This window comes from Lampetra fluviatilis, chromosome 42 (assembly GCF_964198595.1).
Source record: "Lampetra fluviatilis chromosome 42, kcLamFluv1.1, whole genome shotgun sequence".
Classification (NCBI taxonomy): domain Eukaryota; kingdom Metazoa; phylum Chordata; class Hyperoartia; order Petromyzontiformes; family Petromyzontidae; genus Lampetra; species Lampetra fluviatilis.
This window is the reverse complement of record NC_136316.1, coordinates 8448617-8592795: the sequence shown is the minus strand read 5'-3', so window position 1 is coordinate 8592795 and position 144179 is coordinate 8448617. Positions and strand designations below refer to the sequence as shown.

General features: G+C 46.0%; 5 protein-coding genes and 1 long non-coding RNA gene across 13 annotated transcripts; 2 read left to right on the top strand and 4 right to left on the bottom strand.

Annotated features, from left to right (window-relative positions):
- Nucleotides 1–8845: 8845 nt before the first annotated feature.
- On the bottom strand, nucleotides 8846–24219 carry LOC144946748 (uncharacterized). Of its 3 annotated transcripts, XR_013639948.1 has the most exons (8): nucleotides 24096–24219; nucleotides 22620–22765; nucleotides 21623–21650; nucleotides 21089–21151; nucleotides 13127–13501; nucleotides 11952–12176; nucleotides 10633–10697; nucleotides 8846–9635 (listed from the first exon to the last, which is right to left on the bottom strand). It is a non-coding gene; the product is annotated as an uncharacterized LOC144946748 (long non-coding RNA). The 3 variants fall into 3 exon arrangements; XR_013639947.1 differs by lacking the exon at nucleotides 21623–21650; XR_013639949.1 differs by lacking the exons at nucleotides 21623–21650; nucleotides 24096–24219 and adding an exon at nucleotides 23978–24027.
- A 15439-nt stretch (nucleotides 24220–39658) lies between these two features.
- EDEM2 (ER degradation enhancing alpha-mannosidase like protein 2) lies at nucleotides 39659–52692 on the top strand. Its single transcript, XM_078875789.1, has 11 exons — nucleotides 39659–39976; nucleotides 41403–41513; nucleotides 42786–42825; nucleotides 43175–43280; nucleotides 43778–43903; nucleotides 45258–45469; nucleotides 47229–47370; nucleotides 48066–48190; nucleotides 50018–50162; nucleotides 51379–51500; nucleotides 52183–52692. The coding sequence occupies exons 1-11, from the start codon at nucleotides 39780–39782 to the stop codon at nucleotides 52690–52692; spliced, it is 1836 nt and encodes a 611-aa protein (XP_078731915.1). The 5' UTR covers nucleotides 39659–39779.
- Nucleotides 52693–53173: 481 nt separating this feature from the next.
- RECQL (RecQ like helicase) lies at nucleotides 53174–76289 on the bottom strand. 5 transcript variants are annotated; one of them, XM_078875786.1, is made up of 16 exons: nucleotides 75945–76289; nucleotides 75455–75506; nucleotides 72968–73067; nucleotides 71904–72107; nucleotides 70302–70481; nucleotides 69371–69477; nucleotides 64756–64954; nucleotides 61727–61893; nucleotides 60264–60345; nucleotides 59573–59721; nucleotides 57473–57590; nucleotides 57041–57179; nucleotides 55941–56032; nucleotides 54769–54988; nucleotides 54070–54199; nucleotides 53174–53332 (listed from the first exon to the last, which is right to left on the bottom strand). In XM_078875786.1, the coding sequence occupies exons 3-16, from the start codon at nucleotides 72981–72983 to the stop codon at nucleotides 53174–53176; spliced, it is 1962 nt and encodes a 653-aa protein (XP_078731912.1). In that variant the 5' UTR covers nucleotides 72984–73067; nucleotides 75455–75506; nucleotides 75945–76289. The 5 variants fall into 5 exon arrangements, with proteins under 5 accessions (XP_078731912.1, XP_078731911.1, XP_078731910.1 ...); XM_078875785.1 differs by lacking the exon at nucleotides 75455–75506; XM_078875784.1 differs by lacking the exon at nucleotides 75455–75506 and having other exon boundaries at nucleotides 72968–73045.
- Nucleotides 76290–79520: 3231 nt separating this feature from the next.
- On the top strand, nucleotides 79521–97949 carry TRPC4AP (transient receptor potential cation channel subfamily C member 4 associated protein). The gene is made up of 19 exons (XM_078875780.1): nucleotides 79521–80009; nucleotides 83377–83508; nucleotides 83902–84018; nucleotides 85859–85919; nucleotides 87250–87305; nucleotides 87867–87995; nucleotides 88606–88807; nucleotides 89245–89433; nucleotides 90653–90771; nucleotides 91143–91271; nucleotides 91470–91528; nucleotides 91964–92065; nucleotides 93243–93326; nucleotides 93520–93610; nucleotides 93899–94039; nucleotides 94364–94472; nucleotides 94642–94754; nucleotides 97092–97298; nucleotides 97525–97949. The coding sequence occupies exons 1-19, from the start codon at nucleotides 79851–79853 to the stop codon at nucleotides 97666–97668; spliced, it is 2343 nt and encodes a 780-aa protein (XP_078731906.1). The 5' UTR covers nucleotides 79521–79850; the 3' UTR covers nucleotides 97669–97949.
- A 2865-nt stretch (nucleotides 97950–100814) lies between these two features.
- On the bottom strand, nucleotides 100815–118636 carry BBS2 (Bardet-Biedl syndrome 2). 2 transcript variants are annotated; one of them, XM_078875782.1, is made up of 18 exons: nucleotides 118407–118636; nucleotides 117576–117705; nucleotides 116785–117009; nucleotides 115974–116099; nucleotides 115105–115167; nucleotides 114355–114432; nucleotides 113947–114051; nucleotides 112437–112523; nucleotides 110515–110650; nucleotides 107863–108002; nucleotides 107162–107306; nucleotides 106333–106504; nucleotides 105952–106081; nucleotides 104362–104493; nucleotides 103633–103770; nucleotides 102936–103048; nucleotides 101556–101704; nucleotides 100815–100933 (listed from the first exon to the last, which is right to left on the bottom strand). In XM_078875782.1, exons 2-18 carry the CDS (start codon nucleotides 117690–117692, stop codon nucleotides 100827–100829), a joined length of 2163 nt encoding a protein of 720 aa, XP_078731908.1. In that variant the 5' UTR covers nucleotides 117693–117705; nucleotides 118407–118636; the 3' UTR covers nucleotides 100815–100826. The 2 variants fall into 2 exon arrangements, with proteins under 2 accessions (XP_078731908.1, XP_078731907.1); XM_078875781.1 differs by having other exon boundaries at nucleotides 118317–118635.
- Nucleotides 118637–120352: 1716 nt separating this feature from the next.
- On the bottom strand, nucleotides 120353–124838 carry LOC144946747 (leucine-rich repeat-containing protein 14-like). The gene is made up of 3 exons (XM_078875878.1): nucleotides 123664–124838; nucleotides 121771–121913; nucleotides 120353–121279 (listed from the first exon to the last, which is right to left on the bottom strand). Exons 1-3 carry the CDS (start codon nucleotides 124701–124703, stop codon nucleotides 120852–120854), a joined length of 1611 nt encoding a protein of 536 aa, XP_078732004.1. The 5' UTR covers nucleotides 124704–124838; the 3' UTR covers nucleotides 120353–120851.
- Between the last annotated feature and the right edge of the window lie 19341 nt (nucleotides 124839–144179).

Here is a 144179-nt window from a genome sequence, read left to right as displayed (position 1 = left end):
GGACCCAGCATGCATTCATGATGTTGCGTGGATGCGCCGATGCCGGAACAGCATGTTGGTAAAGAAAAGCCCATGGGCTGCACAAAAGTCTAGCAGCCTCCTACCACTGTTATTTAGCTGATCTGTCCCATGCCTTCCAATCACTCCAGACCAGATGCCAGCATCATGACTAACTCGGGCATTAAAGTCACCCAACAGGATGACTCTATCCCGAGGGGGAACTTTAGCTAGCACCTGTGACAAGAGGTCATAGAAGGCATCTGACTCATCGGCCTTGCCTACATCCCTCCACTGATGTTCATATTTGGTGGGTGTCTTGCCTCACGGCAGATGGGGAGCGTACGTTCACAGGAAGTTCCTGTTTTTTTATGCTAATGTTGGTCACGTGACCAGGAAGTGACGATGTTAGATTTCCACTGTACCACGCGGGCGTCAGCCATTACACAGATAAGTCAAGATGGCGGCACGCATCGCATCTCAGTGAGACCACAGCCGCACTTGTCCATTGTGGGAGCTTAAGAAGCATTATCTGTAAGTTGTTTATATTCCTATAATATTGGAAATGCTGTTGTAATGTTGGAATGACCGTTATAGCAATGTAAATGCCTTTATGGTGCCGTTAAGTTGTTGTAGTAAATACGAGGCCTAGTTAGTAACGAAGCCTGTGACTTTCCTTATTGTGGATGTTACTTGTGATTTAGTAGGTCGAGTCAGACTTGTGCCTATGTTGCGATCCTGAGAGTGATGACGAAGTATCTCATCCACAGTTTAGTGTTAAGTGTAATGCTGTACATTTGGGGTGCAGTGGGATGAATACACTATGTGCCTGTATGCAACGCACCAGCTTGTGCCTTTGTCTAGTTGTTCAGGGGTAATGTGGGGGCCTGGTCCTCCCAGGATCTATTGTTATCTAAGACAATGTTCTGATGTTGTGGTGTTCATTGTGTGGGTGTTTCCGAATTATAACAGATGCTGTATCTGTGTTTTCTCACCAGTTTTACCTGTTACAATCAATAAATGACGATCGGAGTTGGACGGTCATCCTGGCTCCGAGGGTTTATTGAACACATGGTTATCTACTCGACTAGCGGTGCAACGCAGCGCACGGCGAGGCCGAGATAGTAATAAGATACTCTTCTTAAAGCTCCCAAGAAGCTCTGCAGCCAGCTCTGCAGTCAGTCCTGCAGCTAGCCCTGCAGCCAGCTCTGCAGCCAGCCCTGCAGCCAGCCCTGCAGTCAGCTCTGCAGTCAGCTCTGCAGCCAGCCCTGCAGCCAGCTCTGCAGCCAGCTCTGCAGCCAGCCCTGCAGCCAGCCCTGCAGTCAACTCTGCAGCCAGCTCTGCAGCCAGCCCTGCAGCCAGCTCTGCAGCCAGCTCTGCAGCCAGCTCTGCAGTCAGCTCTGCAGCCAGCTCTGCAGCCAGCTCTGCAGCCAGCTCTGCAGTCAGCTCTGCAGCCAGCTCTGCAGCCAGCCCTGCAGTCAGCTCTGCAGCCAGCTCTGCAGCCAGCCCTGCAGCCAGCCCTGCAGCCAGCCTGCAACAAGCAAGGAGCTCTGCAACGAGTCTATATTAAAATCGTGCTGCAAGCATCGCAGCATGGAAAGCCACAGTTCAGCAGGGAGAGATGCTGAAGAAGGTGAACCAAGCAATCCAAGATCTCCCATCCTGCCCAAGAGGACCAAGGGAGTTCAAGGCCCCAGAGGGAGGTCAGGTTGACGCAACGGGCCTTGGAAAGCTATGAGGCTGAGAAACAGGACCTGGATGCCAGGATACAACGGGCATGGAACCGGGTTCAAGCAGATTTATCTGAAGCTTCAAATGCCTCAGACACAGTGGCCTCAATTAAGCGGGCCATCCAGCGAGTGAATGTGAGCAGCTCAAGCTACAAGCTCCTGGCAAATAAATACATCTCGCTCCTGATGAAGGTGAAAACAGATGAGGGCATTGAGGGAGTGCGCAGACAAGAGCACTTCCTCGAACTGCTCGAAGATAATGTGCAGGCAGTGATACAAGATGCAATGGACCGTGTGGAGGGCTTTAGAGAGACACGATCTCAGCACTCTGTCTCATCCAGGTCCACCACAAAATCTAAAGCCTCAGCACACTCAAAGACATCATCTACTAGTATGGCAGCAGCTCAGGCACGCGCAGCAGCAGAAGCAGCAAACGCCCGTATTGCCTACATGGCTGAAGAGGAAGCCATGCTAATTGAAAAGGCCCACATACAAGAAAAAGTAAGCATAGCAACTGCTGCCGCACGGAGGAAAGCAGAGCTCGCAGAGCAAGAAAGTATATTAGCAACTGCTGCCGCACGAGAGCAAGAGAGTATATTAGTGGCTACTGCTGCACGGAAGAAAGCAGAGCTTGAAGAGCAAGAGAGTATATTAGTGGCTACCGCCACGCGGAAGAACATTGAGCTGGATGCTAAGTTAAGCACCCTACAACTCAAAAGGGAAGCAGCTGCTGCAATGGCCCAGGCAGAGGTGCTCGAGGCAGCAGCCAACCTGGATAAGGAAGAGAATTGGAGTGAGTTTGGCACTCAGATACCTGTCAAGGACCGTGATCAACTCACCAGAAAAAATATTTTGGACTGGTCTGAACAATGCATCAATGCTCCTCCACCAAACGATACTGAACAAAGGGTGGACGTTCAGGCATCGCCATTTCCACACCGAATCAACATGAATGATGTCTACAGGAATGGTGGAAATGCATATCCTGCCCTGGCAGTTAGTCGCCAACTCAGCGTCGCGCACGTGGGGTCAGACGTGGATGCACCAAGTCAGACCCACATTCCAGACAGTCACATAAAGGGATCCAGCCAACGTGATCGAAACCCTTTGGGCCCACAGTCCAACACCATCGCAAATGACGGCATGCTAGGCAATACAGCCAATAATGCCGCCTCACAAGCGCCAGTATGGACACACCCTGGATCAGCAGGACTAGGAGACTTTGCTAGGTACCTGGCTCACCGCGAACTAATCAACACAGGACTCGTTAAGTTTGATGACCACTCTGAGAACTATCGAGCCTGGAGATCTACCTTCAGGAATGCAATCCGAAATGCAGACATCTCTGCAAGTGAAGAACTCGACCTGTTGGTGAAATGGTTAGGAAATTAATCTGCAGAGTACGCAAAGAGGATCCGGTCAGCAAACATTGACGACCCCGCCTCAAGCCTGCATGCGGTGTGGGAGAGGCTCGAGGAGTGCTATGGTAGCCCAGAAACCATTGAGAAGGCTCTCTTCAAGAAGTTGCAGAACTTTCCAAAAATCTCTGGTCGAGACAATAAAAGGTTATGGGAGCTTGGAGATCTTTTGATGGAGCTTGAATCAGCCCAGGCTGATCCCTACTTACCAGGTCTCATTTTCTTGAATACCTACCATGGCGTGAACCCCATCGTAGAGAAATTGCCATTTGACGTGCAGGAAAAATGGAGAACAGCGGGTTCAAGATACAAGTCAGAGCATCAGGTTGCATTCCCCCCATTCTCTTTTTTCTCAAAGTATATCCGCAACCTGGCTAAGACTAGAAATGACCCGAGTTTGATGTTTGGCACCACGGGGATTTCCAGTCCAGATCTCCCAAAAATGGAAAGGACAACGGCGAAACGAGGAACAGCGAGAGTGCCAATTTCCGTACACAAGACTGAGGTCTCTCCTGCGACATTCGCAAACTCCGTCCAGGCAACCACCACAAAGAAAAAGATAGAGGATCCAGAGAAGCAATGCCCATTGCATGAAAAACCTCACTCCCTCCAGAAATGCCGTGAGTTCAGGAGGAAGCCATTGGAAGAGTGGAAGAACATGCTGAAAGAAGTTGGAGTGTGCTTCAAATGCTGTGCTTCTACTAACCACCTTGCAAGGAATTGCAAGGCAGATATCAAGTGCGAGGAATGTGGCAGCGACAAACACGCAACTGCTCTGCACACATTTTACTCGAAACCCAGTAGCACTAAGGCTTCCGATCCCGAAGCAGAGCACGGCGGGGAGCAAGGCGAGACCGCCGCACTCACTTCGTCAATCACAACCAAATGCACAGAAGTCTGTGGAGACGGCTTCAAAGGAAGGTCTTGCTCAAAGATATGCCTCGTCCGAGTCTATCCCAAAGGACATCCTGAAAGGGCAGTAAGGATGTACGCCATAATGGACGACCAGAGCAACAGGTCTTTGGCAAGGTCAGAGTTCTTTGATCAGCTAAGTGTAGGTGGGAATTCCTTTCCATACACGCTCAGAACATGCTCAGGACTGATGGAGACAGCGGGAAGAAGAGCGAGCGGCCTCATGGTGGAAACCATAGATAGCACCATGAAGCTAGCCCTTCCTACGGTGACAGAGTGCAACGAGATACCGGACGACAGGAGTGAGATTCCCACGCCCGAAGTTGCACGTCACCACCCACACCTGAAACCCATAGCAGAGTTCATCCCGCCATTGGATCACGCGGCACAGATTTTACTTCTGCTCGGCAGGGACATGCTGAGAGTCCACAAGGTTCGTAACCAACGCAATGGACCTCACGACGCTCCCTACGCCCAGAGACTCGATCTAGGATGGGTCATCGTGGGTGACGTTTGTCTCGATGGGACCCACAAACCAGACCACATTAGCACATTCAGAACGATTGTGCTCACGAATGGACGCACGTCGCTCTTCAAACCGTGCCCCAACCACTTCACGCTGAAAGAGGAACTCGGCGAGAGAAGTCAAGGCTGTACCGTGCAGACTTACGAAGAAACCACCATGACTTCGCTTGTGCATCCACCGTCTTCGTTGGAGTTTGTTCCTCCACGTTTCTCCAAGCCAGTCCTGACTGACGGGAAGAAGACTAAGGTGAAGCCGCTGCTCGTCGCTCTGCTGGTGGTCGTGGCGGTGGTCGCTGTGACCGTGGCCTCTCCGTTCCTCGACTCGGAGCTATCGTCCGAGTGGGAATTCTGGAAGGAGTTCCACGGCAAGGCCCCACAACCGGACCATACCATCCCAAGGCTTGAGCTGTGTGGAGCGGTTCTTGCTACAGAGGTGGCGGAACTGATCTTAGACGAATTTGACGTCAAACTGGACGCGGTCAAGTTCTACACGGACAGTAAGGTCGTACTAGGCTACATAAACAACCAAACCAGAAGGTTCTACACCTACATCAGCAACTGGGTGGAGCGAATCAGGAGATCGACGCAGCCGGAGCAATGGAATTACGTTCCAACTGACCAGAATCCAGCAGATCTCGCAACTAGGTCCGTCCCTGCATCTCTGCTGAATCAAACCATCTGGCTGACGGGTCCAGCGTTCCTGTTACGACGTGACGTTGGCCCATGTACTACCAAGGAGACCTTTGTACTCTTAGAGCCCGAGTCCGACAAGGAGATTCGTCCTCTAGTGACAACTTTCGTAACAAATGTGCGACCAAGAAGTCCACTGAGTCCACACCATTTTGAACATTTCTCGAAATGGACGACGCTCGTGCGAGCGATAGCACATTTAACGCATATCGCAGACTGCTTCCATCGCCCGATGAGAGGCACCACTGGTAGCTGCAATGGATGGCATCACTGCACAGTGCCACGCACTGAAGACGAGCTTTCCAGAGCAAGGAAATCAATCTTCCGCTGTGTGCAACAGGCAGCTTATGCAAGTGAGATCAAGGCCATTAACAAGGGAGAAGACCTTCCTAGGGTCAGCACCCTCAGGAAGCTAAACCCCGGGATGGACAAAGACGACTTGCTCAGGATCGGTGGTCGGCTAGGGAATGCAAAATTAGATGAGAATGAACGAAACCCCCTCATAATCCCAAGCCAGAGCCACATCGCAATCTTACTCGTGCGCCACTACCACGAGAAGGTCAAGCACCAAGGTCGGCACTTCACAGAAGGAGCAATCCGATCTGCAGGGCTGTGGATCGTTGGAGCAAAGAGGTGCATCGCCAGCACAATCCACAAGTGTATCCGGTGTCGCAAGCTACGTGGAAAACAGGAAGAACAGAAAATGGCAGACCTCCCAGCCGATCGACTCAGTGTGGAACCTCCCTTCACCTCTGTAGGGATTGACGTGTTCGGACCGTGGACAGTCATCTCCCGCCGCACCAGAGGAGGGCTCGCGAACAGCAAACGTTGGGCAGTGCTGTTCACCTGTATGAGTACACGAGCAGTGCACATCGAAGTCATCGAGTCCATGGACTCTTCGAGCTTTATAAATGCACTCCGGAGGTTCTTCGCCATCAGAGGGCCAGCCAAGCAACTCCGTTCTGATTGTGGAACCAATTTCATAGGAGCATGTAAAGAGCTTAAGATCAATACGGAGAATGTCGAAGATTATTCTGTCAGGAAATACCTTGGTGACCAAGGCTGCACATGGATCTTCAATCCTCCCCACTCTTCGCACATGGGTGGAGCCTGGGAACGCATGATCGGGATTGCTCGACGCATTCTCGACTCCATGCTATGTGATGTCGGGTCCACACGGCTCTCTCACGCGGTCTTGACCACTCTCATGGCCGAGGTCTCAGCCATAATTAACTCAAGACCCCTGATCCCCGTCTCAACCGACCCGGAGTCACCATTCATCTTGACTCCTGCTACACTTCTTACCCAGAAGACAGATGTGCTCACAGCACCTACCGAGGAGGCCAGCACTGTAGACCTCTACAGACGTCAATGGAGACAAGTGCAGAGCTTCGCGAACACGTTCTGGCGTCACTGGAAAAACGAGTACCTTACGACACTCCAAGTGCGCAACAAGTGGCAGTCTAATAGACCAGACATCCAAGAAGGCGACCTCGTCCTACTGAAGGACAACCAAGCCAAACGGAATGAGTGGCCAATGGGCCGCATCCTCAAGTCGATTCCAAGTGCCGATGGAAAAGTTCGAAAGGTCCGAGGTTATGATTGCAAAGCAAGGTGTCGCAAGAACTTTCATCAGGCCCATAGTCGAGATAGTACTACTTCTCTCTCGCAAAGATATGGACAAATAAGTCGACCCGTTGAAGTTGTTATACACTTGTTTATGAGATAGGAAATAAATGGTGGTATCTCCTAGATACCAGACGGGGAGTGTCTTGCCTCACGGCAGATGGGGAGCATACGTTCACAGGAAGTTCCTGTTTTTTATGCTAATGTTGGTCACGTGACCAGGAAGTGACGATGTTAGATTTCCACTGTACCACGCGGGCGTCGGCCATTACACAGATAAGTCAAGATGGCGGCACGCATCGCATCTCAGTGAGACCACAGCCGCACTTGTCCATTGTGGGAGCTTAAGAAGCATTATCTGTAAGTTGTTTATATTCCTATAATATTGGAAATGCTGTTGTAATGTTGGAATGACCGTTATAGCAATGTAAATGCCTTTATGGTGCCGTTACGTTGTTGTAGTAAATACGAGGCCTAGTTAGTAACGAAGCCTGTGACTTTCCTTATTGTGGATGTTACTTGTGATTTAGTAGGTCGAGTCAGACTTGTGCCTATGTTGCGATCCTGAGAGTGATGACGAAGTATCTCATCCACAGTTTAGTGTTAAGTGTAATGCTGTACATTTGGGGTGCAGTGGGATGAATACACTATGTGCCTGTATGCAACGCACCAGCTTGTGCCTCTAGTTGTTCAGGGGTAATGTGGGGGCCTGGTCCTTCCAGGATCTATTGTTATCTAAGACAATGTTCTGATGCTGTGGTGTTCATTGTGTGGGTGTTTCCGAATTATAACAGATGCTGTATCTGTTTTCTCACCAGTTTTACCTGTTACAATCAATAAATGACGATCGGAGTTGGACGGTCATCCTGGCTCCGAGGGTTTATTGAACACATGGTTATCTACTCGACTAGCGGTGCAACGCAGCGCACGGCGAGGCCGAGATAGTGGGGGTATAAGTAACCATGACCACCACTCCTCGCCTTTGGTTTATGGGAAGGCGAGCCCAAAGTAGCCTAGGGCTTACAGCTTCCCACACCTCACCGCCACGCTCCGACGCCCCCTTCATTTTTTTGTTCAGAAGAAGAGCCACTTCCTGTTGTTTGGCAGTCTCCTGCCCCGAGTAGAGGACTGTGGTGGCATGAGCCAGAGCCGGTCCACCGGACTTCCTGAATACCACAGAGATCCAGGCGGTAGTGGTCCAGCTCCTGACAGAGGAGTGGCAGCCTCTCCTCCGCAGTGAGCATGTGGCCACCCGCAGTGGCTTTTTGCTGCTTCTGGAGTAACCCCGAGGGTAAGGAGTCAGGCTCCTGTCTCCGCTAAAATGGGGTTTGACCAAAAGACGTCATAGACGCCTGTCCCTCCAGGGCTGCCGGCACAAGCTTCGTTTGGTATTTTTTCTGTGATATCGTGGTAATTTATTTGAAGGTGGAGGGGTTTCCAGCCCCTCACACCCATGCAGAGCCCCCATTTGGCCTCTCTGATGGCTACAAACGCTATGAGGGGAATGGCCAATCGAAATTGGCCCTCCTCCCACGACACTGCTCACCACAGCGTTGCCGTCCAGCACCAACGAGGTAGGGGGTTGTTTTGACAGACCACAGACACAGATCCACACATGGAGCGAAGCTCCACCTCCTCCTCAGATCTAATGTACGGTTTACTTGATCTGAGGGAATCATTTATGAGTTCCCTGTAATTTATTCCCATTTCCAGCCCCAGTTAAGAGTATCTACACAAGCTCACAATCACACTATTTAACACAAAATCACAAAAATGCATTTTTATAGAGTGATCACACTTTATGATTCAATACAAGCAACGAACACCAGTTTACAAGGCCATATTTTTAAATATATATCAAACAACGCACACAAATCAACCAAAAGCACATGACCAAGAGGAAACTGTGCATAACGGTAACACTCGGGAGCACTGGGCAGCCGAAGGATATCTTCCGTGACACAAACATCTTTTTGACAAAGTGTATTTCTTCCATGTTGAATTCGACTGTGAGTTTACATACGTGTAAGTTATATTTTACAAAGTGCTAATATTGTTGACTTGGTAAGCTCAAAATTATATACATTACAAAGTTAAATTGTTATCCCATGGATACATAATTTACCTAATTATCCGTATTTATCAAATAATGTATGCTATTTATCAGTTATGAATTCTCTTTTGACATATAATTGTATTGCGGGCTTATTTCTGCATTTTAAGCCATCTTTAAAATAAGTCTTGCCTTCCAAAAAGGAAACACGGCATTTTGCTCCATTTGTCTGGGTGTGTAGCTTTGCCCTATATAATGACCTATGTTTTTCCTGCTTCCATTTCACAGCCGCAGGCCCCAATGACCCGTAACCCTCGTCTTGTAGCCCCAATGGTATTCCCATATTCCATTAGCACGAGGATATCACTCTTAGCACGGGGGCATGTTGAAATGTCACATGCATCAACGTTTTGTACAGTTAGGTGTAAATACTGAATATTTTGAGACGAAATCTAAACTAATTCGTTATACCTGATATACTGCCATCATATAACAATTGCATTTTCCTGGATATTCAAACATGAATTACAGAGACTCGAACATATGAAAAGCACGTGTTTCATTAGACACGTTATGATCGTCCAAGCAGAGATGGTCCAATTACTGGTGAGATAGAGAACTGCAGACCTCCGAGTTGTTCCCTTTCCATCGGAGTGGGCAGTAATGGGGCTCCTTCTCTGCATCCTGGCACAGGAGGAGACAAGTCACACCGCGTGCGGTTACAGCCGTCACTCACACACACACACAGATCCCACTTGGCTGCTCGAAACCGTTACGACAGCAGGTGTGACTGCAGTCCCCCCGCTATCAAATTCCTTACAACGTACATAGACCACAAGATAGGCGAATGTAAAGGACAAGCACCGATATGTCATGTCTGTAACGCTACCAGCAGTTTTCCAGTGCCAAGAGAGCTATTCTGTGTCATACAGATCCCTATCATCTGGGCGACACATCCGCTCTTTGCTGCATCCTCATAAGCACTTGGCAAAAACTTAGATTTCTGCTCAGTCTGCCCCCCCCCCACTGTTCACATCTCAGAGGTAATGAACATTTACTGCAAATCCAACAGACAGATATCAAAGTGGCTCTAACCAATCACAGGGTGAGGCGGCATCCTGGTGACCAATCACAGGGTGAGGCGGCATCCTAGTGGTGTTATGAAATGCGCACGGGCCTGGCATCAAGGCTGCCAGGTGGCGCTTTGGACAAACCCTGGGAGAGGTTGTGCAGCCAAACGTAATTAATGAGTTGTTAATATTAAACTCCAATAATGCCTCTGTATCTCTCCCCGTGACTGTTTAGAAATGTTAACATATCTGTCTATCTCGATTTTCTGTTCCTCTTATCAATTTTGTCTACATATCTTCCTTTCTTAGATATCTTGTTATACTAATTTTTCTGCTACATTATCTCAGCTTTCCGCTGGAGGAGCAACACACTTGCATTCACTCACGCACACACACTCTGCAGAACAGGGAGGGAATATACAAACGCCACGCAGAAAGACACCGAAGTTGGGAATCGAATTCAATATTTTTTTCCTGTGAGGCATGAGCGTTACTACTGCACCAGCCCGCCACCCAGGCTGCAAGTCCTCCGAGTGTTAAGGAAACATTTACAATAAAGAGCACTACACACTATCGTTTGTATTCATAGTTACTCGCGTAGTCACACTTACCGAAGCGTGTCCTTCCGCAGAAAGTTTGCCGACTCTTTGCAGTTGCGATACCAATGACAGGCATTCTGTTTTGAGAACAGAGCATTAATAACGCTTTAAAACAATTATCAACACGCATGTTTCAACTTGATGGGCTTCATCATCGAGGCAGTGGGTAATGTCTTTAAAATATGGTTGCGATTTATTGCACTTGTTAACCGAGGAACGCCTCACTGAGTCTCATGACTCTTTTTTTCAGGAGGGTTCTGTTCAGTTTTCCTCAGGGCACGTGCTTATTTCTAATGTATAAATTTCAAGAGAGTTACTCGTAGGTAATGTTTCAACGTTGGACCATGACAACAGCGCAATGGCCTTCTCTTGTAACAAGCGGCAGAACGTGCTAACGTTAGGCTGTTATAATTAGTTGCATCGATTGTGTTATGGCCGCATACAGTAGATTTCGGAATTTACTTATTTTATTAACATACGTGTAAGTTATGCACAGCCAACTTGATCTTTTTATCAAGAATCCAGACCAGATGTACAGACTTGTGTCCTTTTCCCAGAAATGAACCAAAATCAACATGGCCATAAACCCCATTCCCCCATTTCTATAAGCAGTGCATTGCGTGTCTCATAGCTCCAAGCCAGCTGTGGAAATTCCACGTTCCAATGGAGGCAGGCAGGCTCTTGATCCACTGTTAACAGCACAAACCGGTGCTCTGTTTATCAATCCTAAGAAGAGACTTATAGGCCGAGTCAACTGCAACCAGGACGTGAACTCATAATCTTCCCGATAATATCCATAATAGACGTTTTTGGGTTAGATCGCGTGAATATAAACGTGTTGTTAAACCCACCACCACCCGACACAGCCACTTAATAAGGTTTGTCACGTAAACAAAGCATGTCAATTCGTTAGGAGTACAGCACACCGATTGGCTGGAGAGTAAATCCACAACATGTACAATTCGAGTAAGATTTTCGGCAGTAAATACAACTAGCATCATCAGGCGATAGCCAGAGTTGTGGAGAAATCCTTCTGTTTTGGTCTTAAATAGAGGGATACATGTGAAGTCATCACTTGTGAGCCAATCAGGTGCAAAGGCAAAGGCACCTGATGTCAAGGTAATACTGTATATGCTTTAAACTTCATCTGCCATTTGCTCATGATGACGATTCGTCTAAACAATGTTATTCACATGCTTGAATAAGACCCAAAGGCTTGATCACACATTAAGTTTGTGCCTTATTATTTTCACAATAAAGCAACAGTATATATAGGAACCCACAAACAACTGAACACTTGTAGGAATGGCCAACGTTCTGCGTTTCCTTACCTTTCTTGATCATCACCAGTTTGTAGAATAACAATGCGAACACCAGTAGCAATACAGCCACCGTTGCAACGGCAATGAAAAATAGCATCTTATAGAGGTTAACTATGTTGTCAGGTTCAGTGCCTTGAGTTGTGTTTGAGTTCTCACAACCAGAAGGGCCAGAGCTGGCCACCTCTGAGATGCATCTTGATGGATTCGTGGTGACATTTCCAACTGGTTCGGTCCCTGTGAGCGTTAGTCACAACATTATGACACCACTGAGCTAGGAACAATGCAGGCCACTCTGATCGTGTGATTCCACACCATACTCATCATTCTAATTAAACAGATGAGGCATTCATGAGTTTAAAATGTAATTTGAATTAAAGTTGTAAAGACATTGGTCAACCAAACATATATATTTCACTCATTTCAAATAATGTATATGTTAAATATCTGTAAACATTTGGAATTTAAAATAAACATTGTGGGGGAAATGTTAGGTTTAAATATTAATACAGAGGATTTACACAATTATAATCATGAAAAAATGTTGAAATTTGCTGAATGAAAACATGCATATGATACGCGAGGAATCCATAGTGTATATTTATAACTTAGAAATATTAACGTAGTTTACAATATAATAACATTTTCCAAATATTTTCAGTATAAAATAATTATTAACATAAGATTAAGATAGATTTGTGAGCAATTCGTAAAGCTTTGTCTCGTGTTTGGATCTTTACCTTTTTCTTTTGCATTTGTAACAAATATTTGTTACTGTTTATCCTACAGCTGGTAGGAATATGCTTGCGATGTTTGTGTTAACCCCATAACAAATTAAACAAAATAAAAATCAGGCCTGGATGTGAAATTTCAGATAATTCGAAGGTAATTTCGGAATAATCCTTGAACCGGAAGTGACGTCACAGACATGCGGTCGGCGGCGCGCTTTTCCCGCCAATACTAGTTTCACGTGACACGTCACGATTATCTCCACAAATATGTTTTACATTCGTGCATAATGGAGGTGCTTGGAACACACAGGATCTGAGTGAAATTGTCTTTACAAATACGACATCCGAATTTATATCCCAAACTCATCCCAAATACGTAGCTATAAACGTTTCACCATGCAGAAATAACGAAACCGTAGTCCGATGTTAGTTGCATAGGTCACCATTGGTGTTTACCTTTTTCTCTTATGATGAGTTGATATTCTAGTCTCTGCATGATTTTAGAAATATTCGTAGTGTATAGGCAGCGGTATGACCCCAGATTCTCAATACGTAAGACAGGTATCAGCAGAGAGAAATGGTTTTGGGCCTCGCAAACGATTGACAACGCGCAATTCCCATCCACACGTTAACAACCCAAATATCCAAAAGGGCATTCTCCGGTATCCATATAATCGCTCTGAAGTCGTTTTTCTCCATGTCACCGTCCGTGTATCGTACACCACGACTCTCCTCCGCGTCACCTCTTCAAGGAGCCATCATCAACACCACAGGGCAGCACAATCTGATCTCCTTCGGTCACCAATATGTCCCGGGTTTCGTTTGCAATGCCTAGGAGTGGCGGGACAGGGGGTGGGGGTGGAGAGATAGATAAGGGGACAGGGGGCAGCAAGGGTTGGTGAACACAATAACAACCACATTCGTTATCTTGACATCATCGAGTCAACACGCGGATATCAGCGGTAGATCGAATGGGTGGCGATCGAAAACTGGTATGTTATTAACGTTAACCGGAGAAAATATATTTAGCATATAAAAAAATAATAATGTAGGGCTCTGTAAATTTACATACACATTTAAAGTTGTGCACGTGTATTTATATTGTTTACATACATGTACTGTATATATGAAGTGTATTAATCGATTCATTAAGACTTCTGTCCGCAGACAAATCAGGGGTAGAATTATCCCCTCCATTGTCGCTATAGACTGCATCGTGCGGAGTGATTGTGAATGAGAGTCAAATGTGAAATCACTGTAACATTTCCAGCTGATGCCATAACACACGCCACTGACGTGCATACGAATCTTATCAGTAGAACTTTCATTGAGTGATGTTATTAACTGTAGCTGTAATTTAACGCGTAGTCTTTCGCGACCAATATTATTCATAATAAAGTGTTTTTGGGTTAGATCACATAAGTATAAATGTGTCGCAACTCTCCATCACCCGACACAGCCAATTAGTAAAACGCCAATGAGTTACTACTCCAGCCCAACGGTGTGTTGGAGAGTAAAACCACAACATTTACAATTTGAGTACGGCCATTTCGCTGGTAATTACATCAACCAACATCATCGGGCGATTTGCCAGAATAGTGAAGCAATCCACCTGCTTCCGGTATTAAATAGAGCAACACGACTTCATCACTCAACCCCATCAGGTGCAGAGATCAAAGGCGGAGGGAGGGGGGATTATTGTAATTATATAATAGATTAGTAATCAGTCAATTAGTATGCGTTTCCTCTATAAGGAATTGTAATTGTAAGATGTATTATTAACTGTTCCTGACAGCTAGATAATGAAGGTGCGCGTAACATGCACGATATATAAGCCTGGCTGCACCAGGTTTCAAAAGCACGGCCCACGTGTGTGTGGAGATTCGTACTGTATTAGTTGTGCGGTATGGATGCTGATATTTAAACATTCTTAAATGGCACGTGTCGAGACACGGATTGCATTTATTGTGCAGTATTGATCCTGGTTATTAAACATTATTAATGGCACGAAGTAACATAATATGCAGATGTCCATAGTAAATGATCCATGTGATGGTTATCAATCTTGTGAGAGTACAACCACAGCAAGCAATTTGAAGGATGAATGGTACTATGTAGTGTGATGTCTTGACGGGGGTTTATTCTAAGGGATATACTGGGCCCTGTCATGTGAATGTGTAAAATCACACCACTGGCTCTGGGCCACCGACAGGCGTGAGCACTACCCCGACTTATTGGAGTCGGGAGACACTTTGACCTTGGATGTGTGTGCCAATGTCATGGACTCCACATTAGACTATGTTTTTATACTGGAGGAATCCGATGAGTTAATAAGCTCTTATTTTCAATTCACACGTCTCCTACAACAATCGATTAGCCGCAAGATCGTGGGCAACACGCTTAATGTAACGCACACAATTTCTATTTATAAACCTTTGCGTTCCTGCTTTAAACTGAGGAATTGGCGGATGACGGACGTTGTATCTTTCGCGGTTACTGTGAATGCCGTGCGCATTGCAAGATGCTGCGGTTTGCGGGCAACATTTTAGTGAGACAATAAAACGCATTTTACAAACGTGAAGTAGTAATGAAGTGTTATTATTTTTACCTGCTATGCACCATCATATTCCACAAAACTGTTTAGTAAAGGTGGTATCTATATGTTTAACCAATATGGATTTTGAAATGAAAAAACAAACTTTCATACAAGAGTCATATAGTTTTCATGCATTATTCTTTCATTTAGGGACACACATATATGAATATATGAATTCAGTAACTGTTTAACGCTGGAATAGAGCGAAACTGCCGTTAGCAGTCGTGGGGGAAGGGACCATGGACAGATGAATTGGTAAGTCAAAAGTAATTTTCCTGTAACCGACTGAAAATACTTTTTATTTGTCAACAATAATGAATGTATCATCTAACTCATCTCAGCTGTTAACGCCAGGTACGCGCGACACACGTCCACAGGAGTAGAAGTCGCCACTACGTCCAGCAAAGTCCGTCAGATATTTTATCATTAGGCTTTGCATGCGCGACATCACACCGTCAATTGAGGAGCAGTGGGCAGTTGCATTAAACGCCTTGTTGACTTTTTTCACTTAGTTTGTAATTTAAATCCGCACACGTTGGGATAATATTCCACTTATATCGTTCGATACAACCAGCCATTGATCAAATGGCCCAGCGTAAGGTGGGAGCTGGACCAGGCCATGCTGAATCAGAGGATTACTGGATCAGGAGCTGGGTTGAGAGTATTTTTAATGGAAAGAAAGCTGGATTGGGAGCATCCTGGATTGGGGAATACTACATTCAATCCAGAAATCAGCCCCATGGACAGGGCGCTGCTCCAACATCACTGAACCTGCGGCGTTTCGATGCCCAAGTTTCCTCTGAATAGTTTCAACAGTAAGGAGTCGGGGCAGTGACACGACCCAATGGTGTTCACTGCCTGTTGCAGAGGTTTGCGGTTCGAGACCAGCAAGCAGCCCTCATTCTTACTGCCGGTGTATTAACCATAAAAAATAATGCGCTGTCTGCTTCACAGCGGACGTTAAACATCCCCGTGACGTCATTCGAAAAGAGGAGGTCAAATTCTTAAAATTATCCGCAGATTATTCAATTAGGATTACACGCAGTAACATCGCCCCCTACTGTGAAACGACTGCTATGTCTAAATTTTTACTTAAAACTTTCGTGACTGCAGGAATTCATATTATTTGTTTCTTTCGGTAAAGTCACGTAAATATAAAAATAAGAATAAAATAAAGTGAATAAAAATAATAAAATTAAAATAATAAAAAACAAAAACACTAATGTAGACTGTGGCCTGGTTCTAAATCGGAGTGAGTGTACTGGTAGTCTATAATGTAGACTGTAGCCTGGTTATTAAGTTTGGTGAGTGTACTGGCAGTCTATAATGTAGACTGTAGCAATGGTTATTAAGCTGGGTGAGTGTACTGGCAGTCTATAATGTAGACTGAAGCCTGGTTCTTAACCTCGGTGAGCGTACTGGCCGTCTATAACGTAGACTGTAACATTAGTGTTTTTTTGTTTTTTATTGTTTTTATTTTATTATTTTTAATTGTACTCACTTTATATTTCTATCTACGTGATTTTACTGAAAGAACCAAAGAATATGCACTGCTATGTCTGTTAAACATCGCGCCTTCCTTCATGATAGCCTCGCACTATAAGAATTGCGTGATTACCAATCTACTCTATTATTATTGTCTAGGCAGAGGAAGCTGTGTCTGCAACTTATTTACCCTTTACCATTAAGAAGTATCGGGGAGTGGCGTAAAAGTAAATTTAAATAAAATATAAAGGAAAGTAAAACCTGTGAAGACAGAGTAAGTGGTGTTTGTTGCGGTTGCACCCGATTCAAGAGCCGAATGGCTCACAGGGCTATACCTAATAAATGAAACTTGGAACTTGTACTAAGTTCCGATATATTTACTTTTGAGGTTTAACAGACGTTGGAAGAACTGCTTAACAAAGATGCTGAGTAGGGAAAGTTCGTTACAAAGCTAACAAATGTCCTTACATTTCGCGCACCTCCGATTACCACGGTTGGCTTTCGTACGGTGCGAAAGAAGGTCAACATGCACGAGCGTTTCATACGAGGGGATTAGTGTGGGGCAACTTTGGAGGGGTGCGTTCATCAATCATTCCAGGGACAACTGGTTAATGGCTTGGAGCAATTCTGGAACACCCTGCCACCAGACGTCCAAAACGCGCCGAGTGTCTCAATTCAGTGGTCCGTGCAAGACACACCTATTCAGACTCACCTTCCCATAACATCTCAAATAAGATACTGTTTCTTTATTCTTGACTTAAAGCTTTCGTGACTGCAGGAATACATATTCGTTGGGTCTTTCGGTAAAGTCACGTAGATAGGTTCAAAGGAAATAACAATAAATTACAAAAAACTACGACGTTTCGATCGCAACACAAGCGTTCGTCATCTTCCTGAAACGTCGTAGTTTTTTGTTATTTTCTTTGAACTTATCTACGTGACTTTACCGAAACACCCAAATCATTTCTTTCTTTATCATTTATTTTATTTTCTACTTACCTTTCTTATGCTATTCATCGCGCACGGCTGCACTTTATTTTGCGCGCAGTTGCAATTTATTTTGCTCGTTCGGTGCTCGCCGCTGCGGTCGTGACGGGTCCGTTCCTATTCCCTGTACCGCTCCCATTCTGCTACAATGTGCACTGGTGCCTATTGGTATTGGGGTCGATATTGGCATGTAAAATTAATATTGGTTGATTGATTGGACAGTGCTCATCAGAGTTTTGTTGAAAGGATTAAAGGACATAGATGCGCGTGTGTGTGTGTAAGGGGGAGGTAGTGTAGCGGTTAGCGCGCTGCGCTACGAACCCGGCGAGCCGAGTTCGACACCCGCTCACGGCCAACACCAGTGACTATTATTTGAACCGGTTATGGGCCCTCCCCTAGGTCGACTCAGCCTCAAATGAGTACCTGTTGCGGTGTATGAACATCGTCACTGGGGAGACAAAGGCGACCGGGCGTGGTGATAGCCACCCAACCCCTCGTGTGCCGTGCCGGCCTTCATAGGTGCTCGCTAACAGCATTTGTCCTAACAGTCTGCTAAAGCTATATGGGGGCTCTTTGTCTTTGTGTAAGAGGAACCAGGGTGCTCACGGTGATTAAAGGCTCCATCACCGTTAAAATATTCTGCAAAGCCGTAATTACAGTAGAACCGCTCTTAACGACGGCAATTGGTTCCACGAAACCGGTCGTTAAGTGATGTGGTCGTTAAGCGAGTATAGGGAAATACACGTTAAAGGTTAAATTCGTTCCGAAAGCATCGAAAGTTACCCTTATTCACCCAAAAGAACGTACTTAATAATATTTAAACAATGAATATGAAGATACTAACAACATTCTAAACACTAAATATTAAAAGAAACACGGTTAATAAATGCATTAATTCATTTTTCGATTTAAAGCTTTCGTGACTGCAGGGATTCATCTTCTTGGTTCTTTCGGCAAAGTCACGTAGAAGGGAAGTAATAAAATAATAAAAATAAAACATAATAAAATAATTCTCACAACGCAAGCAGCCGTCCTCAGGTTTAACCAGGTCTGTCGAGGCGACAGCGTCTGAATGAAACAGCACACGTGCTTGGAGCATATATATAAGCTGGGTTGGAAGGGGGGGCGGAAAGGGCGTATTGACAAAAGAATTTGCATATCAAGAGGAATTTTGCAGATTTATGGGAAATTCAGGTATGTGAATTAGTGCTACTTTGCCCATGCATTATGCAGGATTAGCAGCATCATAGGGAGGGGATAGGGGTAGCATTAATAAAGGGAAGAAGTGTTAATAGTATGTAGCTGCAGTAACTAAAACCACCACGTAAACAACTAAAGTATAAACTACATAGTATCATCATTATACTAAATATACTCTACAATAAGCTGAGTTACTAACAGTAAGTAATACATTACAATTCTACGTCGTAAAAAATATAATATGCTTCCATCTAAACTTTATTCTCTTACATCACACGAGTCTGCACCGTACTATATTCTGCCATAGACAAACCCAACATTAAATTATATACTGTATTGCTATAAACCACCTTATCCATTGTAATATTACACTATGTATTATTCTACCCACCCTAATGTATATCACACTGCTGTATATTCACTATACAATTACGATATTATATATTACTTTGTATATTGTATTAAGCATATACATTTTTATACTATTGACATATCTTGTTTCTTCCTCTTAGTATCTTTCACACGACGGTCAACGGTACAATGTATAATAACAAATAGTATAAAAATGTATATGCTTAATACAATGTACAAAGTAATATATAATATCGTAATTGTATAGTGAATATACAGCATTGTGATATACATTAGGGTGGGTAGAATAATACATAGTGTAATATTACAATGGATAAGGTGGTTTATAGCAATACAGTATATAATTTAATGTTGGGTTTGTCTATGGCAGTATATAGTACGGTGTAGACTCGTGTGATGTAAGAGAATAAAGTTTAGATGGAAGCATATTATATTTTTACGACGTAGAATTGTAATGTATTACTTACTGTTAGTAACTCAGCTTATTGTAGAGTATATTTAGTATAATGATGATACTATGTAGTTTATACTTTAGTTGTTTACGTGGTGGTTTTAGTTACTGCAGCTACATACTATTAACACTTCTTCCCTTTATTAATCCTACCCCTATCCCCTCCCTGTGATGTTGCAAATCCTGCATAATGCATGGGCAAAGTAGCACTAATTCACATACCTGCATTTCCAATATCCCCTCCCTTGGATGCTGCTAATCCTGCATAATGCACGGACATAAGTAGTACTAATCACATACCTGCATTTCCCATAAATATGCTAAATTCCTCTTGATATGCAAATTATTTTGTCAAGACGCCCTTTCCCCCCCCTTCCAATTCTCACGTCGTGAGAATTATTTTATTATGTTTTACTTTTATTATTTTATTACTTCCCTTCTACGTGCATTAATTCATATTTAATGTACCGACAACAGCCCGTCGTTAACAGGGGAATGGTCAGTGAGCGAACACATTGATTAGTCGTTCAGAGGGGTTTTACTGTATTAAATTAATACTTGTACACTGACACTGCTGCCGTCATGGCACAATCCTCTCCAGCGCATCCACCACCACCATGTTTAAAGACTTCTCTAGGATCCGATTTCCAGGATGCATGCAATCAAGAGTAGAATCACGTTTCCCTAATCGGCTTGCTCTAGTGATTTGTTTGGCCTCTACATTGTCCACAATGTTGCACGCCATGATGTTGGTGAACAATTTCAATATGTGTGCGAGGACGACACTGGGCCTGTAATTCATAAAATCGGTGTCGTCTTTATTCATTAATGGAAGAATAATTGTGGCATCGTTCTATGCTCTCGTAATTAGGTCTACACATTTTTGCTGCTTCTTTGATGATGCCAAGTTATTCCATCTAGTCCAGGAGCTTTCCCTTTTCTGCAAATGTGGCATCAGTTACTTCCTCCATTTCGTGACGATGGAAACCCTTGATTTAGCAGATAGTTTATGTGCTAGTCAACGGCAATGTCCAATGACATTGAATTTCAAGTGATGCTGTAAAATGACAAGTCCTGAAGTGGATGTGCATGTCTTGCATGCGTAGCCACAAGGCCTTGAGAAGAACATCTACATGGGAGGTGACGCAGGTCAAACTCAAAGCTTGACCACGCCGAGACAGCCTACACACAGCCTACACACCCATCAATGCTGTTGCACGTGCAATTTAATTATTTGCAACGATCCATACGCGGTCAACCATTTGCTGCGACGCGTTAATTTTAAATACAATCAAACGTAAAACGCAGATATGGAAGCACAACTTACCTTTTGAAATGAACATAAACGCCACAAGTGCAGCATATCCCAGGAACAACATGTTTAATGAATCTGAAAATAAATAAAGCGTCGATTTAATTCATGTACAGACTGCGTACACTCCAAAAACAACAGCGTCCAGTTAACAACAGTAGAAATGCACATTAGCGCAATTAACATAACACACACACACGTAGCAGCAGTAGGGCACATTACGTTAACATTGAAACAGTACCTTGAAATGTAATGAATATGAAAACATACATATTCCTCAGAAACATGTACGGTCATCCTATATAAGTAAGATGATTATAAATGCATGTTAGAATTTTAAACTGGATTTGGAGCTTTCGTGACTGCAGGAATTACTCTTTGGTTCTTTCGGTAAAGTCACGTAGAAAGAAAATAAATTAAATAATAGAATACGACGTGTCGATTGCAACACAAGCAATCGTTTTCAGGTACGAATGAATGAGAAAAAAACCTAGTAAACTTAGAAATATAATGCAATACAACACAGAGAGTCGGCTAACATAACCCTACCTGGTTGATTACGTTCTTCCAAAGATTGCTCAATTTGAGAGAGAGACAAAACACAGACACGGAGACACATAGACATATAAGCAGAGAGAAACAACATAGATACACAAAGACACACACATGGGGACACAGAGAAACAACGCCTCTGTGTCAAGGCCTTAAATAGAGAGAGGGGGTGGCAGAGAGAGGCGGGGGGTATAGAAATTAGCATGTCAATGAGAGATTTTGAGCTTTCGTGACTGCAGGAATTACTCTAGGTTCTTTCAGTAAAGTCACGTAGAAAGAAAATGAATTAAATAAGCAAACAAACTTCTTAAAATTTGGAAATATAATGCAATGCAAGACAGAGAGTCGGTCAACACACAATTAACGCATAGACTGTCTGTGTGTCTCCGTGTCTGTGTTTTGTCTCTCTCTCAAATTTTACACTTAACTTCTAATTTAGCAATCTTTGTATTGAATTATATTTCTAAGTTTACTAGATTTGTTTTCTCATTCATTCGTACCTGAAGACGATTGCTTGTGTTGCAATCGAAACGTCGTATTATATTATTTAATTAAGTTTATTTCTACGTGACTTTACCGAAAGAACCAAAGATGTTCGTTAGAGTTTGTTTCTTTGTATTCTTGGAAATGCCTCCAGGAACCTCCCTTATCCAGACGGTAAGGTTTAATATCGCGATGGGTCCCTGGCTCAGGGCAGCCACGGTGGGGTCATGGGCAGCACTCTCTTCTATTCTTGCGCATGATGGCAATTTGTTCACGATCTAAATACCAATGGCGACGTCCGCTAGCCACGAGGTGACTTCAGTAGAGAGCGCTCTCGACTTGCGATTCTAGAGGTCACCGGTTCGATTCCATCTCCCTGGGCGGGACTCGGATAAATGGGGGCAGTTTCTTAAATATCCTCTGCCTATGTCCACCCGGCAGTATAAATGAGTACACGACAGTGAGTGATTGGCAGGTTGCGTGTGGTGGGGTAAAGTGTGGGTACGCCCACCTCTTCCAACACGTGTTGTCAAGCGTGGAAGAGTAGGCCAAATACTCTCTCGATCTCCTTCTCGTGTGAGGCCGTTCCCACAGCAGTGGCTTGAGCGAGCAATTCCAGGGCAGCACCTTGACCTTTTTAACCCCAGCTCATCCACCCTGACACACGAATGCATTCGACGCTCCCGAGACTGTGCTGTGCCACAAGCACTCTGCTACGTTATAGGTCTTTACGTAATATAACCTATAATCATATATCATTAATTACATGTCGCACGTTCAGCATTCATTATCATGCTAAATGTGCCGTGCTTGGTGTGTGCAGCGTTGTGAGTGTTCGATGCGTACAAGCAAAGCATCTGCAATGGAGCTCCCCCTTATCCACGAGTCAGCGAACCTCTTGCAGTCAGCCAAAGTCACAAGGGGCATTTCAATCCTCCTGGAATTTCGGCGGCCTGCAAGCCGCCTTATTGTAGCTCCTGCGGTGGGCTTCTCGGCGCTTCGCCCATCGCCCGTCGCCCTCACTGATGTCATATTCTCCCCCCTCCCAAATGTGTGCAGATCCTACTTTATGTATGCAAATATGCCTACAAAACACATTTTTTGGGGGGGTGGTGAAAATGTATTGGTGGGGGTCGACAATTGTTGTAAACCTGTTGGATCAACGTTTTACCCCCACATTCCCAGATGTGGGGATTCAGGCCTTCTGAAAGGCTCTCTTATAAATTAGTTGACGGACAAACGGAACGCCGGGCTTTAATAATAGATCCCCTTTCTGGCAATAAAACAGGTGTTAAGATGTTAAAACACCAAACTGAAACCTTTGCAAGGAATCATGTCACCCAGTATCATAATTTAATACTGGCAAAATATATTTCATGATGTAGCTGCTCACCCCGAGCTAATAGGATAGTAGGAAGAGCTGATGCTTAGACAATGGAAAAACATCGTGTATTGATTGGTTCCACCCCACAGTACAGAGGGCACGGTGGCATCACCAGCAGTGGTTGTGAGGAAGTTATCAAGATTAGTGATAACATTTGGATTCCCAAGGAGGTACAACTAGGCTAGACACATCAATTGTATCGCAGTCCGCTATGTATGTTCATACTTTCCAGCGCAACATATTAACGTGTCCAACAGCAGTGCTCTCTCCCTGTGAGAGTATGTTTCCTCTTTGCTGATGGATTTTAAGCATTGTATGTATGGTTGAACTTATTTCGCACCGTACGTAGCCAACCGTGCTAAAATAATGACACCACCAAATCCGTGAATGTTAAATGCAGTACCGTGCTGTGCAGGCAAAATGAATAGCTTAGCAAAAGCCAGCAAATACCGCGACAACACAATTCACGAATCTCACCTGCTTACCTGTAGTCGTCGAACACGCTCAGGAGAACACAACGACGACGACAACAACAACAAACGACTGCGTTGACGACGGTCGACGTCAAAAAGAGGGGAACGGGGGAAATGGCGAGGCTCTCACCTTTGGCGGAGCCGAGGCGAAGTGAGGACAACAGCAGCTGCTGTGAGCCGCGTACGAGCAGCGCGCGCCCACGACTCCTCCACACGCGACCCCCCAGGCTCAGCACCGTTGGCCACCAGCACCGGGACCGCCCGGCAGATGGCCGTTGTTGACTCGAGATAAAGCGATTTATGCTAATCCATGTGGCATTTTATAAGCCCATGGAAACTTTGGTAAAGCTAACCGCTGTTTTTTTCCCGTTTGTCATGGATATTGTACAGTGTTCCACAGTTTAGATTTGAATAAAAATGTGCAATATATACAGTGAGGGAAAAAAGTATTTGATCCCCTGCTGATTTTGTTTGTTTGCCCACTGACAAAGAAATGATCAGTCTATAATTTTAATGGTAGGTTTATTTGAACAGTGAGAGACAGAATAACAACAACAGAATCCAGAAAAACGCATGTCAAAATGTTATAAATTGATTTGCATTTTAATGAGAGAAATAGGTATTTGACCCCTCTGGAAAACATAACTTAGTACTTGATGGCAAAACCCTTGTTGGCAATCACAGAGGTCAGACGTTTCTTGTAGTTGGCCACCAGGTTTGCACACATCTCAGGAGGGATTTTGTCCCACTCCTCTTTGCAGATCTTCTCCAAGTCATTAAGGTTTCGAGGCTGACATTTGGAAATTCGAACCTTCAGCGCCCTCCACAGATTGTCTATGGGATTAAGGTCTGGAGACTGGCTAGGCCACTCCAGGACCTTAATGTGCTTCTTCTTGAGCCACTCCTTTATTACCTTGGACGTGTGTTTTGGGTCATTGTCATGCTGGAATACCCATCCACGACCCATTTTCAATGCCCTGGCTGAGGGAAGGAGGTTCTCACCCAATATTTGACGGTACATGGCCCCGTCCATCGTCCCTTTGATGCGGTGAAGTTGTCCTGTCCCCTTAGCAGAAAAACACCCCCAAAGCATAATGTTTCCACCTCCATGTTTGACGGTGGGGATGGTGTTCTTGGGGCCATAGGCAGCATTCCTCCTCCTCCAAACACGGCGAGTTGAATTGATGCCAGAGCTCCATTTTGGTCTCATCTGACCACAACACTTTCACCCAGTTGTCCTCTGAATCATGCAGATGTTCATTTGTAAACTTCAGACGAGCATGTATGTGTGCTTTCTTGAGCAGTGGGACCTTGCGGGCACTGCAGGATTTCAGTACTTCACGGCGTAGTGTGTTACCAACTGTTTTTTTAGTGACTATGGTCCCAGCTGCCTTGAGATCATTGACAAGATCCTCCCGTGTAGTTCTGGGCTGATTCCTCACCATTCTCATGATCATTGCAACTCCACGAGGTGAGATCTTGCATAGAGCCCCAGGCCGAGGGAGATTGACAGTTCTTTTGTGTTTCTTCCATTCGCGAATAATCGCACCAACTGTTGTCACCTTCTCACCATCTGCTTGGCGATGTTCTTGTAGCCCATTCCAGCCTTGTGTAGGTCTACAATCTTGTCCCTGACATCCTTGGAGAGCTCTTTGGTCTTGGCCAAGGTGGAGAGTTTGGAATCTGATTGATTGATTGCTTCTGTGAACAGGTGTCTTTTATACAGGTAACAAGCTGAGATTAAGAGCACTCCCTTTAAGAGTGTGCTCCTAATCTCATAATCTCAGATCGTTAACTGTATAAAAGACACCTGGGAGCCAGAAATCTTTCTGATTGAGAGGGGGTCAAATACTTATTTCCCTCATTAAAATGCAAATCAATTTATAACAATTTTGACATGCGTTTTCTGGATTTTGTTGTTTTTATTCTGTCTCTCACTGTTCAAATAAACCTACCATTAAAATTATAGACTGATCAGTGGGCAAACGTACAAAATCAACAGGTATCAAATACTTTTTCCCCTCACTGTATAACTGTAACGCATTTTCTTTACTTTGAAAAGCATATTTACCTTTTAACTGTCATACCAAAGCATACATCAGTCATCATCAGATATGCTCTAACAACCGATGAATGAAGCAAACTCAGAATATGTATATATACTTATATTTAGCCATATAGCCATACATTTGAGCGTGATTTTCCCTTTGGCTGCCATTCCGTCACCAGTCTCGTCCATCAGCCATCGTCCCTTCGAGTGATGTGAATTGTCCCAGCCCACTGACTTAACAGTCGAAAAGGCGTCTCTAATTTGTCTTTTCTTGACCCATAGTTTGTTTTTCCATCTCGTGTAATTCCCAGCATGCATCACTTTATGCCCACTCCCTCTTATGTCATCTCTGTATTATGCACTGAATAAAACCTTGATTCAGGCACTCTGGGATGTCGTTTTAATTATAGATTTTTGTTTGCTTGTTTCATACATTATCATCCCGACCCACCTTCAATAATTGCCTTTGGATTACATATTCTGACGTGTTTTTCAGTCGTATCTAGCCAACTAGTAAAAAAAAATCGTTAACTTTTTCGTGAATTGTATTTTTATACAGGAGACTCTTGAATATTTGCAGGTTTATCATGTGTGGTTTCGACCTTTTTCGGGAAACCTCTTCGCATACTGTGAGGATTGCTCTTTTTAAATTAGGGAGAGACAGGATTTAGGATCCATTTTCTATCCCATGCAATTCCTGTAATATTTTTCATAGGGCACCAACGCGGATTTGTTAACGTGCTTTAACGGCGACAGATGGACAATAACTCGATCCGGAACATAGAAAATCATGACAAGATTTGGAATTTATTAACTACTAGCGGGAAGTACCCGGCGTTGCCTGGGCGAAAAAGACACACACATCGACTTACACACACACAGACATTGACCCACACATACAAACACATCGACCCACACACACACATGAACTCACGCACACACATGCATATGTAGGACTTGAAATATGGCGCGCCACGCGTTTTCTTGTGCTGTTGCTATGCAAGCGAGCAGTATACAGTGGGGGGTATTTGAGGACGGTGTTGTTGTTGTTGGGGCGTGAGGGAGACGCCGTTAAGAGGCGCGACAGGTGTTAGGGGTAACCGGGGGACACAGGCCGGTGATTGGTTAGGAGGGTGAGTGATTAATGACTGGCGCCGCTCAGGCGGGAATAACAAGGTCACGTGAGGCTGGAGGCCTGGGGGCGAGTGGTAAAGCGGAGGGTGAGATAATTGATTGGGACTAATTGGTGCGGGGATAAAAGGCACAGCGTAACAGAGAGACGGGAGTCTTGGTTGGAGCTGGAGTGATGGTGCCCGGGGAAGAGAGGAGCAGGAGTAAGTAGGGAGATACGATAGGGGTAACGGTGATAGAGAGAGCAGAGAGTACGGTAACAGTGATAGAGAGAGCAGAGAGTACGGTAGCAGTAGATAGAGAGAACACGGTGTGCGGTAGCAGTCATAGCCATGCATCTGAGGGGTGCAGAGTAGGGTAGCAGCGGAGTGTACGGACCTTGGGAGAGACAGAGAGAGAGCGGAGCAAAACCGCGGAGCGGAGCGAGCGAACGGAGAGACAGGGAGTGTCGTTAATGACGGACGGTGGAACGGAGCGAACAGGGAGACACGGAGTGGTGACGATGAGGAGGTGAACTCTAAAGTGTGAATAAACGAACGGAAAGACAACCGGAGTACGAGTCCTACACATAGGCTCACACACACATCGACATACATACACACATATATTGATTAACACACACACACATGGACTTAAGGGAGGGAATGACCGTGACCGAGAAGACATGAAGCTTCGTGTGGAGCGACAAACCAGGTAGTTTCCACATGCGTTACGCAACCGATGAAAAGATAATGCCGCTCCACTGATTCTGAGTGAGACCTCTGCTGTCAAACTAGTGCTGGTCATGAGCACACTGCCCAGGTATGGGAAACTCTCCACTCTCTCCACAACTTTCCCATCACTGATTGGGAATTGTGGGGGTGGAGTGCCCGATGGTGTAAAAAATACCCAGGCAGGTGCTTAGTTTTGGTGGGGCTGATGGTAAGGCCCCACCTCTTAGTGGCACACTCCAGTTTCACCAGCAGCGCCTCCAACTCCTCCTCTGAGTGAGCATCAATTACCAGATCATCGGCATACATAACGTGGTTGAGCAATAGGGAGCAATCCCTTGACCACACCCGGGCATTGATCAGCCTCCCATTGTATCTGTATCATATGGAAATTCCTCTGGTACAACCATCAAAAGCTTCACGAACTCCGGGGTAGAAAAATATGTAAAACAAAGTTGGAGCCAGAGGACATCCCTGTTGCACCTAAAGGTGAACAGGGAATGGCTCCGACTCCCTGCCACATAGTTTTACTTGGGCCGGTTAACCATCATGAAGGTCCTTAATGATCGTGACCAGAGCGGCAGGGACTCCGAAAGCAGGAAGAATAACCCAGAGTCCAGGCCTACTGATGGTTCATAGGCCTTGACCAGGTCAATAAGCAGAAATGTAGGTCTTGTTGGAATTCCCTACACCTCTGCTGTAGCAAACGGACAGAGAAAATGGCATCTGTAAAGGACCGCCCTTTCCTGAAACCACATAGGGGTTCCACAAGCCTCTCCTCAGCGTGCCTGGCAGGGCGATGTTGAATAATCCTTTCCAGGACCTTTCCCGGCACACTGAGGAGTGAGATGCTCCTGTAGTTGTTACAATCTGTGCAGTCCCCCTTCTTCAAGAGGGGGACCACCAGGGCATGCTTCCAGTCCTGCTTAACCCGTCCAGTGGTCCAGACTGTTGTTATGATGTCATGTAGGGCAGTCTGTGCACAAACGCCACCCTCCCTAACATTTCGCTTGGGAGACCATCTCTTCCCGGTGCCTTTCCTGGTCTCAGACTCTGGATCGCCTTTAGTACTTCCTCAATAGATGGCACCTCAGCCAGCCACTGACAGGGGGTGACTTCTTCTTCCAATATTTGAGGCACCGCAGCCTCAGCAGGGTTAACCATCCCCACTTTGTCCCACGATGTTTTCCATGTCGAGGGATTTCCCCTCCCCAGGACTTCACAGAAATGCTCAGCAAATCTGCAAACTTGTTCCTGGGGGACGGAAAACGGATCACCCTTTTTCCCCTAATGATGGTAATAGGTATGGCGCTGCAGGTTACTTTTTTAATGGAGTTAAATAGGGATTTGTGATCGCGGGCCATTGAGGCAGACTCCATCTCCTCAGCAACCTGCGACCACCACCCTTGCAGCGCCTCACAGCTCTCCGAACCTCCGAGTGAAGGCTGCGGTAAGCCTTCTCATTCTCTGATGTGGGATGCTGTAGACGATTAGAGTGCGCTTGTTGCTTTTTGTCAGCCAGCTTGAACACCTCCTCTGTCAGCCAGGGTCTTTGGGGAGGTTTTGACCGTGTACCCAAAGCAGCCATTGCAGCTGCCTGAGTCACAATCCTAAACCTCACCCATTTACCCTCAACATCTGGAGGAGTTGGGGACGATGTGAACCCCAGCCGCAAGAGATGATGAATTCTAGCTTGCAACTTTCATCAGCTAGCTGAGACCAGGCAAACTTAGATTTGAATGGGGTCCAGGGTGTACACCTACCACCGGAGTGGAAGAATGGCAGGCGCATCTTACAGATGACTAGTCGATGGTCAGAGGGCAGATCAGCTCCATGGTAGGTCCTAGTGTTAAGGACACGGGCCCGCATCCGCTGGTCCATCACTATGTAGTCCAGCACATGTTGTTGCTTGGACCCGGCATGCATCTGTAGTGGTGATACGCGCTGGTAGTAAGGATCGTGGGGTAGCGCGTGGTGATTGGCTGTGTGTTGGTGACGCGCGCTGACGGTGAGGGATCTTAGGTCAGCGCGGGGTCATGGGTTATGTGATGGTGATTGGCTGTGTGTTGGTGACGCGCGCTGACAGTGATGGATCGTGTGGCAGCGAGTGGGGATTGGTTATGTGCGCTGGCACAAGAAGGGATCGTGTGGCAGCGAGTGATGATTGGTCGGTTAGGGTGGGTGCTCGCAACGCGGTCCGCATAGGCTCCGTCTCCTTGGAGCGGAGGGTTATATAAGGCGGTGCGCGCGGGCGCTCGAGGAGAAGTTGGTGACCAGTGAAGACGGAAGACGGAGGAGGAAGAGATAGGGCCCTGAGACACCTAGTCCCGCTGTCCTTGTGGGGACCGGGGCCCTGTGTGGCTCAGAGGCGGGACCTTGGGACCCGGGGGCCGGACGTCCGTGTGAGGACCGGGCCACGGGACCCAGTGGTCGTGATCCGTACCCAAGCTGGGGTGGGTCTAGAGGTTCCCCCGGATGCTACAGGGCTGGAATGCCCGTGTGTGTGTAGCCGGGTGGAACGTGTAGCGTGAGCAGTAGTTACCACCCGTGTCAGGTGGAACGTGTAGCGTGAGCTGTAGTGACAACACGTGTTATTGTGACAACCCAAGTGTGAATAAAGTGTGTTACCCGTCAAGTGGTTTCCTGGCGTAGTTTACTATACTTCACATCCATGATGTTGTGTGGATGCGCCGATGCTGGAACAGCGTGTTGGTAATTACAGGGCAATGGGCTGCACACAAATCTAGCAGCCTCCTACCGTTGTTATTGAGCTGATCTGGCCCATGCCTTCTAATCACTGCAGACCAGGCACCAGCATCATGGCCAACTCGAGCATTGAAGTCACCCAACAAGATGATTCTAGCCCGAGGGGCCACTTTAGCTTGCACCTGTGACAGGAAGTCATAGAAGGCATCTGACTCATCGGCCTTGCCTGCATCCCTCCACGGATGTTCATCTATGGTCGGGGTATACGTAACCATGACCACCACTCCTCACCTCCGGTTGATGAGAAGGTGAGTCCAAAGTAGCCTGGGGCTTACAGCTTCCCACATTTCACCGCCATGCTCCCATGCCCCCTTGATTCAAGCCACTCCCTGTTCATACTCTTTGGTTCTTTTGGTAAAGTCACGTAGGTATAAAATAAAATAAATCACGACGTTTCGATCGCAACACAAGCGGTCATCCTCAGGCAGAAATATATATATAATCCAGCAGTGGAACCGCTGAACTAGCGAGAGAGCAGTTACAACAAGGTTATATATTTGGTGATGGGCAAGCAAGTGGGGTCTGAGCTGGAAAGGAATTCCACCCCCGGACGCAAGCATGTCAGTTGTGTTAATGGGGGAGATTAGGGAGAGAGGGATTAGGGAGGGAGATTAGCATGAATGAGCTTCCGTAGCTGCATGAGAGTTTCATGCCCGCATATGTGCACAACAGTAACTTTACCGAAAGAACCAAATAGTATAGATTCCTGCAGTCACGAAAGCTTCAAATCAAGATTGATATCACTCCCCGTTGTTTGGTAGTATCCTGCCCCAAGTAGAGGACTGTCAACCCCTCATGGTGGCATGAGCCAGAGCCAGTCCACCGGACCTCCTGATTACCACAGAGATCGAGGCAGTAGTGGTCTAGCTCATGACAGAGGAGTGGCAGCCTCTCCTCCGCAGTGAGCGTTCGAACATTTCACGTGGCCGTAGTGGCTTTTTGTTGTTTCTGGAGGAGCCCCGAGGGTAAAGATTCAATCTGCTGGCTCCGCCAAATGGGGTTTGGCCAGGAGACGTCATAGACGCCTGTCCCCCCGGGGCCTCCGGCACAAGCTTATTAATAAAAAACTTTATTCGTGGTTTAGTGGAAATTAATTGAAGCCCCTCTTACCCATCCAGAGCCCCCATTTGGCCGCTGTGGTGGTTACAAACGCCATGAGGGGAAAGGCCAATCGGAATTGACCATCTCCCCCACAGCACTGTCCACGACAGCATTGCCCGTCCGGCACCACGAGGAGGTAGGGGGTTGTTTTGCCACACATACACACATTGACGTACACACATGTAATGTGCGACTTCCGCGACAAGTCGTGTAGAGGGCACTCTTCTTTATTCCACGTACAGCAGAGGCCAACGTATTCGGCCTCCACTCCAAGTGCACACTTAGATATGAATGTTCTACAGACTACATATGTAATAATCTTTCTTGAGACGGCTTCGGGATCAGTCCTTTTATTTCCACTCCACAATACACTTCGCTCACTCACTCTCCGATGCTGGCAGACAACGGAGAGAGGACAGACTTCGCACCAAGTCCCCACCGCGCGCGTGGCACCCCCGAGCCCCGTCCGCGCGTGACCCTGCTCTTCTCAGTTTCCAGTCTGCTCTCGATCGTTCTCCCTCACTCTCTCTTAATACCTTCGTCACGTGGTCCCCCCAGCCAATCGTCCATGGACAGCTTCGACCATTCTCGATGGTTCCCTGTCAATCCCGGGACCACGCCCCTCATCCGGCTCCCCATTAGCTGGGGCCCCGAATGGCTAGGCCAATCACTCCTGATGCCATGTCGTGATCACGCCTGGGCCATGGTCCCTATCTTAACCCTTATTGGCTACAAGCAGGACCGGCAAGCCAATCCCCACGTGAACCCTCTATGGCTGTTATTACATCACCCCCCTCCCCGGTGAAAAAATGTAGCCGTCTCGGCTGGGAAAAGGGTGAAGAACCAATCCCGCAACATCTTATTAGGGCACCAAGGTGCGTTTAACAATTCGAGGGTGAACCGGCGTCCCCGCGCCTAACAACATTTAAAACAGTCACCCATAATAAAAAAATCACACATACATTAGGGCGCCCCTGCAGCGCAGTAACGACAGAGAAATCAGCGAAACGATCAAACGTTAACGAAACGGAAGAGATTTCGACCGCGTACGCGACGCGGGACCCTCTCCACTCCCAGCGCAAGGTCGCTTTGCTTCCGGATGGACAGGAGGTGGCAGGCTCGAAGAAGAAGTCGGTTGTTGGTGCTTGGTCACGTCCAGGGCGGGCCCCGTTGGAGGGGGGGCAGCGGGGGCTTCCTCAGCCCTCAGAACCTGTTCATCTGCAGGAGGCACAATACAGTCCCCCCTGGGATCAACGGGCGTGTCAAGCGGCGTAGTCGGCCCGGCAGAACCCGGCAGGTCAGCTATTGGGGATGAAGGACCGACACGCGTGTCAACATAGGGTTTAAGTCGCGAGGAATGAACATACCACCGACGTTTTCCGTATTGAACGCAGATACTTTGCGAGTTCCGGACATCTACCAGCGTCACAGGCCCCCGCCATGGCCTGTGCAGTTTAGGGGATGTGCCCGCCAGTACCTGGGGGCAGTGGAGCCACGCCAGGTCTCCCACTGACCAAGGCATGCGAGTATGCGATCGACGCGCGTACCGTTCGTTCCTTGCCTGAGCACGGGCCGTCGCACACCGGGCAGCCTCTCGCGCCTCCGTTACTCGTTCAAGCGAGTCACGCACGTGGTCAGGCAGGGAGCGGGACGGTTGTTTACTCGGCGTACCCAGTTGCACATCGATGGGTGGAACATTTTCACGGCCATACATCAAAAAAAATGGTGAGTATCCCGTGGACGTGTGCGGAACCATGCGGTATGCCGCCAAGACGCCTGGTATGTGCAGGTCCCAGTCAGTTTGCTTTTCACTGACCGTGTGACAAAGCATAGCCGAAAGGGTATGGTTGAATCGTTCCACCATACCATCTGTTTGTGGATGGTATGGGGAGGTGCGAACTTTCTTTGTACCTAGCGCGTCACAAACCTCCCTAAGCAATTTAGAGGAGAAATTCCGGCCTTGATCTGTGAGCAGCCTTTCAGGTGCCCCCTTGTCCATGACATACCCGTTCAAGAAAGCGTCGGTGATGGACGCTGCCATTTGGTCGGGCAGAGGCCAGCCCATCGGCCATCGAGAAAAATATTCCACCCCGACCAGAAGGTATTTATTGCCCCTAGCCGACGGGGGAAACGGCCCCAGAATGTCGAGAGCCACTAATTCGTTGATACGGGACACTTCAATGGAACGCAACGGTGGTACATAGTGGTTCCGAGGCGGCTTCCTCTTCGCACAATCATGGCATGAGCGTACAAAATCATTGATGTCTGCCGTCATACCGGCCCAGAAAAAATCCTTTTGCATCGCGGCCACAGTCTTTTGGACGCCGAGGTGCATCAACTTATCAGCGTGCAGAGCACGGAGCAGGTCGTAGCGAAGCGAAGTAGGCACCACCAAGCATGGTCGGTCAGACACCCCGTCGGTACACATTAACAATCCCGACCTACCCCGGAACATCTGCCACTTCCAGCCCGCCAATTGCGATTTCTGTTTCCCAACCAATTTACGTAGCGGAGACAGCGAGGAATCGGCCTCCTGCTCGTGCAACCAGACCGCGTGCGGCAGCCGTAAGGTATCATCGGTGTCCACCGACACCTGCTGGTCCTCCTCCTTCGCTTTCGCCCCTGCCTCGTCCTCATTCGCTATCGCCCCCATAACCGGGCAGGGCGACGTGGGCGGTGCGGCGCAGCGGTGCGTGCCCGTCAGGCAAGTGCACGGAGGAACGGGCGGCAGCCTTGAGAGCGCATCAGCGTTCGCGTGACGGGCCCCCTTTCGGTACGTTATATCGAAGGAAAATTCCTGTAACGATTCCAACCACCGGGCCAATTGGCCTGACGGCTGATCCAATTTGAGGGAATATTGCAAAGCCGCATGATCAGTGCGGACCAGGAATTTCCGTCCATACAGGTACGGTCGGTACAATCGAACAAAATGGACAATTGCCAAAAGTTCCCGCCTTGTCACGCAATATCGCGTTTCCGCAGGGGACAGAACCCTGCTGCCGTACGCCACCACCCTCTCAACCCCGTCCTTACGTTGCGACAAAATGGCCCCAATGCCGATATCACTAGCCCCGAAGTGCCATAAAGGAACTTTCTTCCTCCGCCCCCCATTTAAACCTTTGATTTTTGCCAGTCAGAACGTGTAATGGTTTCGCCAACGTCACAAAGTTCTTAACGAAGCGGCGATAATAGGAAGCAAATCCAATAAACCGCCGAACATCACCCACCGAGGTGGGTGTGGGCCACTCACGTACATACTTCGTTTTCAGAGGGTCAGTGGATACACCGTCCGAACTGACAATATGACCCAGGTAACGGACGGAGTGTTGCAGAAGGTGGCATTTCTTCGGTTTAAACTTAAGGTCAGCCACATGCATTCTTTGAAAAACTGTCTCAAGGCGTTGGAGATGTTCCTCGAACGTGCGGCTAAAGACAATTATATCGTCTAGATATATGAGGCACGTTTCCCACTGCAGTCCCGCCAACACCAATTCCATGAGCCGCTGAAACGTGGCCGGAGCCGCGTTCAGGCCCATCGGCAACCGATTAAATTCAAAGAGGCCTTGCGGCGTGCGGAATGCCGTTTTGGCTTTTGACTCGTCATCGAGGGGAAGCTGCCAGAAGCCCGAGGACAGGTCAAGGGTGGAAAAGAATTTAGCACCCGATAAAGCATCCAATGAGTCATCCATCCTCGGTAAGGGGTACGCGTCCGCTACCGAAATTTTGTTAAACACACACATACATAGAGTCACACACACATGGACCTACACACACATCGACCTACACCAGGGGTCGGCAACCAAAATAACAAGAAGAGCCATTTCTTTCCAATTCGGTACAAAATTCAGTATTTCAAGAGCCGCAATGCATCTGAGTACATACGTACATATCGTCAAGAAGCAGCCCGTAAAGAGCCGCATGCGGCTCCAGAGCCGTAGGTTGCCGACCCCTGACCTACACACACACGTATGGACTTACACAAACACACATATCGACTAACACACGCACACATGGACTCACACACACATGGAACTACGCACACACATATGGACTTACACACACACATCGACTGACACACACACACATCGATGTAAATACACACCGCACACACACACATGGATGTACACAAACAAACAAAGCGACTGTCACAGACATTGACTCGCACAACGAAGACAACAACCATTCACCACTAAGTGGTGTTGACGTCACCATGACGCTTGTGCCAGGCTATGTGCACCTTGAGGCCACGTGAAGTGTCGAACGCCTGCTGGCAGGAGGTCACTGGGCAGACTCAGCTGCCACAGGTCGACTGACAAGAAGACTGGCTGATACACAACCTGTGCCCCCTACTGTGCCAACTTGCTGTGCTTTAGTCACCCGGCGCTCCGCTCGTAGTTGTGAGCATCGCTCATCCGCCCTCCGTTGTTGTTGGAGGGCGACTGCTTCCAACTGCAACTGCCCAGAGGCGTCTTTCACGAGCCTCCTCCACAGAGGCCGATCTTGACACCGCTGGTACCAGTCATCGGCAAGTCCACTCAGCTCCACGTCCTCCTGTACCACATCACTCCATCTCTTCTCTAGCCCGTGCCGCACCCGTTTAGCCCCCTCTATCTGGCCGATCAAAAGCTGTTTAGGCGTGCAGTGACTGGGCATGCGGGCTACATGACCCAGCCAACGTAGCCTTGCCTGCCGGAGGAGCTCACCGATTGGACTTTGCCCAAATCTTTCAAGGATTTTTGAGCTTCTCAGGATGGATCGTAGGCAGGCCAGCCCAAATGTTTCCAATCGGTGAAGATGCTCCATTAGGGGGGTTCACGTTTCGCAAGCGTAGAGAAGGAAGGGAATGACCAGGGGCGGTTTCTTCATTAGGGCGATTGGGCGACGCACCACCAATCTCATTCAACCACAGTTACGCTAGGCGTTACTGTGCCTCTGGATATAGTCCAATCAGCGTCATGTCACGTTCTGTGGAGTACCGCCTCTTTTTGGGCGATTTCACTCCGGCCGAGAATCGCCCAGAGTGTTCCCATAGACTTATATTCAAAGATGTTTTTTTTTCGAACGGCGGGCGCTGAAATGCATTCTCTTTGGCTTCCGGGAGGGCTCGCACTAACGTGCTTACGTCATCATACGTAAGCACGTTTCAGTCAACAATATTATTTGTCGCCACCTAGTGGAATCTTTAATAAAAGAAACTGAGTGGATTGTAATAATAGTGAGTATAGAAACAAACAAGATGTATTGTTAAGAGGCACTTTATTTTTCATTAATATTAAAGAAGTGAAGTTGCCTTTACATGCTTAAGCTGTTAATTTATCCATTGCATGGGTGGACCTTATCCTTATCAATCATCCAGACATTTGCCCCCCCTGAGAGATTTTGCAGCAGCCGCCACTGGGAATGACCGTGGCCGGAGCGACAGACTGAGTAGCTTCCACACAGTGTTACGCAACCGATGAAAAGATAATGCCGCTCGACTGATTCTGAGTGAGACCTCTGCTGTGCACACAGCGGACTCCGCTCACCAGCAACACCGCGCAGCAACACCGCGCACCAACCAGCACACACAACTGCAGCAGCGCCCACAACGACCCATCGTAACAAGTCCCGGCCACCGAGCCACCCGTATTAAATCAACGTCCCACAGCAACCGGCCCCCCGCGAAGCCCCCCCAGCCCTGGCAAACACAGACCACCTGTGGCTCCCAGCAAACGCTTAAAACCCGACCAAGGCGAATGCTGAACACCCCGCCAAAGAAAACACCGAACACACTGCGCCCTCATACACGGGTAGCGCTCACCTAAATAAACTAATTTAGTCCCGCATCACACCACAAGCCCTTCAACCAATCACGCACAGCCCTATCGACTGCCTCTCAACCCACGCCAAGAGGCCTGCCCTGACTGGCCAATTAGTGTCCTACTCCCAGTCAACGCCAGACTTTGTGGTGCCTTGGCTTCCGGAGATGGGGGGGTTGGAGGATCTCCCCCCCCCACTAACAGCTTACCCCCGCTTACTCATATTATCTCAGCCACCCCGGCTCACCCTGGTGCGACAGCATTTGTCCACATTGTTACATATACTAATTTAGCTATCGCAGGGGTTATTTTTGGCCTTTCGCGGGTATAATGTATCCGGAAGTCCTGTATTATTGGCTGATACTGTGGTACGGGGCGGGCGGGCGATGCGAGACAGTCAGTGGCACCTCCACCTTTGAAACGTACCCGCCACCATCATTTGCTCAGCCAATGACAGTGATGTACAGAGCCAAACAGACCTCATCTCCGGCGATTCGATTATGATTGGAAATCCCTTTTAACAAAAAAAAGTTAACCAGGTGAGAACTCACGAGGCCAGGATAGTTTCAGGCCCCACCTTAAAGAAACCATTACCACAGAAATTAGATTAAGGGCATCACTAACATCACAAATGTGCTAGAGCCCTCTGAGAATGCCCCGGATTGGGAGCACAGCAGATCCTCCAACCTCGTCTCCCACTTCTGCCATGTAGAAGTACATTATAATGAACTCTTGAGTACAGTGCTTAATACTTACCGTTACAATGTAGTTCTATATTTATTAAATCATGTTTACCATCTGTATTATTAACACTATTACCAATACCCCAATACAGCCCACATATTTATCATACAAAAGTGAATGCTGTCGGGAACACATCCCCATATATTCAATGGTCTGACCATTTTTAACACTGATTTGAGGAGCACTCACTTCCCCAGGAAGGCATCTTCAGCACTAAGCGAGATCTGCATGCACACTCGCCGATAAAATAATTAGTTTAATTCCGGAATCCTATACAACAGTATATAAAGCACTGGACAGGAAACTTTTCCCAACGCAACTTTATCGAACGCGTGTTTTAACGATACAGTGTACCTCATAACGTCTGTTTCCGAAACATGGGGCTTAGGGTTAGAGTTTGATGCTGCAAGATTCTCATCTCCGTGTCGTGAGAGTGCTGCATCCATTGGAACGTATAAATGAATCGACTGTGAGACCAATATATTTACCATGTATGTTTGTGTATGTTTTGTTGTGTGATAATGTAACATACTCAACACGCACAACGGCATATAATATTTTTTAGGACAAAAATATTATATTTAATTACCAATTGCTTAATGGTGGCATGCAATCATCTGACCCATAGGTGGCAGCCATCTCAAGCCAGAGGACGAGAGGACTCTAGCCGCCACGCATATAAAGGATTTATAGTGAAAAACTTAGTTTTTACGGGTTATACTTGTTGTTTGCTTTTTTGACTACTTGTGTTGTGGTTATTGCAAACATGATGCCTTGAATAAAGGTGTCAGTTTTGTACCAGTTTAAAAGGGTAAAAACCTACTACTATATTTTGCCACTGGTAAAAGAGATCTCATAGTGTAAATGCTTACCCCGAGCTCTCAATACTCTGATATTGCACTGTGTTTGAGTTGTACGCCTTCTGGTGTCATCTGGTCCAACACCAATGGGGACTAGGCTCTAAAGAAAGCCGTCTCGGGTGTGGACCAATCAACTTCAAGGACAGTGCATATTATTATCATTATCAGAGTTGCTTCTTTTTGTTTGCTTTTTTGACTACTTGTGTTGTGGTTATTGCAAACATGATGCCTTGGATAAAGGTGTCAGTTTTGTACCAGTTTAAAAGGCTAAAAACCTACTACTGTGTACACAATTTTATCTTCACGTAAAAAGTCGGCGTATTGTCCGTCCGCATATTTATTTAGATACTAAACAACGACTCCGAACCATGATTTCACGCTTACAAATTGAAGTCAATCGAACACCGACTGCGAGGCACGCGCTACGTGCCCCCCCCACAACCACGTGGCCTGCACGCACAACCACGTGGCCTACACGCACAACCACGTGGCCCCCTAGCACAACCACGTGGCCTCCTCGCACAACGACGTGTCCCCCCCACAACCACGTGGCCTACACGCACAACCACGTGGTCTCCTCGCGCTCAACAGCAGCAGACGCGGAAGTGGAGGCCGGTGGGGAAGAGGTCACGTGACGCGGCGTCCTGATCCGCGATGGACGCCGCGCGGCGGCACCCGCGGTCCGCTCCGGGCGTCTCGTCGCCGTGCGGTCGCCGCCTCCACCACCTTCACCTCCACCCCCCCCGCCGCCTCCGCCTGCTGCTCCCGTTGTTGCTGCTGCTGCTCATCGCGGCGGTGACGGCGGCGCTGGGCGCGCAGGCCGAGCTGCCCGCGCGCCTCCACTCGTACAGGTACCCCGAGGCCTCTCCTGCTGCTGCTGCTGCTGCTCCTCCTGCTGCTGCTGCTGCTGCTGCTGCTCCTCCTGCTGCTGCTCCTCCTGCTGCTGCTCCTCCTGCTGCTGCTCCTCCTGCTGCTGCTCCTCCTGCTGCTGCTCCTCCTGCTGCTGCTGCTGCTCCTCCTGCTGCTGCTGCTGCTGCTGCTGCTGCTGCTCCTCCTGCTGCTGCTGCTGCTGCTGCTGCTGCTCCTCCTGCTGCTGCTGCTGCTCCTCCTGCTGCTGCTGCTGCTCCTCCTGCTGCTGCTGCTGCTCCTCCTGCTGCTGCTGCTGCTCCTCCTGCTGCTGCTGCTGCTCCTCCTGCTGCTGCTGCTGCTCCTCCTGCTGCTGCTGCTGCTCCTCCTGCTGCTGCTGCTGCTCCTCCTGCTGCTGCTGCTGCTGCTCCTGCTGCTGCTGCTGCTGCTCCTCCTGCTGCTGCTCCTGCTGCTCCTGCTGCTGCTCCTGCTGCTGCTGCGCGCTTGATGTTAGCGGCGCTAGGGTCGCGATCTCGATGTGGAGGTGGTCTGCGGCTGGCCACGGCGAGTGGGAGAGGGGAAGGGCTTCAAGGAGACGGAAGCTCGTCGTCGTTTTGCTGTTCATCAGTTGAAGGAGCGTGTACCCCACAGCAGTGGTTTGGGTTGCATGGCCACGATCGCGCTACTTCGGCTTGCCTTCATCAGAATATTTATTTATACTGGAGGAATCTGATGAGCTTTAAAGCTCTTTTTGCACAGATGTCGAGTAGATGTCCAGAGAATGGGTGAGTGAGAGAGTGGGAGATGGAATCCAACCTGCACGTCTGCATTGCAAGTCCAAGTGAGCTAAGGGGCCGTCCATAAATGACGTCACGCACCTGGGGGGGTGTTGTCAGACATTTGTGATGATGTGTGACGAGGGGGGTGGGGTGAGAAATGTGACGTCACATCAAAATGCGCAACTTTAGATAAATATAGGCAACACGTTCTACCTAATTTAATTAGACTTTTTAATAAATGTTTTCTCCTACAACATCAGAGTGCAGCGCCGCATTAAATACACACTACAATGACAATAGTTTAAAGCGATTTGAAGCATATTTTATTTTCAAAATATAAATGTTTTTTGGGGGGCGGGGGGCAGAGCTTTGTGACGTCATATTTGAGGGGGGTCTGACTTTTTGTGACGCCGTGTGACGGGGGGGGGTCAAAAATCGTACAAAATCTCGTGACGTAATTTATGGACGGCCCTTAACACCCCGCGTGTGGTGGGGTAGAGTCTGGGTATGTTGAAACCCCATGCTGTGGACCAATGGACTAAGCCCATAGATACACGCATAGATACATAGACTCGGATATACATAGAGACACGTTCATAAGAGATACAGAAACCCGTACAGGTCACAATTGCACTGCTGTCGTGTATTCTAGGTCGCGAGTCAAGGCAATGTTCTACCACGCGTACGACAACTACATGCACAACGCCATGCCCTTCGATGAGCTGAGACCTCTTACGTGCGATGGACAAGACACCTGGGGCAGGTGCGGATGGTTGCGCTTAATATGGGGTGGGGGGCGGGGATGGTTGTTGGTAGTTCAGAATCAGAATCTTTTATTTAGACTGGAGGAATCCGATGACCTCTGAAGCTTCTTTTCGCAGATGTCCTGAAAGCCCATCCGTGCCTCCTGCTGTGCTGTCCACGTGTCGGGGCGTGAGCGACGGCCGACGCTGAGTTGTGGGACACGGAAGGTGCTCGTGTGGGGAGCGATGGCGAAGCGGTTAGCGCGCTGCACTATGAACCCCGCGAGCAGAGTTCGATTCCGGCTCACGGCCAACGCCAGTGACGATTATCTGAATCGGTCCTGGGCCTCCCATAAATCAATTCGGCCTCAAATGAATACCTGGTGTGATTTGTAAATATCGCCACTGGGGATACAAAGATGGCTGGGCGTGGTGCTAACCACCCACCCCCTCGTGTGCCATGCTGGCCGACTCGCTAATAGCACTTGCCCCCAACAGTTGGTTAAGGCTATACGGGGGATCTTTGTTTTTGTGTGACAAGTACTGTCACTCACGTTTTTGAGAGAGGGCTTTTGCTACGATTACCAAATTTAAGAGTGTGGCGTTGGCAGCAGCAGAGCCAAACTGGCCCTGGTGATCACATTTTTTATATCTATTTTGCACTCCTATCGTTTTTTTATTGTTTGCTGCTGTAACTTGCTAAGCGGCCCCTCCTGGACACTTATTCAAATAAAGATTCTGATTCTGATATTAAGAATGAAAATTGCTGACCCGCCCCTACTGGACATCAAAAGAGCTTCACAGCTCATCGGATTCCTCCAGGATAAATAAAGATTGTGATTCTGAAACGCATGCATGAAGTATTTTAACTTGGAACAGTTGTGTGCGATATTCGGTTCGCCCAGTGCCTGGAGGGTTTGACTAACTGCCAAAGTGTTTTACAAACAATTGAGGTTTACCATCTCAACGCATTCTGCTCATCTACCAGTCGATTTCAATTGGACCCACTTCGGTATTGCAAAATGTCAGTTTGAAAAATAATTTCACCTTTCTTGACAAGCTGACATTCAGTTATATCAACGCTAAATTTGTTTTAACATAAAGTCGATGTTTTATCTGGTATCGATATGTCAGTGTAACTGTACACTGCAGTCAAATTGCGTATCCTTCAAACTGCTGCGATGGTATCTAATGTCGGTCTTGCTGCGTGCTCGCATGCACGCTCACCAGCGACAGGGTTGTCTGGTAGCCAAACAGTAATGTACAATAATTGATTCTTGTCTTCCTTGTAGATTTTCTCTTACTTTGATTGACGCGTTGGACACGCTTCTGGTAAGGAATATCCACCCGTACGCAGCGTGTCGTTGGTGTAACCTTTCGCTTTAACTTTGAAAAACACTGGCTCATCACGGTGCTGCACAGTTACCTTATGGTTAAAGGTGACGGTAGTGTAATTAATAGACAATTATACAGCTACAGCTGTTAGTGTTGCTGGTTAGCGAGTGTGATGTAAAATTCCACCACCTCGGTTGACCGTGCACCAGCGTCAAATTGCTTTCATGTTTCACCTATGCATAAGTGTCACAAAAACGTATGCTCTTACCCCTCCAACCCCCCTTTATCTCCTTGCCCTGTACCTCCTCACCTGCTGAACCCCCTCACTCTCCCCTGTGCCGCGTAGGTTCTGGGAAACACTACCGAGTTCCAGAGAGTCTCTCTCTTCCTGGAGGATGCAATCAACTTTAATCAAGATGTCAACGTATCCGTTTTTGAAACAAATATCCGTGGTAAGCTACCAAGCTGTGCGATGTGTAAATGTGTCCACGTGGTGTTAATGCGTTGTGTGCCTTAAAAGCAGAACACACAGCCACACACAGCCCGAGTGGCGAATGTATGCATGCATGTTGAACTTCTTTCCACTGTACGTAGCTAACCGTGCTAATCGGAGGTGCGGTTGGAGAAAGCGGGATCCTATATAATGTGAGTGCATTGACTCCACTATTATCATCTCTATAGTATCCGTACTTATTATCAGGGTTCCCCATGACCAGTGCTTATCTGGAGGTAGCCTCCTGGAAGTACGTACATTTATTTTCACGTGGTAGCATATTTGTCCGATCATCCGCTTTAACCTGCGGTCCTCCACACTGCTAAAAAGCAAGTGATGCGTGAAACACCGATAGAGACCCCCCCCCCCGCCCATATAAGCGTGTAGAAGAGGAGTGTTGCTGTAGCGGCGGACGCCCTGGATTGCGTCTTATTGGTGCTGACTGTTTCTCGGCAGTGGTGGGTGGCCTGCTGTCTGCACATCTGCTGTCCAAGCAAGCGGGCGTGGAGCTGGAGGACGGATGGCCCTGCTCAGGGCCACTCCTCCGCATGGCTGAGCAGGTCGCCAGAAAACTCCTGCCCGGTATAATTTGGTGTTTTGAAACCTGTTCAAGTCGAAAGGTCGCCACAAATGTTTAAACCCCCTGTTGTTACGGCGACGGTCCTAGTTTTGTGAATATTGAAACGTGCGAGCGAGGCGTTTTGTGGAAAGCTTTCGTCCGTTCATTCGTGAAACACAAATCCCCAGCTGCTGTTCCACTTCAAAGGTCCACTCTTATCATTCTCCCAACATCTTCGGGCAATGACCTCTGGGTGCCACTGCAATGTTTGTCTCAGTAGCCCGCTCCCTCCACCATCCTGAACATGTGCCCAGCCATCGCAACTACATCCGGAATGCATCTTCGACTTTTTTGTTCCGCATTAAATGTCCCAAGTCCGCTAACCCTGTTCTGCCATAACATTTCTTGCATCTTCTGCATGTACCGGTTTTCAAAAGGTATAAACTTTATTTATTTATTTACTAGCTCGATGCAATCAGTCGATATACATGGCATGGTGGATTAACAAAGGTCTGTACAATTTTATCAGCACATGGGCCCCTCTGGATCAATATCTTCCAGCAGCACCTGTTTAATCAAACAAACCGTGGTCAGCAGGTTGCTGATCTTGCAGATCAGGCGATCGATTTCTCAACTCTGACTGAACTTAGTGGGCTGTGGAAAAATGATTGAAAGCAGGGAAAACGTGTGGGTTCGCGAGTCGAGACGCTGGAAGCAAGTTATAGTAGAATGTGGCGTGAAATGGATTTGTAAGAGGGATGCTGGATTTTCATTGCAATCGTAGAACTCATATACCTACTTACAGACAAGACTCAGCAGCACGAACCCAGAGTGAGAGAACTAATGTTTTGGACTTTGGCTCATGGTGTGACGGGTAAATAATACTGCAAAACACGCACACACACACAGGCTCACACCAATCAATTCCAACCCCTAAACAAAGATTTCCAACCACAAAACAAAGCAAATTATTTCTAAGGCCCTTAGAATTATTTGCGTCTTAAGGCGCGATTTGAGAAAAAAGAGGGTGAGTCAGCAGAGCGAACATCTGGAGCAGTGTTCTTAATTGCAAGACCTGCAGGCCACTGGCGGCCCCTGGTGGCCTTTAGTGCAGCCCCTGATGTGCAGCGCCTGACAATACACAAATGTGAAAACAGCCCCATCGTGCCATCAAACCCAATGGTTTCAAATGTGTGGCGGTCCTCACACTGATGTGGCCCCCCCTCTGAAAATTAGTGAAGAATACTGATCCGGTGGAAGTGAATTCTACAGCCTGGGGGCCACACTATGAGGCCCGGTCACCCACCATCATCATACAGAGACGCAACCTCGGCACACACAGCAGCACACGCCGCTGACTTGCGTCCCCATGTGCAGCGTTCCAGACGGCGACGGGCATGCCATACGGCACGGTGAACCTGCGGCACGGCGTTCACCCCACTGAGACGAGCGTCACCTGCACGGCCGGCGTGGGAACCTTCATTTTGGAGTTCTCCGCGCTCAGCCGGCTCACCGGAGACCCCGTCTTTGAGGACACCGCTCGCACAGCTCTGCTTTCTTTGTGGACAACACGCTCAGACATCGGTTTGGTGGGTGCCCGTCCCGCTTTTTGTGGCTTGAACCGTGATACTTTATTTTTATGGATTACAGAGATGCCTTTATGGCCAAAGCCGTTGATGTCACCACCACTGTTGCACCTCATTGTCAACGCTTTTCACCCTTTGCCGGATCCCACAGTTGCTGCACAGTAGGCACGCAGTGACCTCCAACTTCTGCCCTGACAGTCTCATCCGACCATATGGTCTTAAGTCTTTTCCTTGGTTTGCCAGATTTGTGGAAACTACTCCAATGCCTGTCTCGGTAATTGGCCTTCCCCCATTCTGCACACGCGTATCCAACCCAGTGCCAACCTTTTACGTCGAATCATCTCGACAACATTCACCTGCTGTGTTCTCTTTCCCGGCATTTCACAGCATCTGTCTCAGGCATCTGTGCTCAAATGCCAACAACTATTCCTTTGAGCTGCTTAGCATCCAGCTCTGATAAATACAGAAATACAGATGAGTGCTTCCGCTTCAAATACCCCTTTCTTTAGAAACAATGCAAAGTATAAGCTTTACCTGAATTGATTTTTCATGAAAAAAATCAAGTATATAATTTATTTCTCTGAATCGGTGGCAGCTGATGCACATCACACCTATCACCTATTGACGAATGCGTCACCGAGAAGAGGTTTGTGTCTAGGTGGCAGGGGTTTAGACCCTACTCTGGGTTGTGCCACCAGTTCGTACCTTTGCTACCATCAAGGGGCCTTGCCCTGTTTGTATGTCTCAATAAGGCTACTGCCAAGTGCTTCTTTATGCGGCCAGAAAACTCTGGGTGGGAGTGGTATCATACAACAGACCTGACTCCCTTTTGATAACTTGAGGGACCCATCTGGAGTCACGACCCACGCTATGAGAACGCTGCTCTGGTTGTTTTCGTCCGCTCTCGTCACGAGTGCGTCTCTCCGTGTAAGATTTTTAGTTTCCCATTGTATGGTGAGCCACTGTAGAATCATTGTGCAGATGTTTATGGTAAAAAGTGCTTCTCTTTAATGGCCGCTTCACATTCTAGAACACGTGGGACTTTCTTTCGGGTTGTGCTTGACCACTGCAAAAAGGTGTCCCCTACCCATGTCCTCCTGTCCTGACATGAACCTCCATCCTGCAGCGGTCCCCAACCTTTTTGGCACCAGGAACCGGTTTCGTGGAAGACACTTTGTTCACGGACCGGGGAGGGGGGGGTTGATCATTGGGTCTTTCCCCCTTTTCAAAGAAGCTCTCCAGCGACATTTGTTTTTGACTCATTTTGGCTAGAGGTTAGCTTGTGGGTTTACCAAAACTGTGACTGAGACAAGTGCGCAGTGCGGGAAAGAGGCGTGGACGGAAGTGGTAAATAAAATAATGGGCAGGCCACGCGTGGACTCACCGCTCACCTCCTGCTGTGCGGCCCGGTTCCTAACAGGCCACAGACTGGTACCGGTCCGCGGCCCAGGGGTTGGGGACCCCTGCTATACGGCACATCTTGTCCAAAAAGGTGCAGAGAAGGTGCAAGCCAGTAGCGAACCTCCTTCATTTGCATTTTCTGCACAGACTTCGGCCAGTTTGAACCACTTTCAATGAATCATTTGGAAGATAAAAGTTGTGGCCACTGAAGGAACGATACAGTACAGTCTAAATCCACCCGTGAGATGCACGTGACAAGTAAATGAAAAAAAACGAAGCCGCAAAATATGCATGCATCCTTGCATCGTCTTTGCAGCCAACACACATGGCCTTTGTGTATTTTATTTGTTCTCACCATTAGGTTGGCAACCACATCGATGTGAAGACGTCGGCCTGGGTCGCGCAGGATGCGGGGATTGGAGCTGGAATCGATTCATACTTTGAGTATTTAGTCAAAGGGGCCATCCTGCTGCATGAACCAGAGTACATGGAAATGTTCAAAGGTATTTCCATGGTGACTGGAGGAATGAACACGATACCTTGGGCATGCTATAGTGATTGTGACAACAGTTGATCATCGATAATCAGGCACGCGATTATCTGGCTTCCAACATTCTGTCTGTCCCGGGCCGATGTGGCAAAACTGCTCCAAAGGCTGTACCAGTCTGGCGATCGGCACTGGCACCATGTGCGTGACAAAAAAAGTAGCTATGCTTGAAACTTGATTTTAGAGATACAATACATTATAAACATCCATCAACTTAAACAATAAAAATACTGCACGTATATACATTTGTCATGACTAATAACTACAGTAATAACAAAATACAGTGCGATCCGTCAAAGTGTGTGTAATATGACGTAACTTTTTACAGGATTTTTATTTTTGTCTATTTGTATGTTTATGCCAATTTCATATTGTACACAAATGGAAAACACTAAAATCATATACACAACATCTAAAAACAATGCTATACAAGAAAGTGCAAAAATAAGCTATTTGAAATAATGATTAGTGATTATCCGGCGATTTTGAAAACCCGGCGCCTCCTTCCCACCGAAGCTGCCGGATAATAGATCTACTTATTTTTTTTATATTTTGGTTTAATCTCTTCACGATGTGTGTAGTTTATACCCAGCAATTTTTTTTTGTATCAATGAACAGTACAGTCAATGATTTGCATGCGTTTCGTTGCAGAGTATTCGGAAGCAATTGAGAAGTACATGAAGCACGATGATTGGTATGTGTGGGTTCACATGAGCAAGGGGACTGTTTCAATGCCAGTCTTTCAGTCGCTGGATGCCTATTGGCCAGGACTACAGGTACGCACACTCTTCATCACAGTGGGACCCCACTGGTCCTTATAGAGCTCGTTCCTCGAGGTCCAGGGTACGATACTTCGTGGGCTCAGGTTGTGTGTGTGTACAATAAGGTGGATTATACTGGTAGGAACGAAGTGGACCAGACCACCAATAGATTAATGTGTCCGTCCGTCCGTCCGTGTATCAACATCACCCCCTACTGCAAACACTTGGCATGACCCTGTCCGACAAGATGGCCGCCCGCTCCCCCTGCGATCTGTGAACTAAACAAGATGGCCGTCGCTTCCGGCGCCTCACGGCGAAACTTTAAACTTCGCTTCAAATTTACTTTACTGAAACGCAGCACGTTTTTTTTAACACAGATACATTTATTAACACAGAGACGAGATACATTTAATCGCCTTATTTGTGCACGAAAAGCACGGCGCGAGGCCTAGTGCGGCAGGCTTCGCGAGGCCTAGTGCGGCAGGCTTTGCGAGGCCTACTGCGGAAAAGGCATCGCGAGGCCTACTGCAGAGAAGGCTTCGCGAGGCCTACTGCAGGGAAGGCTTCGCGAGGCCTACTGCAGAGAAGGCTTCGCGAGGCCTAGTGCGGCAGGCTTCGCGAGGCCTAGTGCGGCAGGCTTCGCGAGGCCTACTGCAGAGAAGGCATCGTGAGGCCTACTGCAGAGAAGGCATCGCGAGGCCTACTGCAGAGAAGGCTTCGCGAGGCCTACTGCAGGGAAGGCTTCGCGAGGCCTACTGCAGAGGCTTCGCGAGGCCTAGTGCAGAAGGCTTCGCTAAGTCTACTGCAGAGAAGGCTTCGCGAGGCCTAGTGCGGCAGGCTTCACGAGGCCTAGTGCGGCAGGCTTCGCGAGGCCTAGTGTGGGAGGCTTCGCGAGGCCTAGTGCAGAAGGTGGTGGTGGGGTTGGGTGGTGGTGGGGGGTGGTGGGGGGGTGGTGGGGGGGTGGTGAGGGCTGGTGTTGAGGGTGGTGTTGGGGGGTGTTGGGGGGGGGGCTGTCAACTGGTGTAGGAGGCGGTGCACTTCTCTGCTTCAATTTTGTTGCGATTTATTATCTGCACACAAACAAAACCACCGAGAAGTAAGACGCGCCACCCAGCCCTGCCCCCCCCGCCCTCTCCCCCCACCAATATTTGAGTGATATTATAATTAAAAACAATGATGCAGCACCCCCGCTTTTACATTAGTAAGCAAATCACAGCAAGATGAGTTTTTTGCACACTACGGGCAACACATTTTCTCCAGTCACTGCCTTAAACCCGTTCAGTCGACCGAGTGGAACAACAGAATAGGCGGCTAAATACGGACTGAGTGGCACATAGAACACATTCCTGCGGAGGGAGCTGGTAGGAACGTTGGGTTGCTCGGTCAATGGCCAGGGTCAACGGCGGCGTGGTGTATTCCGCAAATATGCCCGACTGTGAGGGCGGGCACAAGCCGGCGTGAGTAGGTTAAACGTTGAGTTTTATAAGGACACCACGGGGTGACCAGCCCCTCCTCACCCAGCCCCTCCCCACCCAGCCCCTCCCCACCCAGCCCCTCCCCACCCAGCCCGGTCGATATCCCTATACCGGTACTAAGTATTATTCCTACCAGCCCACCCCGCAGGGTCCTGTTAACAACATCAGGCAAGACAATTACCAATGTTTTTTGCTGTTTATTTTTCTGGAAAAAAATCACAAAATTTGTCTCCCAATAAATGAATAAAATTGAATAAACCTCCATTGTGCTGACCGTGACACAACGGCATGATCCCAACGATAATGGAAGTTGATAAAAAAAAAAATTTGGTGAGAAATTTATGTACGGCTTGTGTCCCATTTTCAGAGTTTGGTGGGAAATATCGACAGTGCCATGAAAACCTTGCACAACTACCATCAAGTGTGGAGGCAGTTTGGTGGCCTCCCAGAGTTCTACAACATCCCACACAGCACCACCGTCGACAAGCGGGAGGGGTACCCTCTCCGCCCCGGTAAGCACGGGGTTGGCTGCTTCTGCATGTAACGAGGGCTGATTAATTAACGTCACTTTAAATGGTGGACCATTGCTGTCGGAATTACAGAATCAGAATATTTATACTGGAGGAATCTGATGAGCTATAAAGCTCCTTTTCACAGATGTCCAATAGGGGTGGGTAAGAACGTTACAATAACATACAATACAAAGATGACAGTAGCGCAAAGTACAAGATAGGTAAACAAATCACCCACAACGCATACAGATACAACTAAACCATCCCCATCCTACCAGGCGAAGCCCACCAAGGTATTAACTTATTTTTCAGAAGCGACCTGGCCACAACTGATAGCTCAACAAAGTGGCTTATCATTTGGACATTTATAGCAGCAAAATAATGGAAATAATCTCAATGCATGTTCCTAAATGTGGAGAGAAAAACTGGAGGACCCGGACAAAAAATCCACACGACCATGGGGAGAACATGCAAACTCCAAATATACAGGCATCAGGGTCGGGATCGAAACCCCGACCTGTATACCGGGCGAGGAGATAACATCACACCACCGTGGTGCCCCTTAAATAAATTAATAAAATATGTTCAAATTTCATCATCAATTCCCAAGCTTCTGAAAGGCAATAAAACAGAAAAAACGGTTCCAGATTCTACTTTGTACAATTCCCATGATAAAAGGCTTTGACCATTTGAATGAGAGTCTGAGGTGGTCTGTAATGCTCGACTCGTGCAATACTATCTTATCTAGGCTGCAGCTATTCTTAGCTTAACTATTCCAGATTCAAGCTGGCCAGAATGGTGATTTCATGCCAATTCCAGCCAGCCAGAATCGTGCGTGTTATGCGGTGCTGATGGTCGTGCGCGTGCAATGGGCCTGATGCCGCCCGGATTCTCGCATGGCGTTCATGCGGGAAGAGTGAGCCCGTGGATCTTCCTGGCATCGCCGTTGTGAAACATACGACCACCGATGCCTGTGTAATACGTTTCAGTGACGATGCTGGTTGATACGGGCTGGCTGGTGTCGACTGGAATCGTACTTCTCAGTGAGAGTTCGGAGCGGACGTTTTGTCTAGTGACGTGATGCTTGACGCACGATTGGAAGTCAGCCACAGTACAATGCCTCTGTCATCTGTCTCCACCTTTTCAGGGCGGCACACCCCCTTGCTGCCTGTGCTGTGGTTGCTAATCGTATGCAGCGCTCGTGTTAATTCCGCAGAGCTTGTGGAAAGTGCCATGTACCTCTATCGAGCGACCAAGGACCCCTTTCTGTTGGATTTGGGCCAGGACATCTTGGAAGCCATTGAGAAGAATGCTCGCGTGGAGTGTGGATATGCAACGGTAAAGGATTTATTGCAGGATGTTGGTTGCAATTGGGCTCATGAACAAGTGCATCAGAAATCCTATTTACCACATTTCCCATGGGTGTATATGATTTATCACTGCCTCTATTCCAATAATCATTTTCAAGTGCAAGACAACCGCTAAAAAATACCCCTGCTATCAAGTTATTTGCATCAGATGCAACTAATAATAAAGATGCACAAAGGCTTTGCATAGGAATACATTTAACACTTCACTCAGAATAAAGGATGTTGTACATTATTAGACTTGGTGAGTGGAATAATTGTATACCCCACTCACCAATTTGTCCACACACTTCCATTGTGTTTTTCTTTGTCTTCGTGAACCTGACTCCATTGTTATTAGACTTTGGTGAGTTGAAATAATTCTTAGTGTTTGTTCATAACCGTTCCCAATGAAGTTGTGTGAATTGCTACCGATGAGTATTTTAGCACAAACACGGCCGAGCTCGACCTATTGAGCATCAGTCGTGAATAAACACGAATTAGTTTTCTGCAAAAATGTAATTTTATTCTGGAAGTCTTGACCGCACGTAGACAGTAACATCACACTCACCATAAATACACCGATTTAACAACAATGTTATTTGTTTAACCGTTAACAAACAGTAAACTTTGTACATTTGAGAGCCTATTCCAAAAGTATTTATTATTTGCAGGTAAAAAATGTTCAAGATCAGAGACTGGAAAATCGAATGGAATCGTTTTTCTTGGCCGAGACCACAAAATATCTCTATCTCCTGTTCGACCCGGACAACTTCTTACACAACAGTGGTGAGGTATCGGACAGTGTGTCCACTCCTTTTGGAGAATGCATCCTCGGCGCAGGGGGCTACATCTTTAACACAGAAGCCCACCCCATCGACCCAGCGGCTCTGTATTGCTGCAGTCATTTTAAAGACGAAACTTTGACCCTGAAGAGATTGTTTGAAGAAGCTGTGAATGCAGCGCCCAAAGACAATGCAGGTGGTTACACACCGTCAGACTGGAGTCAGGTTGACAAAGACGAACACAATGGAAGTGTGTGGACCAATAGCAGCAAACCTCAAGAAGTGGGGGCCAAAAGGAAATCTGGCCATAGAAGAACAACGGCCATAATGGGATCGCCAAGCCAGCCATACACCGCAAAGCTGTCTGTTTTAGGACAAATGTTTGTTGACAAGGAATAAAAATCCTGTATCATTACTTGATGCTTGTTGTGAATGTTGCAGTAACTACCATAGACCAAGCCAGACACTGCCACTGATTTTTGTTTTATTGGACTAGGATTTGGTTTTCCCTTTAAGAGTAACGTGGCTGCTTTTGCACTTGGTATATAACCCAAAACGTACACGCTTTTACTCGCCGCACAAATGTCTCGCTATAATAATAGCAACTGACATTTTAATGATGAACGTACAAAGCAAACAAAAGTGAATCTTATTCAATTTGAAAAAGGTTCCAGTTTTAATTAAAAAAAAACTCCCAATGGAAGAACAGAACTGACGCCATTGTAGGTTATTCTGAAAACAATGTAAAATTAACATTACCAATATTTAAAAAAATGGGTTTAAATCACACCTTCCGAACACTTGAAAGGTAGCATTTGGGTGACTTGACTTCTCGCTACAGTCGTAGTCGTAGGAGTTTTAGCGTGGCCTGAATCCAGAATCACTCCAGCAGGATGACATCGCTGGCTTTGCTCCGTTTGGGCTTGCCGCAGCTCCCCTCGGAAGAGGCGCGCTTGCTCGCGTTCTTTGCGCCGCTAGCTGTGCCGCTCGTGTTCTTCGCGCCGCTAGCTGTGCCGCTCGCGGTGTGACCAGAGTCCGCCTGTTTAAACACGTGGTAAAGACACCGTTACAATCACACAGGCTTCAGGCCTGTTACGCGAATCACGAATGAGCGTTGCTGGGTTCGCGAGCGCACTTTGATCGATTTACTTAAAACACCGAGACCTTGCACCGACCTCCAACACGCAGGGAGGTCTGGCTCTTGAGGATGCAAAGTCATCCAGGTAATGCAAGCGAAGGCAAGGGCAGTGGACAACTCTGGGAGGAACAAAATCTTAATACCAACATACCGTGCATATTACAGGCTGTGTATGAGTTAGTATTGTGGTTTTTAATATTACAAGGCTTTTAAAAGCCATATCACTTTATAACTGAATTATTTTCTGAGGTATTGCATTTGAATAAAATGCCTTGGCAAAATTAAAGTTATTCCACTTGTGAGCTGGAATTTGTTTTTCTATCATTCCCTTCATCTAGATCCAGGAGAGAGCCTGGTGACGGAAGGCCTAAATGAGAGGGTAGAATACTTGCGGAAAGTTGTAAAACTATCCTTTTAATATTTTTCTTATTTTACCAGGTAAGGCCCACTGAGCTATATAGCTCTTTTTCAGAAGCAACCTGGCTGCAAACGATAGCTCAACAAAGTGGCTTATCATATGGACAAGCACTAAGCGCATGTTTCTAAAGAGTTGTTTACGATGCCCTATGGGAATTGTCTTCAATAACCAGAGAATGGCCGCGAGTGAGTGAGTAAGTGCACGAGCGAGCACAAGGCACCTTGGCTGGAGTTTTTGTAGAACTGGGAAGCCACAGGGAGAGGGCATGGTCAGGGTCGTCTAGTAGCCGCGCCTTTTGACCCACCACCAGGTACGAGATGGTCGCGTAGGGCGTGTAGCTGTACTCTTCCCTGCACAACAACAAGGTGAGATGTTGACGCATCGACCGATCTTGTGGGGGGCTTTATAGGCTACATTTCTCACCCGAGCTGCAGATGGATGGAACAAAAGGAAGCATTTTATTGAGTCACCTTATTTTATAAAGGACAATCCCGTTCCTCATAAAATATGCCGTTCTCGTAAGTTGTGATCTTCCTTACATTGTTTTATAAAACATACCAAATGTGGCACCAAAAATTAGTATAACAGAGATTCATGTATTTAATATTTTGTCATCAAAGTTAAACAATTCTCAAAGCCAAATTAATCTAATTGCAAATGTGGTTACATGGCTTGTTCTTAAACCTACCAGTAAGCTGAAACTTAGTTGTGCTAAGTGCTTGTACACGTAGTTAGGTGGAGGGTTTTACTATGTGGTTTAACCCAAAAAACTAGTGAATTTCAATATTGGCTGGGAAAACCTACGAGTAAAAAAACGTGTTTGAATGATAAAAGGGTGCACAGGAAAACAGGCCCGTGCACTGCAGCAGGGTCCGAAAGATCCGGAGTGAAATCACGAATCCAACTTACTCCCTCTTACCTGATGTAGCCAAGCATCAGCAACTGCAGCACGATGATCTCGCAGCCCTGCTGAGAGAACGACGGAGTTGGCACCGACGAGACTCGGAGCTTCACTGCACCCCGGCCCTGCCAGGCCTCGAGGAGCCGCAGTGGCGTGAGCTTCTCCTGCTTCTGCTGGGCGTGCCGCAGGATGGCGATGAGGCCGCGTGCTTGCCGTACCACGCTCGCCTCTTCCGCCACTATGCACACATGTGGAGAGATTCCACAACGACACGCCACTCACCTGCATCACTATATGGTGGCGAGAAGTTAACAACCTTGCCTGGTATACAGGAGGTCGTAGGTTTGATCCGGACCCTGACGCCTCTATATGTGACTAGGTCGCTTATGAAAAAGAGTTATATAGCTCAGAGGGCCTTACCTGGTTAAAAAAAAAATTGTTTATAGTGTTTAGTTTCCTACACACGCGGAGAGAATGCACAATGGCACGCCACTCACCACCACTACACACACGAAGATATTCCATAACATGCCACTCGCCTCCACCCACTACATTCACACGATCAGAGAACTCCCCGCGAAACAACACGACAATCTGCACTGACCAGCTTAATTTGGAGAAATAACCCTCACGAGCTATGGGGAGGCCCTCGTCTGGCAGTGGCTTGACAAAAATGCTGTTGTGGGAGCGGTAGTGTAGAGGTTAGCGTGCTGCGTTACGAATCTGACGACCCGAATTCGATTCTCGCTCAGGGCAACACCAGTGATGATTATCTAAACTGGTCCTGGACCTCCTTTCGGTCGAGTCCGCCTCAAATTAGTATCTGGTGCGGTGTGTAAACATTGCCACTAGGGGACAAAGGCAGTCAGGCGTGGTGCTGGCCACCCCACCCCCTCAGGTGTCGTGCCGGCCTTCATAGGTGCTCTCAAACAGCACTTGCCCCAACAGCATGTTAAGGCTATACAGGGGTTCTTTGTCTATACGTACTGTACATGACTTGACATACGTGGCTGCATAACTCCCAAGTGCTGTCATATTACAGATCCAATGTCCAATATTAACAACAGTCCAGACCTGTCCTATTGTAATTTTAAATGTGTAGCCAGATGTATATGCAGGTCTGCGTATAGAAAATTACAAATGTCATTTGTGTGTGTATGTGTGTACAGCGAGGGCCAATGGGAGCCTACCGACACCCCCTCTGCAATGGTCGCACATGCGGTCGCACTGCGCGGCGTCCCACACCTCGTCAAAGTGCTCGGCGATCAGACTCCGCCGACACCTGTGCAAACATCGTCATTGTCATCATCTGTTAAAATAACACGGTCACTTTCAAACAATGTCCATGGAACTGAGATAAAAAATAAACGTAGTATGTAATCTAATTGCAAATTGCCACATCACTGAGATTTAAATTGTATTCCAGTTGTGTTACTCTTTCATTTTGGAATATTATTTATGTATCTGAATATTTTAGTTTAATTAATACATTTTAGGTTAGGCCACTTCTGAACTGGACAACATTTGGGTCGTAAGACCCTCTACCACCCGAAAATGCAAAAAAATTACGTTGTCAAGGGTACGAGCATATAACACACTTGTGAACTGAATTTAATTCAACAATTGGCTACAACGTTTTGCTGGAAACTCTGCGAAGCATCCTTAGAACAAAATCCTGATCGTGTGGTTTGTCCCTTAGTTTTGGTTACTGTTGTTGCTGTTTGCACTATGAATCCTGTTTTTACTGTGTTATATGCATTATTACATATCTGCTGTTCATTAATTTACCACTGTCTTGTTGCACGTTAGAACCTGTTTGTTTTTATCACGTTTGCTATTATGTGAAGTTATTTTTCAAAATTCTTGCCAAAAGCAGAGTATCACCCCGTGTGATATCAACAAACTACTTGAGTTGGCTCTTATCATCACTGGGAACGTAGCATCTTGTCAAGTGGCCTGGTCGAGATATGTTCCTCTCATGCCAACATAGTGTGTTATATTCAGTAGAAACATGCCAAATGACGTGAATAAACACATGCAATTTGTTTTTTGTGTGTGTAGTCATTGATGACTGGATTGAGACTCACTGTAATTAAGATCTGGTTCAATCATGGTTGGCAACCCGGATTTGAACCTCGGTTCCTGGACAGTGCTGGCTCAGTGCTCTGACATAGAATTAGCCCTGTGAGCCACTGGGCTCACATCCAGCTCATGTCCGTAACTCTCAATTTGAGCGTAAATTACGAGTGAGTTTGAGGACATCACAGCAAAGGGACTTTCGAGGTGGCACCTGTTGTAGGTCTGACAGTACGCCACCATCCCGTAGAGCTTCTCCTGGCCCGTGCGCTCCATGGACACCATCTGGCTCTGCCGGAACACGTCCTGAAAGCTGTAGTAAAGCACGCAGTCCGCTGGGGCACCATCCCGCCCTGCAGGTCGAGATGGGAAAGCGTGGTTTATGATGGCCTTATTTAGAACAGCCAGAAGGCACTACTACTAAGAACAAATAAGATTAACATTTATTTATACTGGAAGTACAGCAAAGCACAAAACCAATACAAACATAAAGTACAATTACAACGTCACGAGAAACCAATATCTCTATAATCGTCATAGTGTTAAATTGGTATTGCATTGATATTGTAGTTACAAATTTATATCGTAAGGTATGGTAAAAAAATGGCGGCCCGCAGGAGGGGTTGCGAGTGAGATGCATCATCACCTGCCCGGCCGCTCTCCTGATAGTAGTTCTCCATGGACTTGCTCAGTGAGTGGTGGATCACAAAGCGCACATCCGGCTTGTCTATGCCCATGCCAAAGGCCACGGTTGCCACCACAACCTGCATGCAGCAAAGTGTCACAGTTCACTTTCAAAGCAAGTTAACTCCATTAAAACATTTGTAGTGACTGTGAATGTCACTGTGTGGTACGGGGCTTGCGAGGCCACGGCGGATAGTATGTTGTCATTATGTGCAGCCCGGTTACTGGGCGTAGTACCGGCCCTAGCGGGGCTTGGGTGAGCGCTGGTTTGCGCAGAGGCACCACGTACAGTGTGCGGTGCGGGCTCCCAGTGAGGGAGCGAGAGAGAGTGTCAGCCAGCCAAGGTTACGTTGGGGCATGACACGCTGGTTGACCTGCCGACACGTGACCGGATGATATTGGAGGGGGGCCACCAGTGGACGGGGGCCGCTGGGTGGTCACGTGGTATAGAAGAGCTTTCGGGAGCCTTCGGGAAAGGGCCAGAGAGATCGAGAAGGTGGGCGGGGCGAGAGGTGGAGCCAGCCCCAGCCCAAGACGATATAACGGGGGCCCCGTGTGGGGCTCGGGGTTCTTGACTGTGTGAGTGAAGATCCACGTCGGGTTGAAGAAGCCTCTAGCCACGTGGTCCGGGACCCAGCTCGTGATCCGGACCGGGATTGCGGGACCGTGTTTAGTTCTGCCGTAGCGTGGTTAGACGGGCGTTCAACACCCGAGTGTAGGTTACGTTATGTTGTGTTGAGTTGATGTAATAAATAGTGTTGCTCCCAAAACAATGTCTGCGACTCAGTTGGACTCACTACACATTTACAGCATTTCACTGGTCAATAAAGGCAACATCAAAGCTGTGATTTTTTTTGTAAAGCTTTGGTGCAACTTTTGGTGCCATCTCACCACCAACACCCCCACCACCAAGGCATGAACACCAGCATTCATTATTGTGCTACTTCAAAACAAGTATTAACTCTATTATAACTTCAATAGTGCTGTATTTTGCTGGCAGCTTGGCGTTGTGAACCTGTTCTGAGCACGGGTGCCAATGTGAAGAGATGTTAACTATCTCGCCTGGTATACAGTAGGGTTGTGGGTACGATCCCGACTCTGATGCCTATATATTTGGAGTTTACATGTTCTCCCCGTGGTCGTGTGAATTTCTCTCCGGGCCTTCCGGTTTTTCCCTCCACATTTAGAAACGTGTGTTTAAGAGTAGTTGGCTGCTATTTATTTACATGATAAGCCACTTCGTTGCAACATCATTTGTGGCCATGTCGCTTCTGAAAAAGAACTATACAGCTCAGTGGGCCTTACCTGATAAAATAAAACACAGATTCGAACATTAATTAAAAAAGCGTGTATGCAGGTTTCAAGTACAGGACTAAGCGTACTTCTGATTGGACGAATTGTACTTGTGATTGCTTCATAAGCAAAATATGCAGGCCTCACAACCTACGTCTTTAGCAAGTATTCATCATTTTGTCAGAGGCATTTCATTCCAGAAGCATTTACCACGTATTTTACTTCTTGAATTTAACCTTTTACTCATTAATTTTAAGTCGAGTAGCTTAGACCACCGAGCATTTCTCACTCTTGTTCATGTGACCAGGCCGTGCATTTCATGGCTGTGCACCCTTGTACGTTATCCTTTACAAAAAAAACAAATAATAAGTGACGCAATAATAACAACCGCTTCCTGACCACATTACACCCGTGCTTTGTCTCACAATGGTTCCACCTGTCACGTGATGCTGTTGACTCAAGTCATTGGTCATTGCTCCCTTTATTGAAATCACTGACCTACACGGGCAACCTATATATCTATATATAATATATTTAGTTCAGCAGGAAGGGCCCAATAAACTGTGAGGCTCAATTCCAGGGGTGTCTTGCAATAGTAGAGATGTTATACAGACCTGCAGGCTATCTACAGACTGTCTTATACAGGCCAGAGGGACCTAGGGAGGCCTAGTATGGTATGGAAGCCACCAGCGAGAAATAGCGAGGATAAGTGGAGTCTTTGACTGGCGGTGCACGCTACCGAAGCGTCGGTGTACGGAGTAATCGTCACCTGCAAGCGGTTGCTGGTCCAGTGGCGGTGCAACCTGCTGCGGCGATCAGCTGGTATGTCGCTGTGGTAAGAGCCAGCACCAACGCCCAAACTAGTGAGAGCTGTTGCCACTTCCTCCGAGTCTTTTCGTGAGAAACAGTACACGATACCTGGGCATGACAACAAAGACAAAGATCCCCTGTACTGTATATCCTTAACAGACTGTTGGGGCAAGTGCTGTTAGCAAGCACCCTATGAAAGCAGGCACGGCATGCAAGGGGATAGGTGGCCAGCACTATGCCCGGCTGCCTTTGTCTCCCCAGTGGCGATGTTTACAAACCACACCAGGTACTCGTTTGAGGCTGAGTCGACCTAGGGGAGGTCCAGGACCGGTTCAGATAATCGTCACTGGCGTTGGCGGTGAGCGGGAATGGAACTCGGGTCGTCCGGTTCGTAGCACAGCGTGCTACCTGCTACACTGCCGCTCCCCACTGGGCATGACACACACACACATGCACTTCAGATACACGTAACTTATGAAACTGCCTGCTCTCTGTGCTTTACTCAAAGCGATAGCCCTACAGCCATCACCGAATTCAATGTTGCCAAAATTGTCCGTTTTTTATATGCACGATAAATCCAAATGATTTAAATAAAGGCAATATAAATAAAGTGTGCTGCAACCCCTATTGCTGTGGGACACAATGAGTACCTGACTGGCCTTTGTATTTCTTGTTAATGAGCCTGACCATGTTTTCCATGCAGTCTTCAAATTTGGTCGGCTTCCGATGAACCTGCGATGTCAAATCAAGCCAATATATCACCATTGTTGAACATTGCTATGCAGCATTTAAAATCTCACAGCAGCGAGTTACCTTTTATTGGAAACACACTGCACAGAGGAAACTACTTCAACTCATATGACACCGATAGCACAGTTATAATACAATTGGGAGACATATAAAGAAATATGAAGAAAATAAATACACCAAAAACCTCAAGCTAACCAATGTGATCCAGGAACCTTATAACGGCTCTACTGTACTGATGAGTCCTAATAAAAATGAAACCATTATCCTGCTGCTGCCCAAAACAAATGAGGCCACATGTTCAGGCCTTTGAGCCGGTAACTTTGTCAGTCTGCACGCAAAACACTTGCAGGAATCGTGATGTCATCTTGGTATGCAAAGGATGTTGATATAATCTAATCAGCTTCTGTCACCTAAAACACCTCCATGCCTCTGTACTAGTGTGAATGCAATAAAAAACAATGAAGTGCATGACTCGTCTCTCTCTTGGTACCCAAGCCACTGAGGTAAATTCCACATTTGGAGAACAGCGGTGCCGAGATGTTAACTCCCTCACCTGGTATGGAGGAGGTCGTGGGTTCGATCCCAACCCTGATGCCTGTATATTTGGAGTTTACATGTTCTCCCCGTTGTCGTGTGGATTTTCATCCGGGTCCTCCGGTTTTTCTCTCCACATTTAGAATCATGCGTTTCGAAAATTTGGCTGCTATAAATTTACACATGATAAGCCATTTTGTTGAGCTTTCATTTGTGACCAGGTCACTTCTGAAACAGAGCTAATATAGCTAAGTGAGCTTTACCTGGTAATATAAAAATAGTTTTATAGTTTTAGTTGTATAATTACCACGGCAGAGGTCAATTCATCCATGCAACTAATATTGAATTCACACAAAGAGGCAATACTGAGTTTTTGTGTCTTAATACGTTTGCATATTCATGCGTACAAAAAATCTAATGTTCTTTTCTCTGGGTTTTGTTTTCTCATTGAAATTTGCTGTGGTAATTTAAATAAAGGTTTCCCATAAAAATAATGTTTGATCTTAGTGTGTGCTTACTAGCTCATTAGTAGTGATATATCGATTTTAATGACCCTGCAGCGATGATAGACTGACTCAACTCATGATTGCAATTTAACTCGTATCCGTAACCCTGTGTGTTGAATCCTCTAATAACAGCACATCCGGGTGGCTTGTTCAATGTATTTTCATACAAATGCACCCCTAAAAGTTTACATTTCTAAGTGTGAATGTTCACACCTTTCCATTGAACTGAAACCCACAACATACTTTTTAGCAGTGTTTATAGCAGACGAAAGCAACCGCTCCACTTCGTAATTGTGAGAACTGTTCATGATGAATGCTCTGACCTGGTAGTGGAGGTTGGGGCGGTTGAAGGAGGCGGTGAACGAGAGGGCACCGGGCACTGCCAGGATGCTCTTCACGTCGTCCAGCACTACGCTGGTGGCCGTGGCGGTGAGGCACAGCAGCGGCACCTTGGGGAACTGTCTCTTCAGAATGCCCAGCACCTTGTAATCTATACCACCGAGCCACACACACCCAAACAGTTAAATTTGTTCTGCTTCTAACACAAAAAATATAAAGATTCCCCGTATAGTCTTAACAGACTGTTGGGGCAAGTGCTGTTAGCGACCACCTATGAAGGCTGCCACGACACAAGACGGGGTGGGTGGCCAGCACCACACCCGACCCGCGGTGGGAGCAGCTCCCTCTGCCGTGGAGAGCCGCGCTAAAGTGCTTTGTGTGCGGTCGGTCGGGCCACACTGCTGCGGACTGCCGGGGTGACAAGTGACATTCGAGGAGTCACCCGTGCTCATTGAGCCATCGGCACAGTCAACTTAAGCCCCATCGGACCGGGTCTCTGGGGCCTACCGAGACCGCCAAGTGCGAGGCCTCCGGGACTGGACCCGGTGGTCGATGCCGAGCGGCGAGGGGCCACGCCCTTTGAGCCGAGGACTCCGTCTCCATCGTCTCTTGGCCCTCCGGATTCCGGAGGTGTAGGACCCTGCTGGGACAGGGGTGACCGGCGCCATGGACCGGATCACGTGAGCTACGTCCCCGATTGGGGGGACTCTCCCTTGCACTGAGAGGGGACTCGGGGGGTGAAGGGGTGTTGGGGTTAAGGGCCTGGGTAAAATAGGAAACGGAGGCGATGTGCCGATTCGCGAGCTCGATGTGCCGCGTGTGTGTGGGAAGGGTCACCGATTCGCGGATGGGGGACTCTGTGGGAGTCACCGATTCTCGAGTTCGAGGACGCCATGCAGGGAAGTATTGGTTTGTTATTGGGGGGGCACAGGGGAGCAGTGGAATGTGTTGTTGAAGCGGGATATGTTGCGGTTATAATGGGATTGTGAGGGATTTTTTGGTTTGTTGTTGAAGTTCCTCGGGTTAAGGGTGTTGCCCTACCTGCCGGCATTTGCTGCTGCTGTGTTAACAGCTGGGACGGCTGTTTTTTTAACGGAGGGGGGGGGTGATGTAGTGAGATAGCGCTGACTGTTGGACAGCAGCAGCAACTGCAGTTGGGCACTTAGCGCACACGCCGCTGAGCATATACACGGGTGTGCCGGCAGGGCAGAAGAACTGGGGCAAGGGTCATGATAGACCTCGTGTAGAAGCCCCTGGAAGCCTCTTGAGGATTTGAGAAGGGAGGCGCGGCTAGGGCAGTGCCAAGGTGCGCCGAGGTGAATATAAGCAGCGGGGAGCGAGAGCTCTAGGCTGCCCTCGTCGCTGCCGCCTTCGCCCGAACATTGCGCAGCCGGACAGTGGTTGGCTGTCCCAGTTGATGCCATCGGTGCAACGCAGACAGGGTCGTGTCTGGGATTGGGCGCGCGGCAGCGTGGTCGTGTGTGAGAGAGAGAGGGGGCCCGAGTGGTGGCGTGAGCTCGGCAAGAACAACGAATAAAGAGGGCAGAGCGGTGCCTCCTGCGACCACCTCATCTCCGTCTGACTGTGTGTGTGACGCACGCCACCCACACGGACAAACGATACTACACATACATACAACGCACTGACAAACGCACCACACTGCTCCACTTTGGAATTACCTCTCATTATCTATTTTCCCAACCTCTTGTCACTCCATGAACCCTTAACCATTCGAATTTTGATTGTGCTCTTTGTTCTGGCAGCTGGATGTTGTGAGCCTTTGGGCCTGTGGTCAACAATTGTGTTTAAAAACACACATCACTGGCATTTCAGATGAAGCTAAACGTTTTAAAGAGTATATCCATGATATTGAAAGTTGACAACCGACCTCCACGGTCTGTTCTTGTGCTCGCCGCTATCCGGATTTATGTTTTCCCACTATAGGGCTTTGGGTCTTTGACTGGATTCAGCTATTTAGACTTCAGGTTATTCTATTCATGCAGTTCATTCAAGAGTTAACTTATTTTATTTAAAATATAGATGTATATTGAACTGCTTTGCACCATATGTAGCCAACCGTGCTATTCTAGGAGGCAAACAATTCAGACACTGGACCATCTTCGAACCAAATACTGTGGAAGCTATATTATTTCAGCGTGTAGGTGGGAGAATTAAAGTTTAAATATATAACTTGAAGTTTGGTGATACAATGTATGTATACATACAGGTTTCTATCATCAGCTAAAAATTTAAGGAGATTTTTTTTCAGCCAGCCACGTGTGTGTGGTGTGGGGCATGGTCCGGAATGGCGCAGGAATACTGTGGTGCAGGTAGCCCTGGTCATGGATTGTTGAGGCTATGTTGGGGTAAAGCGGAAACCTCTCCTGACTCTCTATATGTATGCATGCGTGAGAGAAGAGATGGGATGATGCGGTACAGAAGGATGTGGAGCTGTTTGGATTTGTCAATGACTGGTACCAGCGGAGTCAAGATCGGCCTCTTTTGAGGAAGCCTGTGAAGCAAGCTAGTGGGAAGTTGAAGGCAATCGCCCTCCAACAACAGCGGAATAGCAAGAAGCGGAGTGCCGGGTGGCTAATTCGCATCGAGTCGGCACAGTGGGAAGCACAGGTGATGCATCAGGCCAGTCATCTCAGTTAACCCATGGCACTTAAGCCTGTCCCGTGACCTCCTGCTAGCGAGCCTTTGACACTTCACGTGGCCTCAAGGTTCACCTAGCCTGGCACAAGCACCATGGTGACATCACCACCACTTAGTGGCGAAAAACGGCTGTCGTTGTCGCGATGGACACGAGTGCGCTCAGAATCAGAATCTTTATTTATCCTGGAGGAATCCGATGAGCTAAGAAGCTCTTTTCGACAGATGTCCAGTTAGGGGAGAGTAAGAACGTTACAACAAACAAACAATACATAAACAGATAGGAGTGCAATGTATAAGAAAGCTAAGCAAGTCACAAAATGAAAATAAATATAGTATATAATTACAAATTGCTCACCGGGCCGGAAGTCGTTCCCCCATTGGCTGCAACAGTGCACCTCGTCGATGGCGATGCGAGTGAGGCGCTCGCCCTTGTAAGCTTTCTCCAGCTTCGACATGAATATCTTACTCTTGGCGATCTTCTCCGGCGTCACATACAGCAGCTTCAGCTCGTGGTCATTGGAAATCATGGCCGCTTGGACGGTCTTTACATGCTCCTGAGAACGTTCAAACACGAAGCACCGTCAGAATTTAAAACCAGTGTTTTCAAAGGGCCTCTTTCAAGGTAAACAACAATCCACTTGACAAAATGGAAAGTCTCGTAATACTGTTGCATTTTATGACACCAATTATGAAGTGCACATCTTTTGGAAAGTGAAACACTCGTTCCACATTAGAACATGCCATACAATTCCAAATTTAAATAACTTCTTCGGACTTAAATACCAGAATATAACTGATTAATTAAAACTGGACATTTGACTCTCAACATCTCCTCTCTCTCAAAAACTGAGGCTACAACTTAAATTCATCGGGTAAACCTTCTTACTCTCCCCCATAAGATGACAGCAAGAACGAACTTGCATTGTCTTTTTGTGACCTCACACCAACCACATCCACTTTAAGTTTAACATTCTTACGATGCCACACAAGTGTAGTGGTATGGAATAGTAATGTAGCAGCATAGCGCTGGCTGCTGGCAGGGAAGGGGATCTGCAGCTTATGGCAGCCCTGACGTCAGCAGGCCAGGTTATAGACTAGAATGGGATCTAAGGGAAAGGTCAAAGAAGGGGCACACAAAGAACCCACTTTTTGCAAGTGCTGAACATTGGCCTGGGGGCTGCGGTGGTCCAAGCGGGTACAGTTTTGGCCCACGCGATGGCCGCGCGCTGTGAGGAGGCCCGCGAGGGGGCTGCAGAGGTCGTTGCCACAGTGGAGCGGGGAGGCAAGTCGGATGGGGCTTGGATGGACATGTTGTGTGGGGAAAATTCTAAATTGTCCGGGGAACAGCGGGGCGAGTTGCGTGCCTTGCTCCGAGAATGAGGATATTTTTAGCCAGGGGAAATTTGATCTTCGTCGCACGTCACTATTGCAACATCGCATCGACTCGGGTAACGCTGCCCCAATATGGAAGAATTCGTACAGGCTCAGTCCCAAGGAGAAGGACCACGTTCGCCAGGCAGTTGAAGAAATGTTGGCCGCAGACATTATCTCTCCTTCCACCAGTTCGTGGGGGGCTCCCATTATCTTGGTTAAAAAACGGGATGGGAGTCTGCATTTTTGCGTCAACGTCCGTAAATTAAATAAAGTTTCTGTGGCGGACGTGTGCCCGCTCCCGCGGATGGATGATTCCTTGGACGCTTTGTCGGGTGAGTGTTTTTTTTCGACCCTCGACTTGTTGTCGGGGTTTTGGCAGCTGCCCTTGGATGAAGGATCCAGGCCTAAAACCACGTTCCGAACACCACAAGGGTTGTTTCAACTCAACTGCCTCCCGATGGGTCTTCACTCTGCTCCGGCTATGTTTCAGCGGCTTATGAAATTGGTCTTGGAAAGTCTTCAATGGGACTCGTGCCTTATTTACTTAGGTGACGTTATTGTGTTCGGGCGCACATTTAAGTGTTTATCAGGGTGCGAGCGTCTAATCTCAAATTTAAACCACAGAAGTGCCATCTTTTGCAAACATCGGTGCGGTATTTGGGCCACATTGTTAGCGAGTCCGGGATAGCCAAGGATCCCGACAAAATTGCATGCGTGCGCACATGGCCAACCCCCACGTTGGTGGGTGAAGTCTGTAGTTTTGTTGGGTTCACATCGTATTATCGCCGGTTCGTCCCCACGTTCGCGATGATCGCTAAGCCGCTCCACGTGCTTACTGCCAAGGTCTCGCCAATGCGCCTCCCCTTGGATACCTAATTTCTCTCTGCCCTTTGTTTTGGATACGCATGCCAGCGACACCGGAATTGGCACTGTAATGTCCCAGGTCGTGAATGGTGCGGAAATGGTTGTGGCCTATGGGAGCCGCGTGCCGTCCCCCGTAGAGCAGCGTTATTGCGTGATGCGCAGAGAATTGTTGGCCATTGTGCACTTTGTGCAACAGTATAGGCTGTACCTTTACGGACGCAACTTTATCGTGTGTACGGACCACGCGGCTCTTCAATATGCTTTAAGGATTGATCAGCCTTCTGGCCAACTTTCCCGCTGGTTAGAAATTTTGCAAGACTACTCCTTCACGGTCACCTACAGGAAGGGTGTACGTCACTGCAACGTGGATGTGCTGTCCCGGTTACCACCGAGGGATCAGTGTGCATGTCTAATGGGTGCTGGCCGATGTAAACAATCGGCTAGGGAATTGCTGTGTGCTGTTGTGGCATCCGTCGATGTTCCGCCACCCGCGACAACTGCTCCTTGTGACAACACAATTGGTCTCACGCACGTTGAATGGGGATGCCTCAAGGTAGAGGATGCCTCCTTGTTAAAGTTGTGGCCGTCGCGTTGGGACAAGGAGTAGTAAAAATGTGCCAGAGGGAATGTCCCTCATAGTCCTTCCTCCATGATGTGCTGTTGATGAGGTGGGATGAGGAGCTGCAACGTCATTGCATTGTAATGCCGACTGCTCTGCGGGGTAAACTTACACGGGCTGTCCACGTGAAATTAATGCACCTTGGGGTGAGTAAAACTGCAGTGACACTGAAGCGTGACTTCTTTTGGCCCGGGATGATGTGTACCACATGGTCAGGGGATGCACTGACTGCGCACGATGCAAGCCGCCGCCGAGGCAGGTCCAGCCGCCGTTACAATCCATCGCGGTGTCTCGTATTTACGAGCTGGTTGCTCTGGACATCCTCGGGCCGTTTCCCACCACTCAGAGGGGAAATAAATTCCTCCTCGTCGGGGTGGAATACCTATCCCGGTGGCTGGTGCCATGGCCTCTGCCAGATCAGTCGGCCGCATCCATTATGGACGGATTTTTACACGGGTACGTTTTGGACACAGGAGCCCTGGAACAACTCCTTACGGACAAGAGGCAAAATTTTTCTTCAAAATTGTTAAAGGAGGTGTGCGATTCCCTGGGAATGAAACAAATCTGGACATCGCCCTACAATCCCCAGATGGACGGGATGATGGAGCGCTTGCACAAGGCCTCTTACGTACATGATGTGCAAACAGGTTTAACGAGGCACAGTCGGATTGAGACTTACACATTCCAGGTGTCCTGGCTGCGTATAGGATGGCCCCTCATGCCTCAACAGGATTCACTCCGTTTTACCTCATGTATGGGAGGGAAAGTGACCCCCCCCATGGAGGCTCAGTTAGGCATGGACCTGGGCAAAAAGAAGTCCGTTATGCCCATGCCCATGCAGGTCACGATTAGGCGGCTGACGGAGATGCGGGAAGCGTCTCGAGGGAATTCGGCTAAACGACAGGACGCGAATGAAAAACTTGTAGGGCAACGGGAGTCCAGGACCCCATGAACCGCTGTGGACAAGGCGTGATTGCATTGTCCTCAGGTGCCCCTGGGTACGTCCCCAAAATTGCACCGGTCGTGGCACGGCCCTGTTGAGGTTATTGAGGTTAAGAGGCCGCAATGCGTGCGTATACAGGTCGGTCACCGGCGCTGGTTTGTGCACCCGTCTCGGTTGAAGCCCAATATTTTGCCCTGTGTGGACAGTTCATCTCCTCCTCCTGAGTGCCGGGTGTCTAACGTGGCCGACGAGCTGGGGCGAGCGACTCCGGAGGTTATGCCTCAGAAGGATTCCATTGTATCGCCCGCAGGATTCCAGCGCCTGACGCCCGCAGACCCACTGGCAGCGCCTCCGAAGGACAGACCAGGGGTGACGGACCAGTTGCCATCTTCTTCCTGGGAGGGACCGCGCCTGTTAGGCCATTTGCGTATTGTCCCGGGGGTCCCCAGCACATCTATTCCTGTCCCAGCTCGGGGTTCGGCGGCGAGGACCCGCTCGAAAAGTGTTTCCTTTTGATAACCCGCCCCTTTTCCATTGTTCACTTCCTTGCGGTTCAGGTTCGTTGTCGAGGGATTTCGCCTAGAATTCGTTACTCTTCTATGTTAGCTTTGTTGTGTTAGCACATTTGTGCAGTTCCCATTTACATAGGTGATTGATGTCAGCCGGGACGGCTGTTTTTTTTTCACGGGGGGAGGGGGAGCAGTGATGGAGTGGCATAGAATAGTAATGTAGCAGCATAGCGCTGGCTGCTGGCAGGAAAGGGGATCTGCAGCTTACGGGGGCGGAGCCCGACCACGCTGCGAATATAAGAAGGGCCCCTGTAGGGGACCTCGGGGCTGTTGTGTGGAGTGGAATCCCCGTCGTGCTGCTGACGTCTTCGTCACCATTCTTCTCGTCGTCTTCACCATCCTTCTTGCCATTGTCTCCGTCTTCATCATTTCGGGGCGTCACCAGTCAGGCAGCCTACCAACTGTCCTGACTGAGTAGCGTCGCCGACAATAGACGGACTAATTATAAAGCGCTAACCCTGATGGTGCTTGTTAATAAAGAAGTGCCTCCAACTCTTATTGTCTCCGAGTTAGTCACTACACAATGGTCAGGGAGGTTTCCATAAACATAATCTACAATGCAGAGATAAAAATCGGGCATTGGATAGAATATCAACGTTACCTTGGTGCTACTGGCACTGAGCATGGCGGCTGGGATCTTTAGTTGCTCCAGCGCCATAATTTGGTCTTCCATCAGCGAGATGAGTGGGGAAATCACCAGAGTGAATCCTACATGAACACGGAAGGATGCCAGTGAACAATTACGTCACTCGTGATATTAGAAATGTAACAATTTGTCCTCCTTCTGATTCAATTATTAGTTTCAACTCTAAGTGGTTGGGACGCCACGGTGGCAAGATGTTATCTCCCTCCCCTAATATAACGGAGGTCGTGGGTTCAGTCCCGACCCTGACGCCTCTATATTTGGAATTTGCATGTTCTCCCCGTGGTTGTGTGATTTTTTCTCCAGGTTCTCCAGGTTTTTCCCTCCAAATTTAGAAACATGCGTTTAGATTATTTGGCTGCTACTATAAATTCCCACATATGATAAGCAACTTTCTTGAGCTATTATTTGTCGCCAGGTTCCTGCCCACAAATTCTGCCAACAAGAATGTGTGCAAAGGGGCAAATTTTACATCCAATGCATGTGCAGTACAACTGTAAACAATTCACACAATCAAATTGAGCAATTGTATCTTAATTGCTACATTTACGTGTGAGAATTGTTCTTATACTTACCGGCAAGCTGAAATAATAATGATTGGTGCGTTAAAGAATGATACACAGGACAATTCATTTGTTTAGCTGTGTTGTGTGGTGGGGGGACTTAACGACACAAATTTGGGCAGACCATTACGTGGCCTAACCAAAAAAGATATTATGAAGTATAATAAAGGCTGCGACAAATGCCATGTTAAGTTAAACGTAAACAGTTAATCTTGTGTTGCTATTAACATCTCACCAGAACGAACACGGGAGCCCGAATTATCCGGTGAGTGTGGGTTGGTGAATGCCAAAAAAACCCCATGCACACTTAGTCAATAGCAGCTCACCTTTCGAGGACAGTGCTGGCAGTTGGTAGCAGAGACTTTTTCCTCCTCCTGTTGGCATGATGAGAAACACATCGTGGCCGGCTATACTGGCATTCATTGCCTGCAGCTGCAGAGATCGAAAATTGTCCATCTTGAACACTTCGCGCAGGGTGCATTTCAACTTGGTCGACCACGAAAAATCTGCAATTCACATCAAGTTGGCACAGAGTCACTGATAACAGTTGGGGTTAGTAGAGACATTACTGCATTAGGTAATGGATTGTGCAGCTAGTTCCACTTCAGATCCCCAAAAGGATCAGCCCAAGCATAATGAATGGTGCTGGGAGATCACGTTTGTTTAATGGGGATGGGTCTCTTTAATTCTCCCCGATGTGTTTAGGGTTTTGCTGCGTGTTGTTTGGCACGATGTCCACCGTTTATTTAATTATCATTATGATCCACAACAATACCTAAGTCCTATTTTTTTTTTTTACAGAGCCCTCTTGTAAAGATTTAAGTGCTCTTGACCATCACATCTGACAATCCACCAATATTTGTTCAACATTCCTAACCACGGATAAAAACCAAAAGGTTGAGAATGGTCCAATGCTGCTGGATAATATTGGCCCAGAAATCCCACCAGCTGACTGAATAAAAAATACTTATTTCATGTGGAGAGACAAATGGTGGCCTGATTACACGGGTCTACAGCCAAAATGCTTCCGAAATAAATGTAGTCCAACTTTACTAATTCTGGGTCACTGAGAATGAAAATGATGCTTAAAATGTTTGATTGGCTCTAGTTTTCAAGATATGCTGCTGGGTCAGTATATACGACCCTTGACTTGGGAATGGCGGAGGATAAGTGAGTTAAAAAGGGAATGGATCTCAGTTTAAACCAGAAATGACTAAAATACATCTGACTGGACCTATGAATAAATCTATGACTGGTATACAGTATGTCGTGGGTTCAATCCCGACCCTGACGCCTGTATATTTGGAGTTTGCATGTTCTTCCCCTGGTCGCGTGGATTGTTCTCTGGGTCCTCCGGTTTTGCCCTCCACATTTAGAAACATGCGTTTAGAGTATTTGGCTGATATAAATTTCCACGTGATAAGCCACTTCAATGAGCTATAGTTTGTGACCAGGTCACTTCTGCAAAAGAGCTATATAGCTCAGCAGGCATTCGGGGCCATCCATTTAGTACATACGCAAAAATCTATCAAAACTTAACCCCTCCCCCCCTCCCTGTACCCATGCATACTTTTTACACCCCCCCCACCTGCGTACGTACGCTTGACGCACCCCCCCCCCCCCCCCCCCGATTCCTATAGGACGGCAGATATTTAATCCACGCAGAAACGACGTGTTTAAGCAAACAGATATTCCACTGCCGGACTATCTAACTCATTTGAAGGCCAATGTAGACAAATTATTGAGGCTTCACCCCCCCCCCCCCCGATTCCTATCCATACGTACATTGTCAGTAGACCCCCCATACGCAAGTGTACGCATTTGGGTTAACATCCCCCCCTCCATGCATACGTACTAAATAGATGGCCCCTTACCTGGTAAAATAAAATAAAAATAGTTTAGTTTTTGGTCGAGCACGTGGGCCTCACCTTCTCGCTCCCACTTCTCTGCAGCGCGAGCGCTGTCCGCAGAGCCGCTCTGCTCTTTGCTCTGCTTGCGCTGGAGTTTGCTGATCTTGTTCTGGATGCTCGCCTTGCGCTCCAGCAGCAGCTCCTGCTGCTCTACCAGCTCCTGGATCTGCGTCCCGACTCTGTCCAGCTCAGACGACACACACGCCAGCTCCACCTCCAGGTCTGTAGGAAGGAAGAGAGAATCTCACTTAGCCGGACACATTCGTGATGCATTATTGTGTCTGCTCTGTGTACGCATCTGTGCAATACAACGGCCATCACATCTTTTAAAATCCAGACGCACTTTTTTCATAGACCGTCGTTTGAGAGTTTTTTTCTATATTCAATCAAGTTCGATGTACTGTGCATGTGGCAGTGTATTAGTATATAAATCAATCTTTATTTTACGTGACAATATCACCCCCAATAAAGTAGGCATCAGTTCACATTACAGTAGATCCGAAACGGTACAGGGAGCATAGAGCAACAGGAATACAAAAAATAAACCTGTCACGACCGCAGCAGCTCACACCGACTGAGCAAAATAAATTGCAACCGCGCGCAAAATAAAGTGCAACCGTTCACAACGAATAGCATAAGAAAAGTAAAAAAACTGTTTATTTCCCATTTCCTCCTTTATTTCCCTTCTAAAATGTTCGATTTCATGGAAAATTGCTAATATTGTAGGTGACTGAACAACATCCCAGGGGATATTAACATTTATAAACTTGTAATTGTTACAATTACAATGCATTGCCATGTGAATATTTAGCTCATGATGTCTCGTCATTGAGTCTGTATGTATAAACATGTGCTAGTAATAAAGAAGCGATGAGTCCTTCCTATTCTTTGAGAAATTCAGCGATTGCAAGGGTCATAATATTTTGTGTTTAGTTTGTTGTCCTTCCCCTGCATCTCCGATTAGCACAGTTGGTTATGTACGGCGCAAAAGAAGTTCATCATGCATACATGGCAGACGGTGAATGACTGTGATCAATGGAAGCCATGTGGTATCAGAGGAGTATCAGTGAAGGGCAGATTACCTTCAAGGCACATCATTGTCGGCTGCCTCCGGAGACAGCTCCTCCTTTCCCAGAACGTGTCTCAATCAGCAATGACGTCTGCAGACCAGAGAAGGCACCACTGCACGACAATAAACCATCTTTCACACCGACTTGTCTCTCAGTCACGTGTTTATGAAATACTATAAGCTGAAATATTGACAGAACCATGCTTTGTAGTCCTCAACTGTATTAATATATCCACGCGATATATGCAGACGTGTGCATTTAACCTGTAAAATTACAACAATATAATGAGTGGGGAAAAGCTCAAAAAACACAAGCGAGTGTGTCATGAAAATCAATAGCAATTATTGAAAGCGAACCGGGTGGGTTAGCAAGAGCAAGATTCAGTGCTTTTGAAAAAAAAAGAAACACTGTATAGCGAAACCCATATGAATACCTGTCAGCCCATACGGTTTACCTGTATTCTTGTACAGGAAAATTGAGTTTTCAGGTCCATACGTTGTACAACCGTTTCAATACGGGGAAAAAATGTCTATATGTTTGATTCTCCCTTGTGATGGGACTTTGGAGGATGAATTAGTCTGTAATAAGGTAGGCACTGATAAGTATGCATATGCCGCTGTGGCTCATTAACGTTTTTAATCGGTGCATTTACCCGAGACATGGACGAGAACATGGGCAGCGATGAAGAGCATTGGATACCCCTCCCTTCCCTCTATCCTTGGTCTCCCCTTGGTATGTTTGTTCTCACCCCCCCACACCAACATATACAAGGACTCCTCTACTTACGAACGAGTTAGGTTCCAGAGGTCTACTCTTTGTTTTTTTCGGTAAAGTCACGTAGGGGAAAAAATTAATAAATGAATTAAAACAAATCATTTTATTTTATACCTACGTGACTTTACCGAAAACAAACTAAGAGTATGGATCCTTGCAGTCACGAAAACTTCAAATCTAGAATTCCTGAGGTCTGTTTGTAAGTCGATTTGTCCGTAAGTCCAACTTTCCTCCCGTCGATTCCAAAAATATTGTAGAGCATGTACACTAAACACGGGGAATGGCTTTAAAGGTTGCATAATATCCCGTAGATGTATATGCCACTGGTTCTTCATGTTCTGCAGATGTAGATGCCACCACCGCCATCTATTGCGCTGGCGGTTGAAAAGGCAACTCGACGTATGGACAGGTTTGTTCGTATCTCTGAAAGTTCGTCAGTTGGATGTTCGTAAGTAGAGGCGTCCCTGTACATATTCACCACCCTCCTACGCGGGGTCCCCACTTGTCTGCGGGCCCAATACCCTCGCCCGCCCATCTATGTACGGCCCCGTCGCACCGAATGGGGCTTGCGTTTTGTCGATCTCATCCCCCCCAAAAAACCTGTACGTATCATGGGTACTGGTCGCCAAAGCCTCCGTGTTAAACCAAGAGGGGCATTGAAAAAAAGTTGAATAGTATGCGGACAGGAGGCGCATGCTCGGAATAACACCGAGGCACAGCAGGGGAACACGTGGAATTGGGGATTCTGTAAATTAAAAACGAAATAAATGGGCTTGGGTTAGACACCTCACGAAAAGGGATGGCCGATGGATGAGTGGTGAATAATCGGCAACGCAGATAACGCGCCAGAAAGAATGACCATGGAGATGGGGCGACCAGAGAAGCTCATGCACAAGAGGGCGATGGATTGTGGCAAAAGCAGGATCGTGAGGGATGGTGACGGCTTGGGGAAGCTTTCGTCCAGCAGTGCATGGATAATGGCTGATGAGTGGATGCACAGCGCGAGTTAACACATTCCTGCGGAGGGAGCTGGTAGGAACGTTGGGTTGCTCGGTCAATGGCCAGGGTCAACGGCGGCGTGGTGTATTCCGCAAATATGCCCGACTGTGAGGGCGGGCACAAGCCGGCGTGAGTAGGTTAAACGTTGAGTTTTATAAGGGCACCACGGGGTGACCAGCCCCACCCCCCACCCAGCCCCACCCCCCACCCAGCCCCACCCCCCACCCAGCCCCACCCCCCACCCAGCCCCACCCCCCACCCAGCCCCACCCCCCACCCAGCCCCACCCCCCACCCAGCCCCACCCCCCCACCCAGCCCCACCCCCCACCCAGCCCCACCCCCCACCCAGCCCCACCCCCCACCCACCCCCCACCCCCCACCCAGCCCCACCCCCCACCCACCCCCCACCCCCCACCCAGCCCCACCCCCCACCCAGCCCCACCCCCCACCCAGCCCCACCCCCCACCCAGCCCCACCCAGCCCCACTCCCCACCCAGCCCCTTCCCACCCTCCCCTCCCCACCCATCCCCTCCCCACCTTCCCCTCTCCACCCAGCCCCACCCCTCCCATTTTTGGATGCACGACGAACGGACACAATAATCCCCTGTGGGCTGGTGTAACCAGGAGGTTCCTACCAGTATTAAGAGTGCGCAGTGATGTAATGCGGGTAGGCTGTATTATATCAACTTGTATATAACGCGCCGCCAACGCACAGGATTCGCTCACCGCTTGTTGTGTTTAGTTTGTTGTCCTTCTGACCTCCGATTAGCACGGTTGGCTACGTACGGTGCGAAAGAAGTTGCATGCACTGAGTGTGAGAAGACGACTCGGAGGCGCGCGCGGTGGAAACCGCATCCAGGAGCAGCCGCGCGGTGAGGAGCGGCCATCAACAATCGACCGAGCTCTGCGGTTCTCTATATATGAAGGTGTTGTCAGCCAACTAATGAGGTTTTTTTAATCTGTGCGAGGAAACCGGAGTACCCGGAGAAAACCCGCGCGTTGGAGCGACGAAACACGTTATCCCATACTGGTGGAGCAGATGGGGGGGTACACATTTGCTCTATCGCATTCTCTTAACGAATCAAGGTACGTATGTTGAACTTCTTTCGCATCGTACGCAACCAGCTGCTGTGCTAATCAGAGGTGCGGGGTTGGCGTGGGGGAAGGACAACTAAAACACAACATTCGGTGTAACATCTGTGCACGATCCACCAACCCTCGCTGCTGCCTCCACAGTGCTGTATTTACAGGCCACGCGCTTTGCCGCCAGCACCACCGCCGTGTGTAGAGTAGGGTTAGGGTCCCCTTGGTGTTTATAGTACGTGGACACTGTTACAGCGCGTCCCGACTCGTGTGTACAGTACGTTAGACTGCGTACAGTACGCACTGTCCAGTGACGTGTACAGTGTGATGGTCGTCCGTACTCAGCTCTGTAGCACGAGTAGCGTACACGGTGTCCGTGTACAGTCAATGTACAGTGTGTACTGTCCGTGTACAGTCGATGTACAGTGTGGACTGTCAGTGTCGCCGCGCGACCGCTTTATCCGCACATGAGTGAGGAATCAACTCGCGGCGGAATCGTATAACGCGATTAGCGACGCAGAGAATCGATTCCTCCCAAAATCCGCGAGCGACGTCGGCCGCACAACGGATTCGCAACCGAGGAATCGGATCGCCCGGGCGGGAGCGAATATGAATGAGTTAAGAGGGAATGAGTGAGTGCGACAGGGATGTCCTGGCTACCACATTATTTAACATCTATTTCGACCACGTAGTTCGTGAAGCCTTCAATAACTGTACCGGAGGAATTTCCATCTGGTACAGATACAATGGGAGGCTGATCGATGCCCGGGTGCGGTCAAGGGATGGCTCCCTATTGGTCAACCACGTTATGTATGCCGATGATTTGGTAATTGCTGCTCACTCAGGAGGAGTACGAGGCGCTGCTGCTGAGCCTGGAGCTTGTCACTAAGATGTGTGGACTTACCATCAGCCCCACCAAAACTAAGCACCTGCCTGGGAATTTTGTACCATCAGACACTCCAACCCCACAATTCCCAATTGGTGATAGGGCAGTTGTGGAGAGTGGAGAGTTTCCCATACCTGGTCAGTGTGCTTATGACCGGCTCCGGTTTGACAGCAGAGCTCTCACTCCGAATCAGTCGAGCGGCATTATCTTTTCATCGGTTGCCTAACGCTGTGTGGAAGCTACCTGGTCTGTCGCTCAGCACGAAGCTTCAGGTCTTCTCGGCCACAGTCATTCCCTCCCTTCTCTACGCTTGCGAAACGTGGACCCCCCTAATTGAAAATATTCGCCGGTTAGAAACATTTAGGCTGGCCTGCCTACGATCCATCCTGGGTTTAACCAGGCTGGATTGTGTGAGGAGCTCACAAATCCTTGAAATATCTGGACAAAGCCCCATCGGTGAGCTCCGGCAGGAAATGCTGCGTTGGCTGAGTCATGTAGCCCGTATGCCTAGCCACCGCATGCCTAAACAGCTTTTGTTCGGCCAGATCGAGGGGGCTAAACGGGCGCGGCATGGGCTAGAGAAGAGATGGAGCGATGTGGTATAGGAGGACATAGATAGATAAAATAATAATCAAATTATATAAATACAAATGAAAATAAAGCTTGTGTTGCGATCGAAACGTCGTGATGTTTTATAATTCACTTTCTTTTTATTATTTTGTTGTTGTAATTTTTTCTATCTACTTGACTTTACCGAAATAACCATAGAATATGAGATTCCTACAGTCACGAAAGTTTTAAGTCAAAATTTAAGGCAGAGCTGTTGGGCTCCAGACTGCAGTAGTAGAATCTCCTGGCAGGTGATGTTAGGGTTTCCATGTTCCGTGACCGTCAAAAGGATCTTGTCCCATTCTTCATCATGGAAAGTGATCTTGTAGCCTGCAACAACATCGATGGTGTGATGGCAGCCCTCAACATCGTTCATGATCCAGATGAGTGGAGACTGTTCATTGATTCATCGAAGATGCATCTTAAAATTTTTGCTGCATAATGGCAATGATTTGCCATCAATTCCAGTTGGTCATGCAGTCTATATGAAGGAAACCTTTGACAACATGAAACAACTTTTGAGGTGCATAAACTATGACCAACATCAGTGGCAGCTTTGTGGCAATTTGAAGGTTGTTGCTCTCTTGCTTGGTATACAGACTGGATACACAAAGTACTGCTGTGTTCTCTGCGAATGGAATAGTCGTGCGAGAGATTCCCACTACATCAAGATAGATTGGCTACTCCGACAGTCATTGGGGCCTGGGAGGAAAAGTGTTCAGCATCCACCAATTGTTGAATCAAGGAAGATTTTGTTACCACCCTTACACACCAAGCTGGGTCTGATGAAGAACTTTGTCAAAGCCAAGGACAAAACACAAGCAGCTTTCAAGTACCTCCGTGGAAAATTTCCAAAGTGAAGTGAAGCTAAGATAAAGATTTGTGAACTTCTTTGAGATTATGCATTTGACAGTGCACTGCGTGGCAAGGAAAAGACGGCATGGAAAGCCTTCCAGTTAGTGGCAACACATTTTCTCGGAAACAAGGCAGACAACTACAGAGAGTTGGTGGAAAACCTCCAGGCAAACAAAAGCCTTGGTTGCAACATGTCACTAAAGATACATTTTTTGCACTCTCATCTAGATTTTTCCCACCGAACTACGGAGCAGTGAGCAACGAGCATGCCGAGCGATTTCACCAGGACGTTGCAACAATGGAGAAACGCTATAAGGGCAAATGGAGCCCATCAATGAGTACAGACTATTGCTGGACAGTGACAAGAAATGCTCCATTTAATGAATACAAGAGACAAGCCAAGAAGCGCCGAGTAGACACTGAATAAGGACTAAACTATGTACTTATAAATATGTAATTGTTTTTTGCCTTTTGTTTCATAAATTATTTTATTTATATAATAATTTTGCTGATTTTTTAAGTGTTACATGAACAGGACAGGTGACATGGTATCATGTAAAGCAACCATAAACACATGAAATACCTAGGTTTACAATTTATGAGTAAAAATCTATCTACACAATACACATAGATGTAAAATGTAAAAACTTATTTATCTTGGGAATAGTATCCAATCAGTTATTTTGTCATATTTGAATTCAGCACATTTAATTGTAGACCAGTGTTATCGTTGGTGTCTGGGCAGAGACTATCAACTTGCTGTAATATATTTGAGTGGCAGGGTGGCAGCGCAGTGGTAACACTTGTGCCTCATAGCAAAAAGTCGAGTTCGATTCCCGACTCAGGCACTTTCTGTGGAGTGTGTATGTTTTACCCCTGTTCTGCATGAGTTTCCTCCGGGTTATCCGGTTTCATCCCATCGGCTAAAACAATACAACGTAAATTGTATTGGCTAAACGTTCCAATGCTCACCCCCTCCCTTGCAAATGCATCAATTAGGATTACAGTACACAGAGGAACCATCGCCCACTACTGCAGAAACTTGGTAGGACCATCCTGAATAGTAGGGTTCTGCAAAGTTATCGACGAATGTGTTAATAGGGTTTTTTTGTATTGTTACGTGAAACATCTACCAAACCCTGGCTACTCAATACTCTCCCTTTCGTCACTCAAAATTTGGCTTAAACAACCCTTAGCTCTCAACCAGAGCCAGACCCTCCTGGTTCCACTTTTCATATTCCCAAGTTTTGTCACCGCTGCTAACTTTAACGTTCTGACGTCATGTCTCCCCTGCTCGTGCCTCATACAGCCGACCCCACCGTGACGTCACAGCGCGCGGGTTGGCGTGTTTACCCCCGACGTCATTCCACGCTCGACGCAGGAGGACGTTTTTAAGACGTCACGCGGGAGCCTGTGTTTTTATGACGTCACACCTCGTCGCAGCGTCACGTCGACCAACGTCACTTCCCGCGCTCAGCTGTAGGGGACGGGCAGAGGGCTCGGAGATATTTTAGCTCCCGAGGAAACTCGGCGCCGTCGTCACACACACACACACCCCGCCGCGCACGTCGCCATCGCATTAGGAAGGATTCTACCCCCGGCCGTCGTCTCGTTCCTCCACACAGCCCCGCGGCGCGTTGGGGGGTGGCGGGCAGGCGAGACGCGGAGCCGCCCCGCAGGCACTCGACAATGGCGGAGGAGGCGCGGAGCGCGGCCCGGGCCGGGTCCCCGCGGCCCGGCTGCTCCTCACACGTGGAGAAGACGCGCAGAGGCAGCAGCAGCAACAGCGTGGTGCACAGCCTGGCGCGACAGCGGCTCGGGCAGCAGCGTCTCGCCAGCGTGGTGCAGGTAACGCCGGGGATAGAATGGTGGGGAGAGGGGGGTGTGGGTTGACGGGGAAGAGGCCCTCCTTGCCAACGCAAGTGACGTCTTGGCGGCGCGCTAATCCGGTGGCCATGTTGCTAGGGGAAGAGGGGGGGGGGTAGCTGCCGCTCGTGTAAAGGAGTAAGCGGAGTGCGACTCGATCGCTGCGATTTTGCGTCACCCAACATCGCAAGTAAAAGTGGGGCCCCCTTTACCTTGGTAAGATGGCCGGTGTGACCGCAATGCCGGAGGCCCAACGGAGTAAAGAGAAACGGAATTAAAAGGCACGGAGGCTGCTGTTGTTGTTCTCCTCGTCACAGTCGAGACGGGGCAAGCGAGCGCAGACTGCTGCGATAAGGCTTCTCCGTGGCCAGAGAGAAGGGCGAAGCTCGTTTGCTCGACGATATGAGGCAGTTGACGGTGGACGTTGAGTTCACGAGGTAGCAGGGTTTAGGGGATTCCACCTTATTCTACAAACCGATCCCGGACATGTTTCTCGGTAAACAAATCCATGAAAACAAAATGCCGTACCAGGTCTGAGTTCATATCAGTTCCTGCCACCCAAACACAGATGACAGTGCCCCCGGACTTTACGTGTAAAATCTAGACAAGGTAAGGGGGAAATCAGACTGGGTCGAGGCCAATACGCTTGTATCTCCTAGATAAGCAAATTGTCACCATTATAACGATATAGCAAACGTAAGAGGCCGAACGCTGAAAGTTCAGTGCATGGTAAAATCGGACAAATCATCTGAAAACACGGTGGCGAGATTTTAATTACCTCGCCTAGCGTATAAGAAGAGGTCGTCGTTTAGACCCTAACGCCTGCTGTATATTTAGAGTTTGCATGTTCTCCCCGTGGTCGCGTGGATTTTTCTCTGGGTCCTCCGGGTTTTCCCTCCACATTTAGAATCAACATCACGCATTTAGAGTATTTGTCTGCTATACATTTCTATATGATAAGCCACTTCATTGAGCTATTATTTGTGGCCAGGTCGCTTCTGAAAAAGAGCTATATAGATAAGCGGGCTTTACCTGCTAAAAGATGTGACAAGTGCTGACAATAGCAAAGCATAGAATACACTGTAAACCCATTGGGAAGAATAGAGAAATGAGAGAACAAAACAATTTAAGATGTCATAATATGCATTTGGAACATAAATGCAGTAAGAAGTTTAAGGTACATCGCTCATAGTAAGAGGGCTAGACGAAGCCACAAAATCATGATTGAGGAATTTTATGCAGTCATATTCCAGATGTCACGCCTGAAGAGGTAAGCACTGATTGACAGGATGACAAAGGGAAGCTCCTGGACCAGATGCAGTCATTGGACTAAACTGATTAGCATCTCAGAAATTCAATATTTATTCTGGAGGAATCCGTTGAGCTATAAAGCTCTTTTTCACAGATGTCCAGTTGGGGTGGATCAGAATGTTACAACAACAAACAATACAAAAACACGATCGGAGTGCAAAGTTTAGGAAATGTAAACAAATAAAAAATATACAATATACAAATAGAACTAAACTATGTTTTATCCTACCAGGTAAAGCCCGGTGAGGCATTAACTTATTTTTCAGAAGTGACCTGGCCACAAATGATAGCTCATCATGTGGAAATTTATAGCAGCAAAATAATATAAAAATAATCTCAATGCATGATAAATTCACTGCTGCATAAAGGGTTGTACAATTTATTGCCATCAGTCTTGTTATGCAACAGTCCATTGGACACTTTCACACAAAGAGAGGGGTCTTCTCAGGCACAATCCCTCCTTTTTCTGCCACTCCATTGTAAGTCTCAGCCACCAACCATCATCTATTCGAGCCACATGGCCTGTCTAATTAAATGTTTCTTCGCTAAGTGATTTCTAACTTGTGTATGTTTTGTAATCCATTTGTTCCTCTGTCCCAGTGAAATTCCATGTATCCCTCCTCCAAATGTTTATTTGTTAACTTTTACGTTTTTGTTGCATTTTCTTCTTAATGTGTTTGTCATAGAAGATTTTATACTCATTAAAAACGTTATTCTTTAGCCACATTTGTTTCTTTTTATTTTTTATTGGAGTTTTGTTTTAAAAGTGCAACCTGCTTCTCATCCAACTCGTTGATTTCTTCATTTGTATTGTGGTCCACCTTCAATCACTGCCCTAGGTAAAAGTAATTAAAATTATTTTCGAGTTGTGTTCTTTGACAGATATCTTTAAATGTTTATCAAACTTGTACCTGACTTTTGTTTAGCCTCTATTTGTAACCTACTGCATGCAGCCTTTAATAAAATATAGAATTTCAAATAGTTTATTTCCATTTTGGTGTAATAATTATGTTGCCAGCAAAACTGTGGTGGTTAATATTTTCTCCATTTATATATGTACCTTTCTTTCTGTAATCTAATTATTGAAAAACTACATATTAAACAGGCTGCTGCAGAGTGAAATACTGCCGCTCTAAAACAGTTCAGCACCAATCAGTGACCCCAACCCTAACCCCCTTCTATCCTTTTTGTTCCATCCATGGTTGTTGATTGTTGCTGACAAATCTATCTTTCAATTTACCTATCTCTGTATATCTCCGTGTCTCCCTCTGTATCTCCATTTCTCTTACCTCTCTTTGTGTGTCTCTGTGGGCCAATTGCTGAAGGTTGGTAGTGCTTAACCGAATGGTTTTGAACAACAATTTCCAATATTTAACAGACTTTTAAAAATAAAAAAACTTATATGACCATGGTGACCTCCATAACCTCGATTTACCAAAGGGGGATGCGTTCTTCCGAAAACACGCGTGAAACTACATTTCGTTAATCAGAATGGCTTTTCCCATTAATTGAATTAAAAAAACACGTGTTTCAGGACAGTCATTCCAACTACTCTTAACCTAAAAATATACACCCACATCACTTTTCACAATATTAAAATTATAGTAAAGAATGTAAATATTAAAACGGTTGAATAATAATTCATTTAAAACCAAAAGATATTCTGCATGTTGAAAGAACTGGAAAGGTGATGTAGAGGCGTTACTGTGGCACTGCAGAAATACCATGACTCTATCGTGGATGGATGATGCAGTCTCCCGGATGTTTCTTGTTTTATAATCTCATGGCGTGTGCCTTGTGAAATTTCGTCGACGCGGAAATTTGATTTTGTTCATCGAAAAGTGTCCATAATTTGTCATTGCGTTAATGAAAAATGTCATAAACCAAACGTTCATAAATCGATGCATACCTGTATTGAACTGGGTTGCATCATTAGTTTCTCAAAATTAGCAGGTGGTTGTGATTGATTGTACGTTGACGCATGTCACTTAACCAAGTATTGCACTGCCTGGTCTCATACATTCTTCTCTAATTACAGATGCCAGAACCAGTACTGAAGTTACGAGACAAGCGAGCCAAGTGGAATAACATTCCCCAGTCGATTCGCCGTCTCTACGACAACAGTCAACCACACAACATCAATTACACAGAATGCATCTCTACCCTCCAGGTACCCCTTTCAGAAATGATCCATGCCGTAATGATTGTAATTCCAAGGTAATAGCCTAACTTGCGACCGAACACGACTACTGAGGTGTTTTTACTTTGATGTTTTTGTTGGGTTGCTGCTACATGTACTACCAAGTAGTATGGGCAGCAGGGTGTCTCAATAGTAAAACGTGTGTGCCTCACAACAAGAACGTTCTGGGTTTGATTCTGCGCTTGGGTGCGTTTCTGTGTGGAGTGTGTATGTTCTCCCCCTGTTCTGCATGGGTTTCCTCCAGGTCCTCACGTTTTCTCCCATGTAGCTGTTCTAAATTTAGGCTGTTCAATGTCTTCCATGAAACCCAATTAAAATGCAGGGCATAACATGTTATTCTTTTAACTTGTCCGTTGTCCACAGGATCTCATTTCATTGATGACTGTGGAAGGGATGGAATCCAGTGCCGATTATGGGAAGGTGCCCCAGCCAGCAAAGTTCATTAATGCCGACGTGTTTGACCTCTTTGGAGGAGTGGAGGTATGTGCCACCACTATCAGCCATTCTCTCTCTTGTCAAACTAATGCTGTCACCATCTGTCACGGTCCTGCAATGTCAGCATAAATCTCATTCCTTCACATGAACGGATCTCATCGCTCCATTTCTATAGCAGTTGCCCTCTTTGGTGTGCTCTCTGCTCATGAAATTTGTGAGTACGCTGGTTGAGTGGTGAATTTTATGCAATTTTTTTCACCATATGTAACTAATCATGCATAGTGTTACCCTTCATTTTAACAGTGCACCGTTTGCCTTTAAGTCATCCCATTGTAGTCGCATCTGAACATTGCACAGCAAGTCTGGTGGCCAACTTCATGGGAGGCAGGCGATGCAGTGGTTAACACTTTTGTCTCGCAGCAAGAAGGGCCTGTGTTCTCGATGCCTGACACATGTGCCTTTCTGAGTAGGGTTTGTACTTCCTCCTGTTGTCCAGGATTTCTGGTTTTTCCCATAGCTTACACAAACAGTACAATGTAACTTGTATTGGCCAATATCCCAATGCAGAAAAATTACCTGCAAAGTTGGGATTGCACATAGCAGCATTGCTTCCTCCTGACAGACTATAACTGTCTGTGAAACAGCACGTTTGTGAGAGCCCTGCACTGTAAGAAGAGCGCAAATTTCAAGTGTACTTAATTACTCATTACTAATTTTTAAGCATTTATGAACGTGGTACATTATTGTTGTATTTGCTGTAGACTCATCAGCGACTCAAGTCTGGAGTTCTCAGCCACTGTGATAAATAGCGTAATTTTGAATGTAAATCGTTTCTGAGGAGCATTGCTGTGCAATCTGGCGATCGTATGCACTGATCCCATCAGTATGTAAAGCTATGGTTTGCGAGATGTTAACAACCTCGCTTGGTATGCAAGAGGTTGTGGGTTTGATTCCGACCCTGACAACTGTATATTTGGAGTGTGCGTGTTCTCCCCGTAGTCGCGTGGATTTATCTCCAGGTCCTCCAGTTTTTCTTTCCACATTTAGAAACGTACGTTTATAGTATTTGGCTGCTATAAACTTCCACGTGATAAGCCACTTCGTTGAGCTATCATTTGTGGCCAGCTCGCTTCTGAAAAGAGCTATTTAGCTCAGTGGGCCTTACCTGGTAAATTGAAAATTGTTTATAGTTGTATGTACCCATAGAGTCGTTCAACCTTACAAACAAAACACAATCCCATGTGTGTAGTGCAGATTACACTGCATATATAAATATTCCACTAAAGCCAGTGGTGGAATTTCCGGTCTTATGCTGGTGACCCAATTCTCTCTCCTGGACAACCACAAGTTGAGTTGACGGTTAATGTGCCATGCAACCATGTAGAGCCTAGGCCATATGGCATGCAACACAGCTAGTAATATCCTGAGTATTGCGAATGTCAAGACACATTTAACTCGTCCATGGTATGCTCAGAGATAAAGGTATTTGCTTTGATGACACCTACAGATGTGAACGTCTTCGGAGAGTCAAAATCTAAGTGTCTCGCTGCTCAAACATTTATGGGGAGCTTCACATCCTTTTGCCACTCCTTAGTCAGTTGTGGAAATTCCACATTCCAAAAGCAGAGGTCAGTCTCCATAGGGTCACCACTGGAATTGTCGCATTGAGACCTATTTTATCAACCCTGGAGGGATGATGGGCTGAGTCTGGTCTACACCTACAGTTTTAATGACTGCAATTGTGCCAGTACAGATTGTGAAATGTAAATTTCGACTTCGTTGTGTACCTAGTATTCAGTAAATATGTGTTAAAATAAAAATGTTTACATACGTCTAAAATACATGTCGTGTTAAACTATTGTCTCCCTTGTATTTCACTTCTCAGCTGCTCGTGGATGTCCTGATGAGACCAACGTTACTCCCACAGGACCAAAGCAAGCTTAGAAGTAAGCCATGCGTTAATCCGTTGTGGATAACGATGGAAATGTTGCAGTTAACAAACAATGACATGACGGTGTAATATGTGCACTATTCTCGATTTTCTCCCGTGATGTTATAATGAGGGGCAATATGCTCGTTGTTTATTCTTACAACTTCAGTGCACAGAGTAACAAAAATAATTGAACTGCTGAATTAGCTTCAAATTGTATACACTTTCATTTGCAGTCAGGACTTAATGAATAATTTCGTTTAAAGGACATGAAAATAAATAATCCGAAAGTTACAGCATAAGTGACTAATGGAGTAGGGGTGTGTATGTGATAAATATTGAGTGTGAATCTGATACTCGGACTACTGACAATGAGTTGTACACCTGTTATCTTTCATCTCGTATATCTCTCATCCCAAAACCTTGGGAGATGGCATTTTAAAAAATTAATATCATAAAAATCAGAACGATGTGTGCAGGTTAGTGAAGGTGTAGAGCATAGATGTGGGAGCAATGGATTTCCCACGCATTGCCCTCTGCTGCCCAAATACAGCTGGCAGCCTACAACACTTGTTGTATACATGACGGTCACCCATCCAAGCACTCTCCAGGATCAAATCTTGCTTCTCTTGGGAGATCTGACCAGTTTGGGCACATTCAGGGGTGCAAGATGTTAACTCCCTCGCCGAGTATACAGGAGAGGTCGTGGGTTTAATTCCAACCCTGACGCCTGAATATTTGGAGTTTTTGCATGTCTTTCCCAATGGTTGCGTGGATTTTTCTCCGGGTCCTCTGGTTTTTCCCTCCACATTTAGAAATATTCATTTAGAGTATTTAGCTGCTATGAATGTCCACGTGATAAGCCACTTAATTGAGCTGTCATTTGTGGCCAGGTCCCTTCTGAAACAAACTACATAGCGCAGTGGGCCTTACCTGGTAAAAGTAAACAATGGTTATATATACTCTTAGTTCTTTCGGTAAAGTCACGTAGGTAAAAATGAAATTAAAATTAAAAAAATAATAATAAAATCACGACGTTTCGGAGGCAACACAAGTCTCCGTCATCAGGTGGGACCGTCACAGCCAGATGCAGCAAATCTGGCTCTTTCAGGTTCCACAACCTTATATATTCTAGTCATGATAAAAAATAAAGTTGCTAATGCAGGGACGAATTTACATATTAAAAGAAAACCTCCCCAAACATGCCTATTTTGCTGCTTCCTTACAGCGGCATTGCCATTTAACGTTTAATACAGTATTCCCTGTGTGTGCACTCATGTCACATGTGTAAGTGTTAATATGACATCATGGATTTGTGACCTGGTGAACTTGTTTTTGTGTTGCAGTACAAATGCACCTGACCAAAGCTGTGCTGGAGGTGTTGCACAATGTCTGCATGTGTGTAAGTATGATTTGTCAGGGCACACTTGGGATCTTCTAAGTCCCTGAATAATTTCAATATCATTAGTCATGACACCGGAGTACACGAATGAAAAATGAAAATAAATGTACACATGTGAAAATGTGTTTAAATATAATTTGAGCATTTGTCATTATCTTGGTCATCAACGGCTGTGTTAAGTCCTTTACCGAATGAAGGGCTCCCCCACGTTACTATCCATGGCCTTGTTATTCGTGTTTGCTATACACGTGTCAACGGACATCCTGGAAACCCTTGCAATTGAGATGTTCCATCTCAACGGATTTTGCACGCATGTGCCCATACCCTCCCAATTTGTTCCTGCCCCGTGTGCCTTTGCCCTTTCGTGTGCTTCTGCCCTCGTGTGCCCATGCCTTCGTGTGCCCCTGCCTTCTCGTGTGCTCCTGCCTTCTCGTGTGCTCATGATCTTGTGTTCCCATACCCTCTCGTGTGCTCATGCCCTCGTGTGTGCCTGCCCTCTAGTGTGCTCCTGACCTCATGTTCCCTTGCCCTCGCGCGCCCATGCCCTCTCGTGAGCTGCAGACGGAACGCGTGGCCAAGCGCCTCTCCGAGCGGCTCGAGTTCGTCATGTATCTCTTTACGCTGATGTCGGAGAAGAGGGGCTACCTGCAGGCAGCCTCGCTCATGGAAGACGTGCTGGGCACAAAAAAGGTGAAAAAACACCTCGCTGGGAACCCAATCTGGTTCCTGTTCCCTTACTCTTGCTTTGCAAAATCCAATTTAATTGCTTATTCTGGTGAATGTTGACAAAAATTGTGACAGGTTTTATATATGTCATAATTAATATGGAAACGGGTTAATTTTGGTGCAGGTTTGTATCGTTTTTATTCGAGCTTGATGTATATATGTAGAACTTATTTTGCACCGTACGTAGCCAATCGTGCTAATTGTAGGTGTGGGGAAGGAAAACAAACTAAACAAAATCGTGTGCTGGGACTAATAAGAATAGGTTTTATCCTTTCTGGCAATATAACATGTTCAAACACCAAATAGATACCTTTTCGCAAGGCATCAAAGTTTGCATTAACCACACGTACTTGTGGCAAAACATGCCAACAAATGCATTGTCTTTGAAACTGATTGTCCTACACCAGAGACACACCAGTGTTAGACCAGAGAAAGGCGAATAGTACAAAGACATTGCAAGTATCGGTGCACTTATAGGTCCGATACTAGGACTTTGCGTCACTGTCGCACTACACACGGCAGACGTGTGAACTTTGGCGTTGCACGCGTTGTGCCCGGCCGGTGTGGCGTCTAGGAGATGATCCTGCTGGAGGAGATCCCTGACCTGGTGAAGCTCATCGCCCGCTTCGACCATCACCAGTTCGCCAACTTCTGCCGCGTGCTCTCGGTGATGGTGTCCGAGCTGGAGCCAGTGGGAGACGAGAACCAGACGCTGCTGGCTCAGAACGAGCAGCTGCGCAGGCACTGCAACCCCACGTCGGCCGAGGTGAACCAAGGTGAGTCCGGTCATATTTTATTGGAAAGCTGGTCAGGATATATATCTGCTTGTTGCTGTCCCCATTTGAATTCCACTGTGCGCTATTTGGCAGCAGAGGGGCGCAGTGGTAACACAGCAAGAAGGGCCTGTTTCGAATTCCAATTCGAGTGACTTTCTGAGTGGAGTTCGTATGTTTGTCCCCCTTTGATGCATGGTTGCTTCTAAGTTCTCTGGCTTCTACAGAGAAAACAGTACAATGTAACCGGTATTGGTCAATACATCCCTTTGCTCAAAAATAACACGCATATTACCAAATTAAGATTATACAAAGCAATCATTGCCCATAGCTGTAAATACTTGGCAGGGACTCTACTGACAAATGTTCTTGATGCTCAGGCTTTCCTTGATAAAACAAGCATCTTAATAATAACAGCATCATTGTGATTGATCTTCCAGCAACGCTGCTGAACATCCCGGGAATCGTGAAGCGACTGTGCGAGCTCGCGACGCAGAAGTCGACCGAGAGGCAGAGCCCTTTCGTCTTCCTGCAGGAGCTCGAGCACTGGCTCAACCTGATGGACAACTCCATCGCCCTGGACATGACCACGTACATCGTGGACGAGAGCAACTTGGATACGAGCATGGGTAAACCCGCCTCTCCGTTCTCACACCCAGCGAAGGGAAAGCACCACCCCGAGTGGTGGTTGGCTCTCACACTTTTCAATATTCAGCGCCTTGCGATCTCCAGGTGAAAGCTGCTTTAGATGTGTAAATTGTTATTATATCGTGACACTTTCATCAACGCTTTCATTGTAACTTGCCTGATCCGCCCCCTTACTGGACATCTGTGAAATAGAGCTTCATAGCTCCTTGGATTCCTCCAGGATAAATAAAGATTCTGAAATAAAATAAATATTCTGATTCTGAACGTATCAGACGAGTAACCTCATCATACTTAATCTCAACACATTTGTCAATAACATGGTGCTTTTGAAAAAAAAAGGCGACATTTTGGGCAATGACCATAATTAGTAACACATGGTTATACTGGCATCCATGTTGTATTATTAGTGACCCCCACAATATTTTTAGTTTTATTTGAAATTAAAGACATTAAAAATCTTACATTAAATATTGTTATAAGTGCACTTGATTATAACAAGATTTTGAATTATAGAATTTAAATTCTATGATCATGCATTTAGATCCCATCATATCTCGGAAGCTAAGCTGGTTTTGAGCCTGGACATCGAATGGATGGGCGACCACCATGCGAGGCAGATCATTATGGGGTGCAGGGATAGCGGTGGGCAGTACAGAAAAAGCGATTATTGTACTGTACTAATATGCTCCCTCATCTAAACGTCTGGTTAGTGCCCACTTTGACTAGTGCGGTAAAACATGGTCAAATATTAAAAAAATTACATTATATTGACCAGCACGGCATGGGAGTCCCCTAATCCAGTTGTTGGTCGCAAAAGGGCTGCACGTGCATTCATTGTGACAACGCTGCAGGTTTAACAGGACGAGTGTGACCGTGTGCGCCGCGGCAGCGAGACATTAACTACCTCACCTGGTATAGAGTGGGTCGTGGGTTCGATCCCGACCCTGATACCTGTATTATATTGGAGTTTGCATGTCTCTCTCCCTGTGGTCATGTGGATATTTCTCCGAGTCCTCCAGTTTTTCCCTCTACATTTAGAAATATGCGTTTAGAGTATTTGGCTGCTATAAATTTCCACATGATAAGCTACTTTGTTGGGCTGTCATTTGTGGTCAGGTCGCTATATAGCTCAGTGGGCCTTACCTGGTGAAATAAAAAGTGTTAAGTTTAGTGCGTGCGTGTGAACTTGTGCGATGTCAGATATGGATTACAGTGACCACCCTATAATTGACCAGCTCCCGCTCACCATGCACGAGGTGTACAAGGTGGAGGTGCTCTACCTGCTGTGCGTGCTGCTGACGGGAAAGCACCGCGACGAGGTACTACCCACGGCCCCCCGGGGCCCCCTCCCTCCCTCGCAAGAGGTGGGCATAGCCACTTTACCCCACCGACTGTGGTATACTCATTCCTACTGCTGGGTGGCAGAGACGGGGTGGGGGGGGATTTAAGAACCTTGCCCCATTATTTTTCACGTACAGAGCTGGGAGAAATAATGCAGAGTAATACCATTGTTTAATCATTATGCGAGTTTTATGGATTGATTCAGTTTCAGGGTTTAATGATTAAAAATGTTATCTGTGTGTTCAGAGTAGGGAAACAGAATTCGTCTCTGAATAAAATCAGGGTCACATGATAACACTGTTGTTAAGGCTGCTTTAGGAGAATGTGAGGCTGTGTCTTTGTTGTGAAGGTACACAAGATGCTGGCAGAGTTCCGCTTGATTCCTGGCCTGAATGATCTCTTCGAGAAGCTCATCTGGAAAAACCGCTCGCACAACCACCGGCTGCACAGCCCTAACCAGAACTGCGACTGCAGCCCAGTGAGTGAAGCACTGAGAGCAGTATTCGGTGAATACGTGAACCATAATTATCGTTCTGTTTGCCTCCCTCTGGATAGACTAGGGCCCTCTTATTATTACACTTGTTTTACCCTGGGGTTTTTCGCTGAGTCTTAAGGGGTTTTTTCACGGATTATTATTGCCAGTATCAACCAATCACCCTCTTAATGTCCTCTGCAGGACGTGGCTCTGAAGATCCAATTCTTGAGGCTCCTGCACAGCTTCAGCGACCATCACGAGTACCTACACGCATTGCACTTCACTAAAATTGTTTCATGTTCACGTTAGGCAACCTTAACCTGTGAGAAATAACGTATTCTTGCATGAAATAAGAATCGGAATCTTTATTTATCCTGGTTGAAATCCGAAATGTTTTGTGTAGGAACAGACTCAAACAATGTAATACCTTAAAACTAATTTATCATGCTAAACTACCTATATGTGTATACAAATTATGACATTTTGCGATATTAGGAAGCCACTGGAGCTATGTGCTTTTAAATCTAGATTGAAAACTAATTTCTTTGGAACTGCATTTTGTGCTTAGTTTGTTGTCCTTTCCCTGCACCTCCGATTAGCACGGTTGGCTACGTACGGTGCGAAAGAAGTTCAACACACATACGAAATAAAATTGGGAATGATTGCCTGATCATATATTGTGTTTTTTGTTGCAGGAATAAGTATTTACTTCTGAATAGACGGGAGCTGATGGAGCTCGGTGCCATTGCGCTCGAAGCCAAAGTCTCAGAAACCAAAGCGGTGGTCAACACAAACAGGTAACGACACACGGTCAGGATACCAGCAAGTGCCGCCATCCCCCTAGTTTAGGGGTCAGCAACCAAAATAGCAAGAAGAGCCATTTATTAAGAATTCGGTAAAAAAACCCTCAATATTTCAAGAGCCACAATGCATGTGAGTCTGAGACCCTGGTGGTCCTTAATAACGTCACAAAGCAGTCCCTGAAGGAGCGGCAACGTGGCTCCGGAGTCGCACATTTTCCGAACCCTGCATTAGCTCATAAACAAAACTCGGTATCGTGTGGCAGTGATGTGGTCCAGGTGTAGCACGGTTGCCACTTGTTGCAGTGATTCGGTTCGAGTCTGGTGGGTGATCCTGGTTAATGCTGTGGGAGTGTGACCGTGAAATACTTCGTGCCGCCTGCTCCACAGTGCACGTCATTCGAAAAGTGCAGGCCATTGTGTGCTGGTGTCATGGTCCAAAGTTGCCAAATTTGAAGAATTGCCTGCAAATTACTCAGTTGAGATGGCACAGCAACATTTTTACCATGTTATTTGAGTTGAATATTGCACTTTGTTTAAACGAACAAAATAATATTTAGTTAACTCATTTTTGTGGCTTTCCCCCTGCAAAATGTATGCTTAGAAAAATAGGTGTTTCTGCAGTATAACAAACAGGAATACCTTTTCATATCTCGGTACTGTCTTTCACAACAAGACGTGAATCATTTCCCGTGCGAGTCATTGTGGTTGGAACTTCCCCTGCGGTGAAGCCTACTTGTTGTCGTGGACAATGCGTGTGCCCCCTGGGTATCTTCCAACACATAGGGGCAAACTGTTGCTATGGTGATATGAAGTGGCTATCCATGCGATGACTGACGGATCACCCCGCATTGGTCCGTGGCCACCTGTTTCCACAGCAGAGATGTCGTCCTGCTGATGATACTGCCCTTCAGTGTCCAAACACTGCCGCTGTGTCATACAATATATGTGGTTATGTATTTTCATAATTCTTGGACACGCATGATTGTGGTCCGGCATACAGGTCTTCACAAGTGGTACTTTTTAAGAGTTGTGTAACGTGCTGCCTGTAATTTTAGGCGACCTTGATGGACAGTGGAATGGGTTGTTAAAGCAGCCGGGAGGAATTTTCATTGATATTGTGAACGCTCGTTGATTGGCTGGATTGCCATTTGACACTCGCACTGCATTCCAGGAGGCTGATGTGTCTAGGGGATAAAGGGCTCCTCTCCAAGCTCATCGAGGTCATGAAGGAGGAGCCCCCCGAGTCTTCGTTCAGGTTTGTTGGGGGTCACTTTGCGGTGCATTTGGGATTCATGTTGACTTCATTGTGACATTTTCACTTGTCAACATTACAATGTGCACGTCATGGCTTGATTATCACCCGACTTTAAATAAAAGTGAGAAACTCACCCGTGTGTTGTGCTGCATCTTTGGCTCTGTCTCTGTTGTTTGACGTTTTTTTCTTTCAGATTTTGGTTAGCAAGGGCAGTTGAGAGCTTCCTACGTGGTGCTACCTCATATGTTGATCAGATATTCCTACTCAGACGAGGGTTATTAGAGGTACGTGCCTCTACCTACACTTTACCCATAGATTTACATTCCCATATATCTCTGCACAAAATTAAAGCAATTTTTCTTACACATCCTATCAGCCACATGGCATTCTAGAAGTTATATTTTTCAACTACATTAGTTTAATGCTTACAAACTCTGAACCGGTGTTGAGGTTGTCTCATCAGCCTTGCATACACAATGGTAGTTTATGAATGGTAATGTTATCAGTTTCCTGCAGAATGCAACGCATTCCATACTGCCAGGATCCTACCTCACTGGTTCCCTCTCCCACAGCACATCCTGTCCTGCATCATCGACAGCGAAAGCACGTCCAGGGACATCTTGCAGAGCAACTTCGATTTGCTCGGAGAGCTCATGAAGTTCAACGTCAAAGCCTTCAAGATGTTTGACACATGCGTAGACACTGAAGAAAAGGTAAACTGACGCAACTCTAACGGTGCATCAATTTGAAATACGTGCATCAAATAATTCGAATGAGAATCAGTCTTTTACCCTGGTTTAATTTTAAAAATAACAGTAATAGGTACCTCCATATACATCCCAGTGCCTGGTTGCATAAAACGAACACAAGATTTACCTAAATTCGCATTTACATAGGAAACTAAGGAATTTTTTTTATTTAAGTGTTTTTTTAATGCAATCCGGCCTAGGTCAATTATGTTAATTCCATGTCTAAAGTCAATAGGCTTTATCCTAATGAATAATGAAATGTGACCCGTGTTGGTTGATGTGCTGCAGTTTCAGAAATTCTTGGCGCAGATCAACAGCTCCCTGGTGGACTCAAACATGTTCATCCGCTGCATCGTGCTGTCGCTGGAACGCTTCTCTCAGACCGACGACTCCACCGGTACAGAGCCTATGGCAGTGCACACCCACGGAGCTTATGGCAGTGCACACCCACGGAGGCATGGCAGTGCACACCCAGAGCCTCGTGTTACAGCCAAAATTCACGCGGGTTAAATCGGTGTCATCAGCTGTGTGATTAATGCCCACCACCCGCGTATATCTCTCTTCAGTCGCGGAGGTGATGCTGCAGTGCCGTCTGCTGACATACATGGCGAGCGTGGAGAACCAGCTCACCATCCTAATGCGCCTCATCAGCATTGTCCAGGTGGAGACACTCACTCAGGTATGAGCGCTCAACAGAAGCGTTGCATTTGCACTTAAAAGTATTTGACAATTGCAAGCAATGCGCCTGGTAGTTGGCCCAGCGGTAGAGGAAGCATCTTGCAACGGGTAAGTTGTGAGTTTAAATCCTAGTTGGGGGTTGGCTCAGCCCATAGTCCCTCCAAGGTCGATATTAGTACAGTAGTTTCTTGGTTAAGTGACATCGGTTAACATTCCGCCTCCCATAGGACGCCATGGTTTCAATGAACGTAAACATTTTGATGAACGGTATGTTTACGCTATGCACGCCAGTCCGAGCGCTTGTCAGTGGGCTGAGCATGCCCTAGCCCAGGGGTCTGCAACCTTTAAGACATAAAGAGCCACTTGGACCCGTTTCCGAAGGAAAAAATAAACTGGGAGCCGCAAAACCATTGCAACTATTAAAACAAATATAACACTGCATATATTGTTTCTTACCTTATTGCTATATACAGGATCGTGCAGTCAGCTGTCAATCTGAATAAAAAAATGACTTTTTCACTTAACAATGTAAAATATATTTTTGCAAATTAATAGCTAAATTACCTGGTTAATGGGATTTTTGCTCCTGAACCTCAGTGCACAGTGTCTGCACATCAGGGCTGTAAGACGTCACCTTCATTTTCACACAGGCTTGCAAGCTGTCATCTGTGAGGCGTGATCGATGTTTGTTTTTAATATAGTTCATGTTGGAGAAGACCTCCTCACATACATATGTGGAGCCGAAGATCGACAGGACTCCAAATGCATACTTTTTCATGTTTATATAAGTGTTGGGGATGGCATTCCATGTTTCGAATACAAGTTTGTCCTGTTTGGGAAGGTTTTCAATATCACTCCATTTATGATTCTGAGCCAGAATGGCCTTCTGACGGGCAACATCCTCAAGAGTAGCGGTCAAGCATTTGAACTTGGACACCCATATATCTTTGTCGGCTATATCGGCCAGTTCCATCTCAAGATCAGGTTGACTTACACCTGCAAATGCAGTCATATTCAATAGGGATGGATCGATCGCCAGGGGAGTGACAGGGAAGGATAATGTCGTTTTTTCCTCTCTGAACTCACAGAATCGTTTCCCAAACGAACTTTGCATTGTGGTGATTGCAGACTTGAAATATTCCAAATTTATCGTATCATGACTTTGTTTGAACTCTCTCAAAGAGGGAAAGTGAGACAGTGTACCTCTCTGTAAATCTTTGACAAACACTGTCAACTTGCGCTCGAATGCCAAAACCTCCTCCAGCATGTGCAGGGCTGTGCCTCCTTTCCCCTGAAGGGTTGTATTTAGCGTGTTTAGATGTGCTGTCATGTCTACCATAAAATGTAATTTTTCCAGCCACTCTGGCTGTTCCAGCTCAGCAAAGGTGAGCTCTTTGCTGCCCAGGAAGGTTTTTACTTCTTCCAAACATGTGACAAAGCAACGGCAACGTTATTGCCTGTCACCGGGCGGGCAGTGTGGAGCGGAGCGGCGACCTGTCAGCAGCGGCAACGCCAGAGCAGGTGTCACAGTGCGCCTCCTCCCCTCGCTAGCATCCGCCCCGGAGCCGCGGTCAAGGTTCAAAAGAGCCGCATGCGGCTCCGGAGCCGCAGGTTGCCGACCCCTGCCCTAGCCAATCAGCGACGCCCATTTACGAGCATTTAGACCTCGACTGGCTTTGTTTACATTATGCTTTCTATATTCGATTAACAGTTATTTCAGTTAACAGTAGTTTTCGTGGAACAGATTAAACTGTTAACCGAGGGACTGCTGTACTACTTTGTGGGGAAGTCAATCGTGGTTGTCTATGGATAGACTTGCCCCCACCTTAGCAACGCGCAATTCCCGCACTGCTCAGTTTGTACGTTCTCCACCTCTTCCCTTTTTTCCCTTTTACTGTGTATATATAGATACCGTCTCTGAATTCTTGTTCTTCAAGTTCATTTATTAGGTATAGCCCTGTGAGCCATTCAGCTCTTGAATCTTCTGATTGGGTTTCCTCAGAGTTCTCCAGTTTCCTCTCATCGCTAATATATATAACGAAACTGGTGTTGACTAAACATGCCAATGCCGAAAAGTAATCTGCAAATTGCTCAATTGGTATTACACGTAACAATATTACCCCCCCCCTACTTTGAAAACCTGGCACAGCCTCATGAAAATGTGACACTCGGTGAGGCTTTTCTGGATAATTAGTAGAATAATATTTTTCCACTTCGAAAAAACTCATGCCACTGCAGAGGCTCCTGTGACGTTGTGTAAGAAAATGTGGTGTCATCAGCCTCGTGTAGAAACAAAACTCCAGTGAGTTTTAACACCCTGTTACGGTTTTGGCTGCAGGAGAACGTGAGCTGCCTGAACACGAGCCTCGTGTTCCTGATGCTAGCCCTGCGGCGAGGGGGGCTGCCCATCTACCTGAACGCGCTGCGGGAGAAGGAGCTGGCTGACAACAAGCCGGGCCACGTGCTCACCAACTTCCACTCTCTGCTGCAGTTCTGGCAGACGCACTACCTGAACAAAGACAAGGACAGCACCTCCCTCGAGAACGTATGCCCTCATTAAGTCGACAAGCCACGTGTTGAACGAGAGTGTGAATGAGCGGTTATATAAATGCATCGATGTGTGAGTTGGTGGGTGAGTGGAGAGGTAGTGCAGTGGTCAACAAATTGCTACGAGAACCCAGTTACCCAAGTTTTGGGTCCCTCACAGTCAACATCCTTGATTGGTATCTGCTTCGTTTGTTCATATAGATTTGATGCGTGTGCCTGTGCAGAGCTCCTGCATAAACTTCAGCTATTGGAAGGAAACCGTGTCCACTCTGCTGGACGAAGACCGCAGCTCCCCCTACGCCCTGCTCAGCTACGTGCGGCCGTCCTGCCTCGGCACGGACTCCGAGAACACCTGCAGTGAAAACTGATCAAGCCTCCGCCAGTCTTTGTGCAATGTCCCAAGAAACAAGTGCTTATTATTTCTGTTTGACACGGGGATGCTGCTGTGTATTGGGTTTGGGGTGAAGTGTTGCTGATGACTGGGGTAGGGGGGGAAATAATGTCTCTGGAGGAATTTTGTGGAGATAATGTAAATTCACCGTGCATCACATTTTAAGAAAAAAAAATCTGTCTAAAATGAACAACTTTTTATTGGACAAATAATTAATTTGTAACAAAGTACATAGCTAAATAAAGCAAATATTGAAACATCAGTTAATTTACAATTGCCACGCTTCAGTTATTTTACTGTATAAAAATGTGTATTGAGAATCTCAGTATGTGCCTTTAAAGCAAAGGCTCTGTTTGGGATGTGTGCTGTGGCTTCCTAATTTTTGTTTTGAACTGTTCAGAGAAAAAGTATTATTAATATTACTTTTCTGTATTTGGACTTTAAATCAGCATTTGATTTGTAGTTTTAGTATGGTAAAATCATTTTTGAATTTTTTCAAACACTTGGTTAAAACTGTAACATTTGTTAAATAGCACCTTAAACTCCTTGTATAATTATTACTGGTGACTTGGAAAAAGATTAAATGCATCTATTCTCAGAAAATGTTTATGTAAGCAACCAGCCATTTAGTTTGTATGAATTAAGGTTTAAACATTAAACTAAACTTTTTATTTTACCAGGTAAGATAGAGCCCACTGAGTTATACAGTAAGTCCCCGATGGAAATCCGACCTTACATAAATTATGTTAAAACAAATTCAACATGTGAAATTTTTCGCGTTTCTTAAGCGCAAATAGTGCAGGGCGGTGAGGTTGCAGATTAATTCCGGAGCAATTTACACCAAAGTGCACAGCTTTCACTGAGCCCCGAGGTAAATGGAATGTTTTGTAGCATTATGTAATTGTTTTATATGCTTACAACCATCTTTTCCCCATGTTTGTATTGCTAGTTTTCTTCATTTTAAGTTTATTTCACGAGTTATTTACTGTATGTACTTTATTTAACACAATTATACTTCGATTGTTTATGGTCTTGGCTAACAGCGATCAGAGAAGTCTAGGCCTAGCCTAATGCACGGTAAACGGACATTCGGAAGTGACTGCTTTCTGTTAACAGTATAAAAAAATGTTTCGTGGTATTCAGAAACAATTGGATACAGTATACAGTATATGTTCCATTACTTTAATTATGGGTAGTGTTGGGGTATTCGATTAAGTGCAGAGGGTATGCACAGTAATTGGGTAGGGGAGGCACAACTGTTTTCGGCGATGGGATTTCATCTTGATTTTGGGGGAAAATTGTTCAGTTTCCGACATACAGAAAATTTGGGTTACGGATCGTTCTCAGGAACCTAACCCTTCCATAACCCATGGACTGTTTGTGTAGCTCTTTTTCAGAAGCTATCTGGCCACAAATGATAAAATGGCTTGTGGAAATTTATAGCCAAATACTCAACGCATATTAATTCTAAATGTGGAGGGAAAAACCAGAGGACCTGCAGAAAAATCCACGTGACCACAGGGAGAACATGCAAACTCCAAACACAGGCGTCGGGGTTTATGATTTGCATACCAGGCGAGGTAGTTGACAACATCTCCCCACCACGGCACCCCAGGATGATTGACTCGAGGCTCGTCCAGGGCACAAATCACCAGGCACGCATTGTGTTTTGTTTCTGACACGTTCACACGGGTTTGCTGCTAATTTAATATTTTCAATATGTTCTTAAACACGAATGAAATAAAAGCTTATTACATTCATATGGGTAAACTAAAAAACTTCCAAATTTCAGTTTTGTAACATGACACATTCTGTTGACTGCACATAGAATGTCTATTTTCATGTTAACGAGTATTAATGTCATGGCGCTTTGGGTGGCAGATGTGCCAGAAAATGTGCCACGTGTTTAAGCAAACATAAAATTGTCTTGACAACAGTAATTGCAATATTGCTAATGCCCCAGAAAATAACATTACATCAGGGATAAACAATATTGTTCCTGCACTGTCACAGAAACGTTTCCAACAATGCAACGAGCCATATATGTGGTGATCTAAAAAAAAAAATAGCACAACCGTTACTGTTTCAAAATGACTGTACAACATTAAAATATCTTTGAATTAATTGCTGGTCCCATCACTTCAATGAACTCCCGAGTGAACAAGACCATACACGTCTGATGCCAAAAACCCCTTTACAACAGTTAATTGTGATCCTGGCACGTCACACATTTGGACCACGATGCTGCCTTTGAAAGTAATCATTTCAACTTGTAATGCTCCCCACGGCGTACGCTCATTCGGAGTGAGGCGCGACAAGGAACCACAGTGCAGTCTGAAGTGTTTTTCTCAGCCAATGTGGAAGTAAACCCATCCATGCGAGGGGACAAAAGTGAGACCATTCAGAGAAGTCAGTGACTGTAGTGCGAACATTGCGTTATTCTGGGGGTTGTAATCGGCACAAGCTGGCAACTTGTTGATCAGACCATGTCTGTTTGGCATGGCAAGTCAATTTGATGCTCAAAAGCATCCTTCCTAGCAGCTGCACTTTTAACTGGAAAATGTTTTAGAACTTATGCTGAAGTAGATATTTATGAACCCTGAGAATCGACTGGGGCTCTGACCATCCCCCCACAATAAGGCAGCACTGCAATGTCCACACCTCATAGTTGAGATTGAGCGAGATCGTAGAGCATCAAATAGGAAGTGGTGCATGCTGCTCTCATGCTGTCTCAAATACACGAGCGCTTTATGAATATTAAGTTTTGAATAAATTAACACCACTATCTGCAGCATCATGGTCACCTAGTTTGGCTACTTGGTAGGGACTTACATAAATGGCCTTGAATGGGTGAAGACAGGCTGTGAATATGTATGAATTTTGAACTTATTTTCCACCATACGTAGCCAACCTTGTTAATCAGGTCAATCTGTCTGAAAATATAACAAGTTCTAAAAGTCCTGTTTTCGAATACTCTATATAATGCCATAACGTATCTGAATAGGTTTAAAAGTAATAATTGTAAATTAACGATATACCATGTTTGAATCGTAAAACGTGCTGTCAATAGTGGTATCTGTTCACGCTAAAGCTATTGCCGATTCGGTTGTCATTGAAGAAGCCAGTGCTGCGGCTCTAGCTGGTGGCTGTCCCCGCTCGTATTATTTTAAACAATGCATTCACATTGTTCGTTTTTATAGCTTCACGGCAGGCAGATATCACCAACATCTTTGGTTTTCCCGCTGCAAAGAAAAAACAGTCACATAGAATGAAAATACTCCCACCACATTGATTAACATTTCTAATTAAAAATATATATATCTAAACTCTTGTTTTGCACAGTGGCCATTCTTCCCAGCTTAGAGTAAGGAAATATACGATTGTGAGAGCATTGCACAATATGGATCCATTGAATAATTTTACAGATAGCATTTGCAGATTTAGTTACATGGATAAATGATGGGAACTGGAAAACAGGTATATGGGTAAGGGGAGTTGCACGGTAATTTATAACCAAGTAACTCTAATGACTAGAACAAGCTTGTGGCAGGATTAAAACTCCAAACACTACTATTGTCAAAGCAAATAGTAATTCTATGAGCACACCGTGCACGAGGTAGTTATAGGGTCTGCAAAATTTCATGAAGGCTAATTTTATATGAAAAGAAAAACGGTACTGGTAGACCTGTTAATGAGCTTACCCAGAATGACTGAAGCACCTTGTCTAATGCTGCTGGTTCAACGGGACGAACGTTAACTGTGTACGCCTTGGTGGCTAGATGTTAACTACCTCGCCTGGAAGAGGATGTGGATTCAATCCCGACCTGATGTCTTATATATTGATGAATGATCAGAAGCTCTTACCTCGGAGTCGTCCAGCTTTCTGGATAGTTTGGTTGACTGTCCGTAAACAGCCGAGTAGCTCGTTGTGATTGTTGCAGCGAATCTTGTAACCATTTATAAGATCTTTGTTTAAATTAAAGAGTTGTGTGTAGCCTTTTTTCATATTTTTTCTGGAAATCAACAAAGGCGTGGGTATTAAACGTACACACGTGTCCTTCAAGCAAAGACAACGAGTATCACAACACTTGAATTGACAGTTTAACCAAAATGATCGTTTTCAATACTGAAACTAGCTTCATACTAGGCATCATGCTGGTGCAGTGGTGACAATTGTGCCTCACAGCAAGAATGGCCTGTGTTCAATTCCCAACTCTTACTGCGTGGAGATTTTAAATTCTCCCCCTGTTCTGCATGGGTTTCCTCTGGGTTTTTTTTCTGGTTTCCTCATAAGCTAAACATACACAATGTAACTGGTATTGGCCAAACATCCCAATGCTAAAAAGAACAAATCACTAATTTAGGATTACATACAGCAGCAGCAATATCACCCGCCTCCTGCAAACACTTGACAGGACCCTCCTGTAAAAGAGTCTTGGGGCTCAGTGAGGGATAACAAGCGTCATAACAATAATAAACAACATCTATGTAATACAGTATTCCCTCGTTATTCGCGAGGGATACGTTCCATAAATGTTCATGAATAGCAAATAAATACATCAATAAGCTATTAAATACATGACAATTATAACAAAACAAATTTTGTTATAATAAACAAAGTAAATACAAATAAATATTGAAGTATTAAATAATCTATATATGCAACAAACTTGTAATTTGGCATATGGGTAGCTTCCAGACTACACACAATGCAAAAAGTATAAAAATAGACCTTTGTATTTTGGGGGGGGGGGGGGGGGGCGCAATAATGGATATATTTTGCACGGCAAGTGAGTGGTGACGTCACATCTGTGATGTCACCCGCATGCGGCAGCGTCCCGCAATGTGCCTGCTGACGTCACGCATCCCCCCCCACCCTCTGCGTAGGCTGTGTATTAATCCAAGGCAAGAATCCAAGTCTTGGGCAAAGCCGAGTAGTAAAGCTAGTCGTTTATAAATTAACATACATGATGATGCTGCGCAGTACAAGGATGCAATGACGATGCTGACGACAATGACGATGATGATCGTTGTGATGTCGTTAACGCTCCTACATAATAGACGTAGAGTTCCAGATGCGATTCGCGGATCGCCAAAATCGTGAATAGCAAGGTTCGTGAATAATGACGGAATGCTATACACTATACTGTTCCCAGCGCCAAGCATTCCAGCAAGCTGAGTCTGCTTGGCTACTCTGTGATGCGAATTCATAGGTCTTGCATGTGTTAACAGGTGTGTGCTTACATGTCGCCCATGAGCCGAGAATCCTCGGCACTAACAAGCATGCTGCGCACCATGTTCGAGTGGTCAGCCATCTCTGCAGTCAGCTTCTGGTGCACCGAGTGAAACTCGTCCACCTACGAAGGTCGGCAACAACAACAACAACAGCAGCGGAAGCGGTATTCACTTATACCACTCAAAGGGTGACCGGGCGACTGAGCTCAGATGAATAACCGAGTACATTTAGTATTTATGCCATTCTTATAGCGCAGGGCTATCCCGAAGGTGCTATGCTTCACAGACACAGTCTGTTTGTTTGTTAGGGGGCAATTACTGCTGCATGTAATGGCAATTAAGGAATTTGCCAGTATTTTTTTAGAATTTGGATGGTTTTACTGATACCAGTTACAAATCACCAAGCGAACTCCGGTCATCATCGCAGCGGCTTTTGGCTAGCCATCGGACAAAGATGGTCACTGCCGCTATACAATTTTAAAACTAGATTGATAACTAATTTCTTTAGAACTGCTTTTTGTCTTTAGTTTCCTGTCGTCCCCCTGACCCTCTGATTAGCATGGTTGGCTACGTACGGTGCGAAATAAGTTTAACATATATGCATACATACGTAGATTGTGCTTGTTTTTTTTTTATCAAATAATATAATCGAACCACTCACTGCTACAAACCAACACAAAATGTGGGGCTTTGACAGCAAACGTACCTTGATGAGGGTGAGTCTCAGCTCCTCCATTTCAGCAGGGAAGTGTGCCTCTACTTGCAGGTCCTCTATTGCCAGGAAAGCCACGAGTGATTGCACGATGTCTCCTGCAAGGTCCATATCATCCGTGTAGATCAACACCTGCCAGAGGAAACATCACGTATGTTTAGGAGGTAAAGGCGATGTAGAAATGTAAGGCAATTATCATCGAAAGTTGTTACCGTGCAATGGTTTCTGCACCATTTTATATTGTACAAAAAAAATTGCCTTAAATCTAGGCAAATTCAGTCACTACAGTATTATTATGCTAACTTACCCAAGAATGCCTCACAGAGTCTCAAGACTCTTTTTTTAGGAGTGATGTTGCTGCTGTGTGTAATTACAATTGAGTATTTTGCAGACAGTTCTACAGCATGGGGATGTTTGGCCAACACCAGTTACATGGTATGTTTTTAACTAGCTATGGGAGAACTTGGAGCAAACACATGCAGAACAGGGGGAGAAACATACACACTTCACACAGAAAAGCTCTCGAGTCAGGAATCTAATCCAGGCCATTCTGGTTATTGCTACTGCACCATCTGACTTCTTGTCCTTGAGAATAATCCGATAGGAAGGTGGAATTCCAAACAATGGCACATTAAACACAGAAGGCCACATTGCTGTTTAGAACTTTCTTATGATCTGTACAAACCCAGTGACAGTGATCAGGATCTGCTGTGCAATTCATACCTCTCCACTGGGCTTCATGGTTATAACGAGAGGACCATTCCCACGCTGCGACTCGAACGCTACGTGCAGGAAGCTGCTCTCGCATTCACACTCTTCCGTTAGCAGGAAATTCTGATTCAGCCACAGGATAACCTGCCAGAGTATTACAGAGATGCATGCAAGACGTTAAATATGGCGACAATTATATTCCGCACATTTGCAAAACAAATAGTAGTTGTGTTCAACAATTTCAAACGTTTAGCTGTAGTATTTTAAACCATGTGTTATACCTATGTAGCGGGTTCAACTGAGTCACAGACATATTTTTGGAGGCAACACATTTATTAACACCAACACTCGGGTTAACGGGATAACAACCTATGGTGGTGACCACCAGGCCAACTACACTAATTACAATGTAACTAGCTACAACGGACAAGACCAGCTTGGGTCCAGGTCCACGTGTTGGAGACTCTTGTAGGACTTAGAATGTTGACGAAGGTTTCTTCAGGATGAACAGCAGCAGCCGGTCCCTCAGGGGGACCCGGCTTATATCCTCTGTGGTGTGACTGGCTCCGCCCTTAGTCACAATCACCTTCTAGAATTTCTCGAGCAGGATCTCGACCCTGACACGTGACCACCCCTAGCCCCCACTTGGGGGCCCTGTCTTGACTTAACCGGTCATGTGTCCTCCAGGGTCAACCAGAGTGCCATTGCCCTCAGTAACCCCATTTCCATGGCCGGCACTCCCGCACTCTATCCTGTAGGGGCCGGCACTGCACACAGAGCGTGGTGCCATCCAGCACTGTCAATCAGCGCTCATCGAGCCCCTCTAGGGGCGGTACTGCACCCACATCCAAGTGGTATCCGCGATGTCGTTACATCGCACGCCGTGTCTCTCTAGGGCCGGCATTACACAGTGACATCCCGCGATGTCACAACACCTATGTTGCACTCACATTAGAGAATAATTAGTTTAAATATAAATGTTTTGGGTCACTATGTGCTCTCCCAATTGTCCACACCACCATGAGCTCGCTTCATCAGCAGCGCATTCCAACTCTGCTACAGGAGGCCCATTTGCTGGGTAGACGGCTTCAGAATCAGGACTGGCGGCTTCCAAAGAGACAGAAGGCCTAGAGAGAGCCTCAGCTGCCTTCGCTGGACGATCGCAAGTCCCGGTCGGGGTATAGAAGGTGGACAAGGTCGAGGATTTGTGTACTTAGCCAGTAATGTCCATAATGCAGGGGCTGTGAGAAGGAGGTCAAGAGGCCAGATTTTTTCATGGGCTATGTAAGCCACTTTGGAAGAGAAGACAGATCGGTCTGAGTGCGGAGAAAAGCGGGAAGGCCTGTTGTCGAGACAGGCATTGGAATATATGTATGTATGTTGAACTTTATTCGCACCATACGTTGCCAACCGTGTTAATCGGAGGTGCGGGGGAAGAAAAACAAATTAAACACAAAAAGCAGTTCCAAAGAAATTAGTTTTCAATTAAGATTCAAAAGTGCACTATAAAAGTGCACTATAAAAGTGCATTGGAATGCTCTGAGCGTCCGGTAATGAAGGCAAGAACCAAGGTAAGATGGTCAGTGTGTGCCGAGCTCTTACCCTCTGTATGCGATCGTTGACAGAGAAGCTGACATAGCTCTGAGGGTCAGGCACCTTGTCAGGACTGCACATTGCGTACATGGAGAAGCGAGGTAGCTGTCGGGTCAGCTCAAACACGTGGAACTGCATACTGCGAGGCACAGCACCAGGGAATAATTGTAAGTGTGTGGTATTAATGGCAAAAGGGCATCGTGGGCAGTGCCAATGATATAAAATACATGTTGACGATCCTCAAAGAAACTGACAATGACAATGCATACATTATGACTGATTGCACAAGAGCTCGATGTGAGAACCACATGATGTGGTTGCCGATTTCTAGCACAGCAGAGCAGCCTCGTGAACGTGGCTCTGGTTGCAGTGACGGCTGGACACCCTCACCTGGTCTTGTGCCCAACAAGAGCCTTGATGTGCAGGTCCACGGGCACATCCTTGGGTGGGATCATGGGAACCCGCATGTGGCTGCTGAGGTTGTTGACGCTGGGATGCACTACGTGGCTCTCGCCCTCAAAGATGCCTTCAGCAAATATAAGCACTGCCCGGATCACTGTGTCTGTATTACCGCCCAACACACACACACACAGTGGTTTTATGGTAATTTTTATCATAACTATATAGGAGAGTTCAAATGCGCAGCAACAACTTTACTGCAGTAAATACAGTGTGGATTATCTTAATAAACCAACAATATTGCTGTCTTTAAAATATACCTGACTTTTCATTTAGTTTAGTTTGTACACAGAATGCATAAACACCTAAACAGAAAACAACATTTACCGAGGTATTTCAAAACAAAATTGGCATCATAAGAGAAAATAATAACACGTTTAAGTGGCTTGTCACAGACACTTGACAGGTATAAACTGACAATCATGACCACAACAAACTTTAGCAACAGCAGTCTTCAACAAAATGTGGTTCGCAATGTTCAGAGTATTTAAATGAAATTTGCAGCAGTGATGCTCTATCAGTTAAGTTTGTTGTCCTTCCCCCGCACCTCTGATAAGCACGGTTGGCTACGTACGGTGAAAAAGAAGTTAAACATAAATACATATAAAATAACGTTATTATATTGGGGGTTTAACCCTAAATATCAAAACCATGACCTCCTATATACCAGGCGAGGTAGTTAATATCTCGCCAACATGGCATCCAAAGCGTAACAATATTAGTAGCAGCAGCAGTCACAGCCATGCTCTCGAGTGCTCACTATTTGAGGTGGAGATGGCCAGCTCCACATGTGGTGGCAGCGTCTTGCTGCCTGGGTTTACTGTCAGCGAGGTCTGCAGCTGGGTGTTGGCAGGGATGGCCCCAGCCTGACTCTCCACATCCCCTGCATTCGCATTCTGACCAACCTTCACACACAGAGAACACGTACGGGAACATTACAGCAGTAACCAAGCTGGTCACGGCACTTAATAAGAATACATATGCTGTACATTAATTAGAGCAAAGCAAGCTTAGCTCTTTGCACTTTTAGTTCATGCTTTTGCAAGCTTACATTTGTAGAAAAAGTTCTGTTTGTATTTGTGTATGTGTTATTTTACCAGTAAACCACGTATTAGATAGTACCCACATTTTGCACCACCATATGGGACCTTGCCATTTTACACTGCTGGGTGGATAAGAGGCGGTGAGTGGTGGAGCAATTCAAAAATACTTGTCCCATTGTTTCAACTTCCACTTTAGGAGATGGAATCGAATCGTCGACCTCTGGATTGAAAGTCCAGTGTGCTGCTGCTAACCCATGATGCACCACTGTGACAGCTCCCTTCATTTCTCAGTTAATCGCTAGACATTTATACGCGGTTATCAGAAACGCAAAATAAAACAAGCGATTTTAACCACCATCCGTGCCCCTCAGCCGCTCTCCCTGTGCGGAAGAGAAATCGGCGAGAGCACCAGGCTTGCCTTTGAGTTCTCGCTGTAGTTCTTGAGCTCCAGGAGCAGATTCTGCTTACGCTGACTCAGCTCTCGCAGCAGGTCCTGCTCGGTGTTGGAGTCCATGAGGCTGCCTCTCACCTCGCGGCTCGAGGGGAGGTATCCACGCACTGCGCACACCGCACGTGGAATTAATTCATTCGCGACGTGCTCATCGGTGTCTTCCCAGCCGCTCGAACCTATGGCTGAGAGACGACATCCTGAATCGACATTCAACTTTCAATACAGATGTGGGAAATTATATATGGTAAATATATATATAAAATGAGTATATGCTTACAAAAACACAATTATATTATATTACCAATAAGTGTTAAAATTGTATTTTTTAAAGTACCATATAAATAACAAGTGCTTAATGTATGTTTACATAACAGGACCCTGCGGGGTGGGCTGGTAGGAATAATACTTAGTACCGGTACAGGGATATCGACCGGGTATGGAGGAATTTTTTTTAACCGGGAAGATGGATTCTGGCTTAGCAATCATTGGAAGGACGTAATAAACCATTTCGATACACATTAGGGTGGGTAGAATAATACATAGTGTTATGTTGAAATGTATAAGGTATAGGGTGGTTTATAGTAATACAGTATATAATTTAATGTTGGGTTTATCTATGGCAGTATATAGTACGGTATATGCTCGTGTGATGTAAGAGAATAAAGTTTAGATGGAAGCATATTATATAATTTTTACGACGTAGAATTGTAATGTATTACTTGCTGTTAGTAACTCAGATTATTGTAGAGTATAGTAAGTATACTGATGGTGCTATGCAGTTTATACTTTAGTTTTTTATGTAGTTTATACTTTAGTTTTCTACGTGGTTGTTTAGTAACTGCAGCTACATATCAATAACATTCCTTTCCTTTGTTAATGCTACTCCCTGCACCCCCCCTTGGTGCTGTTGATCCTGCATAATGCATGGGCATAATATGCCTTTGAAACCCCCCCCCGCCCACCTCCTACGCATTTTCCATGAATATGCTAAATTCCTCTTCATATGCACATTCTTTTTTGTTAAGGCGCTCTTCCACCTCCAACCCAGTTTATATATAAGCTCCTAGCTTGGTAGTGTCTCATTCTTCACCTGAAGACGGCTGCTTGCGTTGTAGCCGAAACGTCGTGAGAATTATTTCATTTTATTATGTTTTATTTTTATTATTTTATTACTTCCCTTCTACGTGACTTTACCGAAAGAACCAAGAAGATGGGGGTATGGAGGAGTTAAAGAAAAAAATTATACTTAGTACCGGTACAGGGATATCGACCGGGTATAAAGGAGTTAAAGAAAAAATTTAACTGTATTCTAGTGTAACGTTAATTAACAGTGTTTGTTTTGACAAGAAACGCTGTGAGATTTAAAGACCCCCCAACACCACCCTCAACACCACCCCTCCCACCAGCCCTCACCACCCCCCACCACCACCCCCCACCACCACCACCACCCCACCACCCCCCACCACCACCTTCTGCACTAGGCCTCGCGAAGCCTGCCGCACTAGGCCTCGCGAAGCCTACTGCACTAGGCCTCGCGAAGCCTTCTCTGCAGTAGACTTAGCGAAGCCTTCTGCACTAGGCCTCGCGAAGCCTCTGCAGTAGGCCTCGCGAAGCCGTGCTTTTCGTGCACAAATAAGGCGATTAAATGTATCTCGTCTCTGTGTTAATAAGCCTCCCGCACTAGGCCTCGCGAAGCCTGCTGCACTAGGCCTCGCGAAGCCTACTGCACTAGGCCTCGCGAAGCCTTCTCTGCATTAGACTTAGCGAAGCCTTCTGCACTAGGCCTCGCGAAGCCTCTGCACTAGGCCTCGCGAAGCCGCGCTTTTCGTGCACAAATAAGGCGATTAAATGTATCTCGTCTCTGTGTTAATAAGCCTACCGCACTAGGCCTCGCGAAGCCTGCCGCACTAGGCCTCGCGCCATGCTTTTCGTGCACAAATAAGGCGATTAAATGTATCTCGTCTCTGTGTTAATAAATGTTTCTTGTCTCTGTGTTAAAAAAAACGTGCTGCGTTTCAGTAAAGTATTTTTTTTTTTAATAAACGTGCTGCGTTTCATCTCTGTGTTAATAAGCCTGCCGCACTAGGCCTCGCGAAGCCTGCCGCACTAGGCCTCGCGCCGTGCTTTTCGTGCACAAATAAGGCGATTAAATGTATCTCGTCTCTGTGTTAATAAATGTTTCTTGTCTCTGTGTTAAAAAAACGTGCTGCGTTTCAGTAAAGTAATTTTGAAGCGAAGTTTAAAGTTTTGCCGTGATGCGCCGGAAGCGACGGCCATCTTGTTTAATTCACAGATCGCAGGGGGAGCGGGCGGCCATCTTGTCGGACAGGGTCATGCCAAGTGTTTGCAGTAGGGGGCGATGTTGATACACGGACGGACGGACGGACACATTAATCTATTGGTGGTCTGGTCCACTTCGTTCCTACCAGTATAACTGACACATGAAGTCATGAAAGAATGAGAAAGGTATCCCTGGAAAATCATTAATAAACTGATGTACACACATTGCTCTAAAAGCAGCTGTAAACATGTGAATAATATAGAGAACAAAACCTGAACAATACCCCAGGATTGAGCAGAGTCTCAAGGGAAAGAAATGCAGGCAGAGCCGAAGATTACCTTCTCCGTCAACAGAACAGCAAATGAGCTGCGTCTTGCCATCCATGCGGTAATCCCCTTCCACAATCCCAGCAACCGAGGACGAGAAATTATCCTTGAAGACCACCTCTCCAGTCCTGTCACTGCGAGCATCAATCTGACAGAAGAAAGTGACGTTGCTTATTGCATCATGTCGGAGGCATGATTCTCATTAAGTACAGCAATCCCTCACTTAACTCGGGAGTATATACGTTCCTGAACAGTTTCGCATTAAAAGCGAAAAATGCGTTATCTGAATCACGTTTGTACTGTAAAATCATCCTATAGTCAGCAACAGCAATAATCGCCATTTGCCACGAAGTGGCGGTGATGTCACCAAGGCGCCTGTGCAAGGCCAAATGCACTTTAAGGCCACGTGAAGTGCCAAACGCCCGCTAGCAGGAAGTCACGGGACAGACCCAGGTGCCATTGGTTGAATGACTGAGATGACTGGCCGATGCGCCACCTGTGCCCCCTACTGTGCCAACTTCCTGTGTTTTAGCCGCCCGGCACTCCGCTCATTGTTGCGAGCGTCACTCGTCTGCCCTCCGTTGTTGTTGGAGGGCGACTACCTCCAACTGCCCAGTACCGTCCTTCACGAGCCTCCTTCACAGAGGCCGATATTGACATCGCTGGTACCAGTCATTGGCAAGTCCACTCCGCGCCATGTCCTCTCATACCACATCACTCCATCTCCTCTCTAGCCTGTGCCGTGCCTGTTTAGCCCCCTCTATCCGGCCGAACAAAAGCTGTTAAGGCATGCATTGGATGGGCATGCAGGCTACATGACCTAGCCAACGCAGCCTTGCATGCCGGAGGACCTCACCGATAGGACTTTGTCAAGATCTTTCAAGGATTTGTGAGCTCCTCACACAATCCAGCCAGGTTAAACCCAGGATGGATCGTAGGCAGGCCAGCCTAAATGTTTCTAACCGACGAAGCTGTTCCGTTCGGGGGGTCCATGTTTCGCAAAGCATAGAGAAGGGAGGGCGGCATGACCGTGGCTGAGAAGACCCGAAGCTTAATGTGGAGCGACAAACCGGGTAGCTTCCACACAGCGCTACACAGCCGATGCAAAGATACCGCCACTTGACTGATTCGGAGTGAGACCTCTGCTGTCAAATTGAAGCTGGTCATAAATACACTGCCCAGTTATGGAAAACTCTCCACAACTGCCCCATCACCAATGGGGGAGTTAAGGGAGTGGAGTGTTTGATGGCACAAAATACCCAGGCAGTTACTTAATTTTGGTGGGACTGATTGTAAGGTTCAGCAGCAGCGCCTCCATCTCATCCTCTGAGTGAGCAGCAATCACCAAATCATCAGCATACATAAGATGGTTGACCAATAGGGAGTCATCCCTTGATCGCATCCAGGCATCGATCAGCCTCCCATTGTATCTGTACCTAATGGAGATTCCTCCAGTACAGCCATAGGCAGCTTCACGAACTACGTGGTCTAAAAATGTTAAATAATGTGGGAGCCAGAGGGCATCCCTGTCACACCCCAAGGTAGTTTTATCCGGGCCTGCCCACCATCATGAAGGTCCTTAATGATTGTAAGCAGAATCAGGGACTCCGAAAGCATGAAGAACTGTTAAGACAAACATCTGAAATGAGGGTACGCTGGCACGTACTGTATCATTCCACGTACTGTAGTATACCACTCAGCTGCGCAGCTCAAGACAGTAGTTAGTTGTGAACCGCGTTATAACAGGCGTGATCGGCGTTATGACAGGCCATGTTCCGCATTGTGAAAAGTGTTCCAATAGAAGGACCGCATTATAGCGAAAACACGTTGTGTGAACTTAAATGTATAATCTTACTCTGCGCTACAATTGGGGTACACAGAATCCGAGAGGTATCGCCATTTGAAACTTTGGGTGAATTCTGCACACGTTTTACCTTTCCATTGGACCATCCGGTGATGAGCTCGTTAACTCCATCCAAGTCCAAGTCAAAGGCATGGATACTGACGGGCTGATTTTTTGACTAGAAAAATAAATTTAAAAAAAGCACAACAATATAATTTCTGCTTCATTGATGATTTTTAGTACAAGGAATAGTAGAAACGTTTAAATAAGTATTTATTCAATTGTCATAACATCCTATAAATATTATTTTGGAACTACTTTTCTACATAATAAAAGTGGTACAATTAATTCGACTGGAACTATCAGACCTTTAGAAAATCCACTCTTAGTCTTACGACAAATCATGCCATGCCAGAATTATCTTCTTATAGCTAAAGAGGAAATGTTCAAGCCATTGTGAAAGTATGCATGTTTATTGATGACATTACCATTAACGTTAAGCATCAATTATATATATAAAAAATATTTTAATTCTCGTTTTGGCACCAGTCACATGCTGATATTTGGTAAACAGGGCAGCTATCAATACATGTGTAGTGACTATGTATTGTATATTATATTTGACAAGTCATTGGATATCTGCTGACTTTGTCACAGGGGATAAACTTCATGGCTTTATTATTACCCCATATATTAGATGTTAACCACCCTGGTGACAGCACTGCAATTACACACCTGTGGATTGGATTTGGGATAAATGTTACCAGACCATACCTCAAAACCCAAAACCAACTGTTCCTAAAATTGGATCTATAAAATTACAACTATTTATTTCCTTTAATATAATAATTACATTTTACAATACGATTGAGATTCATAAATTAATTCATGACCGTAGAACACCAAATTTAAGCACGTTCTGAAAAGACAACAGTCCCTTTTATGCAGATCTGAAATGTATTCATGGGACTCAATCAGAAGGGTAGAGACACCTACACAGTGTAGGAGTTTTTGAGGCTAAAGTGATCATGGTCAGCGCATAGTGACCTGACCATTCCGTGAACTTCGACAGATTTGTGGTCAGCAGTCCATTGGCCTGAAACTCACCTACCCCACTCGCTCACCTACTCACACACCCACTCACCTACTCAGTGGTCCATCGTCCTGGAACTCACTACTGCTTAATTTAGGAGCTTTCGTGACTGCAGGAATTATTCTTTGGTTCTTTTCGGTTAAGTCACGTCTATTTATTATTTTATTTTTAGACGTGACTTAACCGAAAAGAACCAAAGAATACTCACTACTGCTGTATGATGTTCGAGACCCTTTACAGACATTTAATGAGTTCGGTAGAACATGCATGACAGACATGTTCAATAGAGCTTACAATGCATAAATATCGCTCACTCGTGATAACCTAGGTTATAAGAGTTGCGTGTTTATAAATATACTCATGGTGTCCATAACAACGAGCAGGAGGAAGTGAATGACAGCTTGTAGCAGACATTAGGACTACCAGCATTAAAAAAAACTGTTAAGAGTTCAAACAAGCATAACGGTGTGAATTAAATGATAAATTACATCTTTTAAAGAAATCTCACCTTAATTCTCCAATATCTAGTCGTTCTATCGTAGACACCTACTGTCCCGTTAGCCAGCGAGTATCCAAATCGACTGCCTTGCAGGTGACACAAAGATGTAATTGTCTGTGAAAAAGCAGAAATTGTGAAGAATATTTTTTTAAATTCTGGATTTTTTTTTTATCCTCAGTTTTTAAACTACCGTGATACAATATTCATACTACCAAGTGAGTGTGGAGCTGTGTTGACCTAACTCAAACTACAAGCGTGCAAGTGAGCGAACGTGTGAATACGCATGTGAGTGAGGAGCATATACGTGAGCAAACATGCAGGAGAGTAAACATGTATGCGTGATAGCGAACATGGAGAGTGCATTCGTGAGCATGTGAGCCATTGAGTAAGCATGTGTGTGCGATGTGCTGTACTAACCTCCGTTTCAGTCATTTCAGCCACTATTTCATCATCTTTAAACACTCGGATATCAAAATCTTCTGAGCCCACCAAAAGCTGTGTAATACAATGCAAATCATTAAAACAAACTACTACATCGTGCTACTAGCGGCTGCCTTCTCGGGATGTGATTTCTAACGACAGAGATAGAGGCTGAGAGGCACAGTTGGGACAATTCGACAAATCACGTCTCGTGTCGAGGCAGGCACAACACTGGGTGCAGTCGTTCCTAACTCCCACAATTCTCACACGGGCGGATTAGGTAGGCGCAGGGGATAACAAAGTAGGCAAACACAACTAGGCCGCTTTTTCCGATGGCTCGTGGGCACGAGGTGTGGGCGCGTACAACTCAATGTCAGCCTGGCTGACAACAAACGTTCTCCTACCCCCAAAAAACCTGAACACAAGATCAGAAGAGAGGCCACGTTAGCACTGTCCCGTTCCCGCACTTCTGATTAGCATGGTTGTCTACGTACGGTGCAAAAGAAGTTCAACATACAATACATACACAAAGCCTTCGCTGACTGTTGCATGAGTCGCTACTGCATATGCTGCATTTCGAAAAATATAAAACTCGAATGGCATTCAAATTAAAACACATCTGAATGTATTGTAATAGCAGCTAACAGTAAAACTTACAACAACTGAAAAACAACCAATAAGAGAGCACTGTCGATGGATCCTATGTTCAAGACTGAGAGCAAGAGGAGCAGTGAAGCAAAGCCTCACCTCATTTTTTCCATCACCACTGAAGTCACACAGCGCGAGTGATCGTACGTTATCTCCAGTAACCTGCACAGGGCCATCACAGCAAGTTAACATTCGCACCCAGTTGAAATCTATAATGTGGTAACAGCCTGGAACATAATTAAAAACGTCACATCTAATATAATGGGAACATATTCAGAAGGCCCTTCTTCAATGGGCCTTATTCAGAACAGAAGGCAATAAAATATCTCTGCCTGGTATGCAGGTCGTGGGTTTGGTCCCGTCCCTGACACTCGTATGTATGGAGTTTGCATGTCCTCCCCATGGCCGTGTGGATAATTCTCCGGGTGTCCCGGTGCTTCCTCCCATTTTAGAAACACACGTTTAGAGTATTTGGTTCCTATAAATTTCCACATGATGAGCCACTTCGTTGAGCTGTCATTTGTGACCAGATCACTTACCTGGTAAAATATATATTTTTATCATTTTGACTATGAGGTGCATCAGGTATGCAAATAATAATTAATTGAATACTTAGGTATAATTATATTTACACGTAATACAGAACACAATTAATTGACACTTGATAACATATAACTTAATATTTACAATTTACAGTAATACAACTTAAAAAAAATACTATTGCATAGTTTCATACAGGTTACTTTCCATGATCGTAAAGGCAGATTCTAAACCCAAGAAACAGGCCACTTCTCACAGGTTTTAAGAGTTTATCAGAAATGGTACTGCACGACCCTGACTGAAGTGCAGCTTAATCGGCCAGTGTTAATTGCATTACTGACGTAGTTAGCCTTTCCGGCTTACCCAGTCTCGCTGCAAGAGGTTTGACAGTGGTTTTAACATCAGCTGACATAGTGAGAGATGCTTACTGTCCAGAAGAGATCTGTTCCTTTGCAGTCGAAACCCTGAATGGCACAAGTGCCCCCAATGATGACCATAGGAGCTGCAATGGAGCCGAGTTCTCCAATCACCACAGCATTTGCTCCATCTGCCACCTGCACGTGAACCAACATTGACAATATTGATATTTTCGTTATGAGAGAATTTGTGGGAAGGTGAAACAAGATGGATACATTCAGAGGAGCTAAAAATGAGAGTATTACACCATTGGATATAGTGGGTGAAAGGAAAGGTAACATAATTAATCAGGGGTAGCGATTGCGAGTAATAATGTGGGTCACCACGTTTTTGACTTGATAATTGTGCTAAACAGGATTTGTAGGCATTGTAATTAGACAATGCAGTGTCTCTTTCCTAAAACACATCAGCTTAATGTTCTCCTGTTTCTGGGATATTTCAATGCAAAAGTAGGCATTGAGTAGAGAAAATGGGGATATGTGCTTGCCCAGGGATAGGACGAGAGAATCACAATAAAGCTAAGCTGCTTGAGTTTTTCAATGGCTATAGGCTCGTGATATGTAATATCTAATCCCAAGATAAAAATTACACGAGATAATGCATTTTAAAATGTATCGAATGTGATGCCAAGAAATTACATTATAACAAGAGATCAACCAAGAACATGTTTTTCACGACTATTACGTACTTCTGCTGCTTTTCCAGCTTAAATTGTATGTGGTATTGCTCAATTTTCACTTGCTGGACTCAATATCCACAGTGCTAGGTGCATGAAGATTCACGTAATACTAACGGTGGGGGGGAATGCGTGGTGCTCCGTACGTCTTTATAGAAGAGGTCAGAGTTGTTGTGCACATCGTAGGCCAGGAGGCTGCTGTGGGTGCCCACGGCCAAGACATCCCACAAGAGGCTGGGGTCGAGGCGGCCCGCGGCCACACAGCTCACCGCCTGGTTCACGTTCAGCAGCGTGATGTCCGACTCGGAGCTCACCTGGCTGGCACGGGGACCGCTCACCACACTCCGCGTGTGAGGGTTGTGAATGAATACCTGCAAAGTTAATTGCGCCGTCACATGTTAATTCATTTTATTTATTTATTTAACCCTACGTAATTTTACCGAAAGAACCAAAGAGTATGTTAATTCATGCCAATCCTTCCCAGGGCATGAATGTGTGAACCAAGCACTGATTTCCGAGTAACGCTGAGTGCGGAGTCAACTGCCAACTGGAAGTCGTGCACGTTCTATCAATGTACAAAAATAAAATGTCTTCCTTCGGAAGTAAAATTGTTTATTTTACATAAGTAATGTAAATATAACTAAAGCGAAATTACCAGTGTACAAAGTAAGCAGACAAAACGTCGCTTTCCAATATCTGTTCCTCCAAATCAAAAAGTAAATCATTTAAACATCTCATCGCCACATGGCCTTCTTGGAGTGAATTCTTTCAGCATCATTGGTTCAATAAAAGCAACACTCCGAGACGTTTTTTTGTTGCGTCTGGTGGACTGCAAGATGTTTGGAGGCAATGACCCTCTCTCTCTGTGTTATAGATATCGATCCAGTGGACAAGAGGAATGAATGAGCTTTTGCAGACGATTGCAATCATTGGGCACCTTTCCAGCTTGGGTGGCAGCAGTGAGGCACGGGTGCTTCCCATCGTAGCATCCCAGCGTCACCATGCGCGGGTTGATCTTATGACCAAGTTTCAGTGTGAAGATGGGCACCAGCATTTTCCCCAAGTAACTGTTCAATGAGAAGACGTTAACAAAAAAACAAACTTCAAGAAGTTGCTTTGCTATGGTGAGATACTACACGACAACTGTACCCATGGAAGGGAGGGGAATAAAGAGAAAATTGCATCACGTCAGCGTCCTCATGTCAGGAGCATACGTTTAGATTATATAGATCTGTAGAAACCTGCACTTGATATTGTATTAGTTAAGCAATGCAACCATGCAATATACGGACGACATGATTCTCCGTGGATGTTGATTGGTGCCGTGGTAATGCCACATTCCGGGTGGCCGGGTTACCCCGCTCCAACTCTCTGTAACGGCGTTACCCCTCCTCCCGTTACCCCACTGCAATGACCCCACTGCACAAACACCATTACCCTCTGTACTCCCGCTGTAACGCAGTTACCCCGCCGTAGGACACTGCAACATTCAGTAACTCCAGCGTAACGCTTTTACCCTGCGGTAACGCCGTTACCTCCCCCCCGCGGTTACCTATCCACGACTCCGTTACCCCGCGGTAACGCCATTACCTCCCCGTGGTAACGCCGTTACCTCCCCGCGACTCCGTTACCCCCCCGCGGTAACGACCCCCCCCCCCCCACCGTCTCTCCGCGTCACCTGGCAACGGCGCGACGCGAAACCGCAGCTCACGCCTGCAGCCGAGTTGCGGCTCTTCAGAGGCGCTAGAACAGCCTCCCCCCCCCACACCTCGTGTCCCTTATTGCGCTGTCGATGAGTGGAATCTCTCCCCCTTCGCCCTGCCTCTCTCCGTCTCCCCGCGCTGCGTTCCTCCTCCTCGCCCGCCGCTCTGGAAGGCTTCCTCAGAGCGAGACGCGCGGCACCTCCATGTTGCGAGTCACGTGAGCGCCGCGTGCCAATCCAGACTATGATTTACAAGACCCCGCGTTACGTTGTCACGGTGGGGTCTCTATGCGCATCCGTACTAGCATTTTAAACGTGACTACCACAGTGGTTATCACCACTTGACTTAAAGCTTGGGGGCCGTCCATAAATGACGTCACGCGATTTTGGACGATTTTTGACCCCCCCCCTTCGTCACACGACGTCACAGTCAGACCCCTCCTCAAATATGACGTCACAAAGCTCTGCCCCCCCCCCCAAAAATAAAACATGCTTGAAATCGCTTTAAACTATTGTCATTGTAGTGCGTATTTAATGTGCTGCTGCACTCTGATGTTGTAGGAGAAAACATTTATTAAAAAGTCGAATTAAGTAGAACGTGTTGTCTATATTTATTTAAAGTTGCACATTTTGATGTGATGTCACATTTCTCAAACCACCCCCCCTCGTCACACATCGTCACAAATGTCTGACCCCCCCCCCTAGGTGCGTGACGTCATTTATGGACGGCCCCATGTCTGTATATATGGATGGCTTCATGAACAAATCTTCGTTGATAGCCAGTGGGTTTGCAAAGTACCTTCGCCTTAGAGAAATCCATTTCGTGAGCCCACCGCATTAAAGCAATAATCAGCCATGGCCGAGGTATTGGTCCTACCGTGTTTCAGATCTGCTTTATGTTCACGGACTCAGTCCGAGAAATGTTGCTTAGTTTCCCCAATGCAACTACTGCCGCAGACGCAACTTAGTTTGTAGACGCCGGGGTATTGCATGTCAGGGATCACATCCTTCACAGTTATCAACCAGTTTAAGTCATAACTGGCTGTAATATTTCCATGTTAGACCTGGTAGCCCTATAATTGGTGGAAGCCTACCACCAGCATTATCACTGCCCACTACTACCATCACCTCTAGCAGCAATCTCCACCATCAGCAGTGTCGGAGTGTGGAGCGAGGTGCAATGTTTGCCTGGCGGCCCTTTGATTGGAGACCCACTGTCGGTGTCGTTTGTTTTCCCCTACATTGACATTAGCTGCCCCGCTCATGCTGCTGACACACTTGGGCTACGCCCATCTTTAAACCTTTATAAAGTTTGCCTTTAGAGGCTAACCCCCTTTTCCTGATGACGACCGCTTGTGTTGCGATCAAAGCGTCGTAGTTTTTTTTTCTTTGAACCTATCTACGTGACTTTACAGAAAGACCCAAAGAATAGTTATAACCACTGATAATATAAGTCTCAAACCAATCAACCCCTTATCAGTGCCTACCTTATTAGACCAATTCAGACCTTATTGGTCGCCCTTAAAAATCTCAACGTTCATCCTTCAAAGTCCCATCACAAGGGAGAAACACAAATATTATTTTTTGCCCGTATTGAAACGGCTGTACGCCATATGGACCTGAAAACTCAATTTCCCTGTACAAGAATACGGGTAAACCATATGCAGTCTTCTAATTGTTTATTTTGCGTGGCGTTTGACAACACAGACTACAGTTGTGCGTTCATTATTGTAAGCTATTCTACCGCAGCATCCCAGCGCTGAGCGGAGTAATCAACTTTTTACACCAGAACACAGCGTGGTTGTGTTTAGGCAGTCACCAGTGATAAGATGCCTTATAGTTTCTGCATTTCACCGCAATTGGCAGTTTCGGTGAAGTCCACGTTCTTGATCTTCAATCAAGGACTCGCTTTGATCTTCCACGAGCAGAACTCAGAATGCCAGTGGTGGTACTGGTTCAGCAGCACACTGTGAATTGCAATCTTGATTTTGACAGGTCAATTGCATCTCCTGACGAGGCTGTTGATTTTATTTGTTCCACGGATGTTCCCATTTATCCAGTTTCCCGGGTATACATCATCAACATTTGCAGCAAATGAGTGCAGCATCCAAAATGAACAAGAATCTTTATTTATCCTGGATAAATCTTTTTTTTACAAATTTCCAGTAGGGGTGGGTTAGTAAGTTACAAAATAACATTGCACGAGGTATTTAACGGTTGTAAACGAATCACCGCAAATCAAAACCGCTAAATACACGACTTTTAACCATGAATACTAATTATGTCACTTGTTTTAACCAGGGAAGGCTCACTGTGGAGTCTCAATACTCTATTTAAAACGTTGATGCGCATATCTTCATCAATGGATTATTAAAGACATTCCACAGTGAGACTGCGCCCATACAACCCAAACTATGGACCATATAGTTAACCAATGTAGTCTGCACTCCTTCAACGGAGCAATTGCAAAATTACACGAACTCTTTCTTGATGCCCTCTCATGGCTAGCATTCAGCTCATGGAAATATTTCCATATGCAAGAATAGTGGGGTACAAAGTGGTTGACAGCAAGACATCTCTCTTACTGAGGCTGACGAAGACACTGCTCAGTTCCGAGTGTGCACGGGCATGAGAGTCCAGCTGCACAGGGTGTTCCAACAACTGATCAGCCAGGGGATTGGCGGCTAAGCCCGACACGTAGCATTCTAAGGGCACGGGATAATAAAAAGCTTTCAGGCCAGGTAAGGAGGCCAGGCAGGTCGTCAACTGCAGCAGGGCCTGTAGGGAGAGTGGGTTGTTTTGAGCACGCAGCTGCTGCAGGGCCTGGCAGGCTGGCAGGGCTGCCAACAGCGCTGGGATGTGATGATCAGCCAAACCACAGCCAATAAGACTCAGCTCCTGGAGATGGGCTGTGGTGCGTCCCAGCAAGGAACACAGTCCTGAATAGAGATAGTATAGAGTTAGCATATGATTCGACAAGGCATCGATATTGTTATCCAGTAGGCTTTTTTACAAATAACAAATGTGAGTGAGTTCATGTCAATCAAAAAGTCACCTGAAATTAATTCCTAAAATATATATTTGCCAAAAAATGTTCCATTACCTTTAGTATTGTCTCATATTCTGGAAACATACACCAAATGCGAGATAGGTTTGGGCCTGTAACTTTTTATTTAATGAAACGAGTAACATTTTGCTGTTGCCATTTGAGAACTTTCTACGTTACACCACCCTTCGAATCTTGGTTGGAGATTCTCCACCCATCATCCTACTTTGTGGATAAGTACAGTGGTTGTCCAATGGATAGACTCGATCCCAACATAGGAATGCAGAATTTCTGTCACTGGCTCATGGCTATTATTCAGAAGATGAGTAGGACATCAATTTAAATTCACATTGCAGCAACAAGGTATCACTGCAAGGAAGTCACCTGGAATCAGCTGACCAAGGCCACTGCCACTGATGTCCAGACAGCGGAGACTCTCCGTGTGGTGTGAGGCCGTAAGTGACGCCATGTCGCCAGGGGTGAGGGAGCAGTAAGCAAGCCCCAGACTCTCCAGGGGAGCAATGCCACTGCATACACACCACGCACAACACTTACGTTTTTCATACCATACGAGGAATCACACAAACACATGCATATCATAAACCTCCATCTATGTTTACACAACACATTCCTGCGGAGGGAGCTGGTAGGAACGTTGGGTTGCTCGGTCAATGGCGGCGTGGTGTATTCCGCAAATATGCCCGACTGTGAGGGCGGGCACAAGCCGGCGTATGTTAAACGTTGAGTTTTATAAGGGCACCACGGGGTGACCAGCCCCTCCCCACCCTCCCCACCACGCCCTCCCCACCCATCCCCTCCCCACCCATCCCCTCCCCACCCAGCCCCTCCCCACCCTCCCCTCCCCACCCGGCCCCTCCCTCCCCACCCAGCCCCTCTCTGCACGACGGACACAATAATCCCGTGGGGGCTGGTGTAACCAGGAAGTTCCTACCAGTATTAACATGTATATATTTAGTGCATCAGCCTTCCAGCCTAATGGTTTTCCAGCAGAATTTGTTCTAAGCAGCAAAATCCGAACTGGTTTCAATCTTCTGGGCCTCATGAGCTAAAAAATATACTGTTCTATATAGTTGCTCTTGACCAAATATCCCAATGTTGAAAAATTATCCACAAATTACTAAATTGGTATTACACATAACATTGCCCCCTCCTTCAGAGACTTAGCAGGACCCTCCTGAAAAATAACATTGAGATTCAGTGAGACTTTACTAGGTAAATGAGTGTAATAATATCAGAATGGGAATATTTATTTATACTAGAATGGGAATATTTATTTATACTGGAGGAATCCGATTAGCTATAGTTTTCATCGATGTCCAGTAGACTTGTTAAACAAGGCTTGTTAAACAAACTTGAGTGCTAATGCATTGATACATCAAAACGTATTACTGTTGGGATTTATATACTGTTTTAGATACAATATCTACCATGGAGTGTCGTTGTCAATGATTATACAATACTGTATGTAGTTTTATAAATATGAAAAGGTGTGTGTTCTGATTATTGCGACTAATACGGCATTCTCCAGAACCACATTATTTCGTGTTGTGGTGTATAGTTTCACATCTGACTAGGAACTATATATCACAAGAGAGGGTCCTTGCCTATAAACATCTGGCAATTCAGAATTTGGTTAAAGAAAGCCTGACTTCTAATGGGAAAATGAATGTCGAAACCGGTGCAGTGCTTCTGAATTATACACTACCAAATGAAGACCGTGTGTACTAATGGGATGTGTAAAACACTCAATGTATTTTTTAAGTGAGCCCCACGGTGGCGAGATGTTAAATATATCGCCAGGTATACAGGAGGTCTTGGGTTTGATTCCGACCCTGACGCCTGCTGTATAGTTAGAGTTTGCATGTCTCTCTCCCCGTGGTCGCGTGTATTTTCTCCGGGTTCTCCGGTTTTTCCCTCCACATGTATACACGTGCGTTCAAAGCATTTGGCAGCTATACATTTCCGCGTGAAAATCCACTTCGTTGAGCTATCATTTGTGGCCAGGTCGCTTCTGAAAAGAGCCATCATATGGCTCAGTTGGCCTGAGCTGGTTAAATAACAAAAAATTGTTTAGTTTTGATGTTCGTCCCATGACCATCAAATATTGTCCAAATCGTCTGCTCATGAGCGTTGTTTACCTACGTGACTTTACCGAAAGAACCTAAGAGTATGAATCCTTGCCGTCACGAAAGCTTCAAATCTAGAATTGTTAAACAGAACCCAGTGAGGGCTCACGGCGCTGCTGCTGCTGCTCACGCCAGCAGCTGGTGAAGGCGGTCGCTCAGCCTGGACGCCTCCAGATTGAGCTCCTTGAGGGCACCGAGCTCCTTGAGGGCCTCCGCGACCCTGCAGAACGCCTCCTCGCCCCCCCTCTCGGGCCTCCCCTGCGGGAGACGTCTCACGTCCACGTTGCTGTAGGCGAGGTTGAGGCTCCGCAGGTGCGGGAAGCGAGCGAGTCGCGGAAGCAGCGCGGCCAGGCCCGGCAGGCCCATGTTGTTGAAGCCCAGGTCCAGCTTGCGCAGCGCGGGTTCGCGGGCCTCCAGGGCCTCGAGCAAGCGGCACAGACGACGCAGCGACAGCTCCTCGACGCGGAGGTCGCGGCAGCGCAGGCTGAGCGCAGAGCTCGCTCGGCAGCTGATCTGGAGAGCCGCCAGCAGCGTCTCGTACGAGCTCACGTTCACCACGAGGTTCGCGTGGACAACCACGCGGCGGCGGTGGTAGGTAGGAGGCCTCGGGGGAGACCCGCCGGGCCCGTCCACGGCCTCCCACTTGCGCTTCCCGTCACCGAGCACGGCCTTGGCGAGAGCCACGCTGCGGGACCAGCTGTTCGTGGTTCTCCGAAGGGCCGTCTCATTCTCCTCGTCCGGCAGGCCCGTGAGGTCGAGAAGGCGGAGTGCGCACGGTGAGCGCGGCCCACCTCGGCCCTCTGGCCCCTCGGCCTCTTCCAACATCACCTCGTCCTCCTCGTCGTCGGCGCCCCGCTTGACGCGGCGACGCGTGAGCGCGGAGATGCAGGCCTGCATGCAGGGCGCGCTGGGCTGTGCGAGGCCCGCCGTCCTGCCCCAGCAGGCGAGGACCTCGGCCAGGTCCAGCACGGGGAAGGGCCAGGCCCGCACCAGGTCCCCGGCCACGAGCGGCCGGTCACCGCGCAGCGCTGCGCACAGCAGCAGCGGCAGCAGCGAGTCCGGGACGCGGCGCAGCTCATGCCGCGCCCGGCCGTGGTCGGACACCAGGGAGCGGGCGCACAGCGAGCACAGCGAGGCCACGGGTAGGCCCCGGGGAGGGAGCCCTGCCATGAATCGTGGGCCACCTCCACCTCCTTCGACTTCGACCGCTCACGCGAGGCCGCAGCCCGTGGGTCGAGTGGCACTCGGCGGCCACATTTTCAGCGGAGTGATTGGAGAGATAAATCGATCGATTCCCGCAGTCGACATTTGCTGCTGCTGTGTGTGCAGCGAATCGAAACGTTGGCACAGTAGGGGGCGCAAGAGGTGTGCATCGGTCAGTCTTCTCATTTAGTCGATTTGGGTCTGCCCCGTGACCTCCTGCCAACGGCCGTTCGACACTTCACGTGGCATCGACGTGCACGTAGCCTGGCACAAGCGCCCTGGTGATGTCACCGCCACTTAATGGCGAATAGCGGTTGTTGTTGCAACGAACCGTGCGTTTCGGGAGTCGATGGTTTACGATACATTAGTGAATGTATCATCGGCCAGAAGAGAGATACAATAAATAATAGGCGACGTTTCGAACAAAGAATAGGTCATTGCCCGAAACGTCGCCTGCTATGTATTTTAAGGCCAAAGTGTTGTTGACGAGCTTGCAGCGACAGGCTGACGCCGCAGGTAACAACTCGTGTCTCACAGTCAGAAGGATCTGGGTTCGATTCCCAACTGGGACGACTTTGTGTGTGAGAGTTTTTGTATGTTCTCCCCTTGAATCTGCAAGAGGTTCCTTACAGCGCCCCGGTCTCCTCCCATAGCTAAAAGAAAACCCCAATGTAAGTGGTATTGGCCAAACATCCCAATTCTGAAACACTGCCTGCAAATGGCTCAATTGTGATGACATGTACAGAGCATCAACATCGTCCCCTTATATGAATACTTAAAACTTTTTTATTTTACCAAATACACACAGCTCTTTTTAGAAGCGACCTGGCCACATTTAAATGATAGCTTAACGAAGTGGATTATCATCACGTGGAAATTTATAGCAGCCAAAAACGTGTCAGGACTCTCTTAAAAAAATAAGTCTTGAGACTCAGGGAGGCGCTCCCGAGCAAACAGGCGTAACAATATACCTACTGCACCGAACTATGGATGTCGTGATTTAATTCAATGTTATTGTTCCTTGTGTTGGTAGTTATGTGGTTTAGGAGTTTGGTGCCGATGTCGAGGTTTGTTCGCCACTACGAGAGGGATTAATTCAGTGCACAGAGTTTGTGTTTTGCTGTTCCTCCGTTTAAGGAGTGTAGAATACAGTTGTGTATATTTGTTTCAAGTGATTTGTTTACCTTTCCTATACTTTGCACTCGTATCGTATTTTTTTTATTGTTTGTTGAAATGTTCTGACCCTCCTCTACTGGACATCTGTGAAAAAGTGCTTTATAGCTCAGATTACTCCAGTATAAATACATATTCTGATTATGTGTATTATATAATTACTATATGTCAATATCATTGTCATGATGCGAAATGTTATTAATTTCACTCTATGAAGTGTTTTTGTATTTCACAATTGTATTGTGTTTTAATGTACTCGGTAAGATGTAATATAACTCTACTTAAAAGTGATCCACTGCAGTGCACTCAGCATCAGGCTAAGACTCTTAATCATAGCAACTCTACAATCAGTAATGCGTATGAAGGTGTAATTTAGCTGCATTGTGAAGAAACATCTCAATTTTATAACGTGCCTCCCACTAGTAGGTATGCGTACAACTGTGGAAACATAGCTGCTCATGGGCAAAGGGTGAAAAAAAAATTAGGGCGCCACCTTTCACAAGAATTGTGGCTAATGTGGTCTCGCAATGCACGGGATTTTTCACAGCTTACAACCCGCTGAGCAGGTGTGCGAAAGTTCGACACGCGTGTGTAGGTGCGATATTGTTTGACGATAAGACGTTCTCTGGGACAAGTAGCCAGGGTGCACGAGGTTGAGTAAGCACGCAAGAGGGCTGGTTGTGCGGACCTTGAAGGTAATAATGTCTTACGAAACATTGTTTTACTCGTGTATATATTAAAATTGTCACGTGTGTTCACATAAGGCTATGATGTTAACACAAACAATTCTAGTTCATTAAAAACAGTTTACACATTCGTATTACTTCCAGTACACACGTGAATGAAATCGTACGAGGCAAGTTAACTGGTTAGTGGTTGTAGTGCACATACGGGACTTGGGGTAATAAGAGCAGTTTATTAAATGTTCGAGAAGTTATTTGAATAATACTTAAGGGTAAACCCCACTTGTGGATGGGTTTTCATCTCGTTACATGAATGCATTTCGTAAATGTATTACGCTCACCGAGGCTGCTCACAGCAGCATTTGGAGGCTTGCCCTCTTTTCTTTCCGCCTGATGAAGACCGCTTGTGTTGCAATCGAAACGTTGTGGGTTTTTTGCTTTTATTTTATTTTTATTTTATTTTCTATTTACGTGGCTTTACCGAAAGAACCACGAATATGAATTCCTACAGTCACGAAATTTTTAAGTCAAAATTTAAATGCTCACAGCCACTTGAGAAGATGTTTACACAATCTGGATAGGAGGAACAAAGGCATAGACATGCATTGAGCACACGTTCACACTCTCAGAATTTCTCATGACAGTCATGAATGGTGGAGCCGTGGCGCAGTGGTTAATCCGCTGCGCTATAAACCCAGCAACCTGAGTTTAATTCCGAGCCATGACCAACATCGGTAGCGAGTGATATCAGAACCAGTGCCGGCCTTTCACTTCACCAATGTGCACTGACCAGTCTGGTGAAGTGTGGTCAAAAAGCCCTAATGACCGGCATGGATATTGGATTGACAAAGGCTGGAATTATGTTTTAAAGTAAAGCTTGGGTTGTTGCAGTCTTATTATGATTCATAATAGATGTTTGGGTTAGGCCACTGAATGATATGCCCACAATTGTGTCGTTAAGACCGTCCACCACTCGACACAGCCAACATTTTTTTTTCCACGTGTACAAGTGTTTAACGTGCCAATTATTTCAGCTCACCGGGAAGTTAAAGAGCAATCCTCAGGCAATTTTAGCAAATATATTCGCGACGTTTTGATTGAAACTACGTTAACATATTCACGTACTATTATCTTTGAATTACATAGTCATAACAACCAATTCAAATGAACTCGAGGGAATGATTGAAGAACTTACAAAAAAAGGCCTCCAAAATTGGAATACAAATTTACTGTATATCCCACAATATATACACACACGTACAAGTCACGTACAAGTTTAATAAGCAATTAAATATATGACTAAGGAGTGAGAGTATGGTGCAGTGAGTGCTTTTGGAAAACTGAGTGTGATCATGGATAAGCAACATCAATGTGCCTGAAGAAAAATTAATGAATCAGTGCAAGTATATCGGTCAAGGTTGATGATGGAGTGGCAGCCAAAGCATGGAACGTTTTCCCGCACCTCCGAATACCACGGTTGGCTACGTATGGTGCGAAATAAGTTCAACATACATACATTCCCAAAGGGAACGTATGCCGAGGAGATGGAGCAAATAATCTGCGTGTGTGCGCGATCGGGACAATTTACCACGAAGCATTGCAAAATCATGTATATTTATTTATTTCCAGGGCTGACATGATGACTACATTCGGATGCTTTATTGTGTTGCTTGCCACATGCTGTACAGAGGGTAAGTGTGAAATTATTACGCGTTATTATGTTTAATTATAAAGTCGTTAAAGTAAACAAAATGCACGATATACTTTAAAAACGCAGAATTGTAGCATGTCTGTGTGACAACCATTGAAACAATTTGTGGGTGCATTGCTTTTATTGTGTATCCACGCGTCTTGTTTCATGTGCTGTATATTCCATTGTGTGTGTGTGGGTTTGTGTGTAACTTGCTCCAGTGAGTAGTGCAGAGTGGTAGTGTAGCGGTTGTCACGCTGCTCTGCGAACCCGGCCACCCGAGTTTGATTCCTGCTCACGATCAACACCAGTCAAAAATAATCTTGAATCAGTCCTAGGCCTCCCCTAGGTCGACTCGGCCTCAAATTCATACCTGGTGCGATGTACAAGAACATCACTACGAGGGAGACAAAGGCGGCTCGGCGTGGTCCTGACACCACCCCCTCGTGTGTCGTGCCGGCCTTTATATGGTGCCACGGTGGCGAGATGTTAACTACCTCGCTTGATGTAGAGGAGGTCGTGGGTTCGAACCCGCCCCTGACGCATGTATATTTGGAGTTTGTGTGTTCTCCCCGTGGTCGCGTGGATTTTTATCCGGCTGCTATAAATTGGCACGCGATAAGCCACTTCGTTGAGCTGTCGTTGACGCATGTATATTTGGAGTTTGTGTGTTTTCCCCGTGGTCGCTTGGATTTGTATCTGACTGCTATAAATTGGCACGCGATAAGCCACTTCGTTGAGCTGTCGTTTGTGACCAGGTCGCTTCTGGAAAGAGCGATATAGCTCATTGGGCCTTACCTGGTCAATGAATAAAAATGTTTCTTGCTAACAGCACTTGCCCCAGAAATATGTTAAGGCTATATGGGGGATCTCTGTATCTACCTGTATCTCCATCCCACTCTTTGCTTCTCATGCGACCCTTCAGTGTTCACCAATAGCTCAACGTTGTCCCTGCCATCAGGCTTTCTGACGCCAATTTTACATTGTAACCTTTTTTTCCTAAACTCATACATGTCCCCAAATCCTGTCACCCCCTGGGAACAAGGTATTGTTGATTCTTCTCATTATTTCTGAATCCTCAAGGATGTTTAAGAAATTATGAGGATAAGATTTGTATATGTTCAGGTGTAGCTGCAATGAGGTGTCCGTGCTATGACCTCTCCACTGTTTGTGTCACGTGATTGTGTGGGCAGCCCACATAACCACAGATTTCCAGTGCTTCATGGGTGCGGTGACACTGGTTTGACTCCTTGTCCCTCATCGCTAACTCGAGCACCTGGCTTTCTCGTCCATGGATGATCTTGACGGCGGTATGATATTTTATTTTTTCTTCGTCAGTCAACAGTAACAACGATAAGCACAATTAATAAAAATCGACAAATATATCTATTATCCCTGAGCTGTGTTTAGTGGCTATTCTTCACTGTATTTTTAATGTAATTGCCAAGGGAATAGAGGCTGCGTAGGAATGGAAGGGGGGTAGGGCTGTTTTTGGATGTTTATGAAGGAAGAGAGGGTGATAGCAAGAATGGCAAATACGATCTTTAAATAGATATAGAATTGTACTAGGAGCCAGTGGAGGGATCGGAGTGTTGGTGTAACGTGGTTTTGTTTACGGGTGCAGGTAAGAAGTCTGGCAGTGGAATTTTGGATCACATGGAGGTTGGAGATGAGGTATTTGGGGAGGCCGTTGAGGAGATAACTGCAATAGTTGAGTTGAGAAGTTATGAAGGTATGGATGAGGGTTTCAGCAACATTTGGGGTAAGGAAAAAAATGGATGTGGGAGATGTTGCGTGGATGGAGGCATGAAATCCTGCAGAATTGAGTTGTCGATTGAGAACTGGAGCTCAGGATCAATGCCATTTCCGCCAGCGCTATTTATCCTTCATGACTGCTGCTACCACATCCATATTGGGAATGAGGTGAAAGGTCGATTCACCATGGACACGCTGCAGGCTCCATCGGGGCTCTGTCATGGTCCCCAACTAGAGCGAGGCTTCCTCTTTGCAGATCTCGCGGTCAATTGGAATAAAGTAGCGTCCACCCGTGACGGCTTCTGTATTATAATATAACAATTTACTTATTTATCCAGAAATTTACACTAAGTCACATGACTCTTTTTCAGGAGGGTTCTGAATTGAGTTTAAATTTTAAGTTGTTTTTAGCCCGTTAATGATGACTGCTCATACACGGGCGAGTAAACCGGAGCACCCAGAGAAAACGCACGCGCGCAAGGGGGCAACGCTTAATCCCCATGCATTTGGAAACAGTCTGGCACCGCAAATATTCACTTGCCGCCTCTACAGTACTGAATTAGAGGGGCGCGCCACCAAACTCGCCTTATCCGTGCCGCTTTTGGTAAATAATGGGAAGACCGTGTCTACGGATCATGAGAACCTTCGCAGAGGCCCTTTGGGGCACTGTGGCTAACAAGAGTTGCGGGCGACAGTCGCAGACAACTTCTGGCTTCCTATGTAAGTACGTTGAATTTCTTTCGCACTGTACATAGCCAACCGTGCTAATAGGAGGAGTATCAGTTAATTTTCACAGCATTTAGATGATGATGAGATAAATCTGAAGGCTTTTTGATAACCCATGAAAACTGCTGCAACTTATGTTCGTCAGGGTGTGATGAGTGAATTCACCCAGACGTGACAACGCAGTCTTGCCAAAGCAGAGGCCCTCTCCAACGATCATCCTGTCCAGCATATATTTTGAGATGCTTTGGGAAAGCACATATGAATTCTAAAATATGGGTTTCAGTGGTAAATCTGTCTCGCCTTTCACATATCTCTGAAGGATGTTGGTGATTTACATGCATTCCTTTGTGCATTAACAGAAGCAGAACACAGTTAAGAGTTCATTATGCATTATCTATTCACGCCTGCCTGCCCGCCCGCTAACACATATATTACGGGGTATACATTTATAATTTATTATTATACAGATGCGAGATATTGCGAGATTTGGCTAGTTGTTGATTTGTAAAATGTCGTCATTGCAAATATTAAACAATTACGTGAACTTACAACACACACCGGCGGTATGGACCCCTTGAATTTAAAGGTCGTGTTTCACACGTGTAACAATGATGTTTGATACATAAGTCACAATAATCACAATTGTCAACATAGCAAATTATATCATGAATCTTGATTTTAAACTTTCGTGACTGCAGGAATTCATACTCTTTGGTTCTTTCGGTAACGTCACGTAGATAGAAAAATAACTAATAGATCACGACGTTTCGATCGAAACACAAGCAATTGTCCTCAGGTGAAGAAAAAAACTTATCATAAACATAATAAATGCATTGTGTCAGCAACATTTTATACATTTATTTTTATTCAAATTGCTTTATTTAAAGTAATGTTTTTGATTATTTGGAGATTTGTCTTGTATCTCAAAAGCTACTACAATTCACAAACAAACACCTTGTGAAAGACCCAACTCCCTAGGTTTGATTTTCCACAAACCTCTTGGTCCACCCTAAACCACATCCGCACAAACCATAGCAGATTCGGCTACCTGATGCACAAGTGGAAAATTAAAAACTCTCCAGGGTGCGGCTGTGGTCGTCCAGAACAGACCTCACAACGTACATTGACGCAATGCCTGATCCACAAATAAGAAGCAGACATCACGGCATTACACTCCACTGCTTTTGACGCAGTTTTCTGGCTTGACCACCTGAATGTGAAATTGTAGCTATTGCTCTGCATCTACATCAGCCATAAGAACAAAAAAGCAACTATTCGTAGCTCTTCATATGCCCATTTAAAAACAGGTCAACGGATAAAACATAGGAAAACATTTTTTTATCCGGCCCCATGTTGTAAACCAGTGCAGTCTCCAACCCTGATTAACTCTGTTTCTCTGGCCTCTGCGTGCTGTGAAGAAGGGCCATTGCCCGAAACGTCGGCACTTATATATTTATTGTAAAGCCACTGTTGTTGACGAGTGTGTTGAGTTTGTTGTTGTTGTTTGTGCTTGTGCACCACTGCCAAAGCAGCAGCAGCATCACCACATAATGTTTCTTAAACTTCATCTATTTAAATGTGTAAAATATAACCGTATTATAAAGTAAATGCGAAAGCATGGAGACAAAAAAAACAATGAATATCAATGTAAGATTCAAAATATGACATCCTCTATTTAATGGATTACGAATTGATTGCTGCCTGGGTATAATGCATGACTCGGGCAACTGTTACTGCTCAAATTGCACGCACAGGACTAGTCCATGCACTGCGTTCTAAATGTTGCAAGCCTTGCAACAACACGTGGCTATGAAAGACACAACTTGATAACTTGTTGTCTTCGGCTATGGACTACAGATCTAACACTCATCATAATCCATACAAACGATGCGATCTACGGCATGTGCATGAATAAGTGCAGTGTCGTGCTTTATCGATTCACCACTGTGGCGAGATGTTAATTACCTCGCTTGGTTTCCAGGAGGTCGTGGGTTCGATCTCGACTCTGACGCCTGCTGTATATTTGGAGTTGATATGTTCTTCCCGTGGTAGCGTGGATTTTATCTCCGGGTCGTCCGTTTTTTTCCTCCACATTTACAAACGTTCGTTTAGAGTATTTGGCTGCTACACACGATAAGCAACTTCATAAAATTATAATTTGGAGCCAGGTCGCTTCTGAAAAAGAGCTGTGTAGCTCAGTGGGCCTTACATGGTAAAATAAATGTTTAAAAGTTTCATTTAGGGACACTGTTCTCTTTAATGTGTCTATGTGTTTACGTCTAAGAGACAATGCTACATGGCTGTACCAATTCTGCATGGGGTTTGAATGAGAGTACACTGATCAGTTTCATAATAAAATATAAGATAATTAAAACACTCAGTTAAAATCAAGCATACTATTCATCGTGAAATAAAGATAATTGTGTGAATATTAAAAATATGTCTATGCTATATATATGTTCCACACATTGTGTAATCATAAATGCAGATGTACTACGATGTAATATATCTACATGATTTCAGTTATTAATGTAATATATACATATCGTGTCGATGTGAAAATGCACTTCAACTTTTTAAAAGTTTATGTTAGAAAATAAACACCTTTACCTCCATATAGAGTGTCTATATATTATAACATAATTGTTGTTTATATATTTAAACGTATCCACCATAAACACATCGACTCATGTTACTGGGACACATCGTGAGGTTACCACGGAGAACGTTGACGGGAGTTGTATTTTAAAAGCCCAGCTGCAATTTTGCGGCGTATTTTCTCCCAACACTGGCCACTTCCCAGCCACCCCGAATGGGACGTTGATGTCGTCCGCAGGTCAAGAGAACACCTCCTACGCGTCCGTGGTGGCTGCCGAGGGCTCCCAGATCGTGCTCTCTTGTGGCGTTGCTGACGACTCCGAGAGGCGGCGGGTTCAGCGGATCGATCGCGCGATGGCCCACAGCGGCGTGTGCACCCAGCCTGGCACAGTCGCGATAAAGACGTATAGGATGTCGGACGGCTGAGTAAAAACGAGGCAGCGTGGAGATGCGCGGGTTGTGTTGAGCGTGCGTTTTTTGCGTTATGTCATCATTGAGCAGTGAAAATAATGAATTGAACAGCAATGTTAGTGCAGAAGTGTTGAAAACAATACACGCGTTTTTAGATATGCAAACAAGATAATGATGCTTGTAGAGAATTAGAATATCACACCCCATCACAATGCCTACAACATTATTCAACAGAGTGGTCAAATATGTGTTGCTGATTTTTGCTTGTGTGTGTGTAAATATTACGAATGTTTTGGTTTTATTATCATAGCTTCGGCTTTTTATGTAGTTATCAATGTTTATTTTGTGTTTATGTTCAGCATTTTTTTGTTTTTTGTAGATCCTTAAAATCCAGGGTTTTGTTTGTGCATTCACTGTTTACATACTGTAAAAGATTGCATTGTTTAAGCTTTGTTTTACAATTGTCAATAATAAAAATCAACTGATATTTACTAACAATGAAAATGTTCTTTAAAAAAAATAAACTTTCCATTTGCGAAAGAGACTGCGTATTTTGACCATCATCATCAGCTAAAGTATATCCACTGTTAGATGAAGGCCTCCCCAAGTTATACATTTTTCGGTCCTGTGATGCCACAATTTCGTAACGAGGTTTGGGATGTTATCTCCACGCACACGTGGGTTTTCTCTCATTTTCTAGTTTCCCAGGACACCGCAACATATTGAAATCCAATCCAGATTGCTCAAGATGAGATGTAATAACAAAACAAAATGGAGAGCTGATTCATAGAATATCGCATGGTATCAGTTTGGGATCGTATATATTTGATAGCAACCTTATAGAGGTATTTGGTTTAAAAATACATATATCTGACCGTGCACTCCCCTACCAAGAACATCTCCTCTGTGTGGCTGATGTTGATATAGAGCAACAAGTGGGATTTTACATTGAGGTGGTTGAGCGAGATTATTGCATCAGTCGTGAATCGATGTGATGACGCCACCTTCGTATTTGCGAATCGGGCATTGAGTTCCACGGTTCGGTTCTGGGTGGTGACCACAATCACATACTGCCGGCGAGTTTTTAATGTTCCATTTGTGCATCCAGTAGAGTGTCGTGCATTGTGCAGTGAACGCGGTTTAATGAGTTAATGAGGGGTTGTGGCGCAGAAGCTTCATGGAAGATCGTCACCAGTGCTGGGTCTGACGATGAGCCACCAGTCGGCCAATGGCTCAACAGAGAGAGTCGGGGAGGGTTTGAAAATTCCACCAAAGGCGACTGAGCCTCCAAGAGGCAAATGGCATCCACAGGCAGGAGTTTTAGCCGGACCGCGAGGTCACCATCTCATGGCTAGCCAGGGTATGGCAGTATAGCGAGTGGATTGATTTACATCTGTACGGTGATTTAGTGTTTGTTACCGTCGTCGCACATGCGGGGTTTTTTTGTCGGAGGTACATCAGTTTCCTCCCTCATGCATAAAGATTCAGTATTTATGGAGTTGGCCTAATATCCCAATATAGTGCTACAGAGCTTGGGCAATTGTTGGCGCCAGCTGTGGGTGCCACGGTGGCGAGATGTTAACTACCTCGACAGGTATACATGGGGTCGTGGGTTCAATCCCGACCCTTGACGCCTGTATATTTGGAGTTTGCATGTATCTCTCCCCGTGGTGGCATGGCTTTTTCTGTTAGTCTTCCGGCTTTTCCATCCACATGTAGAAACATGCGTTTTGAGTATTTGGCTGCTATAAATTTCCAGATGGTAAGCTACTTCGTTGAGCTGTCATTTGCGGCGAGGTCGCTTCTGAAGAGCTATATAGCTCAGTGGACCTTGCCTGGTATAAAACACGTTCCGTCGGAGTGGGCAGGTAGGAACTTGGTTGGACAGCACATTTGTGCGATCCGTGTCACGCGGCGCAAGCTGTGTGGGGCGGTGCGTCACGTGGTGCTGAGCCCGCCCGAAGCGCTCTATGAAATACAAATCGAGGGCGTGGCTATGCACGACAGACAGACAAATAATCCCTGGTGGGCAGTGTGGAACTGTTGTTCCTCCCTGAAAAAAAATAGTTTAGTTCGGTTTTAATGGCTGCCTTCTCGCCTCCCTGCGATATCCCGTGTCTCTGAATAATTATTTCTCTCTGAGAGCGAACAACTGTGGCCGCTGCAAATATTCGTTTGTATTTATTTGTTTAAGTTTATTGCCCAGGGATATTGTAGCATTATAACAAAAAGAAAATTACAGCTGCATGGAGGTGCATGTGAATTCAAATGGACCTAGTGAAGGTGTAAAACACCAAGATTTGGTCCTTTGGAATGTTCTTCATGTCTTTTGTATCACAGCTCACTGACATCCAATAATTCGTTGATATTGGCCAGGCCCCAAGTAATCAGTATAATGCAGAGCAGTCTACTAGTTCTGGATCTCTTGTACATCTTTTCAATGTACAGGAGGATATCACTGTCATGGCTGTAGTGATGCAATAAAAATGTCAAGGTTCATATGGTAATTACTCTTGGTAGCAGCACTTTGGAAGACTCGGCTCGCAATCAGAAGGGCGTGAGTTTACATTCCAGACGGTGGTCGACTCGATACTTCATCCTCGTCGGGTTAATGAGACAATGACATATGCTGTCCACTCTATTCTACTCTTGTGCATGATATGTTCAGGAGATAAATGTCAATTTCGGGGTCTGCTGTTGGCCACGAGAGGGCTTTAGAAGAGAGAGAGTTCGTATCATTTTGCTGTTCCTCCTCCATTGGGAAGCGCTGGCTGATGCCCAGATTGTCCTTCCAACCGACCTTCAATGTTCTCCTGAACAAATCTTCGTAATGACTATGCCAGTCCACCCTCTTGTGATGCGCTCTGCATTTTCCAACCTTCCTGCTATCAGACCTCCCGACAATTCCTGCTTTTGTGCTGCCGATTTCGGTACAAATCAAGTCCCGCTACTTGCACACAGATGCCAGTTCCCAAACTTGTCTGGGCAAAATCAGGACAGGTACAATACCCTTATGTACAATAGTGACCAAGATTTTACCATGTTAACCGTATTGTTGATAAATAAATACTGTATCATAAACCAGTTGCACAATTATTTAACAATGGAACAAAAACTCAAAAGTGCCCAAAGAAGCATGGAGACATGCGTGCTTGGTATTGCATTGACAGACAGAACGCGGAATACATGTGTAAAGGAGAGCCGACACAAGGTTGCAGGGGGTTCGTCTTTTATTTATTTTCTCCCATCCACACCTGTCCCCAGCCGTCCCAATCTCGTTCCCGCCAACCCCCCCTCTTCCTGCCCGTTCATTCCCTTATATATCCTCACTTGCTCCTCCCCCTTCTCCTGTCACCGTCCCACTCCCCCTCCTATTGGTGGGAATCCTTTCCCTGACACCCCTACACATGGATTAGCGAACATATGCAGATTATTGACCGAATTCAAAATGTTAAGAAAACGAAGTGGGCTTGCATAGCGCAACATTTGCGAGAAGGAATGAGATCTGATGGTCAGGAATAATGATGATAGACTAGCAGCCAATGAATGGAATGGCGTCAACCGAGGAGCTGTAGCGATGAAAGCCGTCGGTGTGCAGGCGCTGGAAGGATTACTGCTTCATAGCTTGGGTGAGACCTTCATCCAGCAGTGGACTGACCAAGCCTGATGATGATATAAATGATCTAATAATTACGTCGGCTAAACACCGGATGTTATTACTATCCATTACAACCCCATGTTTGAACCGGATTTCTATGTAACACATGGATGGTCATCTCTCTGTATGTCCCAGCAGAGGCAGGTGAAGCGGGCACCGCTCAGACATCCAGCCGTGCCGCGGGGTGCCCCCTGGCACCGGCGCAGGCGTGCCCGCCACCACCACCACGCACGCCGCCCAAAACTGGCAAATGCATCTATTTCATCCCCTTTGTTTGCACCGCAGCGTTGGCTGTGGCTGGCCTCTTCTTGTCGGCTCTTCTCGCCTACAAATATTTTCATGCGCAGAAAAGTGAGTTGAACGTCACTCACGAAGCATCTGCAACGGATTATAAAAACAAAAATGTTAAGTTTTTTTTACACATCCCATCAGCCACATGGCCTTCTGGAAATGATTAATTGCAAGCGGTATTGGTTCAATATAAGGCCACTCAGAACCAGTTTGACATTCAGTGTCTCGTCAGCAGAGTCAGGCTTGGCTTGAGCCAGTACTGGTGAACTGCCAGATGTTTATATACAAGGGCCCTAAATTTCGATTGAAAGCTTTCGTGACTGCAGGGATTTATCTTCTTGGTTCTTTCGGTATTATGTTTTATTTTTATTATTTTATTATTTCCATTCTACGTTACTTTACAGAAAGAACCAAGAAGATACAAGGGCCCTCTCTGTGAGATATGCCCACCGTGATAATCAGAGGTGCGGGGGAAGGACAACAAACTAAACAACAAAGCAGTTCTGATATGGGTCTTAGTTTGACACGAAACTCTATAATAAAACAAAATAATAATTGTCGTAATTGTGGAGAATATAAAGCCTTCTTTACATATCTGTTCCACAACATTAAACATTAAGTTGTTTTTTTACAGTAGGCCAAACAGCTGATGGGATGTGGAGAAAATGTTTTTTTTACGTGAATGCAGATATGGGAAGCAGGCATCTCGTCTGTTTATTTCGCTACTTATGTACGCCACTTTGACGCTCAAGATTATTTTGTGTCGCAGCAAATTAGATCCATATAATCCGGTGGTTCTCAGAGTTGTGGTCAGTGACGCTCCTCCAGGTGGTCTGCAGGGTTGTGACGCAAACGCAGGTTGACCGGAAAACAATGACGTTTATTATACCTTTTGTTTCGTACACTGAAAAAAAATGAAGTTAGGTAAATTACGTTGGATTAAACTACCCTAACCCTGATATCTAAATGCCACCCCTATAAAACTTATATTCGTGTTCCGGTAATATGAATCATTTTGTACGACTGGTATTTAGAGAGAGAAGTGAATGCGTTTTGTCACCAGAGGTGAGGGGGCTGAGTGCTCCGCAGAAATGTTTGCATCAGCTAAGTGGTCCATAGGCCAAACAAGTTTGAGAAACACTGACTTAATCGGTTATATCCATTGCATCCAAATGTTTAATCGGTGCACATTTCCTGATGTACGTACTACCGATACATTTCACAGACTATCCAACTCTTTTTATTTTTCTCGTTTCAGGCTTAAGGGCGCAAGTCAAAGAATCTGCCAGACAAGTACCGTGACGATTACATCACATATTTAATATATTGTAGCCAGTTCATTGTTCTAAAGTCCTATATTCTCCTGACACAAATGTAACACTACACACACACACACACAAACTACACCTAAATTTTAAATTGCGTTATATTTGAGCTCTAATCCTGGGACCTTTTTGCCATAATCAAAGTATGAAAAATACGAGTAGGTTTTACCATTTTTGGCAATAAAACAGCTGTTAAGATGTCCAAACGTCAAATAGGTTCATTTTGCAAGGTATCAAATCTGCATTAAGCTGTTTGTCTTTTGGCGTTCTCTGGTCTGACACTGGTGAGACTCGGCCATAAGGCTGTCTATGATGTAGGCCAATCATTAAATTAAATACTAGTATTTAAATTAAATACTAGTTTTAATTTAATTTACTAGTATTTAATTTACTAGTATTTAAAAGCATTTAAATTAAATACTAGTATTTAATTTAATTAACTAGTATTTAATTTAATTTATTATTTTATCTTTATACGTGACTTTACCGAAAGAACCAAAGAATTATCAGAGCATGTTTGTTTGCATGTTCACCACAAGTACGTGTGGTTAATGCAGACTTGATTCTTGGCAAAAAGGTGTCTATTTGATCCTTATGGCGGTACCCCGGGATATCAAATAATAAAAAATGGCCGAGGCAATAAGATATTTTATTTCTGGGAAACAATTTTTTCCAGTGGTGTACTTAACTCCGCGACTGGGGTATCAATCAATCCGAAATCAGTGCTACTTTGAATAGCGCATCGTGTACAGCTCGTCGAGATGAGTCGATTGCCGCATCGCCGACCATCAACAGACTATAAATGACTACACCACGGACATTATGGGAGAACCGGGGTACTATGGTACCCCGGGGTAAATACCTGTTCTTATTTTTCATAGCATTAATCCAATTGTAATTTTAAAAAGCGTCAATTGGCTAATATTGTTAATTGAATTCGCATTATGAAGATTAGCACTGTGAGGAATTATTGATACGGTTAATTGACGAGATTGTGTTACATTGTTATAATAAATGATGAATTAATGTATTCTAAATGGTTAGAGTTGTATAACTGTCATTTTATTAATTTAGCTATATACTTTAACTTACAAATGATAAATAATACCTACGTTAATTGGGTGCATAATAACCGGTGTAGACTAGGTGAGTAATCTGGGGATAACCTTATTTACAAGGGGGAAAAATAGAATAATCAGCAATGACATACATGGATTGAACGTGCAAAACTCGCCTAGTTGGTGTTTTTAACCCTTATGTTGCTAAGAAAGTACTCAAGAGACCAGGATAGAGTCTCATTTTTAAGAGTGCCTGGCCTGGGTGAATACAATTACAATAACAAAATAGCATGAAACAATGGAAACAATTAATCAAATAGAATTCAGGGCAAAAACAACTGGTGTGCTGTACTAGTGACGAATTGGCATGTTCTGTTTACGTGGCGACCCTTACTAGTTGACTGTGTCGGGTGGTGGCGGGTTTCACGACACATTCATATATTTACGTGATCTAACCCAAAAAAAAAACTATTATGGAAAAACAACTGCATGTGTTACGCAAGAAATCGAAAACAGTGCACATACAATGACCATTATTAAGTTGAATTATTTCCAGTAACAAACGTTTGCACGGAACTATACATTTTAAAATTCATTCTTTGTTATTGTCACGTGGACTTTACTGGTTTTGAATGCTGCAATATCCTTTGTTGTAATAATGTGCAACACTTGTGTTTGTCTTTTAGGTTTCTGAAACCAAATCTAAACATCTTTATACCCACCTTGAAAAACAACAGCAAGATTGTTCAGCCTATGCGTCAATTAGAGGCCAGCATTTGTAATAATCGCTGATTGTTTGAACTGTTCAATATACAGAACCATATGTTTACGATACTAGTTCGCCAATATGAACACATTATGCTTCTCACGTTGCAAAGTATTTCCATTATAAATGTAAAAAAAAGTCATGAATCACATTTTATAATGCCCAGTTATGAGGGTTGCCACCTTTAACACAGACTAAACCCACACACATTTCCAAAACAGCCTACCTAGGTCTATTGTCATAACTTAGCAGTATCCTGTAATAAAATTAATCACAATAATACGACCAGATCTCTGTAGAATTAGATTCCTGCCACCGGCACAGAGATGCCAATTCCTGGACCATCCAGGTCACACCCAAACGAAGCAACCCGAGTGGGTGGGTGAGTGACAGGATAGCTACCCTCTTCCACAGACAAAACGTAGGTTTTACCCTTTCTGGCAATAAAACAGGTGTTAAGATGTTAAAACACCAAACTGAAACCTTTTGCAAGGAATCATGCCTGCATTAACCACAGCACACGGCAGATGCCTGTGCAGCGCGACTCACGACCTCCGCTTGATACCAAGATCCAGGATGGTCATGTCTATGCGCCGCTTCTCGGTGGCAGCCCCGACAGTCTGGAGCGCTATCCCTCTGTACATTCGCAGCATCACCTCAATCGTCTCCTTCAAGAGAGACTTTAAAACTCACCTCTAAAACCATGCTTTCGAGCGACTCTGAGCTTGGCTCCGCGCCTCTGACTTGCGGCCGTTACGTCCGCAAATTTGCGCGCGTTATAAATTGCATTATTATTATATACTTGTGGTGAACATGCAAACAAAAAACATGTTCTTGTAATATATGCATTGTTTTTGAAACTGATTCATCCACACCACAGACAGCTTTCTTTAGAGCCTCGTCTCAAACAGTGTTAGACCAGAGGACGTCAAAAGGCAAACAGCACAAAGGACATTGAGAGATCGGGGTGACCAGCTACAACATTGGGACCTCTCTTGCCAGTATCAAAATATAAACGTAGGTTTTACCCTTTCTGGCCATAAAACAGAATATGTGAAGATGTTAAAACACCAAACTGAAACCTTTTGATTCCCGCCATGTTGACACAGATGCCAATTCCTGGACCGTTCCAGGTTAAACCTGGACAGGTGGCAACCAGTCATTCACACTGCCAAGCCCTTGAGTAACTCGTGCTGAGATAAAACAGACCCTCCTCCTGTTTTGCATAATCTACGTTAAATTAGGAATAATTGTACCACTGTGATAATCTGGTGACTTAGCAACGTCATATGACTGTGCTCAGCTTCTGCACAAGATGTAATCAGCAAGGTTATTATCAAACGGTATTGCTAAATAAAAAGTGCAGCCTACGCAGTCTGTTAGCAGGGCATTCAGTGGGAGCTCTAGGCCCAGTTGGTGGGAGCTCTAGATTCATATGGCAGGTGCAAGTCTATTCACAGAATGACTATGGATGACGCCTACAGACAAACTCGTCGCTCCCACCATTTGCGCGTCGAATCCTCGGCTTATGACGCGATTGCTAAAAAGTGGTCTGTGTTGATGGAAACAGTATATACGTTTTACAAGATCTACGTATATCAATCAAAGAAAGAGCTTAAGTGTTTGTTGCATGAGAAAGAAAAATAAATAACATTTCATAATTTGAACCCTGATCTTCCGGACTGTTTCATATACGTTCAATGCACACGTGTGTTTACGCAAAGCGAACTAAGGACTGTTTCATCAGCCCGGTGGAGGTCTTTGTGGTACCTACTTGCACTGACCAGCGTGGTGAAGTAAACCCGACACTGTGTTGGTAAGTCTTCATCCAGCAGTGGGATGAAAAGAGCTGTTAAAATATAGAAAGGTGGAATAGTTTCCTTTTGCATTTGTCGTTGCTGTAGCTTTTAGTAATGTGAACGGTTTTAACGAACAGATGCTTGCAATTGGCTGCTGACATTGTTATTTAGATACTTCTACAATGACGCTAATCATAATTTTGTGTTATACATTATCGAGTTTTGCGTCGAGCTCGGACCCATATCTAACAGAGAGAGTCCTTGCCTATAACATCTGGCAGTTCACCAGCATTAATTCAAGTAACCCTGACTCTGCTGCTGAAGAGATAAAACATAGCAACACCGGTCCAGAGTTTGCTTCTGTTAAATCAATGCTGTCCAAATGATGCACTCCCAGAAGGCTGTTGGGTCGATGGGTGTTTGTAAAATAATACTTTTACCATATTTATGTGGGGAAACAGATATCTGAAGATGTATTGTCTGATCATCTGTTTTACTGACATGGATCAGAAACGTGGACATTGGCAAGTAAAATGGGGGGGGGGGGGGGAGCGGAATCAGAAATACAAAGAAGAACGGAGGGATGCATGCTGGAATTCACACCAAGAGACAGCATGAGGAACATATGACTGAGAAAACAATTGCAAATTCAATATAACAATCACACTTCGCAAGCGCCTACTACCCTCCACCAGGCCTCACAGACTATGCATGTATGTATGTTGAACTTCTTTCGCACCGTACGTAGCCAACCGTGCTAAGCGGAGGTGCGGGGGAAGGACAACAAACTAAACACGAAAAGCAGTTATCAAGAAAGATTATGATTCAGGAGAATCCTGCATTAAAATGTTTGCCCAGCACCAATGACTGTGTGTATGTTTCTCGCTATGGTAGGAAACCAGAGAAATCCTGAGGAACCTCGTGAGGAACAGGGGGGAGAACATATACACACTACACACAGGCGACCCAAGTCAGGTATCAAACCCAGACACTTATTGCAGTGAGGCGCAAGTGTTACCACTGTTTCACCCTGGCAACCGTATGTTAGAAGACTCCAAACAAGACCCCACGGCGGAGCTCACACGGCTCTCTCTGGCATTTGCGTCCAGACCTCAACAGTGAGAAATTGCTGTGGTCAATGAAGACTCCCACCGCGCCCCAGTACTTGGGCTTTTTCACAATTGTGAGGCAGAACTCCGACTGGTGCTGTCTCACCCTCACGATTTCCGTAACGTCGCGATGCCACCACGCCGTCCTGACGCTATCGGAGTCGTCAGCAAGGTAACGGGATTGCGACGTGGTGCGTGGAGTCGGATGTAAAGACAGAAATTCGCGAGTGACAGAGTTGAGCGATTTGAATTATGGCGATCGTCTGCAGGGGTGAGCTTAGGCTTTGCACGTAAAAAGTTAAGTTTGATTCGACAACAAATCCCAAAAGTAAATTTTTTAAACATTTGCTCCCTAATCCCCCCCCCTCCCACTCATTAAAGTTTTTTTTTTATAAAGGTCT

What these genes read in the sequence shown, in the direction of transcription:
- EDEM2 (XM_078875789.1), top strand. Translation starts at nt 39,780, where the DNA reads ATGGACGCCGCGCGGCGGCACCCGCGGTCCGCTCCGGGCGTCTCGTCG. An exon ending in CACGCTCAGACATCGGTTTG is followed by an intron (nt 45,470 to 47,228) that starts GTGGGTGCCCGT and finishes TCTCACCATTAG; the next exon opens with GTTGGCAACCACATCGATGT. An exon ending in GTACATGGAAATGTTCAAAG is followed by an intron (nt 47,371 to 48,065) that starts GTATTTCCATGG and finishes GTTTCGTTGCAG; the next exon opens with AGTATTCGGAAGCAATTGAG.
- RECQL (XM_078875786.1), bottom strand. An exon ending in AGAGAAGTGGGAGCGAGAAG is followed by an intron (nt 70,482 to 71,903) that starts GTGAGGCCCACG and finishes TGTGAATTGCAG; the next exon opens with ATTTTTCGTGGTCGACCAAG. An exon ending in TACTGTCAGACCTACAACAG is followed by an intron (nt 56,033 to 57,040) that starts GTGCCACCTCGA and finishes ATGTTTGCACAG; the next exon opens with GTGTCGGCGGAGTCTGATCG.
- TRPC4AP (XM_078875780.1), top strand. Translation starts at nt 79,851, where the DNA reads ATGGCGGAGGAGGCGCGGAGCGCGGCCCGGGCCGGGTCCCCGCGGCCC. An exon ending in GTCTCGCCAGCGTGGTGCAG is followed by an intron (nt 80,010 to 83,376) that starts GTAACGCCGGGG and finishes CTCTAATTACAG; the next exon opens with ATGCCAGAACCAGTACTGAA. An exon ending in GCGGTGGTCAACACAAACAG is followed by an intron (nt 92,066 to 93,242) that starts GTAACGACACAC and finishes ACTGCATTCCAG; the next exon opens with GAGGCTGATGTGTCTAGGGG.
- BBS2 (XM_078875782.1), bottom strand. Translation starts at nt 117,692, where the DNA reads ATGCTGGTGCCCATCTTCACACTGAAACTTGGTCATAAGATCAACCCG. An exon ending in ACTACAGCGAGAACTCAAAG is followed by an intron (nt 107,307 to 107,862) that starts GCAAGCCTGGTG and finishes CTGTGTGTGAAG; the next exon opens with GTTGGTCAGAATGCGAATGC. An exon ending in TCTCGGCTCATGGGCGACAT is followed by an intron (nt 101,705 to 102,935) that starts GTAAGCACACAC and finishes GTTGATTTCCAG; the next exon opens with AAAAAATATGAAAAAAGGCT.
- LOC144946747 (XM_078875878.1), bottom strand. Translation starts at nt 124,703, where the DNA reads ATGGCAGGGCTCCCTCCCCGGGGCCTACCCGTGGCCTCGCTGTGCTCG. An exon ending in CGCCTTCACCAGCTGCTGGC is followed by an intron (nt 121,914 to 123,663) that starts GTGAGCAGCAGC and finishes GTGTGTATGCAG; the next exon opens with TGGCATTGCTCCCCTGGAGA. An exon ending in CCTTGGTCAGCTGATTCCAG is followed by an intron (nt 121,280 to 121,770) that starts GTGACTTCCTTG and finishes ATCTCTATTCAG; the next exon opens with GACTGTGTTCCTTGCTGGGA.